Source organism: Zeus faber (genome assembly GCF_960531495.2).
Source record: "Zeus faber genome assembly, chromosome: 12".
NCBI classification, from domain to species: domain Eukaryota; kingdom Metazoa; phylum Chordata; class Actinopteri; order Zeiformes; family Zeidae; genus Zeus; species Zeus faber.
Window position 1 is genome coordinate 1,794,418 of NC_137196.1, and position 144,179 is coordinate 1,938,596.

Consider the following 144,179-nt stretch of genomic DNA (forward strand, 5'->3'; position numbering starts at 1 on the left):
AAATATTTAAAGAAAGAAAGATTGAAAGAAAGATTTTAAGCCTGAATTAAAGAATTAAAGAAAGATTGAAAGAAAGGTTGAAAGATAGAATGAAAGAAAGATTGAAAGATTGAAAGTTGTAAAGAAAGATTGAAAGAAAGATTTAAAGAAAGATTGAAAGACTAAAAAAAGAATGAAAGAAAGATTGAAAGGTTGAAAGAAAAAATGAAAGAATGAAAGAAAGATTGGAAGAAAGAATGAAAGTATGAAAGAAAGATTGAAAGATTGAAGGAAAGATTGAAAGAACGATTGAAAGAAAGAATGAAAGAATGAAAGAAAGATTGAAAGATTGAAAGAAAGATTGAAAGTAATAAAGATTGAAAGAAGGAATGAAGGAAAAATTGAATGTTTGAAAGACTGAAAGAATGAATGAAAGAAAGCTTGAAAGAAAGATTGAAAGAAAGATTTTAAGAAAGGTTGAAAGACTGAAAGAAAGAATGAAAGTAAGAATGATTGAAAGATTGAAAGAAAGAATGAAAGATTGAAAGAAAGAATATAAGAACGATTGAAAGAAAGATTGAAAGTAAGATTGAAAGTTTGAAAGAAAGATTGAAAGAAAAATTGAAAGAAAGATTGAAAGACTGAAGGAAAGAATGAGTGAAAGATTGAAAGAAAGATTAAAAGAAAAAAAGATTGAAAGTATTAAAGACTGAAAAAATTATTGAAAGAAAGATTTAAAGACTGAAAGATAGAATGAAAGAAAGATTGAAAGATTGAAAGATCGAAAGAAAGAATGAAAGAAAGATTGAAAGACTGAAAAAAATATTGAAAGAAAGATTGAAAGATTGAAAGATAGAATGAAAGAAAGATTGAAAGATTGAAAGATTGAAAGAAAGAATGAAAGAAAGATTGAAAGACTGAAAGAAAGAATGAAAGAAAGATTGAAAGTGCGAAAGAAAGAATGAAAGAATTAAAGAAAGATTGAAAGAAATATTGAAAGAAAGAATGAAAGATTGAAAGAAAGAATGAAAGTAATAAAGATTGAAAGAAGGAATGAAGGAAAAATTGAATGTTTGAAAGACTGAAAGAATGAATGAAAGAAAGCTTGAAAGAAAGATTGAAAGAAAGATTTTAAGAAAGGTTGAAAGACTGAAAGAAAGAATGAAAGAAAGAATGATTGAAAGATTGAAAGAAAGAATGAAAGATTGAAAGAAAGAATATAAGAACGATTGAAAGAAAGATTGAAAGTAAGATTGAAAGTTTGAAAGAAAGATAGAAAGAAAAATTGAAAGAAAGATTGAAAGACTGAAGGAAAGAATGAGTGAAAGATTGAAAGAAAGATTAAAAGAAAAAAAGATTGAAAGTATTAAAGACTGAAAAAAATATTGAAAGAAAGATTGAAAGATTGAAAGATAGAATGAAAGAAAGATTGAAAGATTGAAAGATTGAATGAAAGAATGAAAGATAGATTGAAAGACTGAAAAAAATATTGAAAGAAAGATTGAAAGATAGAATGAAAGAAAGATTGAAAGATTGAAAGATTGAATGAAAGAATGAAAGATAGATTGAAAGACTGAAAAAAATATTGAAAGAAAGATTGAAAGATTGAAAGATAGAATGAAAGAAAGATTGAAAGATTGAAAGATTGAAAGAAAGAATGAAATAAAGATTGAAAGACTGAAAGAAAGAATGAAAGAAAGATTGAAAGTGCGAAAGAAAGAATGAAAGAATTAAGGAAAGATTGAAAGAAATATTGAAAGAAAGAATGAAAGATTGAAAGAAAGAATGAAAAAAAGATTGTAAGAAAGAATGAAAGAAAGATTGAAAGATTGAAAGAAAGATTGAAAGAAAGATTGAATGTTTGAAAGAAAGATTGAAAGAAAGATTTAAAGAAAGATTGAAAGACTGAAAGAAAGAATTAAAGAAAGATTGAAAGAAATATTGAAAGAAAGAATGAAAGATTGAAAGAAAAAAATGAAAGAAAGATTGTAAGAAAGAATGAAAGAATGAAAGAAAGAATGAAAGTATGAAAGAAAGATTGAAAGATTGAAAGAAAGATTGAAAGAACGATTGAAAGAAAGATTTATAGAAAGATTGAAGGACTGAAAGAAAGAATGAAAGAAAGATTGAAAGTTTGAAAGAAAGAATGAAAGAATTAAAGAGAGATTGAAAGAAATGTTGAAAGAAAGAATGAAAGATTGAAAGAAAAAAATGAAAGAAAGATTGTAAGAAAGAATGAAAGAATGAAAGAAAGAATGAAAGTATGAAAGAAAGAATGAAAGTATGAAAGAAAGTTTGAAAGATTGAAGGAAAGATTGAAAGAACGATTGAAAGAAAGAATGAAAGAATGAAAGAAAGATTGAAAGACTGAAAGAAAGATTGAAAGTAATAAAGATTGAAAGAAGGAATGAAGGAAAAATTGAAAGTTTGAAAGACTGAAAGAATGAATGAAAGAAAGATTGAAAGATTGAAAGAAAGAAAGATTGAAAGAAAGAATGAAAGACTGAAGGAAAGAATGAGTGAAAGATTGAAAGAAAGATTAAAAGAAAAAAAGATTGAAAGTATTAAAGACTGAAAAAAATATTGAAAGAAAGATTGAAAGATTGAAAGATAGAATGAAAGAAAGATTGAAAGATTGAAAGATTGAATGAAAGAATGAAAGATAGATTGAAAGACTGAAAAAAATATTGAAAGAAAGATTGAAAGATTGAAAGATAGAATGAAAGAAAGATTGAAAGATTGAAAGATTGAAAGAAAGAATGAAATAAAGATTGAAAGACTGAAAGAAAGAATGAAAGAAAGATTGAAAGTGCGAAAGAAAGAATGAAAGAATTAAAGAAAGATTGAAAGAAATATTGAAAGAAAGAAAGAAAGATTGAAAGTAAGAACGATTGAAAGAAAGCTTGAAAGAAAGATTGAAAGAAGGAATGAAAGAAAGATTGAAAGATTGAAAGATTGAAAGAAAGAATGAAAGATTGAAAGAAAGAATGAAAGAACGATTGAAAGAAAGAATGAAAGAATGAAAGAAAGATTGAAAGATTGAAAGAAATATTGAAAGAAAGAGAGAATGAAAGTAATAAAGATGGAAAGAAAAATTGAAAGATTGAAAGATTGAAAGAAAGAATTAAAGAAAGATTGAATGATTGAAAGATTGAAAGAAAGATTGAAAGAAAGATTGAAGAAAGAAAGATTTAAAGAAAGATTGAAAGACTAAAAGTAAGAATGAAAAAAAAAATGAAAGAAAGACTGAAAAAAACAAAGAAAGATTGAAAGAAATAAAGATTTAAAGAAAAAAAGATTTAAAGAAAGATTGAAAGACTAAAAGTAAGAATGAAAAAAAAGATTGAAAGAAAGATTGAAAAAAGAAAGAAAGATTGAAAGAAAGATTGAATGAAAGATTGAAAGAAAGAATGAAAGTTTGAAAGAAAGATTGAAAGAAAGATTGAAAGAAAGATTGAAAGACTGAAAGAAAAAATGAAAGAAAGATTAAAAGAGAGATTGAAAGATTGAAAGATTGAAAGAAAGAATGAAAGATTGAAAGAAAGAATGAAAGAATGAATGAAAGATTAAAAGATTGAAAGAAATATTGAAAAAAAGAAAGATTGAAAGTAAGAAAAATTGAAAGAATGAATGAAAGAAACAAAAAAAGACTGATAAAAAGAAAGAATGTTTGAGAGATCAAAATATTTAAAGAAAGAAAGATTGAAAGAAAGATTTTAAGACTGAAATAAAGAATGAAAGAAAGATTGAAAGAAAGGTTGAAAGATAGAATGAAAGAAAGATTGAAATATTGAAAGTTTGAAAGAAAGATTGAAAGAAAGATTTAAAGAAAGATTGAAAGACTAAAAAAAAGAATGAAAGAAAGATTGAAAGGTTGAAAGAAAGAATGAAAGAATGAAAGAAAGATTGAAAGATTGAAAGAAAGATTGAAAGAAAGAATGAAAGTATGAAAGAAAGATTGAAAGATTGAAGGAAAGATTGAAAGAACGATTGAAAGAAAGAATGAAAGAACGAAAGAAAGATTGAAAGAAAGATTGAAAGTAATAAAGATTGAAAGAAGGAATGAAGGAAAAATTGAAAGTTTGAAAGACTGAAAGAATGAATGAAAGAAAGATTGAAAGATTGAAAGAAAGAAAGATTGAGAGAAAGAATGAAAGAATGAAAGAAAGATTGAAAGATTGAAAGAAATACTGAAAGAAAGAAAGAAAGATTGAAATTAAGAACGATTGAAAGAAAGCTTGAAAGAAAGATTGAAAGAAGGAATGAAAGAAAGATTGAAAGATTGAAAGATTGAAATAAAGAATGAAAGATTGAAAGAAAGAATAAAAGAACGATTGAAAGAAAGAATGAAAGAATGAAAGAAAGATTGAAAGATTGAAAGAATATTGAAAGAAAGAGAGAATGAAAGTAAGAAAGATTGAAAGAAAGATTGAAAGTAAAAAAGATTGAAAGAAAGAATGAAAGAAAAATTGAAAGATTAAAGGATTGAAAGAAAGATTTAAAGAAAGATTGAAAGAAAGATTGAAAGACTGGAAGAAAGAATGAATAAAAGAATTAAAGAAAGATTGAAAGATTGAAAGATTGAAAGAAAGATTGAAAAAAGAATGATTGAAAGAAAGAAAGATTTAAAGAATGAAAGATTTAAAGAAAGATTGAAAGACTAAAAGTAAAAATGAACAAAAAGAATGAAAGCAAGATTGAAAGATTGAAAGATTGAAAGAAAGAATGAAAGATTGAAAGAAAGAATGAAAGAATGAAAGAAAGATTGAAAGACTGAAAGAAATATTGAAAGAAAGAGAGAATGAAAGTAAGAAAGATTGAAAGAAAAATTGAAAGATTGAAAGATTGAAAGAAAGAATGAAAGAAAGATTGAAAGATTGAAAGAAATACTGAAAGAAAGAAAGAAAGATTGAAAGTAAGAACGATTGAAAGAAAGCTTGAAAGAAAGATTGAAAGAAAGAATGAAAGAAAGATTGAAAGATTGAAAGATTGAAAGAAAGAATGAAAGATTGATAGAAAGAATAAAAGAACGATTGAAAGAAAGAATGAAAGTATGAAAGAAAGATTGAAAGATTGAAGGAAAGATTGAAAGAACGATTGAAAGAAAGAATGAAAGAACGAAAGAAAGATTGAAAGAAAGATTGAAAGTAATAAAGATTGAAAGAAGGAATGAAGGAAAAATTGAAAGTTTGAAAGACTGAAAGAATGAATGAAAGAAAGATTAAAAGATTGAAAGAAAGAAAGATTGAGAGAAAGAATGAAAGAATGAAAGAAAGATTGAAAGATTGAAAGAAATACTGAAAGAAAGAAAGAAAGATTGAAAGTAAGAACGATTGAAAGAAAGCTTGAAAGAAAGATTGAAAGAAGGAATGAAAGAAAGATTGAAAGATTGAAAGATTGAAATAAAGAATGAAAGATTGAAAGAAAGAATAAAAGAACGATTGAAAGAAAGAATGAAAGAATGAAAGAAAGATTGAAAGATTGAAAGAATATTGAAAGAAAGAGAGAATGAAAGTAAGAAAGATTGAAAGAAAGATTGAAAGTAAAAAAGATTGAAAGAAAGAATGAAAGAAAAATTGAAAGATTGAAAGATTGAAAGAAAGATTTAAAGAAAGATTGAAAGACAGGAAGAAAGAATGAATAAAAGAATTAAAGAAAGATTGAAAGATTGAAAGATTGAAAGATTGAAAGAAAGATTGAAAAAAGAATGATTGAAAGAAAGAAAGATTTAAAGAATGAAAGATTTAAAGAAAGATTGAAAGACTAAAAGTAAGAATGAAAAAAAAGAATGAAAGCAAGATTGAAAGATTGAAAGATTGAAAGAAAGAATGAAAGATTGAAAGAAAGAATGAAAGAATGAAAGAAAGATTGAAAGACTGAAAGAAATATTGAAAGAAAGAGAGAATGAAAGTAAGAAAGATTGAAAGAAAAATTGAAAGATTGAAAGATTGAAAGAAAGAATGAAAGAAAGATTGAAAGATTGAAAGAAATACTGAAAGAAAGAAAGAAAGATTGAAAGTCAGAACGATTGAAAGAAAGCTTGAAAGAAAGATTGAAAGAAAGAATGAAAGAAAGATTGAAAGATTGAAAGATTGAAAGAAAGAATGAAAGATTGAAAGATAGAATAAAAGAACGATTGAAAGAAAGAAAGAAAGAATGAAAGAAAGATTGAAAGATTGAAAGAATATTGAAAGAAAGAGAGAATGAAAGTAAGAAAGATTGAAAGACAGATTGAAAGTAAAAAAGATTTAAAGAAAGAATGAAAGAAAAATTGAAAGATTGAAAGATTGAAAGAAAGATTTAAAGAAAGATTGAAAGAAAGATTGAAAGACTGAAAGAAAGAATGAATAAAAGAATTAAAGAAAGATTGAAAGATCGAAAGATTGAAAGATTGAAAGAAAGATTGAAAAAAGAATGATTGAAAGAAAGAAAGATTTAAAGAATGAAAGATTTAAAGAAAGATTGAAAGGCTAAAAGTAAGAATGAAAAAAAAGAATGAAAGAAAGATTGAAAGATTGAAAGATTGAAAGAAAGAATGAAAGATTGAAAGAAAGAATGAAAGAACGATTGAAAGAAAGAATGAAAGAATGAAAGAAAGATTGAAAGAAATATTGAAAGAAAGAGAGAATGAAAGTAAGAAAGATGGAAAGAAAAATTGAAAGATTGAAAGATTGAAAGAAAGAATTAAAGAAAGATTGAATGATTGAAAGATTGAAAGAAAGATTGAAAGAAAGATTGAAGAAAGAAAGATTTAAAGAAAAAAAGATTGAAAGAAAGATTGAAAGACTAAAAGTAAGAATGAAAAAAAAGATTGAAAGAAAGATTGAAAAAAGAAAGAAAGATTGAAAGAAAGATTGAAAGAAAGATTGAAAGAAAGATTGAAAGACTGAAAGAAAAAATGAAAGAAAGATTAAAAGAGAGATTGAAAGATTGAAAGATTGAAAGAAAGAATGAAAGATTGAAAGAAAGAATGAAAGAATGAATGAAAGATTAAAAGATTGAAAGAAATATTGAAAAAAAGAAAGATTGAAAGTAAGAAAAATTGAAAGAATGAATGAAAGAAACAAAAAAAGACTGATAAAAAGAAAGAATGTTTGAGAGATCAAAATATTTAAAGAAAGAAAGATTGAATGAAAGATTTTAAGCCTGAATTAAAGAATTAAAGAAAGATTGAAAGAAAGGTTGAAAGATAGAATGAAAGAAAGATTGAAAGATTGAAAGTTGTAAAGAAAGATTGAAAGAAAGATTTAAAGAAAGATTGAAAGACTAAAAAAAAGAATGAAAGAAAGATTGAAAGGTTGAAAGAAAAAATGAAAGAATGAAAGAAAGATTGGAAGAAAGAATGAAAGTATGAAAGAAAGATTGAAAGATTGAAGGAAAGATTGAAAGAACGATTGAAAGAAAGAATGAAAGAATGAAAGAAAGATTGAAAGATTGAAAGAAAGATTGAAAGTAATAAAGATTGAAAGAAGGAATGAAGGAAAAATTGAATGTTTGAAAGACTGAAAGAATGAATGAAAGAAAGCTTGAAAGAAAGATTGAAAGAAAGATTTTAAGAAAGGTTGAAAGACTGAAAGAAAGAATGAAAGTAAGAATGATTGAAAGATTGAAAGAAAGAATGAAAGATTGAAAGAAAGAATATAAGAACGATTGAAAGAAAGATTGAAAGTAAGATTGAAAGTTTGAAAGAAAGATTGAAAGAAAAATTGAAAGAAAGATTGAAAGACTGAAGGAAAGAATGAGTGAAAGATTGAAAGAAAGATTAAAAGAAAAAAAGATTGAAAGTATTAAAGACTGAAAAAATTATTGAAAGAAAGATTTAAAGACTGAAAGATAGAATGAAAGAAAGATTGAAAGATTGAAAGATTGAAAGAAAGAATGAAAGAAAGATTGAAAGACTGAAAAAAATATTGAAAGAAAGATTGAAAGATTGAAAGATAGAATGAAAGAAAGATTGAAAGATTGAAAGATTGAAAGAAAGAATGAAAGAAAGATTGAAAGACTGAAAGAAAGAATGAAAGAAAGATTGAAAGTGCGAAAGAAAGAATGAAAGAATTAAAGAAAGATTGAAAGAAATATTGAAAGAAAGAATGAAAGATTGAAAGAAAGAATGAAAGTAATAAAGATTGAAAGAAGGAATGAAGGAAAAATTGAATGTTTGAAAGACTGAAAGAATGAATGAAAGAAAGCTTGAAAGAAAGATTGAAAGAAAGATTTTAAGAAAGGTTGAAAGACTGAAAGAAAGAATGAAAGAAAGAATGATTGAAAGATTGAAAGAAAGAATGAAAGATTGAAAGAAAGAATATAAGAACGATTGAAAGAAAGATTGAAAGTAAGATTGAAAGTTTGAAAGAAAGATTGAAAGAAAAATTGAAAGAAAGATTGAAAGACTGAAGGAAAGAATGAGTGAAAGATTGAAAGAAAGATTAAAAGAAAAAAAGATTGAAAGTATTAAAGACTGAAAAAAATATTGAAAGAAAGATTGAAAGATTGAAAGATAGAATGAAAGAAAGATTGAAAGATTGAAAGATTGAATGAAAGAATGAAAGATAGATTGAAAGACTGAAAAAAATATTGAAAGAAAGATTGAAAGATTGAAAGATAGAATGAAAGAAAGATTGAAAGATTGAAAGATTGAAAGAAAGAATGAAATAAAGATTGAAAGACTGAAAGAAAGAATGAAAGAAAGATTGAAAGTGCGAAAGAAAGAATGAAAGAATTAAGGAAAGATTGAAAGAAATATTGAAAGAAAGAATGAAAGATTGAAAGAAAGAATGAAAAAAAGATTGTAAGAAAGAATGAAAGAAAGATTGAAAGATTGAAAGAAAGATTGAAAGAAAGATTGAATGTTTGAAAGAAAGATTGAAAGAAAGATTTAAAGAAAGATTGAAAGACTGAAAGAAAGAATGAAAGAAAGATTGAAAGTTTGAAAGAATGAATGAAAGAATTAAAGAAAGATTGAAAGAAATATTGAAAGAAAGAATGAAAGATTGAAAGAAAAAAATGAAAGAAAGATTGTAAGAAAGAATGAAAGAATGAAAGAAAGAATGAAAGTATGAAAGAAAGATTGAAAGATTGAAAGAAAGATTGAAAGAACGATTGAAAGAAAGATTTATAGAAAGATTGAAAGACTGAAAGAAAGAATGAAAGAAAGATTGAAAGTTTGAAAGAAAGAATGAAAGAATTAAAGAGAGATTGAAAGAAATGTTGAAAGAAAGAATGAAAGATTGAAAGAAAAAAATGAAAGAAAGATTGTAAGAAAGAATGAAAGAATGAAAGAAAGAATGAAAGTATGAAAGAAAGAATGAAAGTATGAAAGAAAGTTTGAAAGATTGAAGGAAAGATTGAAAGAACGATTGAAAGAAAGAATGAAAGAATGAAAGAAAGATTGAAAGACTGAAAGAAAGATTGAAAGTAATAAAGATTGAAAGAAGGAATGAAGGAAAAATTGAAAGTTTGAAAGACTGAAAGAATGAATGAAAGAAAGATTGAAAGATTGAAAGAAAGAAAGATTGAAAGAAAGAATGAAAGACTGAAGGAAAGAATGAGTGAAAGATTGAAAGAAAGATTAAAAGAAAAAAAGATTGAAAGTATTAAAGACTGAAAAAAATATTGAAAGAAAGATTGAAAGATTGAAAGATAGAATGAAAGAAAGATTGAAAGATTGAAAGATTGAATGAAAGAATGAAAGATAGATTGAAAGACTGAAAAAAATATTGAAAGAAAGATTGAAAGATTGAAAGATAGAATGAAAGAAAGATTGAAAGATTGAAAGATTGAAAGAAAGAATGAAATAAAGATTGAAAGACTGAAAGAAAGAATGAAAGAAAGATTGAAAGTGCGAAAGAAAGAATGAAAGAATTAAAGAAAGATTGAAAGAAATATTGAAAGAAAGAATGAAAGATTGAAAGAAAGAATGAAAAAAAGATTGTAAGAAAGAATGAAAGAAAGATTGAAAGATTGAAAGAAAGATTGAAAGAAAGATTGAATGTTTGAAAGAAAGATTGAAAGAAAGATTTAAAGAAAGATTGAAAGACTGAAAGAAAGAATGAAAGAAAGATTGAAAGTTTGAAAGAAAGAATGAAAGAATTAAAGAAAGATTGAAAGAAATATTGAAAGAAAGAATGAAAGATTGAAAGAAAAAAATGAAAGAAAGATTGGAAGAAAGAATGAAAGTATGAAAGAAAGATTGAAAGATTGAAGGAAAGATTGAAAGAACGATTGAAAGAAAGAATGAAAGAATGAAAGAAAGATTGAAAGATTGAAAGAAAGATTGAAAGTAATAAAGATTGAATGAAGGAAAAATTGAATGTTTGAAAGACTGAAAGAATGAATGAAAGAAAGCTTGAAAGAAAGATTGAAAGAAAGATTTTAAGAAAGGTTGAAAGACTGAAAGAAAGAATGAAAGTAAGAATGATTGAAAGATTGAAAGAAAGAATGAAAGATTGAAAGAAAGAATATAAGAACGATTGAAAGAAAGATTGAAAGTAAGATTGAAAGTTTGAAAGAAAGATTGAAAGAAAAATTGAAAGAAAGATTGAAAGACTGAAGGAAAGAATGAGTGAAAGATTGAAAGAAAGATTAAAAGAAAAAAAGATTGAAAGTATTAAAGACTGAAAAAATTATTGAAAGAAAGATTTAAAGACTGAAAGATAGAATGAAAGAAAGATTGAAAGATTGAAAGATTGAAAGAAAGAATGAAAGAAAGATTGAAAGACTGAAAAAAATATTGAAAGAAAGATTGAAAGATTGAAAGATAGAATGAAAGAAAGATTGAAAGATTGAAAGATTGAAAGAAAGAATGAAAGAAAGATTGAAAGACTGAAAGAAAGAATGAAAGAAAGATTGAAAGTGCGAAAGAAAGAATGAAAGAATTAAAGAAAGATTGAAAGAAATATTGAAAGAAAGAATGAAAGATTGAAAGAAAGAATGAAAGTAATAAAGATTGAAAGAAGGAATGAAGGAAAAATTGAATGTTTGAAATACTGAAAGAATGAATGAAAGAAAGCTTGAAAGAAAGATTGAAAGAAAGATTTTAAGAAAGGTTGAAAGACTGAAAGAAAGAATGATTGAAAGATTGAAAGAAAGAATGAAAGATTGAAAGAAAGGATATAAGAACGATTGAAAGAAAGATTGAAAGTAAGATTGAAAGTTTGAAAGAAAGATTGAAAGAAAAATTGAAAGAAAGATTGAAAGACTGAAGGAAAGAATGAGTGAAAGATTGAAAGAAAGATTAAAAGAAAAAAAGATTGAAAGTATTAAAGACTGAAAAAAATATTGAAAGAAAGATTGAAAGATTGAAAGATAGAATGAAAGAAAGATTGAAAGATTGAAAGATTGAATGAAAGAATGAAAGATAGATTGAAAGACTGAAAAAAATATTGAAAGAAAGATTGAAAGATTGAAAGATAGAATGAAAGAAAGATTGAAAGATTGAAAGATTGAAAGAAAGAATGAAATAAAGATTGAAAGACTGAAAGAAAGAATGAAAGAAAGATTGAAAGTGCGAAAGAAAGAATGAAAGAATTAAAGAAAGATTGAAAGAAATATTGAAAGAAAGAATGAAAGATTGAAAGAAAGAATGAAAAAAAGATTGTAAGAAAGAATGAAAGAAAGATTGAAAGATTGAAAGAAAGATTGAAAGAAAGATTGAATGTTTGAAAGAAAGATTGAAAGAAAGATTTAAAGAAAGATTGAAAGACTGAAAGAAAGAATGAAAGAAAGATTGAAAGTTTGAAAGAAAGAATGAAAGAATTAAAGAAAGATTGAAAGAAATATTGAAAGAAAGAATGAAAGATTGAAAGAAAAAAATGAAAGAAAGATTGTAAGAAAGAATGAAAGAATGAAAGAAAGAATGAAAGTATGAAAGAAAGATTGAAAGATTGAAAGAAAGATTGAAAGAACGATTGAAAGAAAGATTTATAGAAAGATTGAAAGACTGAAAGAAAGAATGAAAGAAAGATTGAAAGTTTGAAAGAAAGAATGAAAGAATTAAAGAGAGATTGAAAGAAATGTTGAAAGAAAGAATGAAAGATTGAAAGAAAAAAATGAAAGAAAGATTGTAAGAAAGAATGAAAGAATGAAAGAAAGAATGAAAGTATGAAAGAAAGAATGAAAGTATGAAAGAAAGATTGAAAGATTGAAGGAAAGATTGAAAGAACGATTGAAAGAAAGAATGAAAGAATGAAAGAAAGATTGAAAGACTGAAAGAAAGATTGAAAGAAGGAATGAAGGAAAAATTGAAAGTTTGAAAGACTGAAAGAATGAATGAAAGAAAGATTGAAAGATTGAAAGAAAGAAAGATTGAAAGAAAGAATGAAAGACTGAAGGAAAGAATGAGTGAAAGATTGAAAGAAAGATTAAAAGAAAAAAAGATTGAAAGTATTAAAGACTGAAAAAAATATTGAAAGAAAGATTGAAAGATTGAAAGATAGAATGAAAGAAAGATTGAAAGATTGAAAGATTGAATGAAAGAATGAAAGATAGATTGAAAGACTGAAAAAAATATTGAAAGAAAGATTGAAAGATTGAAAGATAGAATGAAAGAAAGATTGAAAGATTGAAAGATTGAAAGAAAGAATGAAATAAAGATTGAAAGACTGAAAGAAAGAATGAAAGAAAGATTGAAAGTGCGAAAGAAAGAATGAAAGAATTAAAGAAAGATTGAAAGAAATATTGAAAGAAAGAATGAAAGATTGAAAGAAAGAATGAAAAAAAGATTGTAAGAAAGAATGAAAGAAAGATTGAAAGATTGAAAGAAAGATTGAAAGAAAGATTGAATGTTTGAAAGAAAGATTGAAAGAAAGATTTCAAGAAAGATTGAAAGACTGAAAGAAAGAATGAAAGAAAGATTGAAAGTTTGAAAGAAAGAATGAAAGAATTAAAGAAAGATTGAAAGAAATATTGAAAGAAAGAATGAAAGATTGAAAGAAAAAAATGAAAGAAAGATTGTAAGAAAGAATGAAAGAATGAAAGAAAGAATGAAAGTATGAAAGAAAGATTGAAAGATTGAAAGAAAGATTGAAAGAACGATTGAAAGAAAGATTTATAGAAAGATTGAAAGACTGAAAGAAAGAATGAAAGAAAGATTGAAAGTTTGAAAGAAAGAATGAAAGAATTAAAGAAAGATTGAAAGAAATATTGAAAGAAAGAATGAAAGATTGAAAGAAAAAAATGAAAGAAAGATTGTAAGAAAGAATGAAAGAATGAAAGAAAGAATGAAAGTATGAAAGAAAGAATGAAAGTATGAAAGAAAGATTGAAAGATTGAAGGAAAGATTGAAAGAACGATTGAAAGAAAGAATGAAAGAATGAAAGAAAGATTGAAAGATTGAAAGAAAGATTGAAAGTAATAAAGATTGAAAGAAGGAATGAAGGAAAAATTGAAAGTTTGAAAGACTGAAAGAATGAATCAAAGAAAGATTGAAAGATTGAAAGAAAGAAAGATTGAAAGAAAGAATGAAAGAAAGAAAGATTGAAAGTAATAAAGATTGAAAGAAAGAATGAAAGAAAAATTGAAAGATTGATAGATTGAAAGAAAGATTGAAAGAAAGATATAAAGAAAGATTGAAAGACTGAAAGAAAGAATGAATAAAAGAATTAAAGAAAGATTGAAAGATTGAAAGATTGAAAGAAAGATTGAAAGAAAGAAAGATTTATAGAAAGAATGAAAGAAAGATTGAAAAAAGATTGAAAAAAAGAAAAATTGAAAGAAAGATTGAAAGAAATATTGAAAGACTGAAGGAAAGAATGAAAGAAAGATGGAAAGAAAGATTGAATGAAAGAAAGATTGAAAGTAAGAAAGATTGAAAGAAATATTGAAAGAAAGATTGAAAGATTGAAAGAAAGAATGAAAGAAAGATTGAAAGATTGAAAGATTTAAAGATTGAAAGAAAGAATGAAAGAAAGAGTGAAAGATTGAAAGAAAAATTGAAAGAAAGATTGAAAGATTGAAAGATTGAAAGAAAGATTGAAAGTTTGAAAGAAATATTGAAAGACTGAAAGAAAGATTGCAAGAAAGATTGAAAAAAGAAAGAAAGATTGAAAGATTCAATGAAAGAAAGATTGAAAGATTAAAAGAAAGAATGAAAGAAAGATTGAAAAATTGAAAGATTGAAAGAAAGACTAAAAGAAAGAAAGAACGATTGAAAGAAAGATTGAAAGAAAGATTGAAAGAAAGAAAGATTGTAAGAAAGAATAAAACAAAGATTGAAATAAAGAAAGAAAGAAAGATTGAAAGAAATATTGAAAGAAAGATTGAAAGACTGAAAGAAAGAATGAAAGAAAGATTGAAAGTTTGAAAGAAAGAATGAAAGAATTAAAGAAAGATTGAAAGAAATATTGAAAGAAAGAATGAAAGAAAGATTGAAAGATTAAACAATTGAAAGAAAGATTGCAAGAAAGATTGAAAAAAGAAAGATTGAAAGAAATAATGAAAGAAAGATTGAACGATTGGAAGAAATATTGAAAGATAGAAAAATTGAAAGTAAGAAAGATTGAAAGAAATAATGAAAGAAAGATTGAAAGATTGAAAGAAAGAATGAAAGAAAGATTGAAAGATTGAAATATTGAAAGATAGAATGAAAGAAAGATTGAAAGATTGAAAGAAAGATTGAAAGTTTGAAAGAAAGATTGAAAGAAAGATTTAAAGAAAGAAAGATTGAAAGAAATATTGAAAGAAAGATTGAAAGATTGAAAGAAAGATTGAAAGAAAGAATGAAAGAAAGATTGAACGATTGAAATATTGAAATAAAGAATGAAAGTTTGAAAGAAAGATTGAAAGAAAGTTTTAAAGACAGAAAGATTGAAAGTAAAAAAGATTGAAAGAAATATTGAAAGAAAGATTGAAAGATTGAAAAAAAGAATAAAAGAAAGATTGAAAGAATGAAAGAAAGATTGAAAGAAGGAATGAAAGAATGAAAGAAAGATTGAAAGATTGAAAGAAATATTGAAAGAAAGAACGATTGAAAGATTGAAAGAAAGAATGAAAGATTGAAAGAAAGATTGAAAGATTGAAAGAAAGATTGAAAAAATGAAAGATTGAAAGAAAGTATAAAAGAAAGATTGAAAGAACAATTGAAAGATTGAAAGAAAGAATGAAAGAAAGATTAAAGGAAGGAATGAAAGAATGAAAGAAAGATTGAAAGATTGAAAGAAATATTGAAAGAAAGAGAGAATGAAAGTAAGAAAGATTGAAAGAAAGATTGAAAGTAATAAAGATTGAAAGAAAGAATGAAAGAAAAATTGAAAGATTGATAGATTGAAAGAAAGATTGAAAGAAAGATTGAAAGAAAGATTGAAAGACTGAAAGAAAGAATGAATAAAATAATTAAAGAAAGATTGAAAGATTGAAAGATTGAAAGAAAGGTTGAAAGAAAGAAAGATTTATAGAAAGAATGAAAGAAAGATTGAAAAAAGAAAGAAAGATTGAAAGAAATATTGAAAGATTGAAAGAAAGAATGAAAGAAAGATTGAAAAAAGATTGAAAAAAAGAAAAATTGAAAGAAAGATTGAAAGAAATACTGAAAGACTGAAGGAAAGAATGAAAGAAAGATGGAAAGAAAGATTGAATGAAAGAAAGATTGAAAGTAAGAAAGATTGAAAGAAATATTGAAAGAAAGATTGAAAGATTGAAAGAAAGAATGAAAGAGAGAATGAAAGAAAGATTGAAAGATTGAAAGATTGAAAGAAAGAATGAAAGAAAGAGTGAAAGATTGAAAGAAAAATTGAAAGAAAGATTGAAAGATTGAAAGATTGAAAGAAAGATTGAAAGTTTGAAAGAAATATTGAAAGACTGAAAGAAAGATTGCAAGAAAGATTGAAAAAAGAAAGAAAGATTGAAAGATTCAATGAAAGAAAGATTGAAAGATTAAAAGAAAGAATGAAAGAAAGATTGAAAAATTGAAAGATTGAAAGAAAGACTAAAAGAAAGAAAGAACGATTGAAAGAAAGATTGAAAGAAAGATTGAAAGAAAGAAAGATTGTAAGAAAGAATGAAACAAAGATTGAAATAAAGAAAGAAAGAAAGATTGAAAGAAAGATTGAAAGAAAGATTGAAAGACTGAAAGAAAGAATTAAAGAAAGATTGAAAGTTTGAAAGAAAGAATAAAAGAATTAAAGAAAGATTGAAAGAAATATTGAAAGAAAGAATGAAAGAAAGATTGAAAGAAATATTGAAAGAAAGAATGAAAGAAAGATTGAAAGATTAAACAATTGAAAGAAAGATTGCAAGAAAGATTGAAAAAAGAAAGATTGAAAGAAATAATGAAAGATAGATTGAACGATTGGAAGAAATATTGAAAGATAGAAAAATTTAAAGTAAGAAAGATTGAAAGAAATAATGAAAGAAAGATTGAAAGATTGAAAGAAAGAATGAAAGAAAGATTGAAAGATTGAAAGAAAGAATGAAAGAAAGATTGAAAGATTGGAAGAAATATTGAAAGAAAGAGAGAATGAAAGTAAGAAAGATTGAAAGAAAGATTGAAAGTAATAAAGATTGAAAGAAAGAATGAAAGAAAAATTGAAAGATTGATAGATTGAAAGAAAGATTGAAAGAAAGATTGAAAGAAAGATTGAAAGACTGAAAGAAAGAATGAATAAAAGAATTAAAGAAAGATTGAAAGATTGAAAGATTGAAAGAAAGGTTGAAAGAAAGAAAGATTTATAGAAAGAATGAAAGAAAGATTGAAAAAAGAAAGAAAGATTGAAAGAAATATTGAAAGATTGAAAGAAAGAATGAAAGAAAGATTGAAAAAAGATTGAAAAAAAGAAAAATTGAAAGAAAGATTGAAAGAAATACTGAAAGACTGAAGGAAAGAATGAAAAAAAGATGGAAAGAAAGATTGAATGAAAGAAAGATTGAAAGTAAGAAAGATTGAAAGAAATATTGAAAGAAAGATTGAAAGATTGAAAGAAAGAATGAAAGAAAGAATGAAAGAAAGATTGAAAGATTGAAAGATTGAAAGAAAGAATGAAAGAAAGATTGAAAGATTGAAAGATTGAAATATTGAAAGAAAGAATGAAAGAAAGATTGAAAGATTGAAAGAAATATTGAAAGAAAGAGAGATTGAAAGAAAGATTGAAAGTTTGAAAGAAAGATTGAAAGAAAGATTGAAAGACTGAAAGAAAGAATGAAAGAAAGATTGAAAGTTTGAAAGAAAGAATAAAAGAATTAAAGAAAGATTGAAAGAAATATTGAAAGAAAGAATGAAAGAAAGATTGAAAGATTAAACAATTGAAAGAAAGATTGCAAGAAAGATTGAAAAAAGAAAGATTGAAAGAAATAATGAAAGAAAGATTGAACGATTGGAAGAAATATTGAAAGATAGAAAAATTGAAAGTAAGAAAGATTGAAAGAAATAATGAAAGAAAGATTGAAAGATTGAAAGAAAGAATGAAAGAAAGATTGAAAGATTGGAAGAAATATTGAAAGATAGAAAAATTGAAAGAAAGAAAGATTGAAAAAAAGAATTAAAGAAAGATTGAAGGATTGAAAGAAAGAATGAAAGAAAGATTGAAAGATTGAAAGATTGAAATATTGAAAGAAAGAATGAAAGAAAGATTGAAAAATTGAAAGAAATATTGAAAGAAAGAGAGATTGAAAGAAAGATTGAAAGTTTGAAAGAAAGATTGAAAGAAAGATTTAAAGAAAGAAAGATTGAAAGAAATATTGAAAGAAAGATTGAAAGATTGAAAGAAAGATTGAAAGAAAGAATGAAAGAAAGATTGAACGATTGAAATATTGAAATAAAGAATGGAAGTTTGAAAGAAAGATTGAAAGAAAGTTTTAAAGAAAGAAAGAAAGATTGAAATAAATAATGAAAGAAAGATTGAAAGAAGGAATGAAAGAATGAAAGAAAGATTGAAAGATTGAAAGAAATATTGAAAGAAAGAACAATTGAAAGATTGAAAGAAAGAATGAAAGATTGAAAGAAAGATTGAAAGATTGAAAGAAAGATTGAAAAAATGAAAGATTGAAAGAAAGAATAAAAGAAAGATTGAAAGAACGATTGAAAGATTGAAAGAAAGAATGAAAGAAAGATTAAAGGAAGGAATGAAAGAATGAAAGAAAGATTGAAAGATTGAAAGAAATATTGAAAGAAAGAACGATTGAAAGATTGAAAGAAAGAATGAAAGATTGAAAGAAAGATTGAAAGATTGAAAGAAAGATTGAAAAAATGAAAGATTGAAAGAAAGAATAAAAGAAAGATTGAAAGAACGATTGAAAGATTGAAAGAAAGAATGAAAGATTGAAAGAAACATTGAAAGAAAGATTGAAAGATTGAAAGAAAGAATGAAAGAGAGATTGAAAGATTGAATGAAAGATTGAAAGATCGATTGAAAGATTGAAAGATTGAAAGAAAGATTGAAAGAAAGATTGAAAGTTTGAAAGAAAGATTTAAAGAAAGATTGAAATATTGAAAGAAATATTGAAAGAGAGAAAGATTAAAAGTAAGAAAGATTGAAAGAAAGAATGAAAGAAAGATTGAATGATTGAAAGATTGAAAGAAAGATTGAAAGAAAGAAAGATTGAAAGAAAGAATGAAAGATTGAAAGAAGGAATGAAAGAATGAAAGAAAGAATGAAAGAAAGATTGAAAGAAAGATTGAAAGAAATATTGAAAGAAAGAAAGATTGAAAGTAAGAAAGATTGAAAGAAAGAATGAAAGAAAGATTGAAAGATTGAAAGAAAGATTGAAAAAAGAAAGATTGAAAGAAAGATTGAAAGAAAGATTGAACGACTGAAAGAAAGAATGAAAGAAAGATTGAAAGATAGATTGAAAGAGAGATTGAAAGAAATATTGAAAGACTGAAAGAAAGAATGAAAGAAAGATTGAAAGAAAGATTGAAAGAAAGAAAGAAAAATTGAAAGAAAGATTGAAAGATTGAAAGAAAGATTGAAAGAACGATTGAAATAAAGGAGAACGAAAGAAAGGTTGATCCATTAACATCAGCACAACCCCATTGTGTTTATTGTTCTATGATAAGATTGAAAGAAAGATTGAAAATAAGATTGAAAGAAACAAAGATTGAAAGAAAGATTAAAAAAAAATGAGTACTAGTCACTTTTAAAAAATCATTTGTCCTATGGATTAAATGCCATACACACTTGCATCTCTCCCCTCCCACCCCACACACATTCACATGACCAATCCTCCCAACACCCACACACACATGCGTACATGCACACACACACACACACACACACACACACACACTAGCACAGGAATAAATGTACCCGTACATGTTAGGCCCACGGCCTCCCAGCGCCACTAGAGGCCGCCCTTGCCCCATCTGCAGCTCCCTACTCAGACCCAATTGCACACACCTGGGATCAATTACCCGCACTGTATTTAGCCCCAGCTTCCTAGCCATTCCTTGCCAGACCGTCAACTAGCTTTCCCCGAGTTGCATCGCGATTGGCTCCCTTCCTAGTTCCTAGTTCCTAGTTCCCAGTTCCCAGTTCCAAGTTCCTAGTTTATGTCTTGTTGTCTCGCCTTCCCTTCACCTGTCTGTCTCCGCTTGTCGACCAGGACTCTCCACCCAGCCTGGTTCCCCGTCTCTCCACCTGGATCCTGGACCCCATCTCCTGGTCATCATCGTCCCTGCCCTGCCCTGCTCCATCCCCTCCCGACCAGGTCCCCCCGGCCAGCTCCACCGTCCCAGTTAATAAACATCCCTTGCCTGCCTCCCGTGTCCCTGTGTCGTGCGTTTGGGTTCCTCCCTGTTCGGGTCGTGACAGTACGGTCTGGCCAGGAAAACATGGACCCAGCCGACACAGAAGGGCTCCGCCGCGCACTCCGGGACAGAGGAGTGTTGCTTGGGCAACATGACCGGGTCCTCCGGGACATCGCGGAACACCTCCGGACCATCTCTGCGGCCGTCAGCAGCCTGCAGGGCCCTCCGGCCCCCGTGGCCTCCCCTGCTCCTCCGACCTGCCCTCCTTCCCCCACCAGGGCTCCCAGCGCCTCTCTCGTTCCCCCTGAGCCCCACGTTCCGGCTCCAGCGCCTTACGACGGCGATTTCGGCACCTGCCGCGCCTTCCTTGTGCAGTGCGCGGTGGTTTTCCAACAGCGGCTGTCGTCGTACGACTCCGATAGTGCCCACATCGCGTTCCTCATCTCCTGCCTGAGAGGGGCGGCTCTCGGCTGGGGTTCCGCGGTTTGGAGTCAGGGGGGTCCCGTGAGTCTCTCCTACGATCTGTTTACCCGCGAAATGAGGAGAGTCTTCGACCACCCAGTTTGCGGCAAGGAGGCCGCCAGAAGACTCCTCTCCCTCCGCCAGGGTTCCCGTAGCGTCGCCTCCCTCGTCGTCGAGTTCCGGACTCTAGCCGCGGAAAGCGGCTGGAATGACGGAGCCCTGCAGGACGTGTTCCAGCGTGCCCTGAACGACGAGTTGCGGGACGAGCTGGCACGGCGGGACGAGCCCACGGACCTGGACCAACTAGTGGAGACCTCAATCCGCCTGGACAACCGGCTACAGGAGCGCCATCGCGAGAGGGAGGGGGCGAGCCTCCAGTCCGTGCCTCCCGCCTGGGCGGCCACGCCCCAGTCTCCAGCGCCCGCTACTCTTGGGCGCCGCACAAGTCCCCCGACTCTCTCCGATGCCGAGCCAATGCAGCTTGGTCGCTCCCGGATCTACCCAGAGGAGCGAGCACGCCGCCTACAGACCGGTGCCTCTCTGTATTGCGGTCGGCTGGGACACCTCTGAGCCACCTGCCCGGTCCGGCCACGAGAGGGCGACTCCTCGGTAGGGCTACGCTCCGGCCGCTCCTTACCACGTCATCGCCCCTATGACTGCGCAATCAACCTCCTGCCAGGCGCCCCCCTCCCCTGCAGTCGCCTGTATAACGTCTCCCGGTCTGAACAGGAGGCCATGGAGACTCACATCCGCGACTCTCTCGCTGCCAGGATTACTTGTCCCTCGTTTTCTCCGCTAGGCGCAGGGTTCTTCTTTGTTGCGGAGAAGGACAAGACCCTCCGTCCTTGCGTCGATTTCAGGGGACTGAATGATATCACGATCAAAGACAAGTACCCCTTGCCCCTGATGGATTCAGTCTTCGTCCCCATCCAGGGGGCCACCCACTTTTCCAAGCTGGACCTCCGCAACGCTTACCACCTGGTCCGCATCCGCAAAGGGGACGAGTGGAAGACTGCCTTTAACACCCCGCTCGGTCACTTTGAGTACCTTGTTATGCCCTTTGGGCTGTCAAATGCCCCAGCGGTCTTCCAGGCCCTAATTAACGGGAGGTTAGCAACTAGCTTTCCCCGAGTTGCATCGCCGCGTCAGCCGCGTCAGCCGCGTCAGCCGCGTCAGCGATTGGCTCCCTTCCTAGTTCCTAGTTCCCAGTTCCAAGTTCCAAGTTCCTAGTTTATGTCTTGTTGTCTCGCCTTCCCTTCACCTGTCTGTCTCCGCTGGTCGACCAGGACTCTCCACCCAGCCTGGTTCCCCGTCTCTCCACCCGGATCCTGGACCCCATCTCCTGGTCATCATCGTCCCTGTCCTGCCCTGCTCCATCCCCCCCCGACCAGGTCCCCCCGGCCAGCTCCACCGTCCCGGTTAATAAACATCACTTTATTATTTGCCTGCCTCCCGTGTCCCTGTGTCGTGCGTTTGGGTTCCTCCCTGTTCTGGTCGTGACAGTACATCCAGTATGTATACACACACAGTCATGTTAACCTATACACTGTGGTTTAAACAGGACTACGTACTACCCATATGCACTCACAGCACTGTGTATATCCTCTCCCACCACACACATTCACATAACAAACCGTCCCGGCACACATACACACACACACACACACAATGATGCAAGTCATATCAACACAGCTGAAGCCGCCTTGTGTTATGAATTCCTCTCATGCCGCAGCCTTCAGCTCTCCAGTAGCTCTCCAGCAGCTCCTCGTGTCCCAGCAGAGCTGCCGTGCAGTTGTTCTGCTGCTAAAGGCTGTCAACGTTCAGCGGGCGGACGCTCGTTTGCCCCCACCCTCCGAGCTCCCCTGCCATCCAGGGTCCTTCTGACCCCCCCCCCCCCCTTTAGCAGGGAGCTTGCCATCCTGCTTCTGTGTGTGGCCAGAGTCCACCGCTGCACACATCCCCTGGCCGACACGGCCCGTTGTGTTTTTTTTTTTTTATAATAGGGGGGATAAACAAAGTGTGTGTGTGGCGGAACAATCTCACGGGTTACAGGGGCCAAGTTGGGTTCACCTGTCGACGATGACGAAGCCCGGCATTGACGTGCAAGCTTGGCGGCGGTAGTGGAGTCGGGTGGTGGGGGTAGGCAGACTCAGAGCTTTACAAGGAGCGGGGCCGGGAAATGTGGCGCACGGCTGAAGGCGACGTAGCTAAATCACCTCCACGGGGTGTTTACGGGGAAGGATCATTAGCGAGCTCGGCTACCTGCGTTACCCCTCGCTCTCCCTCCGTCAGCGTTTCGGCAGGAGTCCAGGGAGTCTGATGCCCTCATTAATAAAGATTACTATCTTATCCTACAATGAATAGTAGTAATTTTAATAATTATGCCGAACAGCGATAAACTTAATCTCATTAAATTAATGCCCAATCGTTCTTCTTTACAAAGAATAATCCACGTATTCATAATAATAAATAATAATTTGGTTATCAAAATGCGTCATTATAGACGTTTTTTTTAATATCTTAATGGTATATTTTGTACGATCACATTAGCATGATGTAATAATAATTTTGGGAATGCATTATTAAAATATATTAAAATAATTTATTTGGATGGAGTAATTTTTTGGAGAAGCTTCCGCATTGCGGGAGGAGAACGTCTGAGAGAAGCACACTATATTTACCCTATCTCCTCATGCCGTGACTGTGCCCAATATTGAAACAGCAGAAGAAGAACGGGGGCAATAAAATGGATATAGAGTAAGTGCACGAAAAAAAAATGTTTTAGAAAGTTAACTTTTCAATTGTTACACGTTTTTGCTGTTAAATGCTAGCAGGTTTTGTGTTATAACACGATATAACACGGAGAGATTATGCATGCAAAAGTTAATGACTTTGTTTTATTTTATAAAGCCGTTTTTAACATGCACAGTATCTAGCTTTAGTTAAATGTGTGTTGGAGTGGAGTGTTAACTAGCATTTAGATTTAGTTTACTGTGTGTTGGGGCAGGGAGACGGTACTGTGAGAGAGAGACGGTTTTCAAACAGACAGACGGACCCGCTAGCTAAGTTTCACTTGATCGGTTCTCCACCAAAGCGTGCTGAGAGAGTCCGGACTGTTTTTTGCCAGTTTAGACTTTATTTGAAGGTACAATGGTACCTCGACTTATGACTGCATCTACTTACTAATCCAAGATACGATAGTCGTGAAAATTAGCATCGTCTTACGACTGACTGCTCCAAGATACGACCGTGGAAATTTGTAGTTGGCGCGTCGGCGTCAGTCAGCGGGCGACCTACATCGTGTGTGCACGTTGTTCGTGGCTTATCGATTTTTTTTTCATATTTACTGTGTTTGTGCTGTGCATTTTGTTTTTTGTTTTTTAACTTATGAAAGCAATATGTGCTCTCTGTCATTTGGGTGGGCCGGCTGTACAAGTGGTTGCCTGCTGAAATAGAATATTTTCTGCAATGATATCTGTTATCCTCGGGCAGTGCCTGACTTTAAGGATAAACAGTAAAAGATAACATTTATAAAGTCGCGATCATGTGGGACATCTGGAACAATCACAGCATCCCATTTTGCTGGTTCATACACATTGCTGTATGGAGGTGATTTAGCAGCATGAGAAATGTACCACTGAATTTTGGAGTCCTAAATAGTTGTAACTGGTTCTAATGTTGTGGCTGATCGGTGTGTATGTTGTTGTATGATGTTGTTGTGATTTTATTTTTTCCTATTGAAATAAAAAAAAATGAAAGTCAAACCTGATTTTAAATTTCACTCATCCTTTGGTCATGAAATGGAAAAATAATTTTTCAATTTTGATTTTTGTATCTCCAAAAAAGCAAAATTTGAAAACCACTCATACCCCATTTTTTCCATTTCTGATTCTGAATTGAGAATAGAGTAACCAAAAGATACAGCGATTGAAAGACCTGGTCTACACTCCTAATTGTATTTGTCCTTTTACATTTCTATTTCTATCTTAGAAATCTCTGAGAGAAGGAGGTGGTTACCTGAGGAGGTCCATGCGGTGGAAAAGAACCTGAAGGCTTTCATTGAAAGTGGTAAAGTGCCGGGAAGGACTGAGTGTGATGCATGTATTAGAGCTTCACCTGAAGCTCTAAACCAGCGAAGCTGGACTGCATTGAAGTACTATGTAAAAAATCGTATCACTGCCATCCAATGCGAAAGTGCGAGAAGAATTTATTAATAGAGTTGTTAAAGCATTTGCTCAAACATGTTGGTTCACGTTGCTCAAAAATGTTGGTTCATTTGATGCAACTTCATTTTTGATGATGTTTGTGTTGTTCGTTGGCATCCTGAGTACCCAGGTATACACTGGAGTTCAACTAGTTATTGATTTTATCAGGCGAAAACATTGATAATTAGTAGTTAGGTGCAGTCAAAGGCCGCAAGTCAATTCATCTGCTGATAACAACTGACTCTACGGTGGCCAACGGGAAAACTCTGCAACTAAAGAAAATACATGTAAATAGACAAAACGCAAGCAAATTTAGAAAATGTCATCATCAATTTGACAACACAGGCAACAACACAATGGAAAAGTTCACGAAGGAACAAACTTAAAATAAAAACATCAAGAAATGTTTGTGTATCATATCTGATATATTCCCCAAATGAAGTGTCCGTGGTGAATTGCTTTTAAGTTTGTTTCTGTGCAAATGTTTCCATTGTTTTGCATCTCTTGCCTGTGTTGTCAAATTGATGATGATGTTTTCTGAATTTGCTTGTGTTTTGTCTATTTGCAGTGAGTTTTTGTGCCGACCACCGTAGGGTAGGTTTTTATCAGCAGATTAATTGAAAATGGATAGTTAGGTGCAGGCAAAGGCCAAAGGTCAGGGTTTACCACCATACTACTCTTCCCCCGCGTGAATACATTGCACTTTTTCTTTGTTACAAAGCATATCAGGAGACTTACTAAGCCCTGTGTGAGCCCTTGTTTGTTTTCTTGTGCCATCTGCTCCTTTTTATTTTATAATAAATAATTGTAATTTTTTATCTACCTTTTGTACAGTGGGTGTAGGTTTATTCCCCGTTCGATTAAGTTTGGAAGAAAATATTATACTGTCAAAACCATCAAATTCAATAACAATTGATTCTGTGCTCTCTTTTAAAGTATATGTGGTATTTGTCATACTTATCTGGAAATCAATTGATGAACCGGTATTTAAGTCGAAAATGATCTGCATAATATGCTCAAATTTACTACATTTACTTACAGCGTGCTTAGGTAGAAAAATAATCTTTACTTTCCAATTTTTGATATGTTTAAGTGGTGTTGGCCTGAGGCCTGATTTCTTAAATTGGTTGTATATCCTTTCAAATTAATAATTATACTTTTGGAAGGTTTATATTTTTCAATCAGAATCTGACCTATTGATTAAAAAAAGTGTTCAGTGTCAAAGTTTGCATGTCAATAGACCATAACATGGTGGGTCCCCTGTGTAATCAAAAAGTCAGGTGGGGTTCCCATGAGGCTCAAAAATTCAGGTCTAAAATCTTTTTGAGGGTTATCATTTTTTTAAGTAGTTTTTGTATCATCAAAAAATGATCCGTGATTTATGTACTCAACACTAAACATTTTACGAGACACAAGGACGCGTTAGCATGGGCTATGCCACGTGAAAACCCCAGCATGCAATGGGGGGCGTACCTTCGTATTCCTGTCTATTATTTGTCCGCATTTTGTTAATTGTTTATATTCTTGTTATTTACATTTACATTTACATTTAGTCATTTAGCAGATGCTTTTATCCAAAGCGACTTACAAGGGAGAATAACATTCAAGCTACAGCTATTTCTCTACATTCTGCTGGTACTTGTAGAGTTAATTGACTAACCGATATGATGGTCTATAGACCAATCAATAGAAAAAATAGTTTCACCTTTACAGCCAGCAGTAAGGTTTTTGGATGCTTTAAATTGCAGTACACTTGTTCTAGAAAATGATCAGTTTCTAAGTTATGGAGCCATTTCAAAATGTTATTGTCGAATTAGTGTCTTGTGCTGTTCTTATTTATCTATTGTGCCTCAACACTTTTAGAAGCCTCGTGGAAAGTCAGTAGTATTTATTTTGGGTTTTTGTCTGTTAAGAAACAGGTGATCACCAGAAAGTGCGCCTGTAGCCAATTTCCACCGTGACTGGACGAAGCCACAAGCTGGTCATTACAGCAGAGTCTCCAGATAAGAAGGTATTTTTGTTTGATTATTTATGAACAATACTTGAAGACAAAAGTTGTGATTTTCATGAAAAAAAAAGACTTTCTATGTTTCTAGTTTGTACTTCTTGTTGGTGACTCCCATCTACGGAGCATTGTGGATGGATTTGTGAAGATGCCAGGGGACCGAGGTACTGAATGCTTTTTTGTCTCGGAGACCTGACGCAGTTTGTGTTGTAGCCCCTAGCAGCGACTTGACGGCCAGCAGGACCATCGACGAGGCAGCAGTAGACTTTCGCAGCCTCCTGGTCAGTGTCTGCAGTCGCTGGCCAAAGTTACGCTTCATGTTTAGTACATTTTTGGTAGTATTGGTACTATTAATACTTTTGCTTTGTGAGCTCTGCAGAACATATTTTACATTTTGAAAACAAATGTACTGTAATAAACACCTTTTTTTTTTTGTGTGTTTGTATAGGTGTTTGTCCTGGACTTCCTTCCGCGTCTGACTATTTGCTCCGTGAGGAATACCATCCTGTGGCGGCATGCATGGGAAGCATATTTTAATTTTAGTACAGTTAAATGTATAACGGAGTATATATTTTTAGACAAACCAATTCAATAAATATTTCTAATGAACAAAGTTGACATCTATGTATGCATATTTCTATTCGTCCTAATCGTTGTTTTAAGGCATCAAGTACTTTTCTGCAGCCAACCACTTCCCATTGAACCACCCAGAGCTGTGAAGCAGAGATGGTGTAAGTACAATTGTACAATTTGTTGTCATGTCACGTGATGGCTATTTTATGAATAACTTTGCTATGTTGTGAAACCATGGCCCTGTGACATTGCTGTGAAATGCTGCTTATCGCAAACTGGAGACAACAGCGCCGCCAACAGCACGAAAGTCAAAGGTTTCTCCCGGCAGGTCACTTCCAACATTCTCTCCAAAAGTGGTTGTGAAGGGAGAGCTCATCGTGCCTCATCCTTCACCTAACCCTTTTGAGTGGAGACTGGTTGGAAGGGGCAGAAAGATAATCGGTTGCACACTGTTATTGTTGGGGTAAGACCCTCTGGAAACTGTGATAGTCTCTGATATTCACTCAAAGTGTACCGATTTTCATTAAACAATTTTAATATGTTTGTTATGTGTGTAGTTGGCCTTTTGTCAAGACATTGTCTTAAATCGACATTTTGCTCTATGATTTCACAGGTGGACACAACACCAGTAGCGTCGCCGGAATGATTCATCCCGTTATCAACTTGTTCCATCGCATCTTTCTAGCGCTGTCCAGTGTGGAGAATTTTATATTGTTTTTATATCAACAATTGTATATCAATTTTATATCAAGAAAATTTTGCTTTGCTTACATGGGAAAGCCACGGTGGGACATTGGCAGAAAGCTACTGCCTCCAAGAGGACACTGGGAACGGAGCAGGTTTGCTTTGTTCGTTGTTTTTCTTCTTTTTTCAATGACATTTTTGATAGTAGTACTTCATTTTAGTTTTATTTTGTCCATGCATTTCATTCTCTTGCTTTTTTTTAGGGGAAGGCAGCACCAACCGTTGTGGAGGTGTCTTCAAAGCCACACCTGCCAGTGATGTGCCAGTTCTTGTGAAGGAATAGCAGCGCTCTCAAACATTTGTCAAAGGTCAGAGTGATGCTGCTCCTTATTATCCTGATATGGAGAGTGCTACAGTGTTTTCTGATGTTGCAGCAGAGCTTGACGCTAGCAGTTCTGTCATGGGAACAATTGATGTCACTTCTATCAGCGGAACAGGTGATAGCTGAGAACATTTTTTAACAAAGAAAAACGTAGAACACTTTCAGTGCCGGGAAAGCATACGTTGAGTGTTTACACAAATGGTCCTTTTACGATCTAGAAAAACTGAGATAACGACTAAAACTTTCGTGACAGTGATATACAGGAATGTAAGATCTCCTGTGAAAGAGTCGGGCGTCACCAAACAAACATATGCCTCAGCATTCAGACATCACTTGGTGGTAGAATTATATCATTCATTAACATTGATCATCATTTTTCTCTCACACTCCCTTCTGTTGTTCCCAGTGGAATGATACAAAAGGAAAATGCAATAATGCTTAAGTATAATATAATTGAGGCAAAGGGATCAGAAAATGATGTATAAATTGAGTACAATACATTTATACAGAGATATTGTTTTATCTGTGTCCTTTTGATGGAGGGGCCAAGGAAAATGATGACCATATAACAAGGTGGGAAGTGGCCAGGTGTAATCAAATGTGAAGCAGAAGTCCAGCGGTGGAGCCGTCTGTGGGGCGCCAATGTTGGTGTAGAAAGCCCCTTCGATAACTGCTTCCAAAACACACATTTCTTCGGCTGTGGTAAGGGGAATGGCAGTAACCCAAGTAGCCTATGTAGGTATGGTTGAAGTGGTTCCATCGCAGTTGCAGGGTGAGCAGCGTTCAGCGTACACTCACGTTGTCTCCTCAACGAGTACCTAGAGGGGAGTAGGAACTTTCTTGCGATGAGATACGTGTATCCATATTGGTCGTTCTACCACCTTAACTGCTGCTGCAGTGGTCCCTAACCCTGCTGGAAAGGTCCTAGGAATCTGGCAGAGTTCCAGCTTTTCCTCTGTAAGTCGCGATCACCACCCATTCACCTGGTCAGCGGCCGTGTAGAGGTCCTTCAAGTGGGACGGGTAGGGCTGCTTTGACCTGGGCACATAGACTTAAACACTTGGGTGAGAGACACATTTTGACAACATTGTTTGGTATAGGTCCAAGATTGTTAAATGGGCGTTAAATAGTTGAATAGCAGACTACAGGCTCAGTACAAAAATGAATGTATGCACACTCGTGTAACAACAGAATAATATTATCACAATGTCTAATATGTAGGAGATAATAGGCGGCCATTTTGACACGCCCATGCATGGCACCACTAGAATATCAAATGACACACTGGGACTGACGAGTGTGCAAAGATTTGTGAATTTCCAAGTATCTTTTGGAACATGAAATTGTACGTGTTGCCAAGCCCACACCGTGTGCCAAAAGATATATGTATTTTAATAAGTTTTAGCTGTGAAGGTGTCTTGTAGACACTCGTCAAGTTTGAAGTCGATCCGATAAATCGCCAAGGAGGAGTTTCGCGAAAGTACAAAGCATAAATATGACTAAAAAGTCAGGAAAATTCAAAATGGCCGACTTCCTGTTGGGTTTCCGTCATGGTGGAAATATATATTTTTTCCAAGTCTAGAGAGGTTACAAATGTGTACCGAATTTTGGGAGTTTACGTGGAAAAAGGTGAATAGGTCAGAAAATTATTATTTTATTTTCTAGGGTGGCGTGGCAACACGTAAAATTTCATGTTCCAAAGATACTAATTCACGAAACTTTGCGCACTTGTTAGTCCCAGTGTGGCAATTGATATTGTATGAGTTGCCTGCATGGGCGTGGCAAAATGGCCCGACACACCCTGTTGAAAATGCCAAAACATCAAACCTATTCACTTTTTACCATGAAATTCACAAAATTCGGGACACTTTTGTAACTTCTTGGATTAAATGTGTAATTTTAGTCACTTTCCGTTCATTTTCTCGCTTTGTACTTTCGTAAACTCCTCCGAGGCCATTTATCTGGCTTCAAACTTGGCGAGTGTCTACAAGACACCTTCACGATTAAAAGATATTAAAAAAAATTATAATTGTCACACGATGTGGCCGTGGCAAAGCGTTGGATTTCGTGTTCCAAAAAAAGCTGTGTTTTTGTAATATTTTATCCACTTTTTATGCTTTGTACTTTCGTGAACTTCTCCTGGGGGGTTTTTTGGATTGAGACTCATTGGGGATTAAAAGTTATTAAAACATTTTTTTTTCGTCACGATGCGGGTGTGGCAACGCGTTGAATTTTATGTTAAAAAAAACAGTTTACGTGACTTTTGGGGCCTTGAGAAACTACAAAATTATTGCAAAACTTTGCACACTCTTCAGTCCCAGTGTGGCATTCAATATTCTATGGGTCCTATACATGGGCGTGTCAAAATGATCAACTAGATGCAGTTATCGTGGATGAGGATGTCGGGGTCCTGGTGCTGGGGAAAGGAGGCCCATACCTATAGCAACATAGGTGTCGCCACATTCCTTCTGTCTCAATGCCATGTACGCTTGTATTTCTGGTTTTCCCAACGCAGTCATGATGCATTTTTCACTAGAGTACAAATGCATGGTATACAACAACATCCACATACAATTAACAGAGCAGCAATGATAGCAACGTTGATTATGCATGATAAAATGAGGCCTTTTCATTTGGAAAACATAGAGTCCAACCAACCAGTGATGTGATCATCCATTCCTGCATTTTCTTTTAGTTCTACGCTCCGTGAGTGGAGTAGCAATTCCTCCTACTGGTTCCTGTGTTTATAAGCACATTACTCCATGCCCCACAATCAATATGGGTACCTTAAACCTCGTCCAGCCACCAGTCACTTGTTAGTCTAGGGTTGGTGGACCACGCATATTTCTCATTCCACTGGTACTGCTCCTACCCTGTGGAATCACACTTTATTATGGAACAGAAATCAACATTGAATGCCAGGATTTGTCCTTCATAGGCATAAATGACAAGAACTGTTTCTTTCATTCGGCCCCACTCTTTGACCTTTGTCATATACTGGTCATACGATAATTGGGGTCCCACTTGGTAAGAATATGTATACTGTGTAGGGTCCAGGACTTCTCCTAGGGTAAACAAAAAAAATATTTTTTTTTTTTTACATGGTTAATTACAGAATGCTTACGTCTTTCAGCTGGATCCTTGTTTCTGTGAGAGTTCTTGCGGGTGGGGTGACAGGGGCGCAGTGGGAGAGGTGGTGACAGGGAGCACCAGTTTTATTTTTGAGCTTTACTGCATGTGAGGTGGCCAACACTACCTCCCAAGGTCCAGTCCACCTTGGCTCAGGCCACTTCTGTTTGTGGACCTTGATGTGGACCCAGTCTCCGGGGCTGACCACCAGGGTGTGGGGCAGTCTGGGGCAGTGTTCTTGACCTGTGAATACAAAACTCGAGATACTGCGGTTAGTGCTTTGACATATTCAGGTAAACCTTCCTGGAAATCATCAAAAGCGGGTGATTTAGCTGGTAGGTTGTGAGGACCTGGCATGGGGCGGCCTGTTAATATCTCGTGTGGGCTAAGATGTGTTTGACTATGGGGAGAGGTCTCGCATGGACATTAATGCTAGGGGTAGGGCATCTACCCACGTTAGTTTAGTCGTTTTTGTGATGTTCTGTAGAGACATACTGAGTTGCTGTTTTGTCTCTATCAGCACCTTGGCCATTTTTTCTTTCAACGTCTGGTTTGCACCTTCAACTAGGCCTTTTGACTGGGGGTGATAGACTGAACCAGATCTATGGGAGATACCTAATGCCTGTTCTACCTGGCTGAGTTTTTTATCGCTGGTAAAATGAGATCCATTGTCCGAGCAGATAACTGTGGGGTAACCCCACCGAGGAATGCGTTTTTTCCATAACCATTTAATCACAGATACTGCATCCTCTCTTTTGCAAGGGACTGCTTCTACCCATTTGGAGAATCGATCTACCATCACGAGTAGGTATCTGTACCCTTGTACTCTGTTGTCCCTGCCCATGCCGGTGTAATCTATGCATATTTCTCTGAAGGGGTAGGGGGACACTGAGAATGTTCCCAAAGGTCTTTGGTAGACTGTCTTCTTATTTAGCTCGTGACAGACGACGCATTCTGCAATATGGTTGGCCACCATTTCCTCCAGGTAGGGATGCCACCAGTCCTGTTTGAGCCTGTTGGTGGTTCTTTTGGGTCCTTCATGAGTCTGTCCATGTGCATCCTTGATGAGGTAGACCAGGAGTGCGGCTGGTGCTACTGGGCGCCCATCGTGGCTTCTCCATAGGCCGCTGGTGCATGTGGCTCCTTTCTTCTGCCACTGCGAGTGTTCGTTCCATTTCGCTTCTTTCTGCACTTCTTTCAGATGTTCCTCTGACAAATTGAGGGCGTTGTCTTCAGTAAATACAATCATCATTGCTGCGCTTTCTTTTAGGTTCCCTCCTGCTTCTTTTGCTGCTGTGTCGGCTGCGTTTGAATTTCCTTTGGAGTGTCCTTTGCATTTGATGATCTGGATTTTTCGGGGGAGATGTATAGCTTCCAGGAGGGCGAGTATGAGGTCTTTGTGTTTTACCGGGGCTCCTGCTGACGTTTGGAGTCCTCTTTTCATCCATATGGCTACATCCACGTGAGCTGCAGCGTGTGCGTATGCTGAGTCGGTGAATATGTTTGCATTTTTGTTTTTTGAGATTTTTAATGCTTTCACCGAGGCGTCGAGTTCTGCTTTTTGTGCTGATGCTGGTTGTTCTATCATCCCACTTCTTAGGGTGACGTGGTGTCCATTAATTTGTTGAATGGCTGCGTATGATGCTCTATTTCCCTCTTCTTCTTTGAAACAACAACCATCTATAAACAGGACAATTTCTGCATCGGGGTCAGATGTTCCATCCAAGTCTGTGCGGCCCTTTGCTTCCAGTTTCATGAGCTGTACGCAGTCATGGGTGCCATCTGCATACTGTAGTCCGCCGGCCAAGTTGATTCCATCGGCTGTGTACAAGACATTGTCTCTTTCCAGGGTGACATGCAAGCGCATCTTGTGTTTTGGTGTGGTAAAGGTGAAATCCGTTTGATCGAGATAGGATTTGACTCCATGAGTGGTATGCACGATGGTGGGGTGGTAGAAAGTAATGTGGTCGGTTCTCGTAGGGCGTGTGCGATGGCAGCCGTGTGTCGTCCACATCCGGAGAGTCCATGTTCCACTGTGTCGAGTTTGCAACTGTGGTGAGCCAGGATCGCGCGCTCACCGTGTCGAGGCTGCCAGAGCACAGCTTGACAATTCCGTGCTTTTCAGTAACGTCCAAATGGAACGAGGAAGAGATGTCTGGGGTGCATAGGTGTTCGGCCTTCCCCATGAGTTGTTTCAATCTTATGAACGCTTCCTCCGCACTTGTGGTCCAGTTGAGTGGTGCCTTGACGTTCCGATGGCCAGCTTCCGCAATGGGTTCGCGTGGGGGAACAGTGTGGTCCACATAATCAGCTATGTGGTGTCTGCTATAGCCAGTGAGTCCCAGGAATGCTAGCATTTGCTGCACGGTGGTGGGTTTAGGGTACTGGAGCATTGCCTGTTGTCTTTCCGGGTTGATGTATCTCTTATCTCCCGTGATCCTTTTTCCGAGGAATACCACTTCTGTGCGGCAGACCTGTGCTTTTTCCTTCCTGATTTTGTAGCCACATTTTGCGATGTGCCGTAGCAGGGATTTGGTGGCCGTGAGGCAATTTTCTACTGTGGTGATGTCCATGAGGATGTCGTCGACATACTGGATGAGTAGGAGTTCCTTGAGATCTGCCTTCAGGCAGGCGTTGAATATGGTTGGCGTGCATGTGAATCCTCGTAGCATTCTTGTGTAGGTCTAAGAGCATTTTTTAAATGTGAATGCAAACATATCTTGACTTTCTTTGGCCAAGGGGAGGCAAAAAAATGCGTTGGCCAGGTAGATGACGGTGAAAAATTGATGACTCGGGGAGCCTGCATGCAGGGCGACATGGGCGTTGGGCACTTTTTCAGTAATGGGTTGGACCACCTGGTTGATACGTCGCAGATCGTGGACCAGGCGCCATGAGTGTCCTCCAGCCTTGGGTACTGGTAGAATTTGTGTGTTCCACGGTGAATCCGCTGGTCGTAGAACTCCTGCTTGTAAGAGGCCTTCAATGCTGGAGTCTATTCGAGCAGCTGCCTCGGGCTTGACCTTGTACTGACCTTGCCAAATGGGCACAGCGTGGGCTTTCACTTTGATGTGTATATTGTGGTGTGGTGTGCAGCCAACGTGATAGGGGCCGGTGGTCCAGAGGGTTGGCGGTAGTTGGGCGAACATTTCTGCTGCCAGGGGTTGTTCTTCGATGCTTCCTTGATAAGTTCTTTCCAGGACATTTCTTTCATATATGCCTTGTTCGTAGCTGTTGTGTCCTATTCTCCAAACCGATTTGTCTGGCGTGTGTTGCAACAGGGGGTTCGTTGTGGGGACCCAGGTGGGTTGGCGAGGGCTCTTTTGACCATGGGGCCCAATTGTTTGGCTGCATGGTTGGCTTCTACGGCTAGGGTCACATGTGGAACTGCGGTGTCGTGAAGTAGATACCAGGATTGTTGGTCTGGTGTCAGGCGGACCGCTGCTGCAACTCCTTCGTGGCCCAGATAGAAGTCTGTTGTCTGGAGTCGTTCTTGTCGTCCCTCCTTTTTCGCTTCCCAGCCTTCGTCATAGATGTCATCACGGTGGCGTGTGAAACAGAGAGTGCAGTGTACGGGTCCAGCATCGACTTTTTCCAGAGTTGGTAGGTTTACAAAATTCCACCAGCCGGTGAGTGTGGGGTCGGGGGTGGTATCAGGAGTTCCACCTAAGACGAGTATACGTTCGAGGGGTATTAGCTCTTCTTTTGGCTCAGAGAAACTAACTTCCAGACCGTGGAGGTTACATATCACAGATGCCCCTGTTCTTCGGAGAAGGTCCCTTCCCATTAGGTTGGTGGGGCAGCTTGGTGAGTAGAGGTATTGGTGTCTGACTTTGTGAGGACCTATCTTGGTAGGGAGGGGTGCGGTGAAGGGTTGGACTTGTGTCGTCCCAGAGAATCCAACAGTCCGTAATTTCCGAGTGGATAGTTGTATGTAGTACGTAGTATGTTGGCGGCCAGGTTCTTCAAGCAAGACACGTGACAGTGACAGTGACAGTAATTCCTTGGATTGACAGTGATTCCTTGGATTGTACATGGCACTACTGGTTCGGCATTTATTTTTGTCTGTACCACCACTTCCATGTCCCCTGGGCGCCTCTATGCTCCATGCCATGGCGGGGTGTCCATGCGGGGTCCTCCCTTTCCTCTCGAGGAAGCTCCTCTTCCTCTCTGAGGGGGGCGGTAGGATCCTCTATATAATTGCTGGGGTTGTTGGTTCTGGGGGCATTCCCTTGCCCAGTGGTCACTTTGGCCACAGATGAAACATCCTGTAGTTTTCTCGGGTCCTCCCCATCCTCTAGAGGATTGGAATTGTCCTCTCCCTCTCAGTTGCTGCCATTGGGGGGGGCCTTGGGGGTATGAGGGTGCGGGGGCCCCGGGATACTGCCGCTGGGGATATTCATAGGGAGTCCAGGCCTGCTGCCATTGGGGTAGGTGCTGGGCTGGTGGGTAGGCGGGGGTTACAGTTAGGGGCTGTGGTCCTGTCCATTGTAGTGGCGCGGTTTGGGGCGGGGCCTGTGCTTCAGGGGTGGTGACTACTGCTTGCACAGTTGCTTTCTTCTTTTTGTCCGTATTGACTTCATCTTCCAGTTTTTTTACCTGCATTTTTAGTAGTCTGGTTTGTATGGAATCTTTCTCCAGGAATTCGTCTTCTTGCTTTTTGATGTGTCTTTCCAGGTGATGGATGAGATGGCTCTCCCACTGTCTCTCGGTCATGTCTGACAGTCAAACTGTGTCTGCGAGCTACAGCCTGACATCTCCTGGGAGGCCATTTTGGCATTTGGCATCTGCATGTACATGGGGAGACCCACTAGGCAGGGGTCATGACGTTCTACAGTGCTATCACTCCAGAGCTCCTTTGCTCATGTGAGATAGGCGTGTGGTTCTTCCCCATTTTTAAATCTCAGGCCTGCCAGGGCCACTGTGTTGCGTCTGGTCGGCCAGGTTTCTCTCATGGCTGTCCATATGTCATTTCGCATGTGGTCGAATGGGTGCTCGTGTGCCATGGTGAGGGTTCTAACTTCTCTTTCCAGGGAGGTCAGGGTGATGTTTCCTGCTGTGGCGCGGAGAATGGCTCGCACATCTCTTAGGGCTAGTGTGTCAGCCGCTGTGTGGTTTTCGAAGATTCGGATCCATGCTGCAGCTCCTTTGTCCAATGCTGATAGGTTGCCTTTGAGGGCCTGCATGTCGCGGTGGTACCAGGGAACAAATGTTTCTCTTTTGGCGGACTGCTTTTGTTCCTCCTCTCGTTGTCTAATTTTCGAGCGGGTAACTATCCCTATTGCTGACGATCTTCTGGCCTGGCTTTTGGATGATGCTATAAGGGTTCCTTTTCTTCTGTTGTCGTTTGTGTACTCTCCCCGGGAGCTGCCACTGTTTTTGAATGACCACTTTTTTGTCTTAGTCTCGTGGTCTGACATGGGTTCTTCTTCCCAGGAGCGGAGGGGGTGGGGTGTCTTTGTTTTGTTTTCTTAAAGGTGTATTTGGGGACTACAGGGGTAGGTGAAGGTGTGGGCTGGCTTCGGGTCTTTTGTTTTTCTTTGGGTTGTTGTTTGGCTGTAGCGTCTGCAGGAGGTGCTATGAGATGAACATGGGTTGTGCTGGCATCCTCTGGTAGTGGGCCACATTGTCCAGTCAGTGTGACAGTTGCGTGGCTAACCCTTGTGGTACATTTCTTTTTCCTTTCTTGATGTCTTTTTGTGGTTTGTAGGACTGGCAAGTGCATTCGTCGTTCTCTGTATTAGAGGAGAGAAACTCTTTGTGTCTGTTTGATCGTTAGGGGGCGATGTCTGATCATTGTCCTTGTTCTCACTGTCAGATGGCTTTGGGGAGGGCTGTACTCGGAAATGGATTTGGATCGGGCCTTCCATTACTAATACGGGTGCTTGTATTTCTGGCGGGGGTGGGGTGGCTATTTTCTGGTTGCTCAGCACAGGGGGCGCTGTTGCTTCAGGTGTGTGCTCGGTCTTAGGGTTGTACGGAGAGGGGGGGTGCCGATGTGTTTCTTCATCGGCCAGCAGGGAGGGGTAGAGGGATGGGGTGGTGTGTGGTTGGAGTGGGGTGTGACCTTGGGGGATGGGTTCGGGGAGGGGTGGTAACTTGTCTTCTTGTGGGGGGTAGGGTTCCTTCTGGGCTTCTACCACTGCCTTGGTTGCGGCATTTCTGATTTTATTGCGACGTTCGACAATCATTTCCGCTCGAATCCATGCCGTCATTATGTGCTGAACCAGCGCCCATTGTGCACGCTGCTTGTTTAACTTGCGCTTTCAAGCCCCCATTAATCCAGGGTTGTTTTTTGCATCCACTCCTGCTTCAGCCAGCAGTCTTTTTTCTTCCTCTATCACCTTGGTGCGGTTTTCTGCTGTCGGGGTAGTGTCTTTCGACCACCACCCTGCTTTGATCCATTTTTGTTCATATTTATGGAATTTCCAAGTTTCTCAAGCATGGAACTTTGGCTCTGTTCTGTTCTTGAGCTCAGCTACAGCTTCAATACGAATCTCACTGGTGCCGGGTCTGGGGGATGGGGTCTTTTCCATTATGTTTTTGAATGGCAGGAGAACAAAAGACATGGGAAGAAGTGGGAGGGGGAAACCTCAAATGTTCGGATCTCAATGTGTTTCTGGTGCAGCTACGCCACTAGTGGTCTTTTAGGTTATTACAGGTCAACTTTTTTTTTTATTTGTATTTTTTTTTTATATATTGCCCTTTTATCTAGGGCAATTTGAGGAGGTTGTTCATACACATACACACACAAAACCTCTAGCACACATGCACAGACTCTATCAAACACACACTCTCTTAAACACAAAGACTGTCTCAAACACACACACGCCCGCGGTCTCTCTCACATTCACACACACGCATGGTACCTCTCTTTCCACACACACAAGGTACCTCGTTGCGCACACTCTCACTCACACAGCCGGCAATACAATTTTACGCTAAGTCACGTGAATTGGGCCTTTAACCCTTTAATATTTGGTTTCTCTAAGAACCGGGCCTTTAACCCCTAAATGCTTGGCTTCCTTTTTACTTTAAAAATGATTCTGGGCCTTTCACCCTTAAATGAAATTACCGACTATCGACTACCCTTCTGAAGGCTGAGTTTAACATTTTTCATCGCCAGACATCACTTAGTTTAGGCATTTCGGAGGTCTTTTCAACAACCGGGCCTAAACGGGATTCGGAATTACTTCACGAGTTAAACATTGTTCATCACCAAAACGTCGCTCAGTTTAGGCATACTGGATGTATTCTCTACACACGGGCCCAAACGTTACGTGGAATTACTACGCAATTTAAACACACAGCCGCTTCGAAGGGGGGTTTCCTAACCCGTTCCCTTAACTTACCTTACTACCGTTCTCATCAAACAATCCAATTTCTCCTCTCCACAATATTTAACAATTATTATTGTTAAATAATGGGGATGGGGATGGGGATGGTAGCTCAGGGGATGGGGATGGGGATGGTAGCTCAGGCGGTAGAGCTGGTGGTCTAGTGATCTAAAGGTTGCTGGTTCGATCCCAGGCTCCTCCTGCTAGCATGCTGTAGTGTCCTTGAGCAAGACACTTAAACCCTAATTGCTCCTGATGGCTGCGTCCGTCGGTGTTTGAACAGTTGTAAGTCGCTTTAGATAAAAGCGTCTGCTAAATGACTAAATTTATTTTTTTTTTTTTAATTATTCATGCATCATTCAACAATACATCCCCAAAACCACAAAGTTGTTCGTCCAGCCTTAAACAGTACAACACTTCCACCTAAAATATTCCTATCTAATCTATGCAGACTTCATGAAATGGCTCTGCTCACCTTTTAGCGGGTACCCATGGAAGTATCGCAACCGTTCAGGCTTTCGGAACTCCTCTGCAGTCTTGTAATGGGATCACGTCGGGGTCACCAATTTGTTGTGTTCAAAATTTCCAAATCCGGAATGATGGGATGAAACTGGAACTTTGAGCTACGGAGAGTTTATAGGACGGTTTGAGAATCTACCAAAAAATAAAAAACGTTTTACGTCGACGTGGTTAGTCCTAAGCTGCGTGTCTCATCTAGCATACATTTCACCCAGGAGTCTGCAGAAACTTTGTTTCCTCGTCACTTTGTTACAAACGACAGACCCCCCTTTGCGAGGCGGTCCCGCCTTTGTTATTTCCCATCTCCCGAGTATCTAGTTTCAGACTCCCCGCTGTGTGTGCGCCAGATTAACCGTTTCAGTGCCGGTTTCTAACTGGTTGCGTAGTTACACCCAGTGTCTTTAGACATGTTTTAATTTTGGCTCTGACTGATCAATAAAACTGTATTTCATAATTACCCACTATATGAATGATAGTAATGTACATGAATAAATTTATGTAATGTATACTGTAGTATACACACATATAGTTTTGCTATCGAGGATTAGTTCAATCTGTAATGTTATAGTTATAGTAGTATAGTTATATGTAGTACGTAATAGTTATAGTATATGTATATATATATATATTTTTTTTTTTCTCACAAAACCCAACAGGAAGTCGGCCATTTTTAATTTTCCTGACTTTTTAGTCATATTTATGTTTTGTACTTTAGCGAAACTCCTCCTTGGCGATTTATCGGATCGGCTTCAAACTTGACGAGTGTCTACAAGACACCTTCACAGCTTAACATTATCAAAATATATATATTTTTTGGCACACGGTGTGGGCGTGGCAACACGTTCAATTTCATGTTCCAAAAGATACTTGGAAATTCACGAAACTTTGTGCACTCGTCAGTCCCAGTGTGGCAATTGATATTCTATGGGTTCCGTGCTTGGGCATGGCAAAATGACCGGACACGCCCTGTTGAAAATTTCAAAACATCAAACCTATTCACTTTTTAACATGAAATTGGGTATATTAATGTAACATCACTAGACTCAAAAAAAATTATATTGCCGCCATGACCGACACCCAACCAACAGGAAGGTGGCCATATTGGATTTAATGTGCGCAAACTCCTAGGGGATTCATCAGATCGACTTCAAAGTTCGCAAGTGTCTACAAGACACTTTGGGGATTAAATTTATTAAAACATTGGGTTTTCGTCACACAATGTGGGCATGGCACTGTGTTGAATTGAAGTGGTGACCTGACTTTTGGGGCCTTAAGAAACTCGAAAAATCACAAAACTTTACACACTCAAGATCAAACCTATTCACTTTTTTAGTATCTCCTCCGAGATCTGCATAGAATTCCGGCAGGTTTTCCTCTTGTCTTTCTCCTCCGTCGGCGTATTGGTAAACACAGTGGCGGCAGGACAAAGAGATCTTAGTACGTACTCCGGTAAGTTGCGAAAAAGTCCGTATGAGGTGTCGAACAGACGTCCAGGAGTGCTTGTCGTTCATATTGTAATAGCGACAGTGCACTGCATGCAAAAATAAGAACAATACAAATAGTAATAAACACAAAACTAAGAGTTGAATGCAGAGCCGGTGTGTCCATACTACGGCGCACCCGGAAGTTAGTCCGGGTTAACTCATAAGTTAGCTAGCTTCCTCTGCTGAACCAATATTTTACTAAAATGACTTTTACAACTCTCTTTGCTCCAACTTCCATCCTTAACAAAGAATCCCAAATGCATCATTTGCTAACTTTCCCACTTTCATTGTCTTTCACATCAACTTCCATAATCATTTCAGCCTGTCAACTAACTTTACAGCTCTCTCGCCTTGTTATATTTTTTTCAAATAAATTTAAAGCCTTACAGTATCCTTTCCAGAAATCCTACCAGATATTTAGATTATAACGCTACTTTTAAACCAAGGACTCATGTGGGAAACTAGTTTGACATGTTGTGTACAACACACATACTATGCTTACTGTATCTCACATTTATACATTTGCTTGTTTTTAATCGCGATTTTCATCAGCCATGTAGCTAAACATACCCCGAGACACTGATAAAATGTCTCCGAACTCATCTCATCCATACGTGCTCCAGAGTGATCCATCGGCCAGGCGGTCACACGCCTCAAACACCATTTCAATCACCCAAGGATTCATTCATTCAACGCTTTTGCTAGGATGGGTCAAGAATAATCTATAATAATCATGTATTTAATAATGTCGATTTTATTATTGGATAACATAAAGCAAATAAACAGACAAAAACCACGATTCTCTTGATCAATGCAAAATTGGCTACTTCATAAGTAAGGCATACATTTTTAATGTACAACACATCTCTGAGTACTTAAAAAAGCCCTCTATATAATACATTTCTCTTTATTCTTCTTCATAATATTGTTCTTATACTGTAGCTAACCAATAATAAATGAAATACTTTTTACCATTAATGCAACTTCTGGTGCTCCTTCGTTTTGCTGATGGCCTTCTAGTCTGGATCATACGTTGTGAGGTTAAGCTTAATGCAGGCGTTGAGGCTTCCATCAGTTAAACTTAAGCGTAGGATGGTCTTAATGTTTCTCAGATGCGAGAAAGACTGCTCACATGCATTTGTAAAGCCAAACATGGTCAATACGGCATTACTCACACGCTGCATTGTGTGCTGTGTGACGGGACGCTCGTTCCAAGTTTTAAGAATCAGCTGGTCTTCAGTTTCAAGTTCAAGTTCAAGTTCAAGAGATTATTTGTCACATACATATTGAAGTTTTTTCGACTTCTGTCCACTTTTGTTCAGCTGATTGGTCCGACTCGAGGCAGGGAGTTTTCTTAATGTTTGTCTGTCTTACAGAGGGGATCGGCGCATGGGCTCGTAAGCAGTCCAGCAGTGGAACGCCATTCCTCCTGCTCCCAAGAGGATCATTATTATCCACAATTATTATAATGATCCTCAGTGATACATATAATTGTGGCCTGCGTGCCGCAAGTTGAAATGAACAGTAAAACTTTCGCCATGTCGGCGCACCACAGCCATCTCCTTCCCTAAGCCCTTACCTGTGGGCAGAGACTTCCACAAGTTGCGCCTGAGCAGAGACCCGGTAGGGGCAGGGCGCCGAGTAAATGGCGCCCCGGAGTCTTTATGTTGTCCGCAGCCGGTGCTTGACTACTTTGTCCGCCACATTTATATTTTGAATTTTATTTTCAAGTTGTAATTTCTCTTACCTGTTTTACTTTAAAATGACACAGAATAATAATTTATTACTTGTTAATTGTGATGAAAAATTTTAGCTCAAAATTGTATGCGAGCCATATACCGTCATCAAAAGAGTCGTAATTGGCTCGCGAGCCATAGGTTCCCGACCCCTGCTCTAGATTGATTCAATCTTTAAGCTTACTCAGATCTTCCCTGATCGGAACAATATCTCAGTGAGTCGTCACCTTCACTTTTCGGGAATCTTGTGTTGCCTTTGCTGGACCTGTCCAGACGACTCCTTGTTGGATATCTTACGGCCGGTCTCTGACTGCCGCTGGGCACACAACCTGGACATGAAGAGAGTCTCATCATCGTCGCCAGATTGTTGGATAAATTATCCTAGGTGGTCGGTGAGGTTAATCTGCCCGCTACAGGAAAACAAAACTGAGAGTATTAAAGATATTTATTCTGCAAAATAAAGAGAAAGATACCGTCATGCTTCAAAGCAGTGTTCTGATCAGTCTACCCCTATTACTGACGAAGAGGGCTTTATACCAAAGAGAGGTTGTGTGTCAGGTGTCATTTACAACTCTGATCCTCAGTCATATCCCTGGGTGTTCCCCCAAACAGTGATTTAACAGTCAAACTTCGGTCACAGACACAATCCTACTGTACCATAAAACAAACACACAACGCTCTTTTAAGTCCCTCTTGTCCTTATCCTTATCTCCACACAAGGTTAAGTGAAGGATGGAATGTGGTCTGGTTTTTCCAATACTACAACTGAAATGTTTTAGACAGTTTTTACACACAGACACACACAGACAATTTTTTTGTCTCTTTATATTAACTCTGAGTGACTCATAAAAACCCATAGACAATGAGTTTTATAACTAAGTAACATACAAAAGGCTGTTGTCCTGTATAAAACATGTAAAACCTCATTCAAATAGTTGATCATGTGCATTTTTCTCTCACAGCCTACATACGTGCAACTGCGGCTCTAGCGCATGCCACTGTGATTGCACTGACGTTTCACCTTCTGGACTTGATAGACCTGCTGGCTAATTTAAGGGTCTTATTGGCCCGACTTAATGGCCTTGTTGGCCGACTTGAAGGACCTGCTGGATGCGTTGCCAAGCCCGCTTTGCGCACTCAAAGTTGTACTGCCACTGCGGTCCAGGCCTTTTGCCTGTTCCTCCAAGCCTGGCTGTCTGTTTGGGCCCACGAGTTCTGTGGAGCCTCAGCCTTCCGAGGGGTCTGAGGGTTCCGTGGGCCCTGGGTGTTCTGACATCATTGCTCTCAGCAATGCCTTGAGGTGAGGCCAATCTTTTTACTCTTAAGCCCTCACCACATGTAGCTGTACTTGGCTATACAGCGAGCTAAACACTCTTGCAATAAGTACCCAGAGACAGGAGCGCACTTTTGGTATCGTTAATGAAAGCGGTGTAAAACTGTGGAACAGTAGAGAAATATGCAGATTAACGATCAATCTCTATGCAGATGTAGATAACGTGTTAATACGTTGTCATAGCTCCCACATTGTATACATACAACAATAACATGAATTATCTCACAAATTGTGCTTTCTCAAGGGCAGTGAAGAGGCTGATGGAAGAGATGTTAATCCGGGTCTGGGACATGATCAGATTGGCTGAGTGTGCCTTGATCTGTTTATGCCTGTTCTGATTTTACTATTATATTATTATACTATCATCCAAATGTTATGATGTTGCAATACTGACTGCGCGGGGGGCGCACCGGGAGGCAGAACAACCGTGTTTTGGTTGCATCTAAATTTTTTAGTATGGCTTTTAAGTTGGTTTTTAACTGTATTTCTGTGTTTGTATTGGAACTGATTTTTTTAATCTGGCTTTTAAATCAGTTTTGAAACTGTATTTCTGTATCAGGATTGGGTCTGAATTTTTGGGACACATCATCAGTAGTGGACCCCAGGACCATGGGGTGTTTGACCATTATCACTAGACACCCTCGCCTGAGGAAGGCCCTCCCGTGGTTGATCAAGCCTCGGAGTGTGTCCCATAGCCAATTGGAGTTCAATTTGGGTTATGCTCGATTGTGGGTAGGCAAAGAGTTTTGCTAAGCATTAATTTAGAATGATTTATGTTAAGAGTTTTGCTAAACATTAATTTTGAATGACCAATTTACTAATGCTTCATGCAATTATGCCATGTCAAGGTTGGTATGGTAAATTATAAAAAAAAAATAAAAGGTTACGTTTAATAGGTAAGTATTTAGAGGTGTCTTGTGTTCCTACTTTGTGTCAGGGTCTTCTGTAGGTTCAGAATGAAGTTAGCTCCTCGGCACATCTGAATTTATGGGGCATAGCTCCACCCATTTTTTGGAATAAACTCCTTTTATTTTCTTTGTTTTCTTCCAATAAAAATCCTAATTGGTTTTAACCAATTGGGGATGGGGGGATGGGTTTTAACCAACTTCATCTTTCATTTTCATAAACGTCCTTTACTTACTCAACTTACTACGCCGGATCGAGCTGTACACTCTACCTTCATCCACTCCCTCATTTTCATGAGGGAAAGGAGGATAGAAGAGAGAAGATAGAAGATAACGTATTGTCAGACGATTTAAAATGCTGAAAAGGCGGTTAGGTTAAAAGCTTGTATGTGCGCCCCACACTGTGTTGGTGTGGGGCGTGGTTGTGTGTTTGGGCGCCGCGCCCCTGCATCGATCTGGTCGCGATTCGCCTATCTCTCCCAGTGCCAAAACTTATATTCACAAATACACCACACAATAGGCCTAGGGCTTGCGGGATGGGTGGGGTGCAAGCTATATAGGTGGGGATGCAGCGGGCAGCTGCCATCTTGCCTGTCACGCTCCTGCCCCAGCGTGCTTCTCGTCCGTTACGAAATGTTAATCCGACTCATATTGGCTTAGAATGCATACACTCGCACACGAATCCTACTCCAAGCAACACTCCACCAGACCAGGGTCTGCGGGGCAGGAGGGGTGTGAGTGATTCAGGGTCGACTTGCCTGAAGGACTTGCATCCCCAACCCCGCAATTTTGACTGCAATAGGCAACAGTACACATTTAGCACTGGGGTTTTCCGGGATGGACAGACAGGCGGTCCTATCACACACACACACACATGCACACACCACCACACCTTCTTTGAATGCACCCCAGCAGCCTTCTGGTTGCATTACTCTCCTTTTCTCCCTCATTTACTGCCATAACTATGACAGGAAGAGGCCAGGTGACCATTTGTCATTCCAGTTTTCCTGGACCTAATCAACTGTTTTTCATTACATGTTGTCGTCCAATGTTAATTTTTTTGTGTAAATGTTTTCAGGTTCTATGTTTAATTGTCTCACCGGCCATGATTCTCTCCCTCTTGGGGTAGTGATCAGTTGTTTATAGACCCAAACATGATAAATAGTTTTCCAAAGAGGGGGGTTGGTGGTGGTTCTCTTTGACCAAAAACTGTGCTCTTGTCATCCTACAGGTCATCCACTGGACAGAATTATTGCAGCAGTTCTTGATGATTTAAGAATTAATAAAGTGTTGCATTGCAGGTGGAGAACTTGAGCTACACTTGCGGACTAACTCTGTCCTAGATGCAATGGCATGCAAATACTCTTTGTTGTATGCCCAGCATGCTGACAGGATGGGTTGAAAATAAATAAATAAAAAATAAAATCTCCACGAATTACTCTGTGTGGCAGGATCAGACAAAAGGTCAAACATGTATTTGTCGAGTTAAAAAACGCATTTTCAGCCCATTTAAACGTCGAAAAGGCGGATCGGTTAAACGCTACAGTCATTACTCTGTGTGACAGTGTCAGGCAGTTTAAATACTATGATGAACTAGTATGTGCTGCTAAAGTGTTGTTTGTCAAACAGTTGTAGGTCCTTCTAACATTTATTTTTCGAGTAATGATTATTTTTATCAACGTCTGCACATGTGGGAAAAAACGCATTTTCAGCCGATTTAAACGCCGAAAAGGCGGATCGGTTAAACGCTACAGTCATTACTCTGTGCGACAGTGTCAGACAGTTTAAATACTATGATGAACTAGTATGTGCTGCTAAAGTGTTGTCTGTCAACGAGTTTTAGGCTCATATAAAATGTATTTTTCGAGTTATGAGTATTTTCAGAATTTTGGACGGTTTGCTGCCTTGCTGAATTAGAGAAACACCGAACCAATGTCTCTTTATAGGTGAATGATTCAGAATGCTGCAGTACACCATATAATTTTAATTAATATGAGGAACAATTATGTGCTTAAGTCTTTCTCAAAGACAGTTTAAATACAATGATAAACTAGTATGTGCTGCTAAAGTGTTGTTTGTCAACCAGTTTTAGGCCCATATAAAATGTATTTCTCGAGTTATGATCATTTTCATCAAAGTCTACACATGTGGGAAAAAACGCATTTTCAGCCGATTTAAACGTCGATTTGGCGGAACGGTTAAACGCTTCAGTCATTACTCTATGTGACAGTGTCAGACAGTTTAAATACAATGATAAACTAGTATGTGCTGCTAAAGTGTTGTTTGTCAACCAGTTTTAGGCCCATATAAAATGTATTTTTCGAGTTATGATCATTTTCAGAACTTTGGATCGTTTGCTGTCTAGCTGAATTAGAGAAACACCGAACCATTGTCTGTTTGTAGGCGCATGATTTAGAATGCTGCAGTACACCATATAACTTTAATGAATATGAGGAACTATTATGTGCTTCTTATGTCTTTCTCAAAGACAGTTTAAATACAATGATAAACTAGTATGTGCTGCTAAAGTCTTGTTTGTCAACCAGTTTTAGGCCCATATAAAATGTATTTTTCGAGTTCTGATAATTTTCATCAAAGTCTACACATGTGGGAAAAAACGCATTTTCAGTCGATTTAAACGTCGAAAAGGCGAATCGGTCAAACGCTTAAGTCATTACTCCATGTGACAGTGTCAGACAGTTTAAATACAATGATGAACTAGTATGTGCTGCTAAAGTGTTGTTTGTCAACCAGTTTTAGGCCAATATAAAATGTATTTTTCGAGTTATGATCATTTTCAGAAATTTGGACGATTTGCTGTCTAGCTGAATTTGAGAAACACTGAACCATTGCCTCTTTGTAGGTGCATGATTTAGAATGCTGCAGTACACCATATAACTTTAATTAATATGAGGAACAATTATGTGCTTCTTATGTCTTTCGCAAAGACAGTTTAAATACAATGATAAACTAGTATGTGCTGCTAAAGTGTTGTTTGTCAACCAGTTTTAGGCCCATATAAAATGTATTTTTCGAGTTATGATAATTTTCATCAAAGTCTACACATGTGGGAAAAAACGCATTTTCAGCCGATTTAAACGTCGAAAAGGCGGATCGGTTAAACGCTTCAGCCATTACTCTGTGACAGTGTCAGACAGTTTAAATACAATGATAAACTAGTATGTGCTACTAAAGTCTTGTTTGTCAACCAGTTTTAGGCCCATATAAAATGTATTTTTCGAGTTCTGATAATTTTCATCAAAGTCTACACGTGGGAAAAAACGCATTTTCAGCCGATTTTAACGTCGATTTGGCGGAACGGTTAAGCGCTTCAGTCATTACTCTATGTGACAGTGTCAGACAGTTTAAATACAATGATAAACTAGTATGTGCTGCTAAAGTCTTGTTTGTCAACCAGTTTTAGGCCCATATAAAATGTATTTTTCGAGTTCTGATAATTTTCATCAAAGTCTACACATGTGGGAAAAAACGCATTTTCAGTCGATTGAAACGTCGAAAAGGCGAATCGGTTAAACGCTTCAGTCATTACTCCATGTGACAGTGTCATACAGTTTAAATACAATGATGAACTAGTATGTGCTGCTAAAGTGTTGTTTGACAACCAGTTTTAGGTCCATATAAAATGTATTTTTCGAGTTCTGATAATTTTCATCAAAGTCTACACATGTGGGAAAAAATGCATTTTAAGCCGATTTTAACGTCGATTTGGTGGAACGGTTAAACGCTTCAGTCATTACTCTATGTGACAGTGTCAGACAGTTTAAATACAATGATCAACTAGTATGTGCTGCTAAAGTGTTGTTTGTCAAACAGTTTTAGGCCCATATAAAATGTATTTTTCGAGTTCTGATAATTTTCATCAAAGTCTACACGTGGGAAAAAACGCATTTTCAGCCGATTTTAACGTCGATTTGGCGGAACGGTTAAACGCTTCAGTCATTACTCTATGTGACAGTGTCAGACAGTTTAAATACAATGATAAACTAGTATGTGCTGCTAAAGTGTTGTTTGTCAAACAGTTTTAGGTCCATATAAAATGTATTTTTCGAGTTATGATCATTTTCAGAACTTTGGACGATTTGCTGTCTAGCTGAATTAGAGAAACACCGAACAATTGTCTCTTTGTAGGTGCATGATTTTGAATGCTGCAGTACACCATATAACTTTAATTAATATGAGGAACAATTATGTGCTTCTTAAGTCTTTCTCAAAGACAGTTTAAATACAATGATAAACTAGTATGTGCAGCTAAAGTCTTGTTTGTCAACCAGTTTTAGGCCCATATAAAGTGTATTTTTCGAGTTATGATAATTTTCACTAATGTCTACACGTGGGAAAAAACGCATTTTCAGTCGATTTAAACGTCGATTTGGCGGAACGGTTAAACGCTTCAGTCATTACTCTATGTGACAGTGTCAGTCAGTTTAAATACAATGATGAACTAGTATGTGCTGCTAAAGTCTTGTTTGTCAACCAGTTTTAGGCCCATATAAAATGTATTTTTCGAGTTCAGATAATTTTCATCAAAGTCTACACGTGGGAAAAAACGCATTTTCAGTCGATTTAAACGTCGATTTGGCGGAACGGTTAAACACTTCAGTCATTACTCTATGTGACAGTGTCAGACAGTTTAAATACAATGATAAACTAGTATGTGCTGCTAAAGTCTTGTTTGTCAACCAGTTTTAGGCCCAAATAAAATGTATTTTTCGAGTTCTGATAATTTTCATCAAAGTCTACACGTGAGAAAAAACGCATTTTCAGCCGATTTAAACGTCGAAAAGGCGAATCGGTTGAACGCTTCAGTCATTACTCTATGTGACAGTGTCAGAAAGTGTAAATACAATGATAAACTAGTATGTGCTGCTAATGTGTTGTTTGCCAACCAGTTTTAGGCCCATATAAAATTTATTTTTCGAGTTATGATCATTTTCCGAACTTTGGACCGTTTGCTGTCTAGCTGAATTAGAGAAACACCGAACCATTGTCTCTTTGTAGGCGCATGATTCAGAATACTGCAGTACAGCATAGAAATTTAATTAATATGATGAACTATTATGTGCTTCTTAAGTGTTTCTCACAGAGTTCTAGGCCCATCTAACATGTATTTGTGGAGTTATGATCATTTTCAGAACTTTGGACGATTTGCTGTCGAGCTGAATTAGAGAAACACCGAACCATTGTCTCTTTGTAGGTGAATGATTCAGAATGCTGCAGTACACCATATAACTTTAATTGATATGAGGAACAATTATTTTGCTTCTTAAGTCTTTCTCAAAGACAGTTTAAATACAATGATGAACTAGTATGTGCTGCTTATGTCTTGTTTGTCAACCAGTTTTAGGCCCATATAAAATGTATTTTTCGAGTTCTGATAATTTTCATCAAAGTCTACACATGTGGGAAAAAATGCATTTTCAGCCGATTTTAACGTCGATTTGGTGGAACGGTTAAACGCTTCAGTCATTACTCTATGTGACAGTGTCAGACAGTTTAAATACAATGATAAACTAGTATGTGCTGCTAAAGTGTTGTTTGTCAGCCAGTTTTAGGACATTATAAAATGTATTTTTCGAGTTATGATCATTTTCAGAACCTTGGACGATTTGCTGTCTAGCTGAATTAGAGAAACACCGAACAATTGTTTCTTTGTAGGTGCATGATTCAGTATACTGGAGTACAGCATAGAAATTTAATTAATATGATGAACTATTATGTGCTTCTTAAGTGTTTCTCACAGAGTTCTAGGCCCATCTAACATGTATTTGTGGAGTTATGATCATTTTCAGAACTTTGGACGATTTGCTGTCGAGCTGAATTAGAGAAACACCGAACCATTGTCTCTTTGTAGGTGAATGATTCAGAATGCTGCAGTACACCATATAACTTTAATTAATATGAGGAACAATTATTTTGCTTCTTAAGTCTTTCTCAAAGACAGTTTAAATACAATGATAAACTAGTATGTGCAGCTAAAGTCTTGTTTGTCAACCAGTTTTAGGCCCAGATAAAATGTATTTTTCAAGTTCTGATAATTTTCATCAATGTCTACACGTGGGAAAAAACGCATTTTCAGTCGATTTAAACGTCGATTTGGCGGAACGGTTAAACGCTTCAGTCATTACTCTATGTGACAGTGTCAGTCAGTTTAAATACAATGATAAACTAGTATGTGCTGCTAAAGTCTTGTTTGTCAACCAGTTTTAGGCCCAAATAAAATGTATTTTTCGAGTTCTGATAATTTTCATCAAAGTCTACACGTGAGAAAAAACGCATTTTCAGCCGATTTAAACGTCGAAAAGGCGAATCGGTTGAACGCTTCAGTCATTACTCTATGTGACAGTGTCAGAAAGTGTAAATACAATGATGAACTAGTATGTGCTGCTAAAGTGTTGTTTGACAACCAGTTTTAGGTCCATATAAAATGTATTTTTCGAGTTCTGATAATTTTCATCAAAGTCTACACATGTGGGAAAAAATGCATTTTAAGCCGATTTTAACGTCGATTTGGTGGAACGGTTAAACGCTTCAGTCATTACTCTATGTGACAGTGTCAGACAGTTTAAATACAATGATCAACTAGTATGTGCTGCTAAAGTGTTGTTTGTCAAACAGTTTTAGGCCCATATAAAATGTATTTTTCGAGTTCTGATAATTTTCATCAAAGTCTACACGTGGGAAAAAACGCATTTTCAGCCGATTTTAACGTCGATTTGGCGGAACGGTTAAACGCTTCAGTCATTACTCTATGTGACAGTGTCAGACAGTTTAAATACAATGATAAACTAGTATGTGCTGCTAAAGTGTTGTTTGTCAAACAGTTTTAGGTCCATATAAAATGTATTTTTCGAGTTATGATCATTTTCAGAACTTTGGACGATTTGCTGTCTAGCTGAATTAGAGAAACACCGAACAATTGTCTCTTTGTAGGTGCATGATTTTGAATGCTGCAGTACACCATATAACTTTAATTAATATGAGGAACAATTATGTGCTTCTTAAGTCTTTCTCAAAGACAGTTTAAATACAATGATAAACTAGTATGTGCAGCTAAAGTCTTGTTTGTCAACCAGTTTTAGGCCCATATAAAGTGTATTTTTCGAGTTATGATAATTTTCACTAATGTCTACACGTGGGAAAAAACGCATTTTCAGTCGATTTAAACGTCGATTTGGCGGAACGGTTAAACGCTTCAGTCATTACTCTATGTGACAGTGTCAGTCAGTTTAAATACAATGATGAACTAGTATGTGCTGCTAAAGTCTTGTTTGTCAACCAGTTTTAGGCCCATATAAAATGTATTTTTCGAGTTCAGATAATTTTCATCAAAGTCTACACGTGGGAAAAAACGCATTTTCAGTCGATTTAAACGTCGATTTGGCGGAACGGTTAAACACTTCAGTCATTACTCTATGTGACAGTGTCAGACAGTTTAAATACAATGATAAACTAGTATGTGCTGCTAAAGTCTTGTTTGTCAACCAGTTTTAGGCCCAAATAAAATGTATTTTTCGAGTTCTGATAATTTTCATCAAAGTCTACACGTGAGAAAAAACGCATTTTCAGCCGATTTAAACGTCGAAAAGGCGAATCGGTTGAACGCTTCAGTCATTACTCTATGTGACAGTGTCAGAAAGTGTAAATACAATGATAAACTAGTATGTGCTGCTAATGTGTTGTTTGCCAACCAGTTTTAGGCCCATATAAAATTTATTTTTCGAGTTATGATCATTTTCCGAACTTTGGACCGTTTGCTGTCTAGCTGAATTAGAGAAACACCGAACCATTGTCTCTTTGTAGGCGCATGATTCAGAATACTGCAGTACAGCATAGAAATTTAATTAATATGATGAACTATTATGTGCTTCTTAAGTGTTTCTCACAGAGTTCTAGGCCCATCTAACATGTATTTGTGGAGTTATGATCATTTTCAGAACTTTGGACGATTTGCTGTCGAGCTGAATTAGAGAAACACCGAACCATTGTCTCTTTGTAGGTGAATGATTCAGAATGCTGCAGTACACCATATAACTTTAATTGATATGAGGAACAATTATTTTGCTTCTTAAGTCTTTCTCAAAGACAGTTTAAATACAATGATGAACTAGTATGTGCTGCTTATGTCTTGTTTGTCAACCAGTTTTAGGCCCATATAAAATGTATTTTTCGAGTTCTGATAATTTTCATCAAAGTCTACACATGTGGGAAAAAATGCATTTTCAGCCGATTTTAACGTCGATTTGGTGGAACGGTTAAACGCTTCAGTCATTACTCTATGTGACAGTGTCAGACAGTTTAAATACAATGATAAACTAGTATGTGCTGCTAAAGTGTTGTTTGTCAGCCAGTTTTAGGACATTATAAAATGTATTTTTCGAGTTATGATCATTTTCAGAACCTTGGACGATTTGCTGTCTAGCTGAATTAGAGAAACACCGAACAATTGTTTCTTTGTAGGTGCATGATTCAGTATACTGGAGTACAGCATAGAAATTTAATTAATATGATGAACTATTATGTGCTTCTTAAGTGTTTCTCACAGAGTTCTAGGCCCATCTAACATGTATTTGTGGAGTTATGATCATTTTCAGAACTTTGGACGATTTGCTGTCGAGCTGAATTAGAGAAACACCGAACCATTGTCTCTTTGTAGGTGAATGATTCAGAATGCTGCAGTACACCATATAACTTTAATTAATATGAGGAACAATTATTTTGCTTCTTAAGTCTTTCTCAAAGACAGTTTAAATACAATGATAAACTAGTATGTGCAGCTAAAGTCTTGTTTGTCAACCAGTTTTAGGCCCAGATAAAATGTATTTTTCAAGTTCTGATAATTTTCATCAATGTCTACACGTGGGAAAAAACGCATTTTCAGTCGATTTAAACGTCGATTTGGCGGAACGGTTAAACGCTTCAGTCATTACTCTATGTGACAGTGTCAGTCAGTTTAAATACAATGATAAACTAGTATGTGCTGCTAAAGTCTTGTTTGTCAACCAGTTTTAGGCCCAAATAAAATGTATTTTTCGAGTTCTGATAATTTTCATCAAAGTCTACACGTGAGAAAAAACGCATTTTCAGCCGATTTAAACGTCGAAAAGGCGAATCGGTTGAACGCTTCAGTCATTACTCTATGTGACAGTGTCAGAAAGTGTAAATACAATGATAAACTAGTATGTGCTGCTAATGTGTTGTTTGCCAACCAGTTTTAGGCCCATATAAAATGTATTTTTCGAGTTATGATCATTTTCCGAACTTTGGACCGTTTGCTGTCTAGCTGAATTAGAGAAACACCGAACCATTGTCTCTTTGTAGGCGCATGATTTAGAATGCTGCAGTACACCATATAACTTTAATGAATATGAGGAACTATTATGTGCTTCTTAAGTCTTTCTCAAAGACAGTTTAAATACAATGATAAACTAGTATGTGCTGCTAAAGTCTTGTTTGTCAACCAGTTTTAGGCCCATATAAAATGTGTTTTTCGAGTTCTGATCATTTTCATCAAAGTCTACACATGTGGGAAAAAACGCATTTTCAGTCGATTTAAACGTCGAAAATGCGAATCGGTTAAACGCTTCAGTCATTACTCCATGTGACAGTGTCAGACAGTTTAAATACAATGATGAACTAGTATGTGCTGCTAAAGTGTTGTTTGCCAACCAGTTTTAGGCCCATATAAAATGTATTTTTCGAGTTATGATCATTTTCCGAACTTTGGACCGTTTGCTGTCGAGCTGAATTAGAGAAACACCGAACCATTGTCTCTTTGTAGGTGAATGATTCAGAATGCTGCAGTACACCATATAACTAATTAATATGAGGAACAATTATTTTGCTTCTTAAGTCTTTCTCAAAGACAGTTTAAATACAATGATAAACTAGTATGTGCAGCTAAAGTCTTGTTTGTCAACCAGTTTTAGGCCCATATAAAATGTATTTTTCGAGTTCTGATAATTTTCATCAATGTCTACACGTGGGAAAAAACGCATTTTCAGTCGATTTAAACGTCGATTTGGCGGAACGGTTAAACGCTTCAGTCATTACTCTATGTGACAGTGTCAGTCAGTTTAAATACAATGATAAACTAGTATGTGCTGCTAAAGTCTTGTTTGTCAACCAGTTTTAGGCCCAAATAAAATGTATTTTTCGAGTTCTGATAATTTTCATCAAAGTCTACACGTGAGAAAAAACGCATTTTCAGCCGATTTAAACGTCGAAAAGGCGAATCGGTTAAACGCTTCAGTCATTACTCTATGTGACAGTGTCAGAAAGTGTAAATACAATGATAAACTAGTATGTGCTGCTAATGTGTTGTTTGCCAACCAGTTTTAGGCCCATATAAAATGTATTTTTCGAGTTATGATCATTTTCCGAACTTTGGACCGTTTGCTGTCTAGCTGAATTAGAGAAACACCGAACCATTGTCTCTTTGTAGGCGCATGATTTAGAATGCTGCAGTACACCATATAACTTTAATGAATATGAGGAACTACTATGTGCTTCTTAAGTCTTTCTCAAAGACAGTTTAAATACAATGATAAACTAGTATGTGCTGCTAAAGTCTTGTTTGTCAACCAGTTTTAGGCCCATATAAAATGTATTTTTCGAGTTCTGATCATTTTCATCAAAGTCTACACGTGGGAAAAAACGCATTTTCAGTCGATTTTAACGTCGAAAAGGCGAATCGGTTAAACGCTTCAGTCATTACTCCATGTGACAGTGTCAGACAGTTTAAATACAATGATGAACTAGTATGTGCTGCTAAAGTGTTGTTTGTCAACCAGTTTTAGGCCCATATAAAATGTATTTTTCGAGTTCTGATCATTTTCAGAACTTTGGACGATTTGCTGTCTAGCTGAATTAGAGAAACACCGAACCATTGTCTCTTTGTAGGTGAATGATTCAGAATGCTGCAGTACACCATATAACTTTAATTAATATGAGGAACAATTATTTTGCTTCTTAAGTCTTTCTCAAAGACAGTTTAAATACAATGATGAACTAGTATGTGCTGCTTATGTCTTGTCTGTCAACCAGTTTTAGGCCCATATAAAATGTATTTTTCGAGTTATGATAATTTTCATCAAAGTCTACACGTGGGAAAAAACGCATTTTCGGCCGATTTTAACGTCGATTTGGCGGAACGGTTAAACGCTTCAGTCATTACTCTATGTGACAGTGTCAGACAGTTTAAATACAATGATAAACTAGTATGTGCTGCTAAAGTGTTCTTTGTCAAACAGTTTTAGGCCCATATAAAATGTATTTTTCGAGTTATGATCATTTTCAGAACTTTGGACGATTTGCTGTGTGTTGTTTGTCAACCAGTTTTAGGCCCATATAAAATGTATTTTTCGAGTTATGATCATTTTCGGAACTTTGGATGATTTGCTGTCTACCTGAATTAGAGAAACACCGAACAATTGTCTCTTTGTAGGTGCATGATTCAGTATACTGCAATACAGCATAGAACTTTAATTAATATGATGAACTATTATGTGCTTCTTAAGTGTTTCTCACAGAGTTCTAGGCCCATCTAACATGTATTTGTGGAGTTATGATCATTTTCAGAACTTTGGACGATTTGCTGTCGAGCTGAATTAGAGAAACACCGAACCATTGTCTCTTTGTAGGTGAATGATTCAGAATGCTGCAGTACACCATATAACTTTAATTAATATGAGGAACAATTATTTTGCTTCTTAAGTCTTTCTCAAAGACAGTTTAAATACAATGATAAACTAGTATGTGCTGCTAAAGTGTTGTTTGTCAACCAGTTTTAGGCCCATATAAAATGTATTTCTCGAGTTCTGATAATTTTCATCAAAGTCTACACATGTGGGAAAAAATGCATTTTCAGCCGATTTTAACGTCGATTTGGTGGAACGGTTAAACGCTTCAGTCATTACTCTATGTGACAGTGTCAGACAGTTTAAATACAATGGTCGATTGTATTTGCTGCTAAAGTGTTGTTTGTCAAACAGTTTTAGGCCCATATAAAATGTATTTTTCGAGTTCTGATAATTTTCATCAAAGTCTACACGTGGGAAAAAACGCATTTTCAGCCGATTTTAACGTCGATTTGGCGGAACGGTTAAACGCTTCAGTCATTACTCTATGTGACAGTGTCAGACAGTTTTAATACAATGATAAACTAGTATGTGCTGCTAAAGTGTTGTTTGTCAAACAGTTTTAGGCCCATATAAAATGTATTTTTCGAGTTATGATCATTTTCAGAACTTTGGACGATTTGCTGTCTAGCTGAATTAGAGAAACACCGAACAATTGTCTCTTTGTAGGTGCATGATTTTGAATGCTGCAGTACACCATATAACTTTAATTAATATGAGGAACAATTATGTGCTTCTTAAGTCTTTCTCAAAGACAGTTTAAATACAATGATAAACTAGTATGTGCTGCTAAAGTCTTGTTTGTCAACCAGTTTTAGGCCCATATAAAATGTATTTTTCGAGTTCTGATAATTTTCATCAATGTCTACACGTGGGAAAAAACGCATTTTCAGTCGATTTAAACGTCGATTTGGCGGAACGGTTAAACGCTTCAGTCATTACTCTATGTGACAGTGTCAGTCAGTTTAAATACAATGATGAACTAGTATGTGCTGCTAACGTCTTGTTTGTCAACCAGTTTTAGGCCCATATAAAATGTATTTTTCGAGTTCAGATAATTTTCATCAAAGTCTACACATGTGGGAAAAAACGCATTTTCAGTCGATTTAAACGTCGATTTGGCGGAACAGTTAAACACTTCAGTCATTACTCTATGTGACAGTGTCAGACAGTTTAAATACAATGATAAACTAGTATGTGCTGCTAAAGTCTTGTTTGTCAACCAGTTATAGGCCCATATAAAATGTATTTTTCGAGTTCTGATAACTTTCATCAAAGTCTACACGTGAGAAAAAACGCATTTTCAGCCGATTTAAACGTCGAAAAGGCGAATCGGTTGAACGCTTCAGTCATTACTCTATGTGACAGTGTCAGAAAGTGTAAATACAATGATAAACTAGTATGTGCTGCTAATGTGTTGTTTGTCAACCAGTTTTAGGCCCATATAAAATGTATTTTTCGAGTTATGATCATTTTCCGAACTTTGGACCGTTTGCTGTCTAGCTGAATTAGAGAAACACCGAACCATTGTCTCTTTGTAGGCGCATGATTTAGAATGCTGCAGTACACCATATAACTTTAATGAATATGAGGAACTATTATGTGCTTCTTAAGTCTTTCTCAAAGACAGTTTAAATACAATGATAAACTAGTATGTGCTGCTAAAGTCTTGTTTGTCAACCAGTTTTAGGCCCATATAAAATGTGTTTTTCGAGTTCTGATAATTTTCATCAATGTCTACACGTGGGAAAAAACGCATTTTCAGTCGATTTAAACGTCGATTTGGCGGAACGGTTAAACGCTTCAGTCATTACTCTATGTGACAGTGTCAGTCAGTTTAAATACAATGATGAACTAGTATGTGCTGCTAACGTCTTGTTTGTCAACCAGTTTTAGGCCCATATAAAATGTATTTTTCGAGTTCAGATAATTTTCATCAAAGTCTACACGTGGGAAAAAACGCATTTTCAGTCGATTTAAACGTCGATTTGGCGGAACAGTTAAACACTTCAGTCATTACTCTATGTGACAGTGTCAGACAGTTTAAATACAATGATAAACTAGTATGTGCTGCTAAAGTCTTGTTTGTCAACCAGTTTTAGGCCCAAATAAAATGTATTTTTCGAGTTCTGATAATTTTCATCAAAGTCTACACGTGAGAAAAAACGCATTTTCAGCCGATTTAAACTTCGAAAAGGCGAATCGGTTGAACGCTTCAGTCATTACTCTATGTGACAGTGTCAGACAGTTTAAATACAATGAATAACTAGTATGTGCTGCTAAAGTGTTGTATGTCAAACAGTTTTAGGCCCATTTAAAATGTATTTGTTGAGTTATGATCATTTTCATCATAGTGTGCACATGTGGGAAAAAACGCATTTTCAGCCGATTTAAACGTCGAAAAGGCGTATTGGTTAAACACTTCAGTCAGTACTCTGTGCGACAGTGTCAGACAGTTTAAATACAATGGTGAACTAGTATATGCTGCTAAAGTTTTAGGCCCATACAACATGTATTTGTCGACGTATGAGCATTTTCAGAACATTGGACGGTTTGCTGTCTAGCTGATTTAGAGAAACACCGAACCATTGTCTCTTCAGAGGTGAATGATTCAGAATGCTGCAGTACAGCATTGAAATTTAATTAATATGATGAACTATTATGTCCTTCTTAAGTGTTTCTCACAGAATTCTAGGCCCATCTAACATGTATTTGTGGAGTTATGATCATTTTCATCATAGTGTGCACATGTGGGAAAAAATGCATTTTCAGCCGATTTAAACGTCGAAAAGGAGAATTGGTCAAAAGCTTTAGTCATTACTTTGAGTGACAGAGTCAGACAGTTTAAATACAATGGTGAACTAGTATATGCTGCTAAAGTGTTGTTTGTCAAACAGTTTTAGGCCCATGTAAAATGTATTTGTCGAGTTATGATCATTTTCATCATAGTGTGCACATGTGGGAAAAAATGCATTTTCAGCCGATTTAAACGTCGAAAAGGAGAATTGGTCAAAAGCTTTAGTCATTACTTTGAGTGACAGAGTCAGACAGTTTAAATACAATGAATAACTAGTATGTGCTGCTAAAGTGTTGTATGTCAAACAGTTTTAGGCCCATTTAAAATGTATTTGTTGAGTTATGATCATTTTCATCATAGTGTGCACTGGTGGGAAAAAACGCATTTTCAGCCGATTTAAACGTCGAAAAGGCGAATTGGTTAAACGCTTCAGTCATTACTCTGTGTGACAGTGACAGACAGTTTAAATACAATGATGAACTAGTATATGCTGCTAAAGTGTTGTTTGTCAAACAGTTTTAGGCCCATAGAAAATGTATTTGTCGAGTTATGATCATTTTCATCATAGTGTGCACATGTGGGAAAAAACGCATTTTCAGCCGATTTAAACGTCGAAAAGGCGAATTGGTTAAACGCTTCAGTCATTACTCTGTGTGACAGTGTCAGACAGTTTAAATACAATGAATAACTAGTATGTGCGGCTAAAGTGTTGTTTGTCAACCAGTGCGCATGCGCGACTGGCATCCGACAACACCAGGAAGTGGAACACCGCGGGTGGAACACGGAAGGGAGTTTTTTCCGGACTCCAGAACGTCTTTACGGAATCTTTTTCATTTTTATGTGACTGATCCTCCAGCAGTGGTTGTTTTCAGTGCGTGGGGGGTCCCCCCCCCCACACACCCCAACCACCCTTTTTCTTGGGGTGTGCGATGACCGATCACATTGAAACAAACTCTGCGACCGGGAAAATGGATCACGTACGGCTGAATGAAGAAGCAAACGCACCAAAAGGTGGCGGCGAAGCAGACAGAAGCTATGGAAAAGAGCTTACAGTCTGTGTGGACCTGCAAGGGGAGGAAAGTATTACAAGATTCAAGATTCAAGATTCAAGATTTTTTATTTGTCACATACATATACATACTTCCATACATTTATGCAGTGAAATGTAATGCATGTGATAGCACACAATAAGTCCTAGGAAAAAGTACAAAAATAAAATAAAATAAAAAGTAGAAAATTCCTTTCTAATAGACCGACTAACTGACTCCTAAAACGTAATACAGTAAGTGGAATACTTATAGAATAAGATAAAAAATATATAGAATAAAATACAATAAAAAATAAATTGAAATAAAATGGAATAGGTTGAAGGAATATGGGTATGTATATACAGATATGTGCATTTAAAGTGGCATGTGAATTAAAGTGGCATGTGAATGTGAATAGTGTGAGGTAGTGTTTTGGATAATACAGCACAGTATACAACAGTACGGCGCAGCAATACGGCATCACGAACAACCCTGAACAGTGATACAGTATGCGGTACAGTATGCTTCATACAGTACAGTAGGTAGTGGAGCCTAGTGCATGGCTCAGTTAGGACCCCTGGTGAGGTCAGCGTTGACAGTTCTGATGGCTTGAGGGAAGAAACTCCGTCTCAGTCTCTCTGTTCTCGCTGCGTGACTGCGGAGGCGCTTGCCTGACCGCAGCAGCTGAAACAGTGGGGCTGGGGTGATGAGGATCCTTCATGATCCTACGGGCTCTGCTACTACACCTCCTGGTGTATAACTCCTGCAAGGGGGGGAGGGTAGTTCCAGTGGTACGTTCAGCTGAACGCACCACCCTCTGCAGGGCCCGCCTGTCCTGGGCCGTACAGTTCCCAAACCAGGCAGTGATGTTGCCTGTCAGGATGCTCTCCACTGCTCCAGAGTAGAAGGACTTGAGGATCCTCACCGAGACCCGGAATTTCCTCAGCTGCCTGAGGTGGTAGAGACGCTGCCTCGCCTTTCTCACCAGAGTGTCTGTATGAACAGTCCATGTTAAGTCCTCTGTGATGTGGACTCCCAGATATCTGAAGCTGCTCACCCTATCGACAGAAGTCCCATTAATCCACAAGGGCGCGTGCGTCCTCGATTGTGATCCACGCCTAAAGTCCACAATCAGCTCCTTGGTTTTGCTGACGTTCAGGTGGAGGCTGTTGTCCTGGCACCAGAGTGACAGGTCAGCCACCTCCTCGCGGTAGGCCTTCTCATCGCAGTCGGTGATCAGGCCCACGACCACGGTGTCGTCAGCAAACTTGATGATGGTGTTGGAGCTGGACCTGGCCACACAGTCATGTGTGTACAGGGAGTACAGTAGGGGGCTGAGGACGCAGCCCTGGGGGGATCCTGTATTCAGGGTGAGGGAGCTTGACATGTACTTCCCCACCTTGACCACCTGGGGGCGGCCTGTGAGGAAGTCCAGGATCCAGGTGCACAGCGGAGCATTCAATCCTAGCTCCAACAACTTGACAGCCAGTCTGGTGGGGACTATGGTGTTGAAAGCTGAACTATAATCAATGAACAGCATTCTCACATAGGCCCCCTTCTTGCCATCCAGGTGCGTGAGCGTGGTGTGCAGTACCTGGGAGACCGCGTCATCCGTGGATCTGTTCTGCCGGTACGCGAACTGCAACGGGTCCAAGGTGCGGGGGAGGGAGGCGCAGATGTAATCCTTAATCAGCCTCTCGAAACACTTCATGACCACCGAGGTGAGGGCCACCGGACGGTAGTCATTCAGGCAGGTTGGAGAGGCGATCTTCGGGACAGGAACGACGGTGGACCTCTTGAAACAGGACGGGACCACTGATTCAGCCAGGGAGATGTTGAATATTGTGGTGACCACCGGAGCTAGCTGGTTAGCACAGGTCTTCAGTACTCGTCCAGATATGCCATCTGGACCCGCAGCTTTCCTGGTGTTGACACGCATCAGAGCCCTCCTGACCTCGTGCACGGACACTGAGAGTGCGCGCTCGTCCCCAGCGGTGTAACTCCAATTAGCCGGCGAGCTAGCGGTGCTGCTGCCGGACTCGAACCGCGCATAAAAGGAGTTCAGTTGGTTGGCCAGGGAGGCGTCCACACTCGTGGCTGGGGAGGAGCTGCTCTTGTAGTTTGTTATTGTTCGCAGCCCCTCCCACAAGCTTCTTGTGTCCCCCCGCTCCATCTGCAGCTCCACGGTGTCTCTGTACGTCCGTTTGGCGTCCCTCACCGCCCTCCGCAGATTGTACGACGCCGCTTTGTAATTGTCCATGTTGCCAGATACAAGTCCGTCGTTGTAAGCGGCCGTGCGCGCATTCAGAGCGCAGCGGATGGATTTATCAACCCATGGTTTCTGGTTTGGAAATATCCGAACTTTCACCGTGGGAACGATTTCATCCGCGAGCGTAGCCACAAAACTCACTACAACCTCCGTAAACTCGCTGACGTCACTTGAGCTCGCTTGGAACACGTCCCTGTCTACGTCAGTCAGAGCGTCCTGAAGCGCAGCCTCTGATTGGTCCGTCCACCGCTTCACTTCCCTCGTCATCACCAGATCCCGCGCGATCAGAGGCCTGTAAACAGGAAGCAGCGAGATCGCGGCGTGATCTGATTTCCCGAAAGCAGGAAGCGACACGGGCTTGTATCCGTTCTTGTAAGGAGTGTAACAATGGTCCAGAGTTCTGTCTCCCCTGGTGGCACACGTGATGTGTTGGTGGAAATTCGGCAGAACTTTTTTCAGGTTGGCCCTGTTAAAGTCCCCAGTCACCACCACAGCCGCGTCGGGATGTCTGTTCTGAAATCCGCACAACACATCGTGCAGAACCGACAGAGCTGCGTCGGTGTCCGCTTGCGGTGGGATATAAACGGCTGTAATGATGACCGTGCTGAATTCCCGGGGGAGATAAAATGGACGGCATAGTATGGTCAGCTGTTCCAGGTTCGGCGAGCAGGAGTGGGAGAGGAATTTGGTGTTGTTGGCATTACACCAGCGGTTGTTTACCATTAGGCAGACGCCTCCACCTTTGGATTTCCCCGACTCTCCCGTTCTGTCGCCGCGGAACACGGAGAAGGCCTCGGCTGGACGTATGGCTTCATCCGGCACCAGTGGGGTCAGCCATGTTTCCGTCAGGCAGAGGACGCAACAGTTCCTCGTGTCACGCTGGAATTGAATCCTCGCTCGAAGTTCATCCATCTTGTTCTCCAGGGACTGGACGTTAGCAAGAAGGATGCTTGGCAGAGGTGGACGGTAAGGTTGCGTCCTCATTCTGACCCGAATGCCGCCTCGTTTACCTCGGTGCTTCCTCCGTGGGCCGGCTCGTGGAACAGCGACTCCATTTTTGTTGTTGTTGCGAGTGTTCCCGCGTAGGATTTCCGCCGGCCACTCTGCTCCCACGGATAAAAAGTCCCAAAGTTGTTCGTTTAGGGAAATTTTTATATCCATGAGTGCATCGCGGCCGTATGAGTTAATTGTTGATGTTTTTCTGGCGAACATCGTGATAAAAAAAGGAAAAAAATACTAAAGAGTAAGAAAGTAACCGGAGCGCCGGCGCAGGCGACCGCTAGGGGCGGCGCCACTATCGCCACACATCGCCATACGACGACGGAATTGATGAAGAACGTGCGAGAGCTCTGCGGCGGTTTACTAGCTTGCCGCACCACCGGAGATCGACGATACGAACTTACAATGAGTCACCAAAGAGGGAAAGATCGCCTGCTGGAGGGATTCAAGATTGGAGAGGTAAGAATAATAGCCAGAGAATTGAGGAATGACGAGATGGTCGTTTCCTTCCTCAACCTCCCGGCTTATATTACTGACGACGAAATACTGGGGAAGCTACATGGTTGGGGCGTGTCGGCCACCTCGCCGATTAAGCGCAGAATGTGGCCAGGAACCCGTATTGCGGACGGTACACGGTTTATGAGAGTAAAATTCAATAAATTAGTTCAGAGTCTTCCATACTCTGCAAAGTTTCACACTGCCATAGGGCCAGAGTACTTCCGCGTCATTCACGATAGACAATCAAAGGTCTGCCGCCTCTGTATACAGCCTGGACATATCCTACGGGAATGTCCGGAGTTCTTCTGTCGCAAATGTGGATTGCAAGGACACTTTGCGAGAGAGTGCAAAAGTGCCAAGAAATGTGACCTGTGTCATAACACTTGGAATGAATGTGACTGCAATAAGAGCGAGGAGGACGGCGGCGCTCCGCTGGTCACGACGGCCGCTTCAACCGATAGGCAAGGCGAACTGCATAGCGAGGATGAAAATAAAATGGAGACTGAGACAGGGCAGGCGGATGTGAGGGATGAAACTCAACCTGCAGTGGCGGGTAGTATGAACCAAGCAAGCAAGGTGAGGCTAGATCTGAGCTCCGGCTCTGACGAGGAGAGCGGAGCGAGACGAGGAGCGAGGCTGAAGGCGGAGGTGGGAGGGGAGGTGCTAGCCTTGGGAGTGGGCCCCACCCCCGCTCCTACCCCGCTGCTGCTGAAGCAAATCAGAGATCCTGCATCTGAGATGGGAATGATGAATAGGTCATCATCTCAGTCCCAGCCCCTCCAGCGACTGCCTCTTGATAACCCGATCTCAAGTGCAAGTGAGGCCGAATCCGAGATAGACTTGTCTCATATGAACAGAATTGGGAAAAGGCTAAGTGAAAAGCAGATGAGAAGGAGAAGCAAGAGAAACAAAGACAGAGTTAATAACTAAATGTCGAAATCATACTCTCTTCTCAGTGTGACTCTAATGATTAGCTTCACTTCTCTAAATGCTAACGGCCTACGCACAAAATCGAAAATAGATTCTGTACTGCAAACTTTGAACTCAGATGTAGTCTGCCTGCAAGAAACTTGGTGGGACCAGGAGCATCACGACTATGTGGCGAACCAGAGAAACAAGCAGGTATTTTCAAACCACGGGTCAGCAAGATCATGCGGGGTAGCAATCATATCTAAGATTGCTTCAGGCATGAGTGCTGAAGAGATATACAAAGACGATCAAGGCAGAGTATTAATTGTAGATTTTTCACTTAATAAACAACGATATAGAATAATTAACATATATGCACCAAACAATGAAAATCATAGAAAGCAGTTTTTCATTAAATTAAAGAAATGGTACGGAAACAATGTAATAATAACTGGAGACTTTAATGTGGCTCTAACAAAAATGGACGTGTCAGTAAACAATACCTTCAAGAGTGACGCCAGTCGAACAACCCTAATGAATTTGATAAATCACCATAACCTAGTAGAAATGTGGAGAATCTCAAACCCTTTGAAGCGGGACTTCTCGAGAAGGCAGATTGTAAAGGGGGTCCTCAAACAGTCCAGAATCGATCTCTGTCTGGCTTCCTCCAGCATTATCAGGGACATTAACAAAATTAAATATGAGTTCAATAGCTGGAGCGATCACGCATCTTTATACTGGCAATTAGGGGACGATGGAAGGCCCAGAGGTGGGGGCATCTGGTGCTTCAATGCCAGTCTCCTTGAGGACCAAACCTTAAAAAAAAAGACAAGGAATCTACTGAGCAATATAACAGATGAATTAGCTGTAGAAGAAAACTACATTAAATCATGGGACGATGTAAAAAGACGAATTAAGAGAGCCTGTATAAATTATAGTAAAGAGAAAGGATGGCGGGAAGGAATGGAGGAGAGAACATTAAGGCACCTCCTCGCAAAAGAAATTACATTACTTGACCATAACCCTGACAGAAGTTGTGCAAAATTTGAAGAATATGAAGCTAAACTTCACTCTTTTGAAAAGAAAAGATGCATAGGAGCAGCTGTTAGAAGTAGATTTAAAAATATCACAGATGGGGAGAAATGTACAGCTTTTTTCCTTGGCCTAGAAAAACAAAAACAAAACAAAGCCAGAATGGGTCAGATTGAAAATAGTAAGGGGGAAATAATAGCTGAGCAGGAAGACATACTGGACGAAATACATAGGTATTACGAGAACCTCTTTACTAGTAACAGCTCCAATCCAAAACAGACTAAAGAAATACTGGAATGTATTGATAGGGAAATCAATCACATCGACAAAGAAGAGTGCGACACGGTAATCACATTAGCGGAAGTAGAACTGGCAATAGATGGACAAAATAAGAACAAAAGCCCAGGCCCAGACGGAATCTCGACAGAGTTCTACCAGTGCTTCAAAGCCCAGCTGGCCCCCTTGCTGCTAAAACTTTACACTAGTATTAGAGTAAACCAGACAACTCCGGACTCCCTCACAAAAGGTATCATCACAATTGTATTTAAGAATAAAGGATGCCGGAACCAACTGAAAAACTATAGGCCAATTAGCCTACTCAATTCAGATTATAAGATTCTGGCAAAAATTCTGGCTAATAGACTTAAAGCAGTAATAGGCTCAATCATCAGCAATACGCAAACTTACAGTATCCCAGGCAGAGATATTACAGACTCCATCAATACAATTAGGGATACAGTAAAAACAATGACTATGCAGAGGGGCCTGCTGCTTGGAGTAGACCTAGAAAAAGCTTTTGACAGGGTTGAGCATCCGTTCCTCTGGTCCGTAATGGAAAAGTTCGGCTTCGGAGCAAAGTTCATCGATTGGATCAAGGTTTTATATCGAAGTGCGAGTAGCAGGGTGAAATGCAACGGACTTCTCACCAGGGACATTCGGATCGAGAGGTCGGTGAGACAGGGATGCCCCCCCTCAGCTCTGCTATACACCCTGGTCGCAGAACCCCTCGCACTCCTAATACTGAAAGACAAAAATATAAAAGGTATCTTAACGCCAAATGGCAGCAAAACCAAAATAGTCCAATATGCAGACGACATTAATATCATGGTCTCGGATGGTGACAGCATAGACCATGTCTTCAAACACCTAGGGGCCTATGAGAAAGCCTCTGGCGCAAGAATCAATAAAGAAAAATCTGCAATAATGTTCTGCGGTAAGAATCAAAAAACGATAAACAAATGGGGCCTTAAAGAGACCACAGGGTGCAGAGAAATCTGGGGTGTGTACATTGGGAAAGACGAGAGTGAAGCAAGAGATAAAACATGGAAGAGTGTGATAATTAAAATACAGTGTACCTTGAACCTGTGGAGGGCGAGGGGGCTTAGTCTAAAAGGAAAGGTAATAGTATCTAATGCCCTAGTGCTGTCAAAAATAAATCATGCTTTGGGAACCTGTGAGCTGCCCGATTGGGCACTAAATTCATTGAACGGTGAGATCTCCTCCTTTCTTTGGAAGGGTAAGGGAAATATGTTCGCCCACAGGACGTTAATTGCTAATAAACGGGAGGGGGGATTAGGGCTGATTGACATTGGTGCCAAAAGAGACGCACTGAGGGTTAAATTGATAGGGAAATTCTTGGATTCGACCAGGCAGTATCCCTGGGAAGACGCACTCGCAGGCTACCTGGCGGAGTTTGGGGAGAGGAGCAAATACAATCTCTGTACCCACTACCCCAGAAAAACTTACAGTGGCCTGCCGGGCTTCTACCAGGAGGTGCTGGAGGCATGGGGAAGGATACTCCCCCACCTCAGACCCGAGTGCAGTAAAAAAGAGCATGTGCTGCAGTTACCTTTCCTCTCGAATCCATGCTTCACCTATAATGGGAGAAACCTCGTCAGCAGTCACTTAACGGCAGCAGGCCTAACAAGAGTGGGACAGGTGACCGACCACAAAGGGAACTTTGATATAGGGAATGTACTATGGGAATTAGACAGATGGAAGGTGCAATACAGGGAAAAACTGATTGTCTCTTTCGGGGAAAAATTTGATCAAAGCCTACTACCTGAGTGGCGAGGCATGCTCAAAGAGAAAGGAACCAAGGTGCAGGATGATGCCCTGAACTTCCTCCTGTGCCTTAGAGGAAAATTCCCCACCATCCAATCAGTGAAAACCAGAGACTGGTATAGATTACTCATTTCAAAGATTGTGACAATTCCAGCTTCAGAAAAGGCCTGGTCAAGGATATTTCCTGGCTATTCAATTAGAAATATATGGAACAACATGGAAATCCCTTTTGCCACATCAGCCATCTTCCACCTGGATTTCAAGATAAGGCACAGGAGGATTTTTACTGGCATCATCCTGCATCAATAACACAAAGACTTGCACAAAAGGGAGTGTGTGGTCTGCATGGAAGAAGCAGAAGACATTGAGCACCTGTTCCTTAGGTGCACGGCCCTCACAAACTATAGGGAGAGGGTCAAGAGCCTACTGGTGGAACATTGTGGCCTTAGGAGACTAACAGGGCTTACATGGGACTGGGCCTACATGTTTGCCCCCCCCCCCAAAACAATGAGCCCAACGGTAAACTTACTGATAAACACTGTGCTGGCATTTGCCAGGCGCGCAACATGGACAAGAAGGAACTTGGCACTATATGAGGGTAGAGACGTAAGCATACAAAGCCTCTTTGGAAACTCACTAAAGGCCCACCTATTGTTGCTAAATGGAGGAAACAAAGACCTTTTTGTAATCCAATTTATGCAACAACCTACCCTACTCCAGGAAACTGAATGCCACTCTCTCTCCTTCGCATTCTGATAGGATAGAGAAGGGAGAAAAAGGGAAAACATGTATTTCCCAAGTGTTTAAAAATGTTTTCTTGGCATAATTGTTACTGTTGATGATTCTGTATTTTTATATTAAAAAAAAAAAATGTATTTGTTGAGTTATGATCATTTTCATCATAGTGTGCACATGAGGGAAAAAACACATTTTCAGCCGATTTAAACGTCGAAAAGGCGAATTGGTTAAACGCTTCAGTCATTACTCTGTGTGACAGTATCAGACAGTTTAAATACAATGATGAACTAGTATGTGCTGCTAAAGTGTTGTTTATCAAACAGTTTTAGTCCCATAGAAAATGTATTTGTCGAGTTATGATCATTTTCATCATAGTGTGCACATGTGGAAAAAAACGCATTTTCAGCCGATTTAAACGTCGAAAAGGCGTATTGGTTAAACACTTCAGTCATTACTCTGTGTGACAGTGTCAGACAGTTTAAATACAATGATTAACTAGTACGTGCTGCTAAAGTGTTGTTTGTCAACCAGTTTTAGGCCCATATAAAATGTATTTGTCGAGGTATGAGCATTTTCATAACATTGGACGGTTTGCTGTCTAGCTGAATTAGAGAAACACCGAACCATTGTCTCTTCAGAGGTGAATGATTCAGAATGCTGCTGTACAGCATAGAAATTTAATTAATATGATGAACTATTATGTGCTTCCTAAGTGTTTCTCTCAGATTTCTATGCCCATCTAACATGTATTTGTGGAGTTATGATCATTTTCAGAACTTTTGACGGTTTGCTGTCTAGCTGAATTAGAGAAACACCGAACCATTGTCTCTTCAGAGGTGAATGATTCAGAATGCTGCAGTACAGCATAGAAATTTAATTAATATGATTAACTATTATGTGCTTCTTAAGTGTTTCTCACAGATTTCTAGGCCCATCTAACATGTATTTGTGGAGTTATGATCATTTTCATCATTGTGTGCACATGTGGGAAAAAACGCATTTTCAGCCGATTTAAACGTCGAAAAGGGGAATTGGTTAAACGCTTCAGTCATTACTCTGTGTGACAGTGTCAGACAGTTTAAATACTATGGTGAACTAGTATATGCTGCTAAAGTGTTGTTTGTCAAACAGTTTTAGGCCCATGTACAATGTATTTGTCGAGTTATGATTATTTTCATCATTGTGTGCACATGTGGGAAAAAACGCATTTTCAGCCGATTTAAACGTCGAAAAGGGGAATTGGTTAAACGCTTCAGTCATTACTCTGTGTGACAGTGTCAGACAGTTTAAATACAATGGTGAACTAGTATATGCTGCTAAAGTGTTGTTTGTCAACCAGTTTTAGGCCCATCTAACATGTATTTGTCGAGTTATGATCATTTTCATCATTATGTGTACATGTGGGAAAAAACGCATTTTCAGCCGATTTAAACGTCGAAAAGGGGAATTGGTTAAACGCTTCAGTCATAACTCTGTGTGACAGTGTCAGACAGTTTAAATACAATGGTGAACTAGTATATGCTGCTAAAGCGTTGTTTGTCAACCAGTTTTAGGCCCATACAACATGTATTTGTCGAGGTATGAGCATTTTCAGAACATTGGACGGTTTGCTGTCTAGCTGAATTAGAGAAACACCGAACCATTGTCTCTTCAGAGGTGAATAATTCAGAATGCTGCAGTACAGCATAGAAATTTTATTAATATGATGAACTATTATGTGCTTCCTAAGTTTTTCTCTCAGATTTCTATGCCCATCTAACATGTATTTGTGGAGTTAGGATCATTTTCATCATAGGGAAAAAACGCATGTGGGAAAAAACGCATTTTCAGCCGATTTAAACGTCGAAAAGGGGAATTGGTTAAACGCTTCAGTCATTACTCTGTGTGACAGTGTCAGACAGTTTAAATACAATGGTGAACTAGTATATGCTGCTAAAGTGTTGTTTGTCAAACAGTTTTAGGCCCATGTACAATGTATTTGTCGAGTTATGATTATTTTCATCATTGTGTGCACATGTGGGAAAAAATGCATTTTCAGCCGATTTAAACGTCGAAAAGGGGAATTGGTTAAACGCTTCAGTCATTACTCTGTGTGACAGTGTCAGACAGTTTAAATACAATGGTGAACGAGTATATGCTGCTAAAGTGTTGTTTGTCAAACAGTTTTAGGCCCATCTAACATGTATTTGTCGAGTTATGATAATTTTCAGAACATTGGACGGTTTGCTGTCTAGCTGAATTAGAGAAACACTGAACCATTGTCTCTTCAGAGTTGAATGATTCAGAATGCTGCAGTACAGCATTGAAATTTAATTAATGTGATGAACTATTATGTGCTTCCTAAGTTTTTCTCTCAGATTTCTATGCCCATCTAACATGTATTTCTGGAGTTATGATCATTTTCAGAACTTGTGACGGTTTGCTGTCTAACTGAATTAGAGAAACACCGAACCATTGTCTCTTCAGAGGTGAATGATTCAGAATGCTGTAGTACAGCATAGAAATTTAATTAATATGATGAACTATTATGTGCTTCTTAAGTGTTTCTCACAGATTTCTAGGCCCATCTAACATGTATTTGTGGAGTTATGATCATTTTCATCATTGTGTGCACATGTGGGAAAAAACGCATTTTCAGTCGATTTAAACGTCGAAAAGGGGAATTGGTTAAACGCTTCAGTCATTACTCTGTGTGACAGTGTCAAACAGTTTAAATACAATGGTGAACTGGTATATGCTGCTAAAGTGTTGTTTGTCAAACAGTTTTAGGCCCATCTAACATGTATTTGTCGAGTTATGATCATTTTCATCATTATGTGCACATGTGGGAAAAAACGCATTTTCAGCCGATTTAAACGTCGAGAAGGAGAATTGGTTAAACGCTTCAGTCATTACTCTGTGTGACAGTGTCAGACAGTTTAAATACAATGGTGAACTAGTATATGCTGCTAAAGTGTTGTTTGTCAAACAGTTTTAGGCCCATCTAACATGTATTTGTCGAGTTATGATCATTTTCAGAACATTGGACGGTTTGCTGTCTAGCTGAATTAGAGAAACACCGAACCATTGTCTCTTCAGAGGTGAATGATTCAGAATGCTGCAGTACAGCATTGAAATTTAATTAATGTGATGAACTATTATGTGCTTCCTAAGTTTTTCTCTCAGATTTCTATGCCCATCTAACATGTATTTCTGGAGTTATGATCATTTTCAGAACTTGTGACGGTTTGCTGTCTAACTGAATTAGAGAAACACCGAACCATTGTCTCTTCAGAGGTGAATGATTCAGAATGCTGCAGTACAGCATAGAAATTTAATTAATATGATGAACTATTATGTGCTTCTTAAGTGTTTCTCACAGATTTCTAGGCCCATCTAACATGTATTTGTGGAGTTATGATCATTTTCATCATTGTGTGCACATGTGGGAAAAAACGCATTTTCAGCCGATTTAAACGTCGAAAAGGGGAATTGGTTAAACGCCTCAGTCATTACTCTGTGTGACAGTGTCAGACAGTTTAAATACAATGGTGAACTAGTATAAGCTGCTAAAGTTTTGTTTGTCAAACAGTTTTAGGCCCATGTAAAATGTATTTGTCGAGTTATGATCATTTTCATCATTGTGTGCACATGTGGGAAAAAACGCATTTTCAGCCGATTTAAACGTCGAAAAGGGGAATTGGTTAAACGCTTCAGTCATAACTCTGTGTGACAGTGTCAGACAGTTTAAATACAATGGTGAACTAGTATATGCTGCTAAAGCGTTGTTTGTCAAACAGTTTTAGGCCCAAACAACATGTATTTGTCGAGGTATGAGCATTTTCAGAACATTGGACGGTTTGCTGTCTAGCTGAATTAGAGAAACACCGAACCATTGTCTCTTCAGAGGTGAATGATTCAGAATGCTGCAGTAAAGCATTGAAATTGTATTAATATGATGAACTATTATGTGCTTCCTAAGTTTTTCTCTCAGATTTCTATGCCCATCTAACATGTATTTCTGGGGTTATGATCATTTTCAGAACTTGTGACGGTTTGCTGTCTAGCTGAATTTGAGAAACACCGAACCATTGTCTCTTCAGAGGTGAATGATTCAGAATGCTGCAGTACAGCATAGAAATTTAATTAATATGATGAACTATTATGTGCTTCTTAAGTGTTTCTCACAGATTTCTAGGCCCATCTAACATGTATTTGTGGAGTTATGATCATTTTCATCATAGTGTGCACATGTGGGAAAAAACGCATTTTCAGCCGATTTAAACGTCGAAAAGGGGAATTGGTTAAACGCTTCAGTCATTACTCTGTGTGACAGTGTCAGACAGTTTAAATACAATGGTGAACTAGTATATGCTGCTAAAGTGTTGTTTGTCAACCAGTTTAAGGCCCATCTAACATGTATTTGTCGAGTTATGATCATTTTCATCATTATGTGTACGTGTGGGAAAAAACGCTTTTTTCAGCCGATTTAAACGTCGAAAAGGGGAATTGCTTAAACGCTTCAGTCATTACTCTGTGTGACAGTGTCAGGCAGTTTAAATACAATGGTGAACTAGTATATGCCGCTAAAGCGTTGTTTGTCAAACAGTTTTAGGCCCATACAACATGTATTTGTCGATGTATGAGCATTTTCAGAACATTGGACGGTTTGCTGTCTAGCTGAATTAGAGAAACACCGAACCATTGTCTCTTCAGAGGTGAATGATTCAGAATGCTGCAGTACAGCATAGAAATTTAATTAATATGATGAACTATTATGTGCTTCTTAAGTGTTTCTCTCAGATTTCTATGCCCATCTAACATGTATTTCTGGGGTTATGATCATTTTCAGAACTTGTGACGGTTTGCTGTCTAGCTGAATTTGAGAAACACCGAACCATTGTCTCTTCAGAGGTGAATGATTAAGAATGCTGCAGTACAGCATAGAAATTTAATTAATATGATGAACTATTATGTGCTTCTTAAGTGTTTCTCACAGATTTCTAGGCCCATCTAACATGTATTTGTGGAGTTATGATCATTTTCATCATAGTGTGCACATGTGGGAAAAAACGCATTTTCAGCCGATTTAAACGTCGAAAAGGGGAATTGGTTAAACGCTTCAGTCATTACTCTGTGTGACAGTGTCAGACAGTTTAAATACAATGGTGAACTAGTATATGCTGCTAAAGTGTTGTTTGTCAAACAGTTTTAGGCCCATGTAAAATGTATTTGTCGAGTTATGATCATTTTCATCATTGTGTGCACATGTGGGAAAAAACGCATTTTCAGCCGATTTAAACGTCGAAAAGGGGAATTGGTTAAACGCTTCAGTCATTACTCTGTGTGACAGTGTCAAACAGTTTAAATACAATGGTGAACTGGTATATGCTGCTAAAGTGTTGTTTGTCAAACAGTTTTAGGCCCATCTAACATGTATTTGTCGAGTTATGATCATTTTCATCATTATGTGCACATGTGGGAAAAAACGCATTTTCAGCCGATTTAAACGTCGAGAAGGAGAATTGGTTAAACGCTTCAGTCATTACTCTGTGTGACAGTGTCAGACAGTTTAAATACAATGGTGAACTAGTATATGCTGCTAAAGTGTTGTTTGTCAAACAGTTTTAGGCCCATCTAACATGTATTTGTCGAGTTATGATCATTTTCAGAACATTGGACGGTTTGCTGTCTAGCTGAATTAGAGAAACACCGAACCATTGTCTCTTCAGAGGTGAATGATTCAGAATGCTGCAGTACAGCATTGAAATTTAATTAATGTGATGAACTATTATGTGCTTCCTAAGTTTTTCTCTCAGATTTCTATGCCCATCTAACATGTATTTCTGGAGTTATGATCATTTTCAGAACTTGTGACGGTTTGCTGTCTAACTGAATTAGAGAAACACCGAACCATTGTCTCTTCAGAGGTGAATGATTCAGAATGCTGCAGTACAGCATAGAAATTTAATTAATATGATGAACTATTATGTGCTTCTTGAGTGTTTCTCACAGATTTCTAGGCCCATCTAACATGTATTTGTGGAGTTATGATCATTTTCATCATAGTGTGCACATGTGGGAAAAAACGCATTTTCAGCCGATTTAAACGTCGAAAAGGGGAATTGGTTAAACGCTTCAGTCATTACTCTGTGTGACAGTGTCAGACAGTTTAAATACAATGGTGAACTAGTATATGCTGCTAAAGTGTTGTTTGTCAAACAGTTTTAGGCCCATGTAAAATGTATTTGTCGAGTTATGATCATTTTCATCATTGTGTGCACATGTGGGAAAAAACGCATTTTCAGCCGATTTAAACGTCGAAAAGGGGAATTGGTTAAACGCTTCAGTCATTACTCTGTGTGACAGTGTCAAACAGTTTAAATACAATGGTGAACTGGTATATGCTGCTAAAGTGTTGTTTGTCAAACAGTTTTAGGCCCATCTAACATGTATTTGTCGAGTTATGATCATTTTCATCATTATGTGCACATGTGGGAAAAAACGCATTTTCAGCCGATTTAAACGTCGAGAAGGAGAATTGGTTAAACGCTTCAGTCATTACTCTGTGTGACAGTGTCAGACAGTTTAAATACAATGGTGAACTAGTATATGCTGCTAAAGTGTTGTTTGTCAAACAGTTTTAGGCCCATCTAACATGTATTTGTCGAGTTATGATCATTTTCAGAACATTGGACGGTTTGCTGTCTAGCTGAATTAGAGAAACACCGAACCATTGTCTCTTCAGAGGTGAATGATTCAGAATGCTGCAGTACAGCATTGAAATTTAATTAATGTGATGAACTATTATGTGCTTCCTAAGTTTTTCTCTCAGATTTCTATGCCCATCTAACATGTATTTCTGGAGTTATGATCATTTTCAGAACTTGTGACGGTTTGCTGTCTAACTGAATTAGAGAAACACCGAACCATTGTCTCTACAGAGGTGAATGATTCAGAATGCTGCAGTACAGCATAGAAATTTAATTAATATGATGAACTATTATGTGCTTCTTGAGTGTTTCTCACAGATTTCTAGGCCCATCTAACATGTATTTGTGGAGTTATGATCATTTTCATCATTGTGTGCACATGTGGGAAAAAACGCATTTTCAGCCGATTTAAACGTCGAAAAGGGGAATTGGTTAAACGCTTCAGTCATTACTCTGTGTGACAGTGTCAGACAGTTTAAATACAATGGTGAACTAGTATATGCTGCTAAAGCGTTGTTTGTCAAACAGTTTTAGGCCCATACAACATGTATTTGTCGATGTATGAGCATTTTCAGAACATTGGACGGTTTGCTGTCTAGCTGAATTAGAGAAACACCGAACCATTGTCCCTTCAGAGGTGAATGATTCAGAATGCTGCAGTACAGCATAGAAATTTTATTAATATGATGAACTATTATGTGCTTCCTAAGTTTTTCTCTCAGATTTCTATGCCCATCTAACATGTATTTCTGGAGTTATGATCATTTTCAGAACTTGTGACGGTTTGCTGTCTAACTGAATTAGAGAAACACCGAACCATTGTCTCTTCAGAGGTGAATGATTCAGAATGCTGCAGTACAGCATAGAAATTTAATTAATATGATGAACTATTATGTGCTTCTTAAGTGTTTCTCACAGATTTCTAGGCCCATCTAACATGTATTTGTGGAGTTATGATCATTCTCATCATTGTGTGCACATGTGGGAAAAAACGCATTTTCAGCCGATTTAAACGTCGAAAAGGGGAATTGGTTAAACGCTTCAGTCATTACTCTGTGTGACAGTGTCAGACAGTTTAAATACAATGGTGAACTAGTATATGCTGCTAAAGTGTTGTTTGTCAAACAGTTTTAGGCCCATGTAAAATGTATTTGTCGAGTTATGATTATTTTCATCATTGTGTGCACATGTGGGAAAAAACGCATTTTCAGCCGATTTAAACGTCGAAAAGGGGAATTGGTTAAACGCTTCAGTCATTACTCTGTGTGACAGTGTCAGACAGTTTAAATACAATGGTGAACTAGTATATACTGCTAAAGTGTTGTTTGTCAACAAGTTTTAGGCCCATCTAACATGTATTTGTCGAGTTATGATCATTTTCATCATTATGTGTACATGTGGGAAAAAACGCATTTTCAGCCGATTTAAACGTCGAAAAGGGGAATTGCTTGAACGCTTCAGTCAGTACTCTGTGTGACAGTGTCAGACAGTTTAAATACAATGGTGAACTAGTATATGCTGCTGAAGCGTTGTTTGTCAAACAGTTTTAGGCCCATACAACATGTATTTGTCGAGGTATGAGCATTTTCAGAACATTGGACGGTTTGCTGTCTAGCTGAATTAGAGAAACACCGAACCATTGTCTCTTCAGAGGTGAATGATTCAGAATGCTGCAGTAAAGCATAGAAATTTAATTAATATGATGAACTATTATGTGCTTCCTAAGTTTTTCTCTCAGATTTCTATGCCCATCTAACATGTATTTCTGGAGTTATGATTATTTTCAGAACTTGTGACGGTTTGCTGTCTAGCTGAATTAGAGAAACACCGAACCATTGTCTCTTCAGAGGTGAATGATTCAGAATGCTGCAGTACAGCATTGAAATTTAATTAATATGATGAACTATTATGTGCTTCCTAAGTTTTTCTCTCAGATTTCTATGCCCATCTAACATGTATTTCTGGAGTTATGATCATTTTCAGAACTTGTGACGGTTTGCTGTCTAGCTTAATTAGAGAAACACCGAACCATTGTCTCTTCAGAGGTGAATGATTGAGAAAGCTGCAGTACAGCATAGAAATTTAATTAATATGATGAACTATTATGTGCTTCCTATGTTTTTCTCTCAGATTTCTATGCCCATCTCACATGTATTTGTGGAGTTAGGATCATTTTCATCATTGTGTGCACATGTGGGAAAAAACGCATTTTCAGCCGATTTAAACGTCGAAAAGGGGAATTGGTTAAACGCTTCAGTCATTACTCTGTGTGACAGTGTCAGACAGTTTAAATACAATGGTGAACTAGTATATGCTGCTAAAGTGTTGTTTGTCAAACAGTTTTAGTCCCATACAACATGTATTTGTCGAGTCGAAAAACTTCAAAATATACAACGCCGAAAAATATCACAAATACTTCAAAATTTTCAACCCAGATAAATATCCCAAAAACGACTTACGGAAAATGTCGAAAAACGTCAAAATACACAACGCCAAAAAATGTCCCAAAAACGTCAAAATATACAACCCAGGTAATATCCCAAAGACGATATAAAACTATGTCGAAAAACGTCAAAATATACAACGCCAAAAAATATCCCAAAAACTACATAATACTATGTCGAAAAACATCAAAATATACCACGTCGAAAAATATCACAATAACGTAAAAATATACAACCCAGATAAATATCCCAAAAAACGACATAATATACGATGTCGAAAAAAGTCAACATATACAACACCAAAAAATGTCCCAAAAACGTCAAAATATACAACCCAGAAAAAAAATCCCAAAAACGATATATTACTATGTCGAAAAACGTCAAAATATACAACGCCAAAAAATATCCCAGAAACTACATTATACTATGTCGAAAAAAGTCAAAATATACAACGCCAAATATGTCCCAAAAACGTCAAAATATACAACCCAGAGAAATATCCCAAAAACGACATAATACTATGTCAAAAAACGTCCAAATATACAACACGAAAAAATTTCCCAAAAACGACATAATACTATGTTGAAAAACGTCAAAATATACCACGTCGAAAAATATCACAATAACGTAAAAATATACAACCCAGATAAATATTCCAAAAACGACATACTTGTTACGTCGAAAAAAGTCAAAATATACAATGCCAAAATATGTCCAAAGACGTCAAAATATACAACCCAGATAAATATCCCAAGAACGACATACTTGTTACGTCGAAAAAAGGCAAAATATACAACACCAAAAAATATCCCAAAAACTACATAATACTATGTCGAAAAACGTCAAAATATACAACGCCAAAATATGTCCCAAAAACGTCAAAATATACAACCCAGATAAATATCCCAAAAACCATATATTACTATGTCGAAAAACGTCAAAAAATACAACGCCAAAAAATATCCCAAAAACTACATAATACTATGTCGAAGAACGTCAAAATATACAACACCAAAAAATATCCCAAAAACTACATAATACTCTGTCGAAAAACGTCAAAATATACAACGCCGAAAAATATCACAAATACTTCAAAATTTACAACCCAGATAAATATTCCAAAAATGACATGATACTATGCCGAAAAACGTCAAAATATACAACGCCGAAAAATATCCCAAAAACGACATACTATACTATGTCAAAAAAAGTCAAAATATACAACACCAAAAAATATCCCAAAAACTACATAATACTATGTCGAAAAACATCAAAATATACAGCGCCAAAAAATGTCCCAAAAACGTCAAAATATACAACCCAGATAAAAATCCCAAAAACGATATATTACTATGTCGAAAAACGTCAAAATATACAACGCTGAAAAATATCACAAATACTTCAAAATATACAACTCAGATAAATAATCCAAAAACGACATCCAAAAAAAGTCGAAAAAAGTCCAAATATACAAGAACAAAAAATATCCCAAAAACGACCAGTATGTCATATGTATCCCAAAGTACGACACTATGTCAAAAAACTTCTATATATACAACGCCAAAAAATATCCCAAAAATGACATAATACCATGTCGAAAAACATCAAAATATAAAATGCCGAAAAATATCCCAAAAACGACATACTATATTTGTCAAAAAAAGTCAAAATATACAGCGCCAAAAAATGTCCCAAAAACGTCAAAATATACAACCCAGATAAAAATCCCAAAAACGATTTATTACCATGTCGAAAAACGTCAAAATATACAACGCCAAAAAATATCCCAAAAACTGCATAATACTATGTCGAAAAACGTCAAAATATACCACGTCGAAAAATATCACAATAACGTAAAAATATACAACCCAGATAAATATTCCAAAAATGACATACTAAACTATGTCGAAAAAAGCCAAAATATACAGCGCCAAAATATGTCCAAAAACGTCAAAATATACAACCCAGATAAATATCCCAAAAAAGGACATAATATACTATGTCGAAAAAAGTCAACATACACAACACCAAAAAATATCCCAAAAACTACATAATACTATGTCAAAAAACGTAAAAAAATATACCATGCCGAAAAATATCACAAATACTTCAAAATTTACAACCCAGATAAATATCCCAAAAACGACATACGGAAAAAGTAGAAAAAAGTCAAAACATACAACGCCAAAAAATATCCCAAAATCGACATAATACTATATCGAAAAACGTCAAAATATACAACCCAGATAAATATCCCAAAAACTACATAATACTATGTCAAAAAACGTAAAAATATACAACGCTGAAAAATATCACAAATACTTCAAATTATACAACTCAGATAAATAAGCCAAAAACAACATCCAAAAAAAGTCGAAAAAAAGTCAAAATATACAAGGCCAAAAAATATCCCAAAAACGACCTATTACACTATGTCGAAAAACGTCTATATATACAACGCCAAAAAATATCCCAAAAATGACATAATACCATGTCGAAAGACGTCAAAATATAAAACGCCGAAAAATATCCCAAAAACTACATATTATACTATGTCGAAAAAAGTCAAAATATACAACTCCAAAAAATATCCCAAAAACTAGAGAATACTATGTCGAAAAATGTCAAAATATACAACGCCGAAAAATGTCACAAATACTTCAAAGTATACAACCCAGATAAATATTCCAAAAACGACATACTTGTTACGTCGAAAAAAGTCAAAATATACAACGCCAAAATATGTCCAAAGACGTCAAAATATACAACCCAGATAAAAATCCCAAGAACGACATACTTGTTACGTCGAAAAAAGTCAAAATATACAACACCAAAAAATATCCCAAAAACGACATAATACTATGTCGAAAAACGTCAAAATATACAACGCCAAAATATGTCCCTAAAACGTCAAAATATACAACCCTGAGAAATATCCCAAAAACAATTTATTACTATGTCGAAAAACGTCAAAAAATACAACGCCAAAAAATATCCCAAAAACTGCATAATACTAGGTCGAAGAACGTCAAAATATACAACACCAAATAACATCCCAAAAACTACATAATTCCTATCTGTCACTGTCACACAGAGTAATGACTGTAGCTTTTAACCAATTCGCCTTTTCGACGTTTAAATCGGCTGAAAATGCATTTTTTCCCACATGTGCACACTATGATGAAAATGATCATAACTCCACAAATACATGTGGGATGGGCCTAGAAGTCTGTGAGAAACACTTAAGAAGCACATAATGGTTCATCATATTAATTAAATTTCTATGCTGTACTGCAGCATTCTGAATCATTCACCTCTGAAGAGACAATGGTTCGGTGTTTCTCTAATTCAGCTAGACAGCAAACCGTCAAAAGTTCTGAAAATGATCATAACTCCACAAATACATGTTAGATGGGCATAGAAATCTGTGAGAAACATTTAAGAAGCACATAATAGTTCATCATATTAATTTAATTTCTATGCTGTACTGCAGCATTCTGAATCATTCACCTCTGAAGAGACAATGGGTCGGTGTTTCTCTAATTCAGTTAGACAGCAAACCGTCCAAAGTTCTGAAAATTATCATAACTCGAAAAATTCATGTTAGATGGGCTTAAAACTCTGTGAGAAACACTTATGGACCACATAATAGTTCATCATATTAATCAAATTTCTATGCTGTACTGCAGCATTCCGAACCATTCACCTTTGATGAGACAATGGTTCAGTGTTTCTCTAATTCAGCTAGACAGCAAACCGTCCAAAGTTCTGACGTGATCAAAACTCCACAAATACATGTTAGATGGGCCTAGAGGTCTGTGAGAAACACTTAAGAAGCACATAATAGTTCCTCATATTAGATTTCAATGGTGTACGGCAGCATTCTGAATCATTCACCTATAAAGAGACAAAGGTTCGGTGTTTCTCTAATTCAGCTAGACCGCAAATCGTCCAAAGTTCTGAAAATGATCATAACTCGAAAAATACATTTTACTGTTTGACCAACAACACTTTAGCAGCATATACTAGTTCATCATTGTTTTTAAACTGTCTGTCACTGTCACACAGAGTAATGACTGTAGCTTATAACCAATTCGCCTTTTCGACGTTTAAATCGGCTGAAAATGCGTTTTTTCCCACATGTGCACACTATGATGAAAATGATCATAACTCGACAAATACATTTTATTTGGGTCTAAAACTGTTTGACAAACAACACTTTAGCAGCATATACTAGTTCACTATTGTATTTAAACTGTCTGGCACTGTCACACAGAGTAATGACTGAAGTGTTTAACCAATTCGCCTTTTCGACGTTTAAATCGGCTGAAAATGCGTATTTTCCCACATGTGCACACTATGATCAAAATGATCAAACCTCGACAAATACATTTTAAATGGGCCTAAAACTGTTTGACATACAACACTTTAGCAGCACATACTAGTTATTCATTGTATTTAAACTGTCTGACACTGTCACACAGAGTAATGACTGAAGCTTTAAACCAAATCGCCTTTTCGACGTTTAAATCGGCTGAAAACGCATTTTTTCCCACATGTGCACACTATGATGAAAATGATCATAACTCAACAAATACATATTAGATGGGCCTAGAACTCTGTGAGAAACACTTAAGCAGGACATAATAGTTCATCATATTAATTACATTTCTATGCTGTACTGCAGCATTCTGAATCATTCACCGCTGAAGAGACAATGGTTCGGTGTTTCTCTAATTCAGCTAGACAGCAAACCGTCAAAAGTTCTGAAAATGATCATAACTCCACAAATACATGTTAGATGGGCATAGTAATCCGTGAGAAACACTTAAGAAGCACATAATAGTTCATCATTTTAATTAAATTTCTATGCTGTACTGCAGCATTCTGAATCATTCACTTATGAAGAGACAATGGTTCGGTGTTTCTCTAACACAGCTAGACAGCAAACCGTTCAAAGTTCTGAAAATGCTCATAACTCGACAAATACATGTTGTATGGGACTAAAACTGTTTGACAAGCAACACTTTAGCAGCACAGACTAGTTCATCATATTAATTAAATTTCTATGCTGTACTGCAGCATTCTGAATCATTCACCTCTGAAGAGACAATGGGTCGGTGTTTCTCTAATTCAGTTAGACAGCAAACCGTCCAAAGTTCTGAAAATTATCATAACTCGAAAAATTCATGTTAGATGGGCTTAAAACTCTGTGAGAAACACTTATGGACCACATAATAGTTCATCATATTAATCAAATTTCTATGCTGTACTGCAGCATTCTGAACCATTCACCTTTGATGAGACAATGGTTCAGTGTTTCTCTAATTCAGCTAGAAAGCAAACCGTTCAAAGTTCTGAAACTGCTCATAACTCGACAAATAGATGTTGTATGGGACTAAAACTGTTTGACAAACAACACTTTAGCAGCACAGACTAGTTCATCATATTAATTACATTTCTATGCTGTACTGCAGCATTCTGAATCATTCACCTCTGAAGAGACAATGGTTCGGTGTTTCTCTAATTCAGCTAGACAGCATACCGTCCACAGTTCTGAAAATGATCATAACTCCACAGATACATTTTAGATGGTTCTAGAACTCTGTGAGAAAAAACTTAAGAAGCACATAATAGTTCATCAAATTAATCAAATTTCTATGCTGTACTGCACCATTCTGAATCATTCACCGCTGAAGAGACAATGGTTCGGTGTTTCTCTAATTCAGCTAGACAGCAAACCATCAAAAGTTCTGAAAATGATCGTAACTCCACAAATACATGTTATATGGGACTAAAACTGTTTGACAAACAACACTTTAGCAGCACAGACTAGTTAGTCATAGTATTCAAACTGTCTGACACTGTCACACAGAGTAATGACTGAAGCGTTTAACCAATTCGCCTTTTCGACGTTTAAATCGGTTGAAAATTTGTTTTTTCCCACATGTGCACACTATGATGAAAATGATCATAACTCGACAAATACATGTTGTATGGGACTAAAACTGTTTGACAAGCAACACTTTAGCAGCACATACTTGTTCATCATAGTATTTAAACTGTCTGACACTGTCACACAGAGTAATGACTGTCTGAAAATGATCATAACTCGAAAAATACATGTTAGATGGGCCTAAAACTCTGTGAGAAACACTTATGGAGCACATAATAGTTCATCATATTAATCATCATATTATGTACTGCAGCATTCTGAACCATTCACCTTTGATGAGACAATGGTTCGGTATTGAAAGAAAGATTGAATGATTGAAAGAAATGTAGATTGAAATAAAGAATGAAAGAAAGATTTGAAGTAAGAATGAAATATTGAAAGAAAGATTTTAGGAAAGGTTGAAAGACTGAAAGAAAGAATGAAAGATTGAAAGAAAGATTGAAAGATTGAAAGAAATATTGAAAGAAAGAGAATTTGAAAGTAAGAAAGATTGAAAGAAAGATTGAAAGTAATAAAGATTGAAAGAAAGAATAAAAGAAAAATTGAAAGATTGAAAGATTGAAAGAAAGATTGAAAGAAAGATTTAACGAAAATTGAAAGACTGAAAGTAAGAATGAAAGAAAGATTGAAAGTTTGAAAGAAAGAATGAAAGAATTAAAGAAAGATTGAAAGAAATATTGAAAGAAAGAATGAAAGATTGAAAGAAAGAATGAAAGAATGAAAGAAATACTGAAAGAAAGAAAGATTGAAAGTAAGAACGATTGAAAGAAAGATTTATAGAAAGATTGAAAGACTGTAAGAAAGAATGAAAGATTGAAAGAAATATTGAAAGAAAGAGAGATTGAAAGATAAAAAGATAGAAAGAAAGATTGAAAGTAATAAAGATTGAAAGAAAGAATGGAGGAATAATTGAAAGATTGAAAGAAAAAATGAAAGAATTAAAGAAAGATTGTAAGAAATATTGAAAGAAAGATTGAAAGAAAGAATGAAAGAAAGATTGTAAGAAAGAATGAAAGTAAGAAAGAAATATTGAAAGATTGAAAGAAATATTGAAAGAAAGAAAGATTGAAAGTAAGACTGAAAGCTTGAAAGAAAGAATGAAAGAAAGATTTTAAGAAAGGTTGAAAGACTGAAAGAAAGAATGAAAGATTGAAAGAAAGAATGAAAGAACGATTGAAAGAAAAAATGAAAGAATGATAGAAAGATTGAAAGATTGAAAGAAAGATTGAATGTTTGAAAGAAAGATTGAAAGTATTAAAGATCGAAAGAAATATTTAAAGAAAGATTGAAAGATTGAAAGAAAGAATGAAATAACGATTGAAAGAAAGAATGAAAGAATGAAAGAAATATTGAAAGATTGAAAGAAAAATTGAAAGAAAAAGAGATTGAAAGATTAAAAGATTGAAAGAAAGATTGAAAGTGATGAAGTTTGAAAGAAAGAATGAAGGAAAAACTGAAAGATTGAAATACTGAAAGAATGAATGAAAGATTGATTGAAAGATTGAATGAAAAAATGAAAAACTTAAAGAAGATTGAAAGAAATATTTAAAGATAGATTGAAAGATTGAAAGAAAGAAAGATTGAAAGAAAAAAGGAAAGAAAGATTGTAAGAAAGAATGAAAGTAAGAAAGAAAGATTGAAATATTGATAGAAATATTGAAAGAAAGAAAGATTGAAACTAAGAATGATTGAAAGAAAGATTGAAAGAAAGATTGAAAGCTTGAAAGAAAGATTGAAAGAAAGATTTTAAGAAAGGTTGAAAGACTGAAAAAAAGAATGAAAGATTGAAAGAAAGAATGAAAGAATGAAAGAAAGATTGAAAGATTGAAAGAAATATTGAAAGAAAGAGAGATTGAAAATAAGAAAGATTGAAAGAAAGATTGAAAGTAATAAAGATTGAAAGAAATAACAAAAGAAAGATTGAAAGAAAGAATGAAAGAAAGATTGAACGATTGGAAGAAATTTTGAAAGATAGAAAAATTTAAAGTAAGAAAGATTGAAAGAAAGAATGAAAGAAAGATTGAAAGATTGAAAGATTGAAAGAAAGATTGAATGTTTGAAAGAAAGATTGAAAGTATTAAAGATCGAAAGAAATATTTAAAGAAAGATTGAAAGATTGAAAGAAAGAATGAAATAACGATTGAAAGAAAGAATGAAAGAATGAAAGAAAAATTGAAAGATTGAAAGAAATATTGAAAGAAAGAGAGATTGAAAGATTAAAAGATTGAAAGAAAGATTGAAAGTTATGAAGATTGAAAGAAAGAATGAAGGAAAAACTGAAAGATTGAAAGACTGAAAGAATGAATGAAAGAAAGATTGAAAGATTGAAAGAAAAAATGAAAAACTTAAAGAAAGATTGAAAGAAATATTGAAAGACAGATTGAAAGATTGAAAGAAAGAAAGATTGAAAGAAAGAATGAAAGAAAGATTGTAAGAAAGAATGAAATATTGAAAGAAAAAATGAAAGAAAGACTGAAAAAAACAAAGAAAGATTGAAAGAAATAAAGATTTAAAGAAAAAAAGATTTAAAGAAAGATTGAAAGACTAAAAGTAAGAATGAAAAAAAAGATTGAAAGAAAGATTGAAAAAAGAAAGAAAGATTGAAAGAAAGATTGAAAGAAAGATTGAAAGAAAGATTGAAAGAAAGAATGAAAGTTTGAAAGAAAGATTGAAAGAAAGATTGAAAGAAAGATTGAAAGACTGAAAGAAAAAATGAAAGAAAGATTAAAAGAGAGATTGAAAGATTGAAAGATTGAAAGAAGGAATGAAAGAAAGATTGAATGATTGAAAGATTGAAATAAAGAATGAAAGATTGAAAGAAAGAATAAAAGAATGATTGAAAGAAAGAATGAAAGAATGAAAGAAAGATTGAAAGATTGAAAGAATATTGAAAGAAAGAGAGAATGAAAGTAAGAAAGATTGAAAGAAAGATTGAAAGTAAAAAAGATTGAAAGAAAGAATGAAAGAAAAATTGAAAGATTGAAAGATTGAAAGAAAGATTTAAAGAAAGATTTAAAGAAAGATTGAAAGACTGGAAGAAAGAATGAATAAAAGAATTAAAGAAAGATTGAAAGATTGAAAGATTGAAAGATTGAAAGAAAGATTGAAAAAAGAATGATTGAAAGAAAGAAAGATTTAAAGAATGAAAGATTTAAAGAAAGATTGAAAGACTAAAAGTAAGAATGAAAAAAAAGAATGAAAGCAAGATTGAAAGATTGAAAGATTGAAAGAAAGAATCAAAGATTGAAAGAAAGAATGAAAGAATGAAAGATAGATTGAAAGACTGAAAGAAATATTGAAAGAAGGAGAGAATGAAAGTAAGAAAGATTGAATGAAAAATTGAAAGATTGAAAGATTGAAAGAAAGAATGAAAGAAAGATTGAAAGATTGAAAGAAATACTGAAAGAAAGAAAGAAAGATTGAAAGTAAGAACGATTGAAAGAAAGCTTGAAACGAAAGATTGAAAGAAAGAATGAAAGAAAGATTGAAAGATTGAACGATTGAAAGAAAGAATGAAAGATTGAAAGAAAGAATAAAAGAACGATTGAAAGAAAGAATGAAAGAATGAAAGAAAGATTGAAAGATTGAAAGAATATTGAAAGAAAGAGAGAATGAAAGTAAGAAAGATTGAAAGAAAGATTGAAAGTAAAAAAGATTGAAAGAAAGAATGAAAGAAAAATTGAAAGATTGAAAGATTGAAAGAAAGATTTAAAAAAAGATTGAAAGACTGAAAGAAGAATGAATAAAAGAATTAAAGAAAGATTGAAAGATCGAAAGATTGAAAGATTGAAAGAAAGATTGAAAAAAGAATGATTAAAAGAAAGAAAGATTTAAAGAATGAAAGATTTAAAGAAAGATTGAAAGACTAAAAGTAAGAATGAAAAAAAAGAATGAAAGAAAGATTAAAAGATTGAAAGATTGAAAGAAAGAATGAAAGATTGAAAGAAAGAATGAAAGAACGATTGAAAGAAAGAATGAAAGAAAGATTGAAAGATTGAAAGAAATATTGAAAGAAAGAGAGAATGAAAGTAAGAAAGATGGAAAGAAAAATTGAAAGATTGAAAGATTGAAAGAAAGAATTAAAGAAAGATTGAATGATTGAAAGATTGAAAGAAAAATTGAAAGAAAGATTGAAGAAAGAAAGATTTAAAGAAAAAAAGATTTAAAGAAAGATTGAAAGACTAAAAGTAAGAATGAAAAAAAAGATTGAAAGAAAGATTGAAAAAAGAAAGAAAGATTGAAAGAAAGATTGAAAGAAAGAATGAAAGTTTGAAAGAAAGATTGAAAGAGAGATTGAAAGATTGAAAGATTGAAAGAAAGAATGAAAGATTGAAAGAAAGAATGAAAGAATGAATGAAAGATTAAAAGATTGAAAGAAATATTGAAAAAAAGAAAGATTGAAAGTAAGAAAAATTGAAAGAATGAATGAAAGAAACAAAAAAAGACTGATAAAAAGAAAGAATGTTTGAGAGATCAAAATATTTAAAGAAAGAAAGATTGAAAGAAAGGTTGAAAGATAGAATGAAAGAAAGATTGAAAGATTGAAAGTTGTAAAGAAAGATTGAAAGAAAGATTTAAAGAAAGATTGAAAGACTAAAAAAAAGAATGAAATAAAGATTGAAAGGTTGAAAGAAAGAATGAAAGAATGAAAGAAAGATTGAAAGATTGAAAGAAAGATTGGAAGAAAGAATGAAAGTATGAAAGAAAGATTGAAAGATCGAAGGAAAGATTGAAAGAACGATTGAAAGAAAGAATGAAAGAATGAAAGAAAGATTGAAAGATTGAAAGAAAGATTGAAAGTAATAAAGATTGAAAGAAGGAATGAAGGAAAATTTGAATGTTTGAAAGACTGAAAGAATGAATGAAAGAAAGCTTGAAAGAAAGATTGAAAGAAAGATTTTAAGAAAGGTTGGAAGACTGAAAGAAAGAATGAAAGAAAGAATGATTGAAAGATTGAAAGAAAGAATGAAAGATTGAAAGAAAGAATATAAGAACGATTGAAAGAAAGATTGAAAGCAAGATTGAAAGTTTGAAAGAAAGATTGAAAGAAAAATTGAAAGAAAGATTGAAAGACTGAAGGAAAGAATGAGTGAAAGATTGAAAGAAAGATTAAAAGAAAAAAAGATTGAAAGTATTAAAGACTGAAAAAAATATTGAAAGAAAGATTGAAAGATTGAAAGATAGAATGAAAGAAAGATTGAAAGATTGAAAGATTGAAAGAAAGAATTAAAGAAAGATTGAAAGACTGAAAAAAATATTGAAAGAAAGATTGAAAGATTGAAAGATAGAATGAAAGAAAGATTGAAAGATTGAAAGATTGAAAGAAAGAATGAAAGAAAGATTGAAAGACTGAAAGAAAGATTGAAAGTGCGAAAGAAAGAATGAAAGAATTAAAGAAAGATTGAAAGAAATATTGAAAGAAAGAATGAAAGATTGAAAGAAAGAATGAAAAAAAGATTGTAAGAAAGAATGAAAGAAAGATTGAAAGATTGAAAGAAAGATTGAAAGAAAGATTGAATGTTTGAAAGAAAGATTGAAAGAAAGATTTAAAGAAAGATTGAAAGATTGAAAGAAAGATTGAAAGATAGATTTAAAGAAAGATTGAAAGACTGAAAGAAAGATTGAAAGAAAGAAAGATTTATAGAAAAAATGAAAGAAAGATTGAAAAAAGAAAGATAGATTGAAAGAAAGATTGAAAGATTGAAAGAAAGAATGAAAGAAAGATTGAAAAAAAGATTGAAAAAAAGAAAGATTGAAAGAAAGATTGAAAGACAGATTGAAAGACTGAAGGAAAGAATGAAAGAAAGATGGAAAGAAAGATGGAAAGAAAGATTGAAAGAAATAGAGATTGAAAGAAATATTGAAAGAAAGATTGAAAGATTGAAAGAAAGAATGAAAGAAAGATTGAAAGATTGAAAGAAAGAATGAAAGAAAGATTGAAAGAAAGATGGAAAGAAAGATTGAAAGAAAGAAAGATTGAAAGAAATAATGAAAGAAAGATTGAAAGAAATAATGAAAGAAAGATTGAACGATTGGGAGAAATTTTGAAAGATAGAAAAATTGAAAGTAGGAAAGATTGAAAGAAAGAATGAAAGAAAGATTGAAAGATTGAAAGAAAGAATGAAAGAAAGATTGAAAGATTGAAATATTGAAAGAAAGAATGAAAAAAAGATTGAAAGACTGAAAGAAAGAATGAAAGAAAGATTGAAAGATTAAACAATTGAAAGAAAGTTTGCAAGAAAGTTTGAAAAAAGAAAGATTGAAAGAAAGAATGAAAGAAAGATTGAAAGATAGATGGATAGAAAGATTGAAAGAAAGAAAGATTGAAAGAATAACAAAAGAAAGATTGAAAGATTGGAAGAAATATTGAAAGATAGAAAAATTGAAAGTAAGAAAGATTGAAAGAAAGAATTAAAGAAAGATTGAAAGATTGAAAAAAAGAATGAAAGAGAGATTGAAATATTGAAAGAAAGAATGAAAGAAAGATTGAAAGATTGAAATAAAGATTGAAAGAAAGATTGAACGATTGAAAGATTGAAATAAAGATTGAAAGTTTGAAAGAAAGATTGAAAGAACGATTCAAAGAAAGAAAGATTGAAAGAAATATTGAAAGAAAGATTGAAAGATTGAAAGAAAGATTGAAAGAAAGAAAGAAAGAAAGATTGAAAGAAAGATTGAAAGACTGAAGGAAAGAATGAAAGAAAGATTGAAAGAAAGATTGAAAGAAAGAAAGATTGAAAGAATGAATGATTGAAAGATTGAATGATTGAAAGATTGAAAGAAAGATTGAAAGAAAGATTGAAAGAAAGATTGAACGACTGAAAGATTGAAAGAAAGATTGAAAGTTTGAAAGAGAGATTGAAAGACTGAAAGATAGATTGAAAGATTGAAGATTGAAAGATTGAAAGAAAGATTGAAAGAAAGATTGAACGACTGAAAGATTGAAAGAAAGATTGAAAGTTTGAAAGAAAGATTGAAAGACTGAAAGAAATAATGAAAGAAAGATTGAATGTTTGAAAGAAAGATTGAAAGAAAGATTTAAAGAAAGATTGAAAGATTGAAAGAAAGATTGAAAGATAGATTTAAAGAAAGATTGAAAGACTGAAAGAAAGATTGAAAGAAAGAAAGATTTATAGAAAGAATGAAAGAAAGATTGAAAAAAGAAAGATAGATTGAAAGAAAGATTGAAAGATTGAAAGAAAGAATGAAAGAAAGATTGAAAAAAAGATTGAAAAAAAGAAAGATTGAAAGAAAGATTGAAAGACAGATTGAAAGACTGAAGGAAAGAATGAAAGAAAGATGGAAAGAAAGATGGAAAGAAAGATTGAAAGAAATAGAGATTGAAAGAAATATTGAAAGAAAGATTGAAAGATTGAAAGAAAGAATGAAAGAAAGATTGAAAGATTGAAAGAAAGAATGAAAGAAAGATTGAAAGAAAGATGGAAAGAAAGATTGAAAGAAAGAAAGATTGAAAGAAATAATGAAAGAAAGATTGAAAGAAATAATGAAAGAAAGATTGAACGATTGGGAGAAATTTTGAAAGATAGAAAAATTGAAAGTAGGAAAGATTGAAAGAAAGAATGAAAGAAAGATTGAAAGATTGAAAGAAAGAATGAAAGAAAGATTGAAAGATTGAAATATTGAAAGAAAGAATGAAAAAAAGATTGAAAGACTGAAAGAAAGAATGAAAGAAAGATTGAAAGATTAAACAATTGAAAGAAAGTTTGCAAGAAAGTTTGAAAAAAGAAAGATTGAAAGAAAGAATGAAAGAAAGATTGAAAGATAGATGGATAGAAAGATTGAAAGAAAGAAAGATTGAAAGAATAACAAAAGAAAGATTGAAAGATTGGAAGAAATATTGAAAGATAGAAAAATTGAAAGTAAGAAAGATTGAAAGAAAGAATTAAAGAAAGATTGAAAGATTGAAAAAAAGAATGAAAGAGAGATTGAAATATTGAAAGAAAGAATGAAAGAAAGATTGAAAGATTGAAATAAAGATTGAAAGAAAGATTGAACGATTGAAAGATTGAAATAAAGATTGAAAGTTTGAAAGAAAGATTGAAAGAACGATTCAAAGAAAGAAAGATTGAAAGAAATATTGAAAGAAAGATTGAAAGATTGAAAGAAAGATTGAAAGAAAGAAAGAAAGAAAGATTGAAAGAAAGATTGAAAGACTGAAGGAAAGAATGAAAGAAAGATTGAAAGAAAGATTGAAAGAAAGAAAGATTGAAAGAATGAATGATTGAAAGATTGAATGATTGAAAGATTGAAAGAAAGATTGAAAGAAAGATTGAAAGAAAGATTGAACGACTGAAAGATTGAAAGAAAGATTGAAAGTTTGAAAGAGAGATTGAAAGACTGAAAGATAGATTGAAAGATTGAAGATTGAAAGATTGAAAGAAAGATTGAAAGAAAGATTGAACGACTGAAAGATTGAAAGAAAGATTGAAAGTTTGAAAGAAAGATTGAAAGACTGAAAGAAATAATGAAAGAAAGATTGAATGTTTGAAAGAAAGATTGAAAGAAAGATTTAAAGAAAGATTGAAAGATTGAAAGAAAGATTGAAAGATAGATTTAAAGAAAGATTGAAAGACTGAAAGAAAGATTGAAAGAAAGAAAGATTTATAGAAAGAATGAAAGAAAGATTGAAAAAAGAAAGATAGATTGAAAGAAAGATTGAAAGATTGAAAGAAAGAATGAAAGAAAGATTGAAAAAAAGATTGAAAAAAAGAATGATTGAAAGAAAGATTGAAAGACAGATTGAAAGACTGAAGGAAAGAATGAAAGAAAGATGGAAAGAAAGATGGAAAGAAAGATTGAAAGAAATAGAGATTGAAAGAAATATTGAAAGAAAGATTGAAAGATTGAAAGAAAGATTGAAAGATTGAAAGAAAGAATGAAAGAAAGATTGAAAGAAAGATGGAAAGAAAGATTGAAAGAAAGAAAGATTGAAAGAAATAATGAAAGAAAGATTGAAAGAAATAATGAAAGAAAGATTGAACGATTGGGAGAAATTTTGAAAGATAGAAAAATTGAAAGTAGGAAAGATTGAAAGAAAGAATGAAAGAAAGATTGAAAGATTGAAAGAAAGAATGAAAGAAAGATTGAAAGATTGAAATATTGAAAGAAAGAATGAAAAAAAGATTGAAAGACTGAAAGAAAGATTGAAAGAAAGATTGAAAGATTAAACAATTGAAAGAAAGTTTGCAAGAAAGTTTGAAAAAAGAAAGATTGAAAGAAAGAATGAAAGAAAGATTGAAAGATAGATGGATAGAAAGATTGAAAGAAAGAAAGATTGAAAGAATAACAAAAGAAAGATTGAAAGACTAAAAGTAAGAATGAAAAAAAAGAATGAAAGCAAGATTGAAAGATTGAAAGATTGAAAGAAAGAATCAAAGATTGAAAGAAAGAATGAAAGAATGAAAGATAGATTGAAAGACTGAAAGAAATATTGAAAGAAGGAGAGAATGAAAGTAAGAAAGATTGAATGAAAAATTGAAAGATTGAAAGATTGAAAGAAAGAATGAAAGAAAGATTGAAAGATTGAAAGAAATACTGAAAGAAAGAAAGAAAGATTGAAAGTAAGAACGATTGAAAGAAAGCTTGAAACGAAAGATTGAAAGAAAGAATGAAAGAAAGATTGAAAGATTGAACGATTGAAAGAAAGAATGAAAGATTGAAAGAAAGAATAAAAGAACGATTGAAAGAAAGAATGAAAGAATGAAAGAAAGATTGAAAGATTGAAAGAATATTGAAAGAAAGAGAGAATGAAAGTAAGAAAGATTGAAAGAAAGATTGAAAGTAAAAAAGATTGAAAGAAAGAATGAAAGAAAAATTGAAAGATTGAAAGATTGAAAGAAAGATTTAAAAAAAGATTGAAAGACTGAAAGAAGAATGAATAAAAGAATTAAAGAAAGATTGAAAGATCGAAAGATTGAAAGATTGAAAGAAAGATTGAAAAAAGAATGATTAAAAGAAAGAAAGATTTAAAGAATGAAAGATTTAAAGAAAGATTGAAAGACTAAAAGTAAGAATGAAAAAAAAGAATGAAAGAAAGATTAAAAGATTGAAAGATTGAAAGAAAGAATGAAAGATTGAAAGAAAGAATGAAAGAACGATTGAAAGAAAGAATGAAAGAAAGATTGAAAGATTGAAAGAAATATTGAAAGAAAGAGAGAATGAAAGTAAGAAAGATGGAAAGAAAAATTGAAAGATTGAAAGATTGAAAGAAAGAATTAAAGAAAGATTGAATGATTGAAAGATTGAAAGAAAAATTGAAAGAAAGATTGAAGAAAGAAAGATTTAAAGAAAAAAAGATTTAAAGAAAGATTGAAAGACTAAAAGTAAGAATGAAAAAAAAGATTGAAAGAAAGATTGAAAAAAGAAAGAAAGATTGAAAGAAAGATTGAAAGAAAGAATGAAAGTTTGAAAGAAAGATTGAAAGAAAGATTGAAAGACTGAAAGAAAAAATGAAAGAAAGATTAAAAGAGAGATTGAAAGATTGAAAGATTGAAAGAAAGAATGAAAGATTGAAAGAAAGAATGAAAGAATGAATGAAAGATTAAAAGATTGAAAGAAATATTGAAAAAAAGAAAGATTGAAAGTAAGAAAAATTGAAAGAATGAATGAAAGAAACAAAAAAAGACTGATAAAAAGAAAGAATGTTTGAGAGATCAAAATATTTAAAGAAAGAAAGATTGAAAGAAAGGTTGAAAGATAGAATGAAAGAAAGATTGAAAGATTGAAAGTTGTAAAGAAAGATTGAAAGAAAGATTTAAAGAAAGATTGAAAGACTAAAAAAAAGAATGAAATAAAGATTGAAAGGTTGAAAGAAAGAATGAAAGAATGAAAGAAAGATTGAAAGATTGAAAGAAAGATTGGAAGAAAGAATGAAAGTATGAAAGAAAGATTGAAAGATCGAAGGAAAGATTGAAAGAACGATTGAAAGAAAAAATGAAAGAATGAAAGAAAGATTGAAAGATTGAAAGAAAGATTGAAAGTAATAAAGATTGAAAGAAGGAATGAAGGAAAATTTGAATGTTTGAAAGACTGAAAGAATGAATGAAAGAAAGCTTGAAAGAAAGATTGAAAGAAAGATTTTAAGAAAGGTTGGAAGACTGAAAGAAAGAATGAAAGAAAGAATGATTGAAAGATTGAAAGAAAGAATGAAAGATTGAAAGAAAGAATATAAGAACGATTGAAAGAAAGATTGAAAGCAAGATTGAAAGTTTGAAAGAAAGATTGAAAGAAAAATTGAAAGAAAGATTGAAAGACTGAAGGAAAGAATGAGTGAAAGATTGAAAGAAAGATTAAAAGAAAAAGAGATTGAAAGTATTAAAGACTGAAAAAAATATTGAAAGAAAGATTGAAAGATTGAAAGATAGAATGAAAGAAAGATTGAAAGATTGAAAGATTGAAAGAAAGAATTAAAGAAAGATTGAAAGACTGAAAAAAATATTGAAAGAAAGATTGAAAGATTGAAAGATAGAATGAAAGAAAGATTGAAAGATTGAAAGATTGAAAGAAAGAATGAAAGAAAGATTGAAAGACTGAAAGAAAGATTGAAAGTGCGAAAGAAAGAATGAAAGAATTAAAGAAAGATTGAAAGAAATATTGAAAGAAAGAATGAAAGATTGAAAGAAAGAATGAAAAAAAGATTGTAAGAAAGAATGAAAGAAAGATTGAAAGATTGAAAGAAAGATTGAAAGAAAGATTGAATGTTTGAAAGAAAGATTGAAAGAAAGATTTAAAGAAAGATTGAAAGATTGAAAGAAAGATTGAAAGATAGATTTAAAGAAAGATTGAAAGACTGAAAGAAAGATTGAAAGAAAGAAAGATTTATAGAAAGAATGAAAGAAAGATTGAAAAAAGAAAGATAGATTGAAAGAAAGATTGAAAGATTGAAAGAAAGAATGAAAGAAAGATTGAAAAAAAGATTGAAAAAAAGAAAGATTGAAAGAAAGATTGAAAGACAGATTGAAAGACTGAAGGAAAGAATGAAAGAAAGATGGAAAGAAAGATGGAAAGAAAGATTGAAAGAAATAGAGATTGAAAGAAATATTGAAAGAAAGATTGAAAGATTGAAAGAAAGAATGAAAGAAAGATTGAAAGATTGAAAGAAAGAATGAAAGAAAGATTGAAAGAAAGATGGAAAGAAAGATTGAAAGAAAGAAAGATTGAAAGAAATAATGAAAGAAAGATTGAAAGAAATAATGAAAGAAAGATTGAACGATTGGGAGAAATTTTGAAAGATAGAAAAATTGAAAGTAGGAAAGATTGAAAGAAAGAATGAAAGAAAGATTGAAAGATTGAAAGAAAGAATGAAAGAAAGATTGAAAGATTGAAATATTGAAAGAAAGAATGAAAAAAAGATTGAAAGACTGAAAGAAAGAATGAAAGAAAGATTGAAAGATTAAACAATTGAAAGAAAGTTTGCAAGAAAGTTTGAAAAAAGAAAGATTGAAAGAAAGAATGAAAGAAAGATTGAAAGATAGATGGATAGAAAGATTGAAAGAAAGAAAGATTGAAAGAATAACAAAAGAAAGATTGAAAGATTGGAAGAAATATTGAAAGATAGAAAAATTGAAAGTAAGAAAGATTGAAAGAAAGAATTAAAGAAAGATTGAAAGATTGAAAAAAAGAATGAAAGAGAGATTGAAATATTGAAAGAAAGAATGAAAGAAAGATTGAAAGATTGAAATAAAGATTGAAAGAAAGATTGAACGATTGAAAGATTGAAATAAAGATTGAAAGTTTGAAAGAAAGATTGAAAGAACGATTCAAAGAAAGAAATATTGAAAGAAAGATTGAAAGATTGAAAGAAAGATTGAAAGAAAGAAAGAAAGAAAGATTGAAAGAAAGATTGAAAGACTGAAGGAAAGAATGAAAGAAAGATTGAAAGAAAGATTGAAAGAAAGAAAGATTGAAAGAATGAATGATTGAAAGATTGAATGATTGAAAGATTGAAAGAAAGATTGAAAGAAAGATTGAAAGAAAGATTGAACGACTGAAAGATTGAAAGAAAGATTGAAAGTTTGAAAGAGAGATTGAAAGACTGAAAGATAGATTGAAAGATTGAAGATTGAAAGATTGAAAGAAAGATTGAAAGAAAGATTGAACGACTGAAAGATTGAAAGAAAGATTGAAAGTTTGAAAGAAAGATTGAAAGACTGAAAGAAATAATGAAAGAAAGATTGAATGTTTGAAAGAAAGATTGAAAGAAAGATTTAAAGAAAGATTGAAAGATTGAAAGAAAGATTGAAAGATAGATTTAAAGAAAGATTGAAAGACTGAAAGAAAGATTGAAAGAAAGAAAGATTTATAGAAAGAATGAAAGAAAGATTGAAAAAAGAAAGATAGATTGAAAGAAAGATTGAAAGATTGAAAGAAAGAATGAAAGAAAGATTGAAAAAAAGATTGAAAAAAAGAAAGATTGAAAGAAAGATTGAAAGACAGATTGAAAGACTGAAGGAAAGAATGAAAGAAAGATGGAAAGAAAGATGGAAAGAAAGATTGAAAGAAATAGAGATTGAAAGAAATATTGAAAGAAAGATTGAAAGATTGAAAGAAAGAATGAAAGAAAGATTGAAAGATTGAAAGAAAGAATGAAAGAAAGATTGAAAGAAAGATGGAAAGAAAGATTGAAAGAAAGAAAGATTGAAAGAAATAATGAAAGAAAGATTGAAAGAAATAATGAAAGAAAGATTGATCGATTGGGAGAAATTTTGAAAGATAGAAAAATTGAAAGTAGGAAAGATTGAAAGAAAGAATGAAAGAAAGATTGAAAGATTGAAAGAAAGAATGAAAGAAAGATTGAAAGATTGAAATATTGAAAGAAAGAATGAAAAAAAGATTGAAAGACTGAAAGAAAGAATGAAAGAAAGATTGAAAGATTAAACAATTGAAAGAAAGTTTGCAAGAAAGTTTGAAAAAAGAAAGATTGAAAGAAAGAATGAAAGAAAGATTGAAAGATAGATGGATAGAAAGATTGAAAGAAAGAAAGATTGAAAGAATAACAAAAGAAAGATTGAAAGATTGGAAGAAATATTGAAAGATAGAAAAATTGAAAGTAAGAAAGATTGAAAGAAAGAATTAAAGAAAGATTGAAAGATTGAAAAAAAGAATGAAAGAAAGATTGAAATATTGAAAGAAAGAATGAAAGAAAGATTGAAAGATTGAAATAAAGATTGAAAGAAAGATTGAACGATTGAAAGATTGAAATAAAGATTGAAAGTTTGAAAGAAAGATTGAAAGAACGATTCAAAGAAAGAAAGATTGAAAGAAATATTGAAAGAAAGATTGAAAGATTGAAAGAAAGATTGAAAGAAAGAAAGAAAGAAAGATTGAAAGAAAGATTGAAAGACTGAAGGAAAGAATGAAAGAAAGATTGAAAGAAAGATTGAAAGAAAGAAAGATTGAAAGAATGAATGATTGAAAGATTGAATGATTGAAAGATTGAAAGAAAGATTGAAAGAAAGATTGAAAGAAAGATTGAACGACTGAAAGATTGAAAGAAAGATTGAAAGTTTGAAAGAGAGATTGAAAGACTGAAAGATAGATTGAAAGATTGAAGATTGAAAGATTGAAAGAAAGATTGAAAGAAAGATTGAACGACTGAAAGATTGAAAGAAAGATTGAAAGTTTGAAAGAAAGATTGAAAGACTGAAAGAAATAATGAAAGAAAGATTGAAAGAAAGAATGAAAGAAAGATTGAAAGAAAGATGGATAGAAAGATTGAAAGAAAGAAAGATTGAAAGAAATAACAAAAGAAAGATTGAAAGAAATAATGAGAGAAAGATTGAACGATTGGAAGAAATATTGAAAGATAGAAAAATTGAAAGTAAGAAAGATTGAAAGAAAGAATGAAAGAAAGATTGAAAGATTGAAAGAAAGAATGAAAGAAAGATTGAAAGATTGAAATATTGAAAGAAAGAATGAAAGAAAGACTGAAAGATTGAAAGAAAGATTGAAAGAAAGATTGAAAGATTGAAATATTTAAAGAAAGATTGAAAGAAAGAATGAAAGAACAATTGAAAGAAAGAATGAAAGAATGAAAGAAAGTATGAAAAAAAGATTGAAAGACTGAAAGAAAGAATGAAAGAAACATTGAAAGATTAAACAATTGAAAGAAAGATTGCAAGAAAGATGGAAAGCAAGATTGAAAGAAATAAAGATTGAAAGAAATAACAAAAGAAAGATTGAAAGAAATAATGAAAGATAGAAAAATTGAAAGTAAGAAAGATTGAAAGAATGAATGAAAGAAATATTGAAAGATTGAAAGAAAGAATGAAAGAAAGATTGAAAAAAGCTGGAAAGAAAGATTGAAAGAATGAATGAAAGAAATATTGAAAGATTGAAAGAAAGAATGAAAGAAAGATTGAAAAAAGCTGGAAAGAAAGATTGAAAGAAAGAAAGATTGAAAGAAATAATGAAATAAAGATTGAACGATTGGAAGAAATATTGAAAGATGGAAAAATTGAAAGCAAGAAAGAATGAAAGCAAGATTGAAAGATTGAAAGAAAGAATGAAAGAAAGATTGAAAGATTGAAATATTGAAAGAAAGAATGAAAGAAAGATTGATAGATTAAACAATTGAAAGAAAGATTGCAAGAAAGATTGAAAAAAGAAAGATTGAAAGAAAGAATTAAAGAAAGATTGAAAGATAGATGAAAGAAAGATTGAAAGAAAGAAAGATTGAAAGAAATAACAAAAGAAAGATTGAAAGATTGGAAGAAATATTGAAAGATAGAAAAATTGAAAGTAAGAAAGAATGAAAGAAAGAATGAAAGAAAGATTGAAAGATTGAAAGAAGAATGAAAAGAAGATTGAAAGATTGAAATATTGAAAGATAGAATGAAAGAAATATTGAAAGATTGAAAGAAAGATTGAAAGAAAGATTGAAAGATTGAAAGATTGAAAGAAAGATTGAATGTTTGAAAGAAAGATTTAAAGAAAGATTTAAAGAAAGAATGAACGACTGAAAGATTGAAAGAAAGATTGAAAGTTTGAAAGAAAGATTGAAAGACTGAAAGAAAGAATGAAAGAAAGATTGAAAGAAAGATTGAAAGATTGAAAGAAGTAATGAAAGAAAGAAAGATTGAAAGTAAGAAAGATTGAAAGAAAGAATGAAAGAAAGATTGAACGAAAGATTGAAAAAAGAAAGATTGAAAGAAAATTTGAAAGAAAGATTGAAAGAAGGAAGGAAGGAATATTGAAAGAAAGATTGAAAGAAAGAAAGATTGAAAGAAATATTGAAAGAAAGATTGAAAGATTGAAAGATTTAAATAATGATTGAAAGTTTGAAAGAAAGATTGAAAGAAAGATTTAAAGAAAGAAAGATTGAAAGTAAGAAAGATTGAAAGAAATATTGAAAGAAAGATTGAAAGATTGAAAGAAAGATTGAAAGAAAGAATGAAAGAAAGATTGAAAGAAAGATTGAAAAAAAGAAAGATTGAAAGAAAGATTGAAAGAAAGATTGAAAGACTGAAGGAAAGAATGAAAGAAAGATTGAAAGAAAGATTGAAAGAAAGATTGAAAGAAAGAAAGATTGAAAGAAAGATTGAAAGATTTACATATTGAAAGAAATAATGAAAGAAAGATTGAAAGATTGAAAGAAAGATTGAAAGAAAGATTTAAAGAAAGAAAGATTGAAAGAACTATTGAAAGAAAGATTGAAAGAAATAACAAAAGAAAGATTGAACGATTGGAAGAAATATTGAAAGAAAGATAGATTGAAAGTCAGATAGATTGAAAGAAAGAATGAAAGAAAGATTGAAAGATTTAAATAAAGAATGAAAGAAAGATTGAAACATTGAAATATTGAAAGAAAGAATGAAAGATAGATTGAAAGATTGAACGAAAGATTGAAAGATTGAAATATTGAAATAAAGATTGAAAGTTTGAAAGAAAGATTGAAAGAAAGATTTAAAGAAATATTGAAAGACTGAAAGAAAGAATGAAAGGCAGATTGAAAGAACGATTGAAAGTAAGAAAGATTGAAAGAAAGAATGAAAGAAAGATTGAAAGATTGCAAGAAAGAATGAAAGAAATATTGAAAGATTGAAATATTGAAAGAAAGAATGAAAGAAAGATTGAAAGATTGAAAGTAAGATTGAAATAAAGATTTAAATAATGATTGAAAGTTTGAAAGAAAGATTGAAAGAAAGATTTAAAGAAAGAAAGAAAGATTGAAAGAACGATTGAAAGAAAGATTGAAAGAAAGAATGAAACAAAGATTGAAATAAAGAATGAAAGAAAGATTGAAAGAAAGATTGAAAGAAAGAAAGATTAAAAGATTGAATGATTGAAAGAAAGACTGATAGAAAGAATGACGGACAGAAAGATTGAAAGAAAGATTGAAAGAAAGATTGAAAAAAAGATTGAAAGACTGAAAGAAAGAATGAAAGAAACATTGAAAGATTAAACAATTGAAAGAAAGATCGCAAGCAAGATGGAAAGAATGAAAGATTGAAATAATGATTGAAAGTTTGAAAGAAAGATTGAAAGAAAGATTTAAACAAAGAAAGATTGAAAGTAAGAAAGATTCAAAGAAATATTGAACGAAAGATTGAAAGAAAGGATGAAAGAAAGATTGAAAAAAAGATTGAAAGATTGAAAGAAAGATTGAAAGAAAGATTGAAAGAATGAAAGATTGAAATAATGATTGAAAGTTTGAAAGAAAGATTGAAAGAAAGATTTAAACAAAGAAAGATTGAAAGTAAGAAAGATTGAAAGAAATATTGAACGAAAGATTGAAAGAAAGGATGAAAGAAATATTGAAAGAAAGATTGAAAAAAAGAAAGATTGAAAGAAAGATTGAATGACTGAAGGAAAGAATGCAAGAAAGATTGAAAGAAAGATTGAAAGAAAGAAATATTGAAAGAAAGATTGAAAGAAAGATTGAAAGACTGAAGGAAAGAATGAAAGAAACATTGAAAGATTAAACAATTGAAAGAAAGATCGCAAGAAAGATGGAAAGAATGAAAGAAAGATTGAAAGATTTACATATTGAAAGAAATAATGAAAGAAAGATTGAAAGATTGAAAGAAAGATTGAAAGAAAGATTTAAAGAAAGAAAGATTGAAAGAAATATTGAAAGAAAGATTGAAAGAAATAACAAAAGAAAGATTGAACGATTGGAAGAAATATTGAAAGAAAGATAGATTGAAAGTAAGATAGATTGAAAGAAAGAATGAAAGAAAGATTGAAAGATTTAAATAAAGAATGAAAGAAAGATTGAAACATTGAAATATTGAAAGAAAGAATGAAAGATAGATTGAAAGATTGAACGAAAGATTGAAAGATTGAAATATTGAAATAAAGATTGAAAGTTTGAAAGAAAGATTGAAAGAAAGATTTAAAGAAATATTGAAAGACTGAAAGAAAGGATGAAAGGCAGATTGAAAGAACGATTGAAAGTAAGAAAGATTGAAAGAAAGAATGAAAGAAAGATTGAAAGATTGCAAGAAAGAATGAAAGAAATATTGAAAGATTGAAATATTGAAAGAAAGAATGAAAGAAAGATTGAAAGATTGAAAGAAAGATTGAAAGAAAGATTTAAATAATGATTGAAAGTTTGAAAGAAAGATTGAAAGAAAGATTTAAAGAAAGAAAGAAAGATTGAAAGAACGATTGAAAGAAAGATTGAAAGAAAGAATGAAACAAAGATTGAAATAAAGATTGAAAGAAAGATTGAAAGAAAGATTGAAAGAAAGATTGAAAGAAAAAATGAAACAAAGATTGAAATAAAGAATGAAAGAAAGATTGAAAGAAAGATTGAAAGAAAGAAAGATTGAATGATTGAAAGAAAGACTGAAAGAAAGAATGACGGACAGAAAGATTTAAATAAAGAATGAAAGAAAGATTGAAAAAAAGATTGATAGACTGAAAGAAAGAATGAAAGAAACATTGAAAGATTAAACAATTGAAAGAAAGATTGCAAGAAAGATGGAAAGAATGAAAGATTGAAATAATGATTGAAAGTTTGAAAGAAAGATTTAAACAAAGATTTAAACAAAGAAAGATTGAAAGTAAGAAAGATTGAAAGAAATATTGAACGAAAGATTGAAAGAAAGGATGAAAGAAAGATTGAAAGAAAGATTGAAAAAAAGAAAGATTGAAAGAAAGATTGAACGACTGAAGGAAAGAATGAAAGAAAGATTGAAAGAAAGATTGAAAGAAAGAAATATTGAAAGAAAGATTGACAGACAGAAAGATTGAAAGAAAGAATGAAAGAAAGATTGAAAGAAAGAATGAAAGAAAGATTGAAAAAAGAAATATTGAAAGAAAGAATGAAAGAAAGATTGAAAGAAAGTTGGAAAGAAAGATTGAAAGAAAGAAAGATTGAAAGAAATAATGAAAGAAAGATTGAACGATTGGAAGAAATATTGAAAGATAGAAAAATTGAAAGTAAGAAAGATTGAAAGCAAGATTGAAAGATTGAAAGAAAGAATGAAAGAAAGATTGAAAGATTGAAATATTGAAAGAAAGAATGAAAGAAAGATTGATAGATTAAACAATTGAAAGAAAGATTGCAAGAAAGATTGAAAAAAGAAAGATTGAAAGAAAGAATGAAAGAAAGATTGAAAGATAGATGAAAGAAAGATTGAAAGAAAGAAAGATTGAAAGAAATAACAAAAGAAAGATTGAAAGATTGGAAGAAATATTGAAAGATAGAAAAATTGAAAGTTAGAAAGATTGAAAGAAAGAATGAAAGAAAGATTGAAAGATTGAAAGAAAGAATGAAAGAAATATTGAAAGAAAGATTGAAAGAAATAACAAAAGAAAGATTGAACGATTGGAAGAAATATTGAAAGAAAGATAGATTGAAAGTAAGATAGATTGAAAGAAAGAATGAAAGAAAGATTGAAAGATTTAAATAAAGAATGAAAGAAAGATTGAAACATTGAAATATTGAAAGAAAGAATGAAAGATAGATTGAAAGATTGAACGAAAGATTGAAAGATTGAAATATTGAAATAAAGATTGAAAGTTTGAAAGAAAGATTGAAAGAAAGATTTAAAGAAATATTGAAAGACTGAAAGAAAGAATGAAAGGCAGATTGAAAGAAAGATTGAAAGTAAGAAAGATTGAAAGAAAGAATGAAAGAAAGATTGAAAGATTGCAAGAAAGAATGAAAGAAATATTGAAAGATTGAAATATTGAAAGAAAGAATGAAAGAAAGATTTTAAGATTGAAAGTAAGATTGAAAGAAAGATTGAAATAATGATTGAAAGTTTGAAAGAAAGATTGAAAGAAAGATTTAAAGAAAGAAAGAAATATTGAAAGAAAGATTGAAAGAAAGAATGAAACAAAGATTGAAATAAAGAATTAAAAAGAAAGATTGAAAGAAAGATTGAAAGAAAGAAAGATTAAAAGATTGAATGATTGAAAGAAAGACTGAAAGAAAGAATGACGGACAGAAAGATTGAAAGAAAGATTGAAAGAAAGATTGAAAAAAAGATTGAAAGACTGAAAGAAAGAATGAAAGAAACATTGAAAGATTAAACAATTGAAAGAAAGATCGCAAGAAAGATGGAAAGAATGAAAGATTGAAATAATGATTGAAAGTTTGAAAGAAAGATTGAAAGAAAGATTTAAACAAAGAAAAAATTGAAAGTAAGAAAGATTGAAAGAAATATTGAACGAAAGATTGAAAGAAAGGATGAAAGAAAGATTGAAAAAAAGATTGAAAGATTGAAAGAAAGATTGAAAGAAAGAATGAAAGAATGAAAGATTGAAATAATGATTGAAAGTTTGAAAGAAAGATTGAAAGAAAGATTTAAACAAAGAAAGATTGAAAGTAAGAAAGATTGAAAGAAATATTGAACGAAAGATTGAAAGAAAGGATGAAAGAAAGATTGAAAGAAAGATTGAAAAAAAGAAAGATTGAAAGAAAGATTGAATGACTGAAGGAAAGAATGAAAGAAAGATTGAAAGAAAGATTGAAAGAAAGAAATATTGAAGGAAAGATTGAAAGATTGAATGATTGAAAGAAAGACTGAAAGACAGATTGACAGACAGAAAGATTGAAAGAAAGAATGAAAGAAAGATTGAAAGAAAGAATGAAAGAAAGATTGAACGATTAAACAATTGAAAGAAAGATTGCAAGAAAGATTGAAAAAAGAAAGATTGAAAGAAAGAATAAAAGAAAGATTGAAAGAAAGATTGAAAGAAAGAAAGATTGAAAGAAATATCAAAATAAAGATTGAAAGAAAGAATGAAAGAAAGATTGAACGATTGGAAGAAATATTGAAAGAAAGAAAGATTGAAAGTAAGATAGATTGAAATAAAGAATGAAAGAAAGATTGAAAGATTTAAAGAAAGAATGAAAGAAAGAATGAAAGATTGAAATATTGAAAGAAAGAATGAAAGAAAGATTGAAAGATTGAAAGAAAGATTGAAAGAAAAAATGAAAAACTTAAAGAAAGATTGAAAGAAATATTGAAAGATAGATTGAAAGATTGAATGAAAGAAAGATTGAAAAAAAGAAAGATTGAAAGAAAGAAAGATTTATAGAAAGAATGAAAGAACGATTGAAAAAAGAATGAAAGATTGAAAGAAAGATTGAAAGAAAGATTGAAAGAAAGAAAGATTGAAAGAAATATTGAAAGAAAGATCGAAAGATTGAAAGAAAGAATGAAAGAAAGATTGAAAAAAAGATTGAAAAAAAGAAAGATTGAAAGAAAGATTGAAAAAAAAGAAAGATTTAAAGATAGAATAAAAGAAAGATTGAATGAAAGATTGAAAAAAAAAGAAAGATTGAAAGATTGAAAGAAATATTGAAAGACAGAAAGATTGAAAGAAACAATGAAAGAAAGATTGAAAGATTAAAAGAAAGAATGAAAGAACGATTGAAAGAAAGATTGAAAGAAAGATTGAAAGAAAGATTGAAAGAAAGATTGAATGAAAGATTGAAAGAAAGAATGAAACAAAGATTGAAATAAAGAATGAAAGAAAGATTGAAAGAAAGATAGAAGGAAAGATTGAAAGATTGAATGATTGAAAGAAAGACTGAAAGAAAGAATGACGGACAGAAAGATTGAAAGAAAGAATGAAAGAAAGATTGAAAAAAAGATTGAAAGACTGAAAGAAAGAATGAAAGAAAGATTGAAAGATTAAACAATTGAAAGAACGATTGCAAGAAAGATTGAAAAAAGAAAGATTGAAAGAAAGAATGAAAGACTGAAGGAAAGAATGAAAGAAAGATGGAAAGAAAGATTGAAAGAAACAATGAAAGAAAGATTGAAAGATTAAAAGAAAGAATGAAAGAAAGGTTGAAAAATTGAAAGATTGAAAGAAAAACTAAAAGAAAGAAAGAACGATTGAAAGAAAGATTGAAAGAAAGAATGAAAGAAAGATTGAAAGATTAAAAGAGAGAATGAAAGAAAGATTGAAAAATTGAAAGATTGAAAGAAAGACTAAAAGAAAGAAAGAACGATTGAAAGAAAGAATGAAAGAAAGATTGAAAAAAAGATTGAAAGACTGAAGGAAAGAATGAAAGAAAGATTGAAAGATTAAACAATTGAAAGAAAGATTGCAAGAAAGATTGAAAAAAGAAAGATTGAAAGAAAGAATGAAAGAATGATTGAAAGAAAGATGGAAAGAAAGATTGAAAGGAAGAAATAAAAGAAAGATTGAAAGAAATAATGAAAGAAAGATTGAACGATTGGAAGAAATATTGAAAGAGAAAAATTGAAAGTAAGAAAGATTGAAAGAAAGAATGAAAGAAAGATTGAAAGATTGAAAGAAAGAATGAAAGAAAGATTGAAAGATTGAAATATTTAAAGAAAGAATGAAAGAAAGATTGAAAGATTGAAAGAAAGATTGAAAGAAAGATTGAAAGATTGAAATATTTAAAGAAAGATTGAAAGATTGAAATATTTAAAGAAAGAATGAAAGAAAGATTGAAAGATTGAAAGAAAGATTGAAAGAAAGATTGAAAGATTGAAATATTTAAAGAAAGATTGAAAGATTGAAAGAAAGAATGAAAGAACGATTGAAAGAAAGAATGAAAGAATGAAAGAAAAATTGACTGATTGAAAGAAATATTGAAAAAAGAAACATTGAAAGAAAGAATGAAAGATAGATTGAAAGATTGAACGAAAGATTGAAAGATTGAAATATTGAAATAAAGATTGAAAGTTTGAAAGAAAGATTGAAAGAAAGATTTAAAGAAATATTGAAAGACTGAAAGAAAGAATGAAAGGCAGATTGAAAGAAAGATTGAAAGTAAGAAAGATTGAAAGAAAGAATGAAAGAAAGATTGAAAGATTGCAAGAAAGAATGAAAGAAATATTGAAAGATTGAAATATTGAAAGAAAGAATGAAAGAAAGATTTTAAGATTGAAAGTAAGATTGAAAGAAAGATTGAAATAATGATTGAAAGTTTGAAAGAAAGATTGAAAGAAAGATTTAAAGAAAGAAAGAAATATTGAAAGAAAGATTGAAAGAAAGAATGAAACAAAGATTGAAATAAAGAATTAAAAAGAAAGATTGAAAGAAAGATTGAAAGAAAGAAAGATTAAAAGATTGAATGATTGAAAGAAAGACTGAAAGAAAGAATGACGGACAGAAAGATTGAAAGAAAGATTGAAAGAAAGATTGAAAAAAAGATTGAAAGACTGAAAGAAAGAATGAAAGAAACATTGAAAGATTAAACAATTGAAAGAAAGATCGCAAGAAAGATGGAAAGAATGAAAGATTGAAATAATGATTGAAAGTTTGAAAGAAAGATTGAAAGAAAGATTTAAACAAAGAAAAAATTGAAAGTAAGAAAGATTGAAAGAAATATTGAACGAAAGATTGAAAGAAAGGATGAAAGAAAGATTGAAAAAAAGATTGAAAGATTGAAAGAAAGATTGAAAGAAAGAATGAAAGAATGAAAGATTGAAATAATGATTGAAAGTTTGAAAGAAAGATTGAAAGAAAGATTTAAACAAAGAAAGATTGAAAGTAAGAAAGATTGAAAGAAATATTGAACGAAAGATTGAAAGAAAGGATGAAAGAAAGATTGAAAGAAAGATTGAAAAAAAGAAAGATTGAAAGAAAGATTGAATGACTGAAGGAAAGAATGAAAGAAAGATTGAAAGAAAGATTGAAAGAAAGAAATATTGAAGGAAAGATTGAAAGATTGAATGATTGAAAGAAAGACTGAAAGACAGATTGACAGACAGAAAGATTGAAAGAAAGAATGAAAGAAAGATTGAAAGAAAGAATGAAAGAAAGATTGAACGATTAAACAATTGAAAGAAAGATTGCAAGAAAGATTGAAAAAAGAAAGATTGAAAGAAAGAATAAAAGAAAGATTGAAAGAAAGATTGAAAGAAAGAAAGATTGAAAGAAATATCAAAATAAAGATTGAAAGAAAGAATGAAAGAAAGATTGAACGATTGGAAGAAATATTGAAAGAAAGAAAGATTGAAAGTAAGATAGATTGAAATAAAGAATGAAAGAAAGATTGAAAGATTTAAAGAAAGAATGAAAGAAAGAATGAAAGATTGAAATATTGAAAGAAAGAATGAAAGAAAGATTGAAAGATTGAAAGAAAGATTGAAAGAAAAAATGAAAAACTTAAAGAAAGATTGAAAGAAATATTGAAAGATAGATTGAAAGATTGAATGAAAGAAAGATTGAAAAAAAGAAAGATTGAAAGAAAGAAAGATTTATAGAAAGAATGAAAGAACGATTGAAAAAAGAATGAAAGATTGAAAGAAAGATTGAAAGAAAGATTGAAAGAAAGAAAGATTGAAAGAAATATTGAAAGAAAGATCGAAAGATTGAAAGAAAGAATGAAAGAAAGATTGAAAAAAAGATTGAAAAAAAGAAAGATTGAAAGAAAGATTGAAAAAAAAGAAAGATTTAAAGATAGAATAAAAGAAAGATTGAATGAAAGATTGAAAAAAAAAGAAAGATTGAAAGATTGAAAGAAATATTGAAAGACAGAAAGATTGAAAGAAACAATGAAAGAAAGATTGAAAGATTAAAAGAAAGAATGAAAGAACGATTGAAAGAAAGATTGAAAGAAAGATTGAAAGAAAGATTGAAAGAAAGATTGAATGAAAGATTGAAAGAAAGAATGAAACAAAGATTGAAATAAAGAATGAAAGAAAGATTGAAAGAAAGATAGAAGGAAAGATTGAAAGATTGAATGATTGAAAGAAAGACTGAAAGAAAGAATGACGGACAGAAAGATTGAAAGAAAGAATGAAAGAAAGATTGAAAAAAAGATTGAAAGACTGAAAGAAAGAATGAAAGAAAGATTGAAAGATTAAACAATTGAAAGAACGATTGCAAGAAAGATTGAAAAAAGAAAGATTGAAAGAAAGAATGAAAGACTGAAGGAAAGAATGAAAGAAAGATGGAAAGAAAGATTGAAAGAAACAATGAAAGAAAGATTGAAAGATTAAAAGAAAGAATGAAAGAAAGGTTGAAAAATTGAAAGATTGAAAGAAAAACTAAAAGAAAGAAAGAACGATTGAAAGAAAGATTGAAAGAAAGAATGAAAGAAAGATTGAAAGATTAAAAGAGAGAATGAAAGAAAGATTGAAAAATTGAAAGATTGAAAGAAAGACTAAAAGAAAGAAAGAACGATTGAAAGAAAGAATGAAAGAAAGATTGAAAAAAAGATTGAAAGACTGAAGGAAAGAATGAAAGAAAGATTGAAAGATTAAACAATTGAAAGAAAGATTGCAAGAAAGATTGAAAAAAGAAAGATTGAAAGAAAGAATGAAAGAATGATTGAAAGAAAGATGGAAAGAAAGATTGAAAGGAAGAAATAAAAGAAAGATTGAAAGAAATAATGAAAGAAAGATTGAACGATTGGAAGAAATATTGAAAGAGAAAAATTGAAAGTAAGAAAGATTGAAAGAAAGAATGAAAGAAAGATTGAAAGATTGAAAGAAAGAATGAAAGAAAGATTGAAAGATTGAAATATTTAAAGAAAGAATGAAAGAAAGATTGAAAGATTGAAAGAAAGATTGAAAGAAAGATTGAAAGATTGAAATATTTAAAGAAAGATTGAAAGATTGAAATATTTAAAGAAAGAATGAAAGAAAGATTGAAAGATTGAAAGAAAGATTGAAAGAAAGATTGAAAGATTGAAATATTTAAAGAAAGATTGAAAGATTGAAAGAAAGAATGAAAGAACGATTGAAAGAAAGAATGAAAGAATGAAAGAAAAATTGACTGATTGAAAGAAATATTGAAAAAAGAAACATTGAAAGAAAGAATGAAAGAAAGATTGAAAGAAAGATGGAAAGAAAGATTGAAAGAAAGAAAGATTGAAAGAAATAATGAAAGAAAGATTGAACGATTGGAAGAAATATTGAAAGATAGAAAAATTGAAAGTAAGAAAGATTGAAAGAAAGAATGAAAGAAAGATTGAAAGATTGAAAGAAAGAATGAAAGAAAAATTGAAAGATTGAAAGATTGAAAGAAAGATTGAAAGATTGATTTAAAGAAAGATTGAAAGACTGAAAGAAAGATTGAAAGAAAGAAAGATTTATAGAAAGAATGAAAGAAAGATTGAAAAAAGAAAGATAGATTGAAAGAAAGATTGAAAGATTGAAAGAAAGAATGAAAGAAAGATTTTAAAAAAGTTTGAAAAAAAGAAAGATTGAAAGAAAGATTGAAAGAAAGATTGAAAGACTGAAGGAAAGAATGAAAGAAAGATGGAAAGAAAGATGGAAAGAAAGATTGAAAGAAGGAAAGATTGAAAGAAATATTGAAAGAAAGATTGAAAGATTGGAAGAAATTTTGAAAGATAGAAAAATTGAAAGTAAGAAACATTGAAAGAAAGAATGAAAGAAAGATTGAAACATTAAAAATTGAAAGAAAGTTTGCAAGAAAGATTGAAAAAAGAAAGATTGAAAGAAAGAATGAAAGAAAGATTGAAAGATAGATGGATAGAAAGATTGAAAGAAAGAAAGATTGAAAGAATAACAAAAGAAAGATTGAAAGATTGGAAGAAATATTGAAAGATAGAAAAATTGAAAGTAAGAAAGATTGAAAGAAAGAATTAAAGAAAGATTGAAAGATTGAAAGAAAGAATAAAAGAACGATTGAAAGAAAGAATGAAAGAATGAAAGAAAGATTGAAAGATTGAAAGAATATTGAAAGAAAGAGAGAATGAAAGAAAGAAAGATTGAAAGAAAGATTGAAAGACTGAAAGAAACAATGAATAAAAGAATTAAAGAAAGATTGAAAGATTGAAAGATTGAAAGAAAGATTGAAAAAAGAATGATTGAAAGAAAGATTTAAAGAATGAAAGATTTAAAGAAAGATTGAAAGACTAAAAGTAAGAGTGAAAAAAAAGAATGAAAGAAAGATTGAAAGATTGAAAGATTGAAAGAAAGAATGAAAGATTGAAAGAAAGAATGAAAGAACGATTGAAAGAAAGAATGAAAGAATGAAAGAAAGATTGAAAGATTGAAAGATTGAAAGAAAGATTGAAAGAAAGATTGAAGAAAGAAAGATTTAAAGAAAGATTGAAAGACTAAAAGTAAGAATGAAAAAAAAATGAAAGAAAGACTGAAAAAAACAAAGAAAGATTGAAAGAAATAAAGATTTAAAGAAAAAAAGATTTAAAGAAAGATTGAAAGACTAAAAGTAAGAATGAAAAAAAAGATTGAAAGAAAGATTGAAAAAAGAAAGAAAGATTGAAAGAAAGATTGAAAGAAAGATTGAAAGAAAGAATGAAAGTTTGAAAGAAAGATTGAAAGAAAGATTGAAAGAAAGATTGAAAGACTGAAAGAAAAAATGAAAGAAATATTAAAAGAGAGATTGAAAGATTGAAAGATTGAAAGAAAGAATGAAAGATTGAAAGAAAGAATGAAAGAATGAATGAAAGATTAAAAGATTGAAAGAAATATTGAAAAAAAGAAAGATTGAAAGTAAGAAAAATTGAAAGAATGAATGAAAGAAACAAAAAAAGACTGATAAAAAGAAAGAATGTTTGAGAGATCAAAATATTTAAAGAAAGAAAGATTGAAAGAAAGATTTTAAGACTGAAATAAAGAATGAAAGAAAGATTGAAAGTAAGGTTGAAAGATAGAATGAAAGAAAGATTGAAATATTGAAAGTTTGAAAGAAAGATTGAAAGAAAGATTTAAAGAAAGATTGAAAGACTAAAAAAAAGAATGAAAGAAAGATTGAAAGGTTGAAAGAAAGAATGAAAGAATGAAAGAAAGATTGAATGATTGAAAGAAAGATTGAAAGAAAGAATGAAAGTATGAAAGAAAGATTGAAAGATTGAAGGAAAGATTGAAAGAACGATTGAAAGAAAGAATGAAAGAACGAAAGAAAGATTGAAAGAAAGATTGAAAGTAATAAAGATTGAAAGAAGGAATGAAGGAAAAATTGAAAGTTTGAAAGACTGAAAGAATGAATGAAAGAAAGATTGAAAGATTGAAAGAAAGAAAGATTGAGAGAAAGAATGAAAGAATGAAAGAAAGATTGAAAGATTGAAAGAAATACTGAAAGAAAGAAAGAAAGATTGAAAGTAAGAACGATTGAAAGAAAGCTTGAAAGAAAGATTGAAAGAAGGAATGAAAGAAAGATTGAAAGATTGAAAGATTGAAAGAAAGAATGAAAGATTGAAAGAAAGAATGAAAGAACGATTGAAAGAAAGAATGAAAGAATGAAAGAAAGATTGAAAGATTGAAAGAAATATTGAAAGAAAGAGAGAATGAAAGTAATAAAGATGGAAAGAAAAATTGAAAGATTGAAAGATTGAAAGAAAGAATTAAAGAAAGATTGAATGATTGAAAGATTGAAAGAAAGATTGAAAGAAAGATTGAAGAAAGAAAGATTTAAAGAAAGATTGAAAGACTAAAAGTAAGAATGAAAAAAAAAATGAAAGAAAGACTGAAAAAAACAAAGAAAGATTGAAAGAAATAAAGATTTAAAGAAAAAAAGATTTAAAGAAAGATTGAAAGACTAAAAGTAAGAATGAAAAAAAAAGATTGAAAGAAAGATTGAAAAAAGAAAGAAAGATTGAAAGAAAGATTGAATGAAAGATTGAAAGAAAGAATGAAAGTTTGAAAGAAAGATTGAAAGAAAGATTGAAAGAAAGATTGAAAGACTGAAAGAAAAAATGAAAGAAAGATTAAAAGAGAGATTGAAAGATTGAAAGATTGAAAGAAAGAATGAAAGATTGAAAGAAAGAATGAAAGAATGAATGAAAGATTAAAAGATTGAAAGAAATATTGAAAAAAAGAAAGATTGAAAGTAAGAAAAATTGAAAGAATGAATGAAAGAAACAAAAAAAGACTGATAAAAAGAAAGAATGTTTGAGAGATCAAAATATTTAAAGAAAGAAAGATTGAAAGAAAGATTTTAAGACTGAAATAAAGAATGAAAGAAAGATTGAAAGAAAGGTTGTAAGATAGAATGAAAGAAAGATTGAAATATTGAAAGTTTGAAAGAAAGATTGAAAGAAAGATTTAAAGAAAGATTGAAAGACTAAAAAAAAGAATGAAAGAAAGATTGAAAGGTTGAAAGAAAGAATGAAAGAATGAAAGAAAGATTGAAAGATTGAAAGAAAGATTGAAAGAAAGAATGAAAGTATGAAAGAAAGATTGAAAGATTGAAGGAAAGATTGAAAGAACGATTGAAAGAAAGAATGAAAGAACGAAAGAAAGATTGAAAGAAAGATTGAAAGTAATAAAGATTGAAAGAAGGAATGAAGGAAAAATTGAAAGTTTGAAAGACTGAAAGAATGAATGAAAGAAAGATTGAAAGATTGAAAGAAAGAAAGATTGAGAGAAAGAATGAAAGAATGAAAGAAAGATTGAAAGATTGAAAGAAATACTGAAAGAAAGAAAGAAAGATTGAAAGTAAGAACGATTGAAAGAAAGCTTGAAAGAAAGATTGAAAGAAGGAATGAAAGAAAGATTGAAAGATTGAAAGATTGAAATAAAGAATGAAAGATTGAAAGAAAGAATAAAAGAACGATTGAAAGAAAGAATGAAAGAATGAAAGAAAGATTGAAAGATTGAAAGAATATTGAAAGAAAGAGAGAATGAAAGTAAGAAAGATTGAAAGAAAGATTGAAAGTAAAAAAGATTGAAAGAAAGAATGAAAGAAAAATTGAAAGATTAAAGGATTGAAAGAAAGATTTAAAGAAAGATTGAAAGAAAGATTGAAAGACTGGAAGAAAGAATGAATAAAAGAATTAAAGAAAGATTGAAAGATTGAAAGATTGAAAGAAAGATTGAAAAAAGAATGATTGAAAGAAAGAAAGATTTAAAGAATGAAAGATTTAAAGAAAGATTGAAAGACTAAAAGTAAAAATGAACAAAAAGAATGAAAGCAAGATTGAAAGATTGAAAGATTGAAAGAAAGAATGAAAGATTGAAAGAAAGAATGAAAGAATGAAAGAAAGATTGAAAGACTGAAAGAAATATTGAAAGAAAGAGAGAATGAAAGTAAGAAAGATTGAAAGAAAAATTGAAAGATTGAAAGATTGAAAGATTGAAAGAAAGAATGAAAGAAAGATTGAAAGATTGAAAGAAATACTGAAAGAAAGAAAGAAAGATTGAAAGTAAGAACGATTGAAAGAAAGCTTGAAAGAAAGATTGAAAGAAAGAATGAAAGAAAGATTGAAAGATTGAAAGATTGAAAGAAAGAATGAAAGATTGATAGAAAGAATAAAAGAACGATTGAAAGAAAGAATGAAAGTATGAAAGAAAGATTGAAAGATTGAAGGAAAGATTGAAAGAACGATTGAAAGAAAGAATGAAAGAACGAAAGAAAGATTGAAAGAAAGATTGAAAGTAATAAAGATTGAAAGAAGGAATGAAGGAAAAATTGAAAGTTTGAAAGACTGAAAGAATGAATGAAAGAAAGATTAAAAGATTGAAAGAAAGAAAGATTGAGAGAAAGAATGAAAGAATGAAAGAAAGATTGAAAGATTGAAAGAAATACTGAAAGAAAGAAAGAAAGATTGAAAGTAAGAACGATTGAAAGAAAGCTTGAAAGAAAGATTGAAAGAAGAAATGAAAGAAAGATTGAAAGATTGAAAGATTGAAATAAAGAATGAAAGATTGAAAGAAAGAATAAAAGAACGATTGAAAGAAAGAATGAAAGAATGAAAGAAAGATTGAAAGATTGAAAGAATATTGAAAGAAAGAGAGAATGAAAGTAAGAAAGATTGAAAGAAAGATTGAAAGTAAAAAAGATTGAAAGAAAGAATGAAAGAAAAATTGAAAGATTGAAAGATTGAAAGAAAGATTTAAAGAAAGATTGAAAGAAAGATTGAAAGACAGGAAGAAAGAATGAATAAAAGAATTAAAGAAAGATTGAAAGATTGAAAGATTGAAAGATTGAAAGAAAGATTGAAAAAAGAATGATTGAAAGAAAGAAAGATTTAAAGAATGAAAGATTTAAAGAAAGATTGAAAGACTAAAAGTAAGAATGAAAAAAAAGAATGAAAGCAAGATTGAAAGATTGAAAGATTGAAAGAAAGAATGAAAGATTGAAAGAAAGAATGAAAGAATGAAAGAAAGATTGAAAGACTGAAAGAAATATTGAAAGAAAGAGAGAATGAAAGTAAGAAAGATTGAAAGAAAAATTGAAAGATTGAAAGATTGAAAGAAAGAATGAAAGAAAGATTGAAAGATTGAAAGAAATACTGAAAGAAAGAAAGAAAGATTGAAAGTAAGAACGATTGAAAGAAAGCTTGAAAGAAAGATTGAAAGAAAGAATGAAAGAAAGATTGAAAGATTGAAAGATTGAAAGAAAGAATGAAAGATTGAAAGATAGAATAAAAGAACGATTGAAAGAAAGAAAGAAAGAATGAAAGAAAGATTGAAAGATTGAAAGAATATTGAAAGAAAGAGAGAATGAAAGTAAGAAAGATTGAAAGACAGATTGAAAGTAAAAAAGATTGAAAGAAAGAATGAAAGAAAAATTGAAAGATTGAAAGATTGAAAGAAAGATTTAAAGAAAGATTTAAAGAAAGATTGAAAGACTGAAAGAAAGAATTAAAGAAAGATTGAAAGATCGAAAGATTGAAAGATTGAAAGAAAGATTGAAAAAAGAATGATTGAAAGAAAGAAAGATTTAAAGAATGAAAGATTTAAAGAAAGATTGAAAGGCTAAAAGTAAGAATGAAAAAAAAGAATGAAAGAAAGATTGAAAGATTGAAAGATTGAAAGAAAGAATGAAAGATTGAAAGAAAGAATGAAAGAACGATTGAAAGAAAGAATGAAAGAATGAAAGAAAGATTTAAAGAAATATTGAAAGAAAGATAGAATGAAAGTAAGAAAGATGGAAAGAAAAATTGAAAGATTGAAAGATTGAAAGAAAGAATTAAAGAAAGATTGAATGATTGAAAGATTGAAAGAAAGATTGAAAGAAAGATTGAAGAAAGAAAGATTTAAAGAAAAAAAGATTTAAAGAAAGATTGAAAGACTAAAAGTAAGAATGAAAAAAAAGATTGAAAGAAAGATTGAAAAAAGAAAGAAAGATTGAAAGAAAGATTGAAAGAAAGATTGAAAGACTGAAAGAAAAAATGAAAGAAAGATTAAAAGAGAGATTGAAAGATTGAAAGATTGAAAGAAAGAATGAAAGATTGAAAGAAAGAATGAAAGAATGAATGAAAGATTAAAAGATTGAAAGAAATATTGAAAAAAAGAAAGATTGAAAGTAAGAAAAATTGAAAGAATGAATGAAAGAAACAAAAAAAGACTGATAAAAAGAAAGAATGTTTGAGAGATCAAAATATTTAAAGAAAGAAAGATTGAAAGAAAGATTTTAAGCCTGAATTAAAGAATTAAAGAAAGATTGAAAGAAAGGTTGAAAGATAGAATGAAAGAAAGATTGAAAGATTGAAAGTTGTAAAGAAAGATTGAAAGAAAGATTTAAAGAAAGATTGAAAGACTAAAAAAAAGAATGAAAGAAAGATTGAAAGGTTGAAAGAAAAAATGAAAGAATGAAAGAAAGATTGGAAGAAAGAATGAAAGTATGAAAGAAAGATTGAAAGATTGAAGGAAAGATTGAAAGAACGATTGAAAGAAAGAATGAAAGAATGAAAGAAAGATTGAAAGATTGAAAGAAAGATTGAAAGTAATAAAGATTGAAAGAAGGAATGAAGGAAAGCTTGAAAGAAAGATTGAAAGAAAGATTTTAAGAAAGGTTGAAAGACTGAAAGAAAGAATGAAAGTAAGAATGATTGAAAGATTGAAAGAAAGAATGAAAGATTGAAAGAAAGAATATAAGAACGATTGAAAGAAAGATTGAAAGTAAGATTGAAAGTTTGAAAGAAAGATTGAAAGAAAAATTGAAAGAAAGATTGAAAGACTGAAGGAAAGAATGAGTGAAAGATTGAAAGAAAGATTAAAAGAAAAAAAGATTGAAAGTATTAAAGACTGAAAAAATTATTGAAAGAAAGATTTAAAGACTGAAAGATAGAATGAAAGAAAGATTGAAAGATTGAAAGATTGAAAGAAAGAATGAAAGAAAGATTGAAAGACTGAAAAAAATATTGAAAGAAAGATTGAAAGATTGAAAGATAGAATGAAAGAAAGATTGAAAGATTGAAAGATTGAAAGAAAGAATGAAAGAAAGATTGAAAGACTGAAAGAAAGAATGAAAGAAAGATTGAAAGTGCGAAAGAAAGAATGAAAGAATTAAAGAAAGATTGAAAGAAATATTGAAAGAAAGAATGAAAGATTGAAAGAAAGAATGAAAGTAATAAAGATTGAAAGAAGGAATGAAGGAAAAATTGAATGTTTGAAATACTGAAAGAATGAATGAAAGAAAGCTTGAAAGAAAGATTGAAAGAAAGATTTTAAGAAAGGTTGAAAGACTGAAAGAAAGAATGAAAGAAAGAATGATTGAAAGATTGAAAGAAAGAATGAAAGATTGAAAGAAAGGATATAAGAACGATTGAAAGAAAGATTGAAAGTAAGATTGAAAGTTTGAAAGAAAGATTGAAAGAAAAATTGAAAGAAAGATTGAAAGACTGAAGGAAAGAATGAGTAAAAGATTGAAAGAAAGATTAAAAGAAAAAAAGATTGAAAGTATTAAAGACTGAAAAAAATATTGAAAGAAAGATTGAAAGATTGAAAGATAGAATGAAAGAAAGATTGAAAGATTGAAAGATTGAATGAAAGAATGAAAGATAGATTGAAAGACTGAAAAAAATATTGAAAGAAAGATTGAAAGATTGAAAGATAGAATGAAAGAAAGATTGAAAGATTGAAAGAAAGAATGAAATAAAGATTGAAAGACTGAAAGAAAGAATGAAAGAAAGATTGAAAGTGCGAAAGAAAGAATGAAAGAATTAAAGAAAGATTGAAAGAAATATTGAAAGAAAGAATGAAAGATTGAAAGAAAGAATGAAAAAAAGATTGTAAGAAAGAATGAAAGAAAGATTGAAAGATTGAAAGAAAGATTGAAAGAAAGATTGAATGTTTGAAAGAAAGATTGAAAGAAAGATTTAAAGAAAGATTGAAAGACTGAAAGAAAGAATGAAAGAAAGATTGAAAGTTTGAAAGAAAGAATGAAAGAATTAAAGAAAGATTGAAAGAAATATTGAAAGAAAGAATGAAAGATTGAAAGAAAAAAATGAAAGAAAGATTGTAAGAAAGAATGAAAGAATGAAAGAAAGAATGAAAGTATGAAAGAAAGATTGAAAGATTGAAAGAAAGATTGAAAGAACGATTGAAAGAAAGATTTATAGAAAGATTGAAAGACTGAAAGAAAGAATGAAAGAAAGATTGAAAGTTTGAAAGAAAGAATGAAAGAATTAAAGAAAGATTGAAAGAAATATTGAAAGAAAGAATGAAAGATTGAAAGAAAAAAATGAAAGAAAGATTGTAAGAAAGAATGAAAGAATGAAAGAAAGAATGAAAGTATGAAACAAAGAATGAAAGTATGAAAGAAAGATTGAAAGATTGAAGGAAAGATTGAAAGAACGATTGAAAGAAAGAATGAAAGAATGAAAGAAAGATTGAAAGATTGAAAGAAAGATTGAAAGTAATAAAGATTGAAAGAAGGAATGAAGGAAAAATTGAAAGTTTGAAAGACTGAAAGAATGAATGAAAGAAAGATTGAAAGATTGAAAGAAAGAAAGATTGAAAGAAAGAATGAAAGAATGAAAGAAAGATTGAAAGATTGAAAGAAATACTGAAAGAAAGAAAGAAAGATTGAAAGTAAGAACGATTGAAAGAACGCTTGAAAGAAAGATTGAAAGAAAGAATGAAAGAAAGATTGAAAGAATGAAAGATTGAAAGAAAGATTGAAAGATTAAAAGAAAGAATAAAAGAACGATTGAAAGAAAGAATGAAAGAATGAAAGAAAGATTGAAAGATTGAAAGAATATTGAAAGAAAGAGAGAATGAAAGTAAGAAAGATTGAAAGAAAGATTGAAAGACTGAAAGAAAGAATGAATAAAATAATTAAAGAAAGATTGAAAGATTGAAAGATTGAAAGAAAGATTGAAAAAAGAATGATTGAAAGAAAGAAAGATTTAAAGAATGAAAGATTTAAAGAAAGATTGAAAGACTAAAAGTAAGAATGAAAAAAAAGAATGAAAGAAAGATTGAAAGATTGAAAGATTGGAAGAAAGAATGAAAGATTGAAAGAAAGAATGAAAGAACGATTGAAAGAAAGAATGAAAGAATGAAAAAAAAGAATGAAAGAAAGATTGAAAGATTGAAGGAAAGATTGAAAGAACGATTGAAAGAAAGAATGAAAGAATGAAAGAAAGATTGAAAGATTGAAAGAAAGATTGAAAGTAATAAAGATTGAAAGAAGGAATGAAGGAAAAATTGAAAGTTTGAAAGACTGAAAGAATGAATGAAAGAAAGATTGAAAGATTGAAAGAAAGAAAGATTGAAAGAAAGAATGAAAGACTGAAGGAAAGAATGAGTGAAAGATTGAAAGAAAGATTAAAGGAAAAAAGATTGAAAGTATTAAAGACTGAAAAAAATATTGAAAGAAAGATTGAAAGATTGAAAGATATAATGAAAGAAAGATTGAAAGATTGAAAGATTGAATGAAAGAATGAAAGATAGATTGAAAGACTGAAAAAAATATTGAAAGAAAGATTGAAAGATTGAAAGATAGAATGAAAGAAAGATTGAAAGATTGAAAGATTGAAAGAAAGAATGAAATAAAGATTGAAAGACTGAAAGAAAGAATGAAAGAAAGATTGAAAGTGCGAAAGAAAGAATGAAAGAATTAAAGAAAGATTGAAAGAAATATTGAAAGAAAGAATGAAAGATTGAAAGAAAGAATGAAAAAAAGATTGTATGAAAGAATGAAAGAAAGATTGAAAGATTGAAAGAAAGATTGAAAGAAAGATTGAATGTTTGAAAGAAAGATTGAAAGAAAGATTTAAAGAAAGATTGAAAGACTGAAGGAAAGAATGAAAGAAAGATTGAAAGTTTGAAAGAAAGAATGAAAGAATTAAAGAAAGATTGAAAGAAATATTGAAAGAAAGAATGAAAGATTGAAAGAAAAAAATGAATGAAAGATTGTAAGAAAGAATGAAAGAATGAAAGAAAGAATGAAAGTATGAAAGAAAGATTGAAAGATTGAAAGAAAGATTGAAAGAACGATTGAAAGAAAGATTTATAGAAAGATTGAAAGACTGAAAGAAAGAATGAAAGAAAGATTGAAAGTTTGAAAGAAAGAATGAAAGAATTAAAGAAAGATTGAAAGAAATATTGAAAGAAAGAATGAAAGATTGAAAGAAAAAAATGAAAGAAAGATTGTAAGAAAGAATGAAAGAATGAAAGAAAGAATGAAAGTATGAAAGAAAGAATGAAAGTATGAAAGAAAGATTGAAAGATTGAAGGAAAGATTGAAAGAACGATTGAAAGAAAGAATGAAAGAATGAAAGAAAGATTGAAAGATTGAAAGAAAGATTGAAAGTAATAAAGATTGAAAGAAGGAATGAAGGAAAAATTGAAAGTTTGAAAGACTGAAAGAATGAATGAAAGAAAGATTGAAAGATTGAAAGAAAGAAAGATTGAAAGAAAGAATGAAAGAATGAAAGAAAGATTGAAAGATTGAAAGAAATACTGAAAGAAAGAAAGAAAGATTGAAAGTAAGAACGATTGAAAGAAAGCTTGAAAGAAAGATTGAAAGAAAGAATGAAAGAAAGATTGAAAGAATGAAAGATTGAAAGAAAGATTGAAAGATTGAAAGAAAGAATAAAAGAACGATTGAAAGAAAGAATGAAAGAATGAAAGAAAGATTGAAAGATTGAAAGAATATTGAAAGAAAGAGAGAATGAAAGTAAGAAAGATTGAAAGAAAGATTGAAAGACTGAAAGAAAGAATGAATAAAATAATTAAAGAAAGATTGAAAGATTGAAAGATTGAAAGAAAGATTGAAAAAAGAATGATTGAAAGAAAGAAAGATTTAAAGAATGAAAGATTTAAAGAAAGATTGAAAGACTAAAAGTAAGAATGAAAAAAAAGAATGAAAGAAAGATTGAAAGATTGAAAGATTGGAAGAAAGAATGAAAGATTGAAAGAAAGAATGAAAGAACGATTGAAAGAAAGAATGAAAGAATGAAAAAAAAGAATGAAAGAAAGATTGAAAGATTGAAGGAAAGATTGAAAGAACGATTGAAAGAAAGAATGAAAGAATGAAAGAAAGATTGAAAGATTGAAAGAAAGATTGAAAGTAATAAAGATTGAAAGAAGGAATGAAGGAAAAATTGAAAGTTTGAAAGACTGAAAGAATGAATGAAAGAAAGATTGAAAGATTGAAAGAAAGAAAGATTGAAAGAAAGAATGAAAGACTGAAGGAAAGAATGAGTGAAAGATTGAAAGAAAGATTAAAGGAAAAAAGATTGAAAGTATTAAAGACTGAAAAAAATATTGAAAGAAAGATTGAAAGATTGAAAGATAGAATGAAAGAAAGATTGAAAGATTGAAAGATTGAATGAAAGAATGAAAGATAGATTGAAAGACTGAAAAAAATATTGAAAGAAAGATTGAAAGATTGAAAGATAGAATGAAAGAAAGATTGAAAGATTGAAAGATTGAAAGAAAGAATGAAATAAAGATTGAAAGACTGAAAGAAAGAATGAAAGAAAGATTGAAAGTGCGAAAGAAAGAATGAAAGAATTAAAGAAAGATTGAAAGAAATATTGAAAGAAAGAATGAAAGATTGAAAGAAAGAATGAAAAAAAGATTGTAAGAAAGAATGAAAGAAAGATTGAAAGATTGAAAGAAAGATTGAAAGAAAGATTGAATGTTTGAAAGAAAGATTGAAAGAAAGATTTAAAGAAAGATTGAAAGACTGAAAGAAAGAATGAAAGAAAGATTGAAAGTTTGAAAGAAATAATGAAAGAATTAAAGAAAGATTGAAAGAAATTTTGAAAGAAAGAATGAAAGATTGAAAGAAAAAAATGAAAGAAAGATTGTAAGAAAGAATGAAAGAATGAAAGAAAGAATGAAAGTATGAAAGAAAGATTGAAAGATTGAAAGAAAGATTGAAAGAACGATTGAAAGAAAGATTTATAGAAAGATTGAAAGACTGAAAGAAAGAATGAAAGAAAGATTGAAAGTTTGAAAGAAAGAATGAAAGAATTAAAGAAAGATTGAAAGAAATATTGAAAGAAAGAATGAAAGATTGAAAGAAAAAAATGAAAGAAAGATTGTAAGAAAGAATGAAAGAATGAAAGAAAGAATGAAAGTATGAAAGAAAGAATGAAAGTATGAAAGAAAGATTGAAAGATTGAAGGAAAGATTGAAAGAACGATTGAAAGAAAGAATGAAAGAATGAAAGAAAGATTGAAAGATTGAAAGAAAGATTGAAAGTAATAAAGATTGAAAGAAGGAATGAAGGAAAAATTGAAAGTTTGAAAGACTGAAAGAATGAATGAAAGAAAGATTGAAAGATTGAAAGAAAGAAAGATTGAAAGAAAGAATGAAAGAATGAAAGAAAGATTGAAAGATTGAAAGAAATACTGAAAGAAAGAAAGATTGAAAGTAAGAACGATTGAAAGAAAGCTTGAAAGAAAGATTGAAAGAAAGAATGAAAGAAACATTGAAAGAATGAAAGATTGAAAGAAAGATTGAAAGATTGAAAGAAAGAATAAAAGAACGATTGAAAGAAAGAATGAAAGAATGAAAGAAAGATTGAAAGATTGAAAGAATATTGAAAGAAAGAGAGAATGAAAGTAAGAAAGATTGAAAGAAAGATTGAAAGACTGAAAGAAAGAATGAATAAAATAATTAAAGAAAGATTGAAAGATTGAAAGATTGAAAGAAAGATTGAAAAAAGAATGATTGAAAGAAAGAAAGATTTAAAGAATGAAAGATTTAAAGAAAGATTGAAAGACTAAAAGTAAGAATGAAAAAAAAGAATGAAAGAAAGATTGAAAGATTGAAAGATTGGAAGAAAGAATGAAAGATTGAAAGAAAGAATGAAAGAACGATTGAAAGAAAGAATGAAAGAATGAAAAAAAAGAATGAAAGAAAGATTGAAAGATTGAAGGAAAGATTGAAAGAACGATTGAAAGAAAGAATGAAAGAATGAAAGAAAGATTGAAAGATTCAAAGAAAGATTGAAAGTAATAAAAATTGAAAGAAGGAATGAAGGAAAAATTGAAAGTTTGAAAGACTGAAAGAATGAATGAAAGAAAGATTGAAAGATTGAAAGAAAGAAAGATTGAAAGAAAGAAAGAAAGAATGAAAGACTGAAGGAAAGAATGAGTGAAAGATTGAAAGAAAGATTAAAAGAAAAAAAGATTGAAAGTATTAAAGACTGAAAAAAATTTGAAAGAAAGATTGAAAGATTGAAAGATAGAATGAAAGAAAGATTGAAAGATTGAAAGATTGAATGAAAGAATGAAAGATAGATTGAAAGACTGAAAAAAATATTGAAAGAAATATTGAAAGATTGAAAGATAGAATGAAAGAAAGATTGAAAGATTGAAAGATTGAAAGAAAGAATGAAATAAAGATTGAAAGACTGAAAGAAAGAATGAAAGAAAGATTGAAAGTGCGAAAGAAAGAATGAAAGAATTAAAGAAAGATTGAAAGAAATATTGAAAGAAAGAATGAAAGATTGAAAGAAAGAATGAAAAAAAGATTGTATGAAAGAATGAAAGAAAGATTGAAAGATTGAAAGAAAGATTGAAAGAAAGATTGAATGTTTGAAAGAAAGATTGAAAGAAAGATTTAAAGAAAGATTGAAAGACTGAAAGAAAGAATGAAAGAAAGATTGAAACTTTGAAAGAAAGAATGAAAGAATTAAAGAAAGATTGAAAGAAATATTGAAAGAAAGAATGAAAGATTGAAAGAAAAAAATGAATGAAAGATTGTAAGAAAGAATGAAAGAATGAAAGAAAGAATGAAAGTATGAAAGAAAGATTGAAAGATTGAAAGAAAGATTGAAAGAACGATTGAAAGAAAGATTTATAGAAAGATTGAAAGACTGAAAGAAAGAATGAAAGAAAGATTGAAAGTTTGAAAGAAAGAATGAAAGAATTAAAGAAAGATTGAAAGAAATATTGAAAGAAAGAATGAAAGATTGAAAGAAAATAATGAAAGAAAGATTGTAAGAAAGAATGAAAGAATGAAAGAAAGAATGAAAGTATGAAAGAAAGAATGAAAGTATGAAAGAAAGATTGAAAGATTGAAGGAAAGATTGAAAGAACGATTGAAAGAAAGAATGAAAGAATGAAAGAAAGATTGAAAGATTGAAAGAAAGATTGAAAGTAATAAAGATTGAAAGAAGGAATGAAGGAAAAATTGAAAGTTTGAAAGACTGAAAGAATGAATGAAAGAAAGATTGAAAGATTGAAAGAAAGAAAGATTGAAAGAAAGAATGAAAGAATGAAAGAAAGATTGAAAGATTGAAAGAAATACTGAAAGAAAGAAAGAAAGATTGAAAGTAAGAACGATTGAAAGAAAGCTTGAAAGAAAGATTGAAAGAAAGAATGAAAGAAAGATTGAAAGAATGAAAGATTGAAAGAAAGATTGAAAGATTGAAAGAAAGAATAAAAGAACGATTGAAAGAAAGAATGAAAGAATGAAAGAAAGATTGAAAGATTGAAAGAATATTGAAAGAAAGAGAGAATGAAAGTAAGAAAGATTGAAAGAAAGATTGAAAGACTGAAAGAAAGAATGAATAAAATAATTAAAGAAAGATTGAAAGATTGAAAGATTGAAAGAAAGATTGAAAAAAGAATGATTGAAAGAAAGAAAGATTTAAAGAATGAAAGATTTAAAGAAAGATTGAAAGACTAAAAGTAAGAATGAAAAAAAAGAATGAAAGAAAGATTGAAAGATTGAAAGATTGGAAGAAAGAATGAAAGATTGAAAGAAAGAATGAAAGAACGATTGAAAGAAAGAATGAAAGAATGAAAAAAAAGAATGAAAGAAAGATTGAAAGATTGAAGGAAAGATTGAAAGAACGATTGAAAGAAAGAATGAAAGAATGAAAGAAAGATTGAAAGATTGAAAGAAAGATTGAAAGTAATAAAGATTGAAAGAAGGAATGAAGGAAAAATTGAAAGTTTGAAAGACTGAAAGAATGAATGAAAGAAAGATTGAAAGATTGAAAGAAAGAAAGATTGAAAGAAAGAATGAAAGACTGAAGGAAAGAATGAGTGAAAGATTGAAAGAAAGATTAAAGGAAAAAAGATTGAAAGTATTAAAGACTGAAAAAAATATTGAAAGAAAGATTGAAAGATTGAAAGATAGAATGAAAGAAAGATTGAAAGATTGAAAGATTGAATGAAAGAATGAAAGATAGATTGAAAGACTGAAAAAAATATTGAAAGAAAGATTGAAAGATTGAAAGATAGAATGAAAGAAAGATTGAAAGATTGAAAGATTGAAAGAAAGAATGAAATAAAGATTGAAAGACTGAAAGAAAGAATGAAAGAAAGATTGAAAGTGCGAAAGAAAGAATGAAAGAATTAAAGAAAGATTGAAAGAAATATTGAAAGAAAGAATGAAAGATTGAAAGAAAGAATGAAAAAAAGATTGTAAGAAAGAATGAAAGAAAGATTGAAAGATTGAAAGAAAGATTGAAAGAAAGATTGAATGTTTGAAAGAAAGATTGAAAGAAAGATTTCAAGAAAGATTGAAAGACTGAAAGAAAGAATGAAAGAAAGATTGAAAGTTTGAAAGAAAGAATGAAAGAATTAAAGAAAGATTGAAAGAAATATTGAAAGAAAGAATGAAAGATTGAAAGAAAAAAATGAAAGAAAGATTGTAAGAAAGAATGAAAGAATGAAAGAAAGAATGAAAGTATGAAAGAAAGATTGAAAGATTGAAAGAAAGATTGAAAGAACGATTGAAAGAAAGATTTATAGAAAGATTGAAAGACTGAAAGAAAGAATGAAAGAAAGATTGAAAGTTTGAAAGAAAGAATGAAAGAATTAAAGAAAGATTGAAAGAAATATTGAAAGAAAGAATGAAAGATTGAAAGAAAAAAATGAAAGAAAGATTGTAAGAAAGAATGAAAGAATGAAAGAAAGAATGAAAGTATGAAAGAAAGAATGAAAGTATGAAAGAAAGATTGAAAGATTGAAGGAAAGATTGAAAGAACGATTGAAAGAAAGAATGAAAGAATGAAAGAAAGATTGAAAAATTGAAAGAAAGATTGAAAGTAATAAAGATTGAAAGAAGGAATGAAGGAAAAATTGAAAGTTTGAAAGACTGAAAGAATGAATGAAAGAAAGATTGAAAGATTGAAAGAAAGAAAGATTGAAAGAAAGAATGAAAGAATGAAAGAAAGATTGAAAGATTGAAAGAAATACTGAAAGAAAGAAAGATTGAAAGAAAGAATGAAAGAAACATTGAAAGAATGAAAGATTGAAAGAAAGATTGAAAGATTGAAAGAAAGAATAAAAGAACGACTGAAAGAAAGAATGAAAGAATGAAAGAAAGATTGAAAGATTGAAAGAATATTGAAAGAAAGAGAGAATGAAAGTAAGAAAGATTGAAAGAAAGATTGAAAGACTGAAAGAAAGAATGAATAAAATAATTAAAGAAAGATTGAAAGATTGAAAGATTGAAAGAAAGATTGAAAAAAGAATGATTGAAAGAAAGAAAGATTTAAAGAATGAAAGATTTAAAGAAAGATTGAAAGACTAAAAGTAAGAATGAAAAAAAAGAATGAAAGAAAGATTGAAAGATTGGAAGAAAGAATGAAAGATTGAAAGAAAGAATGAAAGAACGATTGAAAGAAAGAATGAAAGAATGAAAAAAAAGAATGAAAGTAAGATTGAAAGATTGAAGGAAAGATTGAAAGAACGATTGAAAGAAAGAATGAAAGAATGAAAAAAAGATTGAAAGATTCAAAGAAAGATTGAAAGTAATAAAGATTGAAAGAAGGAATGAAGGAAAAATTGAAAGTTTGAAAGACTGAAAGAATGAATGAAAGAAAGATTGAAAGATTGAAAGAAAGAAAGATTGAAAGAAAGAATGAAAGACTGAAGGAAAGAATGAGTGAAAGATTGAAAGAAAGATTAAAAGAAAAAAAGATTGAAAGTATTAAAGACTGAAAAAAATATTGAAAGAAAGATTGAAAGATTGAAAGATAGAATGAAAGAAAGATTGAAAGATTGAAAGAAAGAATGAAAGATTGATAGAAAGAATAAAAGAACGATTGAAAGAAAGAATGAAAGTATGAAAGAAAGATTGAAAGATTGAAGGAAAGATTGAAAGAACGATTGAAAGAAAGAATGAAAGAACGAAAGAAAGATTGAAAGAAAGATTGAAAGTAATAAAGATTGAAAGAAGGAATGAAGGAAAAATTGAAAGTTTGAAAGACTGAAAGAATGGATGAAAGAAAGATTGAAAGATTGAAAGAAAGAAAGATTGAAAGAAAGAATGAAAGAATGAAAGAAAGATTGAAAGATTGAAAGAAATACTGAAAGAAAGAAAGAAAGATTGAAAGTAAGAACGATTGAAAGAAAGCTTGAAAGAAAGATTGAAAGAAAGAATGAAAGAAAGATTGAAAGAATGAAAGATTGAAAGAAAGATTGAAAGATTGAAAGAAAGAATAAAAGAACGATTGAAAGAAAGAATGAAAGAATGAAAGAAAGATTGAAAGATTGAAAGAATATTGAAAGAAAGAGAGAATGAAAGTAAGAAAGATTGAAAGAAAGATTGAAAGACTGAAAGAAAGAATGAATAAAATAATTAAAGAAAGATTGAAAGATTGAAAGATTGAAAGAAAGATCGAAAAAAGAATGATTGAAAGAAAGAAAGATTTAAAGAATGAAAGATTTAAAGAAAGATTGAAAGACTAAAAGTAAGAATGAAAAAAAAGAATGAAAGAAAGATTGAAAGATTGAAAGATTGAAAGAAAGAATGAAAGATTGAAAGAAAGAATGAAAGAACGATTGAAAGAAAGAATGAAAGAATTAAAAAAAAGAATGAAAGAAAGATTGAAAGATTGAAAGATTGAAAGAAAGAATGAAAGAACGATTGAAGGAAAGAATGAAATTATGAAAGAAAGATTGAAAGATTGAAAGAAATATTGAAAGAAAGAGAGAATGAAAGTAATAAAGATGGAAAGAAAAATTGAAAGAAAGATTAAAAGAGAGATTGAAAGATTGAAAGATTGAAAGAAAGAATGAAAGATTGAAAGAAAGAATGAAAGAATGAATGAAAGATTAAAAGATTGAAAGAAAGGTTGAAAGATAGAATGAAAGAAAGATTGAAATATTGAAATTTTGAAAGAAAGATTTAAAGAAAGATTGAAAGACTAAAAAAAAGAATGAAAGAAAGATTGAAAGGTTGAAAGAAAGAATGAAAGAATGAAAGCAAGATTGAAAGATAGAAAGAAAGATTGAAAGAAAGAATGAAAGTATGAAAGAAAGATTGAAAGATTGAAGGAAAGATTGAAAGAACGATTGAAAGAAAGAATGAAAGAACGAAAGAAAGATTGAAAGAAAGATCGAAAGTAATAAAGATTGAAAGAAGGAATGAAGGAAAAATTTAAAGTTTGAAAGACTGAAAGAATGAATGAAAGAAAGATTGAAAGATTGAAAGAAAGAAAGATTGAGAGAAAGAATTAAAGAATGAAAGAAAGATTGAAAGATTGAAAGAAATACTGAAAGAAAGAAAGAAAGATTGAAAGTAAGAACGATTGAAAGAAAGCTTGAAAGAAAGATTGAAAGAAGGAATGAAAGAAAGATTGAAAGATTGAAAGATTGAAATAAAGAATGAAAGATTGAAAGAAAGAATAAAAGAACGATTGAAAGAAAAAATGAAAGAATGAAAGAAAGATTGAAAGATTGAAAGAATATTGAAAGAAAGAGAGAATGAAAGTAAGAAAGATTGAAAGAAAGATTGAAAGTAAAAAAGATTGAAAGAAAGAATGAAAGAAAAATTGAAAGATTGAAAGATTGAAAGAAAGATTTAAAGAAAGATTGAAAGAAAGATTGAAAGACTGGAAGAAAGAATGAATAAAAGAATTAAAGAAAGATTGAAAGATTGAAAGATTGAAAGATTGAAAGAAAGATTGAAAAAAGAATGATTGAAAGAAAGAAAGATTTAAAGAATGAAAGATTTAAAGAAAGATTGAAAGACTAAAAGTATGAATGAAAAAAAAGAATGAAAGCAAGATTGAAAGATTGAAAGATTGAAAGAAAGAATGAAAGATTGAAAGAAAGAATGAAAGAATGAATGAAAGATTAAAAGATTGAAAGAAAGGTTGAAAGATAGAATGAAAGAAAGATTGAAATATTGAAATTTTGAAAGAAAGATTTAAAGAAAGATTGAAAGACTAAAAAAAAGAATGAAAGAAAGATTGAAAGGTTGAAAGAAAGAATGAAAGAATGAAAGCAAGATTGAAAGATAGAAAGAAAGATTGAAAGAAAGAATGAAAGTATGAAAGAAAGATTGAAAGATTGAAGGAAAGATTGAAAGAACGATTGAAAGAAAGAATGAAAGAACGAAAGAAAGATTGAAAGAAAGATCGAAAGTAATAAAGATTGAAAGAAGGAATGAAGGAAAAATTTAAAGTTTGAAAGACTGAAAGAATGAATGAAAGAAAGATTGAAAGATTGAAAGAAAGAAAGATTGAGAGAAAGAATTAAAGAATGAAAGAAAGATTGAAAGATTGAAAGAAATACTGAAAGAAAGAAAGAAAGATTGAAAGTAAGAACGATTGAAAGAAAGCTTGAAAGAAAGATTGAAAGAAGGAATGAAAGAAAGATTGAAAGATTGAAAGATTGAAATAAAGAATGAAAGATTGAAAGAAAGAATAAAAGAACGATTGAAAGAAAAAATGAAAGAATGAAAGAAAGATTGAAAGATTGAAAGAATATTGAAAGAAAGAGAGAATGAAAGTAAGAAAGATTGAAAGAAAGATTGAAAGTAAAAAAGATTGAAAGAAAGAATGAAAGAAAAATTGAAAGATTGAAAGATTGAAAGAAAGATTTAAAGAAAGATTGAAAGAAAGATTGAAAGACTGGAAGAAAGAATGAATAAAAGAATTAAAGAAAGATTGAAAGATTGAAAGATTGAAAGATTGAAAGAAAGATTGAAAAAAGAATGATTGAAAGAAAGAAAGATTTAAAGAATGAAAGATTTAAAGAAAGATTGAAAGACTAAAAGTATGAATGAAAAAAAAGAATGAAAGCAAGATTGAAAGATTGAAAGATTGAAAGAAAGAATGAAAGATTGAAAGAAAGAATGAAAGAATGAAAGAAAGATTGAAAGACTGAAAGAAATATTGAAAGAAAGAGAGAATGAAAGTAAGAAAGATTGAAAGAAAAATTGAAAGATTGAAAGATTGAAAGAAAGAATGAAAGAAAGATTGAAAGATTGAAAGAAATACTGAAAGAAAGAAAGAAAGATTGAAAGAAAGATTGAAAGATTGAAAGAAATACTGAAAGAAAGAAAGAAAGATTGAAAGTAAGAACGATTGAAAGAAAGCTTGAAAGAAAGATTGAAAGAAAGAATGAAAGAAAGATTGAAAGATTGAAAGATTGAAAGAAAGAATGAAAGATTGAAAGAAAGAATGAAAGAACGATTGAAGGAAAGAATGAAATTATGAAAGAAAGATTGAAAGATTGAAAGAAATATTGAAAGAAAGAGAGAATGAAAGTAATAAAGATGGAAAGAAAAATTGAAAGAAAGATTAAAAGAGAGATTGAAAGATTGAAAGATTGAAAGAAAGAATGAAAGATTGAAAGAAAGAATGAAAGAATGAATGAAAGATTAAAAGATTGAAAGAAAGGTTGAAAGATAGAATGAAAGAAAGATTGAAATATTGAAATTTTGAAAGAAAGATTTAAAGAAAGATTGAAAGACTAAAAAAAAGAATGAAAGAAAGATTGAAAGGTTGAAAGAAAGAATGAAAGAATGAAAGCAAGATTGAAAGATAGAAAGAATGATTGAAAGAAAGAATGAAAGTATGAAAGAAAGATTGAAAGATTGAAGGAAAGATTGAAAGAACGATTGAAAGAAAGAATGAAAGAACGAAAGAAAGATTGAAAGAAAGATCGAAAGTAATAAAGATTGAAAGAAGGAATGAAGGAAAAATTTAAAGTTTGAAAGACTGAAAGAATGAATGAAAGAAAGATTGAAAGATTGAAAGAAAGAAAGATTGAGAGAAAGAATTAAAGAATGAAAGAAAGATTGAAAGATTGAAAGAAATACTGAAAGAAAGAAAGAAAGATTGAAAGTAAGAACGATTGAAAGAAAGCTTGAAAGAAAGATTGAAAGAAGGAATGAAAGAAAGATTGAAAGATTGAAAGATTGAAATAAAGAATGAAAGATTGAAAGAAAGAATAAAAGAACGATTGAAAGAAAAAATGAAAGAATGAAAGAAAGATTGAAAGATTGAAAGAATATTGAAAGAAAGAGAGAATGAAAGTAAGAAAGATTGAAAGAAAGATTGAAAGTAAAAAAGATTGAAAGAAAGAATGAAAGAAAAATTGAAAGATTGAAAGATTGAAAGAAAGATTTAAAGAAAGATTGAAAGAAAGATTGAAAGACTGGAAGAAAGAATGAATAAAAGAATTAAAGAAAGATTGAAAGATTGAAAGATTGAAAGATTGAAAGAAAGATTGAAAAAAGAATGATTGAAAGAAAGAAAGATTTAAAGAATGAAAGATTTAAAGAAAGATTGAAAGACTAAAAGTAAGAATGAAAAAAAAGAATGAAAGCAAGATTGAAAGATTGAAAGATTGAAAGAAAGAATGAAAGATTGAAAGAAAGAATGAAAGAATGAAAGAAAGATTGAAAGACTGAAAGAAATATTGAAAGAAAGAGAGAATGAAAGTAAGAAAGATTGAAAGAAAAATTGAAAGATTGAAAGATTGAAAGAAAGAATGAAAGAAAGATTGAAAGATTGAAAGAAATACTGAAAGAAAGAAAGAAAGATTGAAAGAAAGATTGAAAGATTGAAAGAAATACTGAAAGAAAGAAAGAAAGATTGAAAGTAAGAACGATTGAAAGAAAGCTTGAAAGAAAGATTGAAAGAAAGAATGAAAGAAAGATTGAAAGATTGAAAGATTGAAAGAAAGAATGAAAGATTGAAAGAAAGAATAAAAGAACGATTGAAAGAAAGAATGAAAGAATGAAAGAAAGATTGAAAGATTGAAAGAATATTGAAAGAAAGAGAGAATGAAAGTAAGAAAGATTGAAAGAAAGATTGAAAGTAAAAAAGATTGAAAGAAAGAATGAAAGAAAAATTGAAAGATTGAAAGATTGAAAGAAAGATTTAAAGAAAGATTTAAAGAAAGATTGAAAGACTGAAAGAAAGAATGAATAAAAGAATTAAAGAAAGATTGAAAGATCGAAAGATTGAAAGATTGAAAGAAAGATTGAAAAAAGAATGATTGAAAGAAAGAAAGATTTAAAGAATGAAAGTAAGAATGAAAAAAAAGAATGAAAGAAAGATTGAAAGATTGAAAGATTGAAAGAAAGAATGAAAGATTGAAAGAAAGAATGAAAGAACGATTGAAAGAAAGAATGAAAGAATGAAAGAAAGATTGAAAGATTGAAAGAAATATTGAAAGAAAGAGAGAATGAAAGTAAGAAAGATGGAAAGAAAAATTGAAAGATTGAAAGATTGAAAGAAAGAATTAAAGAAAGATTGAATGATTGAAAGATTGAAAGAAAGATTGAAAGAAAGATTGAAGAAAGAAAGATTTAAAGAAAAAAATATTTAAAGAAAGATTGAAAGACTAAAAGTAAGAATGAAAAAAAAGATTGAAAGAAAGATTGAAAAAAGAAAGAAAGATTGAAAGAAAGATTGAAAGAAAGATTGAAAGAAAGAATGAAAGTTTGAAAGAAAGATTGAAAGAAAGATTGAAAGAAAGATTGAAAGACTGAAAGAAAAAATGAAAGAAAGATTAAAAGAGAGATTGAAAGATTGAAAGATTGAAAGAAAGAATGAAAGATTGAAAGAAAGAATGAAAGAATGAATGAAAGATTAAAAGATTGAAAGAAATATTGAAAAAAAGAAAGATTGAAAGTAAGAAAAATTGAAAGAATGAATGAAAGAAAAAAAAAAAGACTGATAAAAAGAAAGAATGTTTGAGAGATCAAAATTTTTAAAGAAAGAAAGATTGAAAGAAAGATTTTAAGACTGAATTAAAGAATTAAAGAAAGATTGAAAGAAAGGTTGAAAGATAGAATGAAAGAAAGATTGAAAGATTGAAAGTTGTAAAGAAAGATTGAAAGAAAGATTTAAAGAAAGATTGAAAGACTAAAAAAAAGAATGAAAGAAAGATTGAAAGGTTGAAAGAAAAAATGAAAGAATGAAAGAAAGATTGAAAGATTGAAAGAAAGATTGGAAGAAAGAATGAAAGTATGAAAGAAAGATTGAAAGATTGAAGGAAAGATTGAAAGAACGATTGAAAGAAAGAATGAAAGAATGAAAGAAAGATTGAAAGATTGAAAGAAAGATTGAAAGTAATAAAGATTGAAAGAAGGAATGAAGGAAAAATTGAATGTTTGAAAGACTGAAAGAATGAATGAAAGATTGAAAGAAAGATTTTAAGAAAGGTTGAAAGACTGAAAGAAAGAATGAAAGAATGATTGAAAGATTGAAAGAAAGAATGAAAGATTGAAAGAAAGAATATAAGAACGATTGAAAGAAAGATTGAAAGTAAGATTGAAAGTTTGAAAGAAAGATTGAAAGAAAAATTGAAAGAAAGTTGAAAGACTGAAGGAAAGAATGAGTGAAAGATTGAAAGAAAGATTAAAAGAAAAAAAGATTGAAAGTATTAAAGACTGAAAAAAATATTGAAAGAAAGATTTAAAGACTGAAAGATAGAATGAAAGAAAGATTGAAAGATTGAAAGATTGAAAGAAAGAATGAAAAAAAGATTGAAAGACTGAAAAAAATATTGAAAGAAAGATTGAAAGATTGAAAGATAGAATGAAAGAAAGATTGAAAGATTGAAAGATTGAAAGAAAGAATGAAAGAAAGATTGAAAGACTGAAAGAAAGAATGAAAGAAAGATTGAAAGTGCGAAAGAAAGAATGAAAGAATTAAAGAAAGATTGAAAGAAATATTGAAAGAAAGAATGAAAGATTGAAAGAAAGAATGAAAGTAATAAAGATTGAAAGAAGGAATGAAGGAAAAGTTGAATGTTTGAAAGACTGAAAGAATGAATGAAAGAAAGCTTGAAAGAAAGATTGAAAGAAAGATTTTAAGAAAGGTTGAAAGACTGAAAGAAAGAATGAAAGAAGGAATGATTGAAAGATTGAAAGAAAGAATGAAAGATTGAAAGAAAGAATATAAGAACGATTGAAAGAAAGATTGAAAGTAAGATTTAAAGTTTGAAAGAAAGATTGAAAGAAAAATTGAAAGAAAGATTGAAAGAGTGAAGGAAAGAATGAGTGAAAGATTGAAAGAAAGATTAAAAGAAAAAAAGATTGAAAGTATTAAAGACTGAAAAAAATATTGAAAGAAAGATTGAAAGATTGAAAGATAGAATGAAAGAAAGATTGAAAGATTGAAAGATTGAAAGAAAGAATGAAAGAAAGATTGAAAGACTGAAAAAAATATTGAAAGAAAGATTGAAAGATTGAAAGATAGAATGAAAGAAAGATTGAAAGATTGAAAGATTGAAAGAAAGAATGAAATAAAGATTGAAAGACTGAAAGAAAGAATGAAAGAAAGATTGAAAGTGCGAAAGAAAGAATGAAAGAATTAAAGAAAGATTGAAAGATTGAAAGAATATTGAAAGAAAGAGAGAATGAAAGTAAGAAAGATTGAAAGAAAGATTGAAAGTAAAAAAGATTGAAAGAAAGAATGAAAGAAAAATTGAAAGATTGAAAGATTGAAAGATTGAAAGAAAGATTTAAAGAAAGATTTAAAGAAAGATTGAAAGACTGAAAGAAAGAATGAATAAAAGAATTAAAGAAAGATTGAAAGATCGAAAGATTGAAAGATTGAAAGAAAGATTGAAAAAAGAATGATTGAAAGAAAGAAAGATTTAAAGAATGAAAGATTTAAAGAAAGATTGAAAGACTAAAAGTAAGAATGAAAAAAAAGAATGAAAGAAAGATTGAAAGATTGAAAGATTGAAAGAAAGAATGAAAGATTGAAAGAAAGAATGAAAGAACGATTGAAAGAAAGAATGAAAGAATGAAAGAAAGATTGAAAGATTGAAAGAAATATTGAAAGAAAGAGAGAATGAAAGTAAGAAAGATGGAAAGAAAAATTGAAAGATTGAAAGATTGAAAGAAAGAATTAAAGAAAGATTGAATGATTGAAAGATTGAAAGAAAGATTGAAAGAAAGATTGAAGAAAGAAAGATTTAAAGAAAAAAAGATTTAAAGAAAGACTGAAAGACTAAAAGAAGGAATGAAAAAAAAGATTGAAAGAAAGATTGAAAAAAGAAAAAAAAAGTTGAAAGAAAGATTGAAAGAAAGATTGAAAGATTGAAGGAAAGATTGAAAGAACGATTGAAAGAAAGAATGAAAGAATGAAAGAAAGATTGAAAGATTGAAAGAAAGATTGAAAGTAATAAAGATTGAAAGAAGGAATGAAGGAAAAATTGAATGTTTGAAAGACTGAAAGAATGAATGAAAGAAAGCTTGAAAGAAAAATTGAAAGAAAGATTTTAAGAAAGGTTGAAAGACTGAAAGAAAGAATGAAAGAAAGAATGATTGAAAGATTGAAAGAAAGAATGAAAGATTGAAAGAAAGAATATAAGAACGATTGAAAGAAAGATTGAAAGTAAGATTGAAAGTTTGAAAGAAAGATTGAAAGAAAAATTGAAAGAAAGATTGAAAGACTGAAGGAAAGAATGAGTGAAAGATTGAAAGAAAGATTAAAAGAAAAAAAGATTGAAAGTATTAAAGACTGAAAAAAATATTGAAAGAAAGATTTAAAGACTGAAAGATAGAATGAAAGAAAGATTGAAAGATTGAAAGAAAGAATGAAAGAAAGATTGAAAGACTGAAAAAAATATTGAAAGAAAGATTGAAAGATTGAAAGATAGAATGAAAGAAAGATTGAAAGATTGAAAGATTGAAAGAAAGAATGAAAGAAAGATTGAAAGACTGAAAGAAAGATTGAAAGTGCGAAAGAAAGAATGAAAGAATTAAAGAAAGATTGAAAGAAATATTGAAAGAAAGAATGAAAGATTGAAAGAAAGAATGAAAGTAATAAAGATTGAAAGAAGGAATGAAGGAAAAATTGAATGTTTGAAAGACTGAAAGAATGAATGAAAGAAAGCTTGAAAGAAAGATTGAAAGAAAGATTTTAAGAAAGGTTGAAAGACTGAAAGAAAGAATGAAAGAAAGAATGATTGAAAGATTGAAAGAAAGAATGAAAGATTGAAAGAAAGAATATAAGAACGATTGAAAGAAAGATTGAAAGTAAGATTGAAAGTTTGAAAGAAAGATTGAAAGAAAAATTGAAAGAAAGATTGAAAGACTGAAGGAAAGAATGAGAGAAAGATTGAAAGAAAGATTAAAAGAAAAAAATATTGAAAGTATTAAAGACTGAAAAAAATATTGAAAGAAAGATTGAAAGATTGAAAGATAGAATGAAAGAAAGATTGAAAGATTGAAAGATTGAAAGAAAGAATGAAAGAAAGATTGAAAGACTGAAAAAAATATTGAAAGAAAGATTGAAAGATTGAAAGATAGAATGAAAGAAAGATTGAAAGATTGAAAGATTGAAAGAAAGAATGAAATAAAGATTGAAAGACTGAAAGAAAGAATGAAAGAAAGATTGAAAGTGCGAAAGAAAGAATGAAAGAATTAAAGAAAGATTGAAAGATTGAAAGAATATTGAAAGAAAGAGAGAATGAAAGTAAGAAAGATTGAAAGAAAGATTGAAAGTAAAAAAGATTGAAAGAAAGAATGAAAGAAAAATTGAAAGATTGAAAGATTGAAAGAAAGATTTAAAGAAAGATTTAAAGAAAGATTGAAAGACTGAAAGAAAGAATGAATAAAAGAATTAAAGAAAGATTGAAAGATCGAAAGATTGAAAGATTGAAAGAAAGATTGAAAAAAGAATGATTGAAAGAAAGAAAGATTTAAAGAATGAAAGATTTAAAGAAAGATTGAAAGACTAAAAGTAAGAATGAAAAAAAAGAATGAAAGAAAGATTGAAAGATTGAAAGATTGAAAGAAAGAATGAAAGATTGAAAGAAAGAATGAAAGAACGATTGAAAGAAAGAATGAAAGAATGAAAGAAAGATTGAAAGATTGAAAGAAATATTGAAAGAAAGAGAGAATGAAAGTAAGAAAGATGGAAAGAAAGAATGAAAGAAATAATTAAAGAAAGATTGAAAGAACAAATGTAAGAAAGATTGAAAGATTGAAAGATTGAAATAAAGATTGAAAGTTTGAAAGAAAGATTGAAAGAAAGATTTAAAGAAAGAAAGATTGAAAGAAATATTGAAAGAAAGATTGAAAGAATTAACAAAAGAAAGATTGAAAGAAAGAATGAAAGAAAGATTGAACGATTGGAAGAAATATTGAAAGAAAGATAGATTGAAAGTAAGATAGATTGAAAGAAAGAATGAAAGAAAGATTGAAAGATTTAAAGAATGAATGAAAGAAAGATTGAAAGATTGAAATATTGAAAGAAAGAATGAATGAAAGATTGAAAGATTGAAAGATTGAAAGATTGAAATAAAGATTGAAAGTTTGAAAGAAAGATTGAAAGAAAGATTGAAAGAAAGAAAGAAATATTGAAAGAAAGATTGAACGAAAGATTGAAAGAAAGAAAGATTGAATGATTGAATGATTGAAAGAAAGACTGAAAGAAAGAATGACGGACAGAAAGATTGAAAGAAAGAATGAAAGAAAGATTGAAAAAAAGATTGAAAGATTAAACAATTGAAAGAAAGATTGCAAGAAAGATGGAAAGAATGAAAGATTGAAATAATGATTGAAAGTTTGAAAGAAAGATTGAAAGAAAGTTTTAAACAAAGAAAGATTGAAAGTAAGAAAGATTGAAAGAAATATTGAACGAAAGATTGGAAGAAAGGATGAAAGAAAAATTGAAAGAAAGATTGAAAGAAAGATTGAAAGAAAGATTGAAAGAAAGATTTAAACAAAGAATGATTTAAACAAAGAAAGATTGAAAGTAAGAAAGATTGAAAGAAATATTGAACGAAAGATTGAAAGAAAGGATGAAAGAAAGATTGAAAGAAAGATTGAAAGATTGAAATATTGAAAGAAAGAATGAAAGAAAGATTGAAAGATTGAAAGAAAGATTGAAAGATTGAAAGATTGAAATAAAAATTGAAAGTTTGAAAGAAAGATTGAAAGAAAGATTTAAAGAAAGATTGAAAGACTGAAAGAAAAAATGAAAGGCAGATTGAAAGAAAGATTGAAAGATTGCAAGAAAGAATGAAAGAAATATTGAAAGATTGAAATATTGAAAGAAAGAATGAAAGAAAGATTGAAAGATTGAAAGAAAGATTGAAAGATTGAAAGAAAGATTGAAAGATTGAAAGATTGAAATAAAGATTGAAAGTTTGAAAGAAAGATTGAAAGATTGAAAGAAAGATTGAAAGAAAGATTGAAATAAAGATTGAAAGTTTGAAAGAAAGAAAGAAAGATTGAAAGAAAGATTGAAAGAAAGATTGAAAGAAAGATTGAAAGAAAGAATGAAACAAAGATTGAAATAAAGAATGAAAGAAAGATTGAAAGAAAGATTGAAAGAAAGAAAGATTGAAAGATTGAATGATTGAAAGAAAGACTGAAAGAAAGAATGACGGACAGAAAGATTGAAAGAAAGAATGAAAGAAAGATTGAAAAAAAGATTGAAAGATTAAACAATTGAAAGAAAGATTGCAAGAAAGATGGAAAGAATGAAAGATTGAAATAATGATTGAAAGTTTGAAAGAAAGATTGAAAGAAAGATTTAAACAAAGAAAGATTGAAAGTAAGAAAGATTGAAAGAAATATTGAACGAAAGATTGAAAGAAAGGATGAAAGAAAGATTGAAAGAAAGATTGAAAGATTGAAAGAAAGATTGAAAGAAAGATTGAAAGAATGATTTAAAGAAAGATTGAAAGACTGAAAGAAAGAATGAAAGAAAGATTGAAAGATTGAAAGATTGAAAGAAAGAATGAAAGAAAGATTGAAAGATTGAAATATTGAAAGATAGAATGAAAGAAAGATTGAAAGATTGAAAGAAAGATTGAAAGTTTGAAAGAAAGATTGAAAGAAAGATTTAAAGAAAGAAAGATTGAAAGAAATATTGAAAGAAAGATTGAAAGATTGAAAGAAAGATTGAAAGAAAGAATGAAAGAAAGATTGAACGATTGAAATATTGAAATAAAGAATGAAAGTTTGAAAGAAAGATTGAAAGAAAGTTTTAAAGACAGAAAGATTGAAAGTAAAAAAGATTGAAAGAAATATTGAAAGAAAGATTGAAAGATTGAAAAAAAGAATAAAAGAAAGATTGAAAGAATGAAAGAAAGATTGAAAGAAGGAATGAAAGAATGAAAGAAAGATTGAAAGATTGAAAGAAATATTGAAAGAAAGAACGATTGAAAGATTGAAAGAAAGAATGAAAGATTGAAAGAAAGATTGAAAGATTGAAAGAAAGATTGAAAAAATGAAAGATTGAAAGAAAGAATAAAAGAAAGATTGAAAGAACAATTGAAAGATTGAAAGAAAGAATGAAAGAAAGATTAAAGGAAGGAATGAAAGAATGAAAGAAAGATTGAAAGATTGAAAGAAATATTGAAAGAAAGAGAGAATGAAAGTAAGAAAGATTGAAAGAAAGATTGAAAGTAATAAAGATTGAAAGAAAGAATGAAAGAAAAATTGAAAGATTGATAGATTGAAAGAAATATTGAAAGAAAGAGAGAATGAAAGTAAGAAAGATTGAAAGAAAGATTGAAAGTAATAAAGATTGAAAGAAAGAATGAAAGAAAAATTGAAAGATTGATAGATTGAAAGAAAGATTGAAAGAAAGATATAAAGAAAGATTGAAAGACTGAAAGAAAGAATGAATAAAAGAATTAAAGAAAGATTGAAAAAAGATTGAAAAAAAGAAAAATTGAAAGAAAGATTGAAAGAAATACTGAAAGACTGAAGGAAAGAATGAAAGAAAGATGGAAAGAAAGATTGAATGAAAGAAAGATTGAAAGTAAGAAAGATTGAAAGAAATATTGAAAGAAAGATTGAAAGATTGAAAGAAAGAATGAAATAAAGAATGAAAGAAAGATTGAAAGATTGAAAGAAAGAATGAAAGAAAGAGTGAAAGATTGAAAGAAAAATTGAAAGAAAGATTGAAAGATTGAAAGATTGAAAGAAAGATTGAAAGTTTGAAAGAAATATTGAAAGACTGAAAGAAAGATTGCAAGATTCAATGAAAGAAAGATTGAAAGATTAAAAGAAAGAATGAAAGAAAGATTGAAAAATTGAAAGATTGAAAGAAAGACTAAAAGAAAGAAAGAACGATTGAAAGAAAGATTGAAAGAAAGATTGAAAGAAAGAAAGATTGTAAGAAAGAATGAAACAAAGATTGAAATAAAGAAAGAAAGAAAGATTGAAAGAAAGATTGAAAGAAAGATTGAAAGACTGAAAGAAAGAATTAAAGAAAGATTGAAAGTTTGAAAGAAAGAATAAAAGAACTAAAGAAAGATTGAAAGAAATATTGAAAGAAAGAATGAAAGAAAGATTGAAAGAAATATTGAAAGAAAGAATGAAAGAAAGATTGAAAAATTAAACAATTGAAAGAAAGATTGCAAGAAAGATTGAAAAAAGAAAGATTGAAAGAAATAATGAAAGATAGATTGAACGATTGGAAGAAATATTGAAAGATAGAAAAATTTAAAGTAAGAAAGATTGAAAGAAATAATGAAAGAAAGATTGAAAGATTGAAAGAAAGAATGAAAGAAAGATTGAAAGATTGGAAGAAATATTGAAAGAAAGAGAGAATGAAAGTAAGAAAGATTGAAAGAAAGATTGAAAGTAATAAAGATTGAAAGAAAGAATGAAAGAAAAATTGAAAGATTGATAGATTGAAAGAAAGATTGAAAGAAAGATTGAAAGAAAGATTGAAAGACTGAAAGAAAGAATGAATAAAAGAATTAAAGAAAGATTGAAAGATTGAAAGATTGAAAGAAAGGTTGAAAGAAAGAAATATTTATAGAAAGAATGAAAGAAAGATTGAAAAAAGAAAGAAAGATTGAAAGAAATATTGAAAGATTGAAAGAAAGAATGAAAGAAAGATTGAAAAAGGATTGAACAAAAAGAAAAATTGAAAGAAAGATTGAAAGAAATACTGAAAGACTGAAGGAAAGAATGAAAGAAAGATGGAAAGAAAGATTGAATGAAAGAAAGATTGAAAGTAAGAAAGATTGAAAGAAATATTGAAAGAAAGATTGAAAGATTGAAAGAAAGAATGAAAGAAAGAATGAAAGAAAGATTGAAAGATTGAAAGATTGAAAGAAAGAATGAAAGAAAGAGTGAAAGATTGAAAGAAAAATTGAAAGAAAGATTGAAAGATTGAAAGATTGAAAGAAAGATTGAAAGTTTGAAAGAAATATTGAAAGACTGAAAGAAAGATTGCAAGAAAGATTGAAAAAAGAAAGAAAGATTGAAAGATTCAATGAAAGAAAGATTGAAAGATTAAAAGAAAGAATGAAAGAAAGATTGAAAAATTGAAAGATTGAAAGAAAGACTAAAAGAAAGAAAGAACGATTGAAAGAAAGATTGAAAGAAAGAAAGATTGTAAGAAAGAATGAAACAAAGATTGAAATAAAGAAAGAAAGAAAGATTGAAAGAAAGATTGAAAGAAAGATTGAAAGACTGAAAGAAAGAATTAAAGAAAGATTGAAAGTTTGAAAGAAAGAATAAAAGAATTAAAGAAAGATTGAAAGAAATATTGAAAGAAAGAATGAAAGAAAGATTGAAAGATTAAACAATTGAAAGAAAGATTGCAAGAAAGATTGAAAAAAGAAAGATTGAAAGAAATAATGAAAGATAGATTGAACGATTGGAAGAAATATTGAAAGATAGAAAAATTGAAAGTAAGAAAGATTGAAAGAAATAATGAAAGAAAGATTGAAAGATTGAAAGAAAGAATGAAAGAAAGATTGAAAGATTGGAAGAAATATTGAAAGATAGAAAATTTGAAAGAAAGAAAGATTGAAAAAAAGAATTAAAGAAAGATTGAAAGATTGAAAGAAAGAATGAAAGAAAGATTGAAAGATTGAAAGATTGAAATATTGAAAGAAAGAATGAAAGAAAGATTGAAAGATTGAAAGAAATATTGAAAGAAAGAGAGATTGAAAGAAAGATTGAAAGTTTGAAAGAAAGATTGAAAGAAAGATTGAAAGACTGAAAGAAAGAATGAAAGAAAGATTGAAAGTTTGAAAGAAAGAATAAAAGAATTAAAGAAAGATTGAAAGAAATATTGAAAGAAAGAATGAAAGAAAGATTGAAAGATTAAACAATTGAAAGAAAGATTGCAAGAAAGATTGAAAAAAGAAAGATTGAAAGAAATAATGAAAGAAAGATTGAACGATTGGAAGAAATATTGAAAGATAGAAAAATTGAAAGTAAGAAAGATTGAAAGAAATAATGAAAGAAAGATTGAAAGATTGAAAGAAAGAATGAAAGAAAGATTGAAAGATTGGAAGAAATATTGAAAGATAGAAAAATTGAAAGAAAGAAAGATTGAAAAAAAGAATTAAAGAAAGATTGAAGGATTGAAAGAAAGAATGAAAGAAAGATTGAAAGATTGAAAGATTGAAATATTGAAAGAAAGAATGAAAGAAAGATTGAAAAATTGAAAGAAATATTGAAAGAAAGAGAGATTGAAAGAAAGATTGAAAGTTTGAAAGAAAGATTGAAAGAAAGATTTAAAGAAAGAAAGATTGAAAGAAATATTGAAAGAAAGATTGAAAGACTGAAAGAAAGAATGAAAGAAAGATTGAAAGTTTGAAAGAAAGAATGAAAGAATTAAAGAAAGATTGAAAGAAATATTGAAAGAAAGAATGAAAGAAAGATTGAAAGATTAAACAATTGAAAGAAAGATTGCAAGAAAGATTGAAAAAAGAAAGATTGAAAAAAGAAAGATTGAAAGAAATAATGAAAGAAAGATTGAACGATTGGAAGAAATATTGAAAGATAGAAAAATTGAAAGTAAGAAAGATTGAAAGAAATAATGAAAGAAAGATTGAAAGATTGAAAGAAAGAATGAAAGAAAGATTGAAAGATTGAAATATTGAAAGATAGAATGAAAGAAAGATTGAAAGATTGAAAGAAAGATTGAAAGTTTGAAAGAAAGATTGAAAGAAAGATTTAAAGAAAGAAAGATTGAAAGAAATATTGAAAGAAAGAATGAAAGAAAGATTGAACGATTGAAATATTGAAATAAAGAATGAAAGTTTGAAAGAAAGATTGAAAGAAAGTTTTAAAGACAGAAAGATTGAAAGTAAAAAAGATTGAAAGAAATATTGAAAGAAAGATTGAAAGATTGAAAAAAAGAATAAAAGAAAGATTGAAAGAATGAAAGAAAGATTGAAAGAAGGAATGAAAGAATGAAAGAAAGATTGAAAGATTGAAAGAAATATTGAAAGAAAGAACGATTGAAAGATTGAAAGAAAGAATGAAAGATTGAAAGAAAGATTGAAAGATTGAAAGAAAGATTGAAAAAATGAAAGATTGAAAGAAAGAATAAAAGAAAGATTGAAAGAACAATTGAAAGATTGAAAGAAAGAATGAAAGAAAGATTAAAGGAAGGAATGAAAGAATGAAAGAAAGATTGAAAGATTGAAAGAAATATTGAAAGAAAGAGAGAATGAAAGTAAGAAAGATTGAAAGAAAGATTGAAAGTAATAAAGATTGAAAGAAAGAATGAAAGAAAAATTGAAAGATTGATAGATTGAAAGAAAGATTGAAAGAAAGATTGAAAGAAAGATTGAAAGACTGAAAGAAAGAATGAATAAAAGAATTAAAGAAAGATTGAAAGATTGAAAGATTTAAAGAAAGGTTGAAAGAAAGAAAGATTTAAAGAAAGAATGAAAGAAAGATTGAAAAAAGAAAGAAAGATTGAAAGAAATATTGAAAGATTGAAAGAAAGAATGAAAGAAAGATTGAAAAAAGATTGAAAAAAAGAAAAATTGAAAGAAAGATTGAAAGAAATACTGAAAGACTGAAGGAAAGAATGAAAGAAAGATGGAAAGAAAGATTGAATGAAAGAAAGATTGAAAGTAAGAAAGATTGAAAGAAATATTGAAAGAAAGATTGAAAGATTGAAAGAAAGAATGAAATAAAGAATGAAAGAAAGATTGAAAGATTGAAAG